General features: G+C 38.5%; 2 protein-coding genes across 2 annotated transcripts; both read left to right on the forward strand.

Moving 5' to 3' along the window:
* The first annotated feature begins 11089 nt into the window (after nucleotides 1-11089).
* Nucleotides 11090-72045, forward strand: LOC141361530 (sialoadhesin-like). Its single transcript, XM_073863014.1, has 9 exons — nucleotides 11090-11120; nucleotides 14772-15158; nucleotides 15945-16193; nucleotides 16438-16734; nucleotides 68786-69067; nucleotides 69147-69176; nucleotides 70685-71023; nucleotides 71549-71851; nucleotides 71936-72045. Exons 1-9 carry the CDS (start codon nucleotides 11090-11092, stop codon nucleotides 72043-72045), a joined length of 2028 nt encoding a protein of 675 aa, XP_073719115.1.
* A 24943-nt stretch (nucleotides 72046-96988) lies between these two features.
* LOC129438465 (uncharacterized) lies at nucleotides 96989-103669 on the forward strand. The gene is made up of 11 exons (XM_073863440.1): nucleotides 96989-97583; nucleotides 98256-98311; nucleotides 98470-98853; nucleotides 100309-100596; nucleotides 100809-101090; nucleotides 101176-101217; nucleotides 101500-101838; nucleotides 102343-102645; nucleotides 102725-102827; nucleotides 102901-102996; nucleotides 103158-103669. The coding sequence occupies exons 2-11, from the start codon at nucleotides 98281-98283 to the stop codon at nucleotides 103165-103167; spliced, it is 1878 nt and encodes a 625-aa protein (XP_073719541.1). The 5' UTR covers nucleotides 96989-97583; nucleotides 98256-98280; the 3' UTR covers nucleotides 103168-103669.
* Nucleotides 103670-126401: the final 22732 nt, after the last annotated feature.

Here is a 126401-nt window from a genome sequence, read left to right on the forward strand (position 1 = left end):
GAATTATTGCTCTGCTAAGTCTGGTTTGATGATGTGAACTCACTGTACACCCTACTGGACGCAACAGGAACATCAGACACCTAAAACTGCCTGGGCCAAATATCTGCCTTGCTCCAGGTCTGCAGCCTCCCCCTATTCGTTGCAGGTGTCAGCGTCAGTTACAGTTTACATTTTACAGTTTCTTGCCAGAATTTAAAATTACATTTTTAATTAAAAAAACGTCTTAAAAATGGCCTCTGGTCTCCTTGCTGTGTATAGCGGCATTGCTATGCTAATCTTGCAGGCTTCCCTAAAGAAGGTCTTTGCTTTCCGTACTCTGGCAGTAGCCTCATTTTGCATGACTTTAAAAACCTCATGTGTGTGTTTGACATCGAGTATTGTTGTGATCATGGCTAGATTAACTTCTGCGCGATCGCTTCGTTTTTTTCTCATGCTGTATGTGTTTTTCGCAAGCACAGCACACCATTGACCATCATTAAGTTTTACTGGTTTAATTCTTATCAACAATTAATCAAGTAATTGTTCCCAATCAACACGTGAGATCACAGTGAATTCACATCCTTCTCATACCGTGATAATTCACAGTGTGAGCTATATGTGAGCTCATTGTGATTTTAAAATGTTGAGCAGGTTAAAAGGAGGCAATACAACACAAGGGGGGCATTTTACTTCCTATATATGTTACTAGGAAAAGGTGAATACTGGAGGATCACAGTGACGTCACACCGTTCTCATACTGTGATAATCACAGTGTGAGCTACAACCCCAAAACAGAAAAAGTTGGGACACTGTAGAAATTGTGAGTAAAAAAGAAATGGAGTCATTTACAAATCTCATGGACTTCTATTTTATTCACAGTAGAATGTAGATAACACATCAAATGTTGCAAGTAAGATATTTTGAAATGTCATGCCAAATACTGCCTCATTTTGGATTTCATGAGAGCTACACATTCCAAAAAAAGTTGGGACAGGTAGCAATAAGAGGCCAGAAAATTTAAATGTACATATAAGGAACAGTTGAAAGACCAATTTGCAACTTATTAGGTCAATTGGCAACATGATTGGGTATAAAAAAGAGCCTCTCAGAGTGGCAGTGTCTCTCAGAGGTCAAGATGGGCAGAGAATCACCAATTCCCCCAATACTGCGGAGAAAAATAGTTTTCTGAGTTTCTCAGAGAAAAATTGCAATGAGATTGAAGTTATCATCATCTACAGTGCATAATATCATTCAAAGATTCTGAGAATCTTTAACAATCTCCGTGCGTGAGGGTCAAGACCGGAAAACCATATTTGATGCCCGTGATCTTCGGGCCCTTAGATGGCACTACATTACATACAGGAATGCTACTGTAATGGAAATCATAACATGGGCTCAGGAATACTTCCAGAAAACATTGTCAGTGAACACAATCCACCGTGTCATTCACTGCCGCCAGCTAAAACTCTATAGGTCAAAAAAGAAGCCATATCTAAACATGATCCAGAAGCACAGGCGTTTTCCCTGAGCAAGACTCATTTAAAATGGACTTTGGCAAAGTGGAAACCTGTTCTGTGGTCAGACGAATCAAAATGTGAAGTTCTTTTTGAAAAACTGTAATGCCATTTCATCAGGACTAAAGAGGACAATGACAACCCAAGTTGTTATTAGCGCTCTTTTCAGAAGCCTGCATCTCTGATGGTTTGGGGTTGCATGAGTGTGTGTGGCATGGGCAGCTTACACATCTGGAAAGGCATCATCAATGCTGAAAGGTTTATCCAAGTTCTAGATACATATGATCCCATTCAGACTTTGTCTCTTTCAGGGAAGACCTTGCATTTTCCAACATGACAATGTCAGACCACATACTGCATCAATTACAACATCAAGACTGCGTAGAAGAAGGATCTGAGTACTGAAATGGCCAGCCTGCAGTCCAGATCTGTCACCCATAGAAAAGATTTGGTGCATCATAAAGAGGAAGATGCGGCAAAGAAGACCTAAGACAGTTGAGCAACTAGAAGTCTGTATTAGAGAAGAATGGGACAACATTCATTTTCCTAAACATTGGTCCTCCTCCAACTGTTCCTTATGTGTACATTTAACTTTTCTGGCCTCTTGTTGCTGCCTGTCCCAACTTTTTTTGGAATGTGTAGCTCTCATGAAATCCAAAATGAGCCAATATTTGGCATGACATTTCAAAATGTATCACTTTCAACATTTGATTTGTTATCTATATTCTACTGTGAATGAAATATAAGTTTATGAGATTTGTAAATTATTTCATTTCTTTTTTACTCACAATTTCTACTGTGTCCCAACTTTTTCTGTTTTGGGGTTGTATATGTGAGCTCATTATGAATTCAGAATGTTGAGTTCATGGTACGGTATGAGTCAGAGCATGCGAGCGGTGCGGAGCGGAGCGTTGAGCAGTAATATTTCCATCAGAGCACAGAGCGCATTTCCAAAATTCCGCTCCGCTCGCTCAATACGCTCAGCACCGCTCGCTCATCCCAGAATGACCTTTGGTAATTTGCTAGTTCGAGAATCTGTAAAAATGGCTAGCAATAAGTTATGGAGTTCAAATATTGTTTTAATGAAGTTGCCAGCCTTATATATAAATGAAAGAAATGAAACTAAGATGACAGAATAACTGTAGCGTTGTCTGCATCTAGATGCAGTTTTAAAGATTAAAATAACTTTAATCTAACTGATCAACACAAATACAAATATATTTGTACATAATATAACTGATTGCTTACCAGCATAAAAAACACTTAAAATAAAAACATTTTTAGTTTTTTGTGTATGTACAGCGGCCACTCCGTGCATGAGGAAGCTGTAGCCAAAAAACGCCGGTGCCTTAAGTATTAACTGACTGAACACTTGACTTACCCGGACATTTAGATATTAAATTTTTTCATCAAAAGTATCTGCGTGGAACATTATAAACATTGATGATAATCTGCCGACTCGACTGATTCAGCACGTCCTCTATTTTACAGAGAGTCCGCTTAATTAACGGCTTTTCGTTCGGTCCGCGTGAGCTAAACATTTTTGTTTTGTAATTTGTTCTCGTATAGGCTATATTTCTACATATTTTCGACCATGTTACATTTGGGATAAAATGTATGTTGTTATAGATAGCATTTAAGCTTGTTCTTGTTCTGAAATGATGAAATGTTGAGTCTGACTAAAATGATCTATCCAGATTAATTTAGCCAAAATAATGATTTATTCGTTTTCATACTATATAGATACATGTTAATTTATCTACTAATATACTATTGAAAATGCCATAAATAAATATTCTGTATTGCATTCGTTTTGTACATTTACAGGTTCATAAATACTGTCTAATTTTAATTTCTTTAAGACACTGTGTTCTGTTTTTACCGATGCAATGTAAATTCGCACTTAAAAACCTTCTTGTTAAGAAATTATTCTTCAATTTATTTTAGTTTTTTCAAATAATATATTTATATAATATTATAGTTTGTTAATCTTTTTCTCATAAGGGGAACGAATTGTTATAATATTTCGTAATTACTTATTACATTTATTATAACTTAAAATGGATGGGCGGTGAGCGACTGAGTGGGGCACTTGAACAGTAGAGCGGAATATTTAGCGGAGCGTCACACCGCTCCGCACCGCTCACATGCTCTGGTATGAGTGCACAATCAGTGTGCCATGACTTCACATAGGGACCATGATGAGCACACTTTGAGTGTACCATAACCTCTTTGACTCATATCATGGTCACAATGTGAAGTCACGGTACACTCACTGTGTCCTCAGCATGATGTGAAGTCATTCTACACTAACAGTGTGCTTATACTATGGTCATAATTTTAGGGGAACGGCACACTCATTCTGTTATATCAGGACAGAAACACATGTCTGGAAAATGTTGGCCCCAGAGTCACCCGTCTTACCTATAATTTCTAAGAAATATTATAGGAATGATCATAGGATCAAAAAAAGGTCACTTTCTACACAGCATTTTATACAGCCATATACATGGTGTGTAATGTATATACCATATAAAATTGGAGGTAAAAGTGACCAGGATTCACAGATTTGTTTTGTCCAAGCATTGTGGCCTAGCGGTTAGCGAGTCAGACTTATGTGTTCGATTCCCACAGGGTGTTGCAGTGATAGTTGCCACGTGCATGTGTTTGTGTGTGTTCATGACTTGCAGTGGATGGCTTCACTACTCAGTGTTGAGGTTAAATGCAGAGACAATCATGTCTCTTTCACTTTTTTATTGTCCGTATACTATTTGCAATTAAATGCTGATCTCTGCCACATGTTTCCGTTTAGCAAACGTTAGAATATTAGTTCTCTGAGTGACATCTGGTACTTTTCATCCCATGTGCTTTATGGGTAGTATGAGCTGACAGTGAGTGTGCAGTGACCTCATACTGTGACCTTAATATATGAGCAAACCGTGAGTGCACAGTGTGGTTACAATTTTGCTCACTGTGATGCACACATTGTGACAACATTTTGAGGATCTTGTAAGCTCATGGAGACTTGGTTACCATGCCCGCTTTGTCCCCTTTTACTTCTTGTTTTTGTCACAGAGTGACTTTTATCGGCAGAACTGTAAGACGCCACCCAATTGGCCCATCGTCGAAGTCCAATGCGTGGTGAAGGGAAAACGTGTTCTTTCCGTCCGTAGCGCTTCTAGAAGAATAATTCCATTTATTTAATTTGTTTCTTTGACCTCTGCGGTTAAATTATAATCTGACTCCAATTTAATATAGTAAGATTTTAGTGCATTATTCCAATTATCTGTTGATCATAATTTAGATATTTGATTATTTATAAATTCCCATAGTCTTAGTTATTCGTTCATTAGGGACCCGATATCGCACAGAGTATACGCCGGCCGTTGCGTATATCTCACGGACACAAAATTGCCAGTCTGACCTTCGTCAGAGGTTGCCGGGTAAACTAATATTTTATGTCTGGCCGCCCCATGCTTGCTCCGATCATAAAATAGTTACTTTAGTCACGATCATGCAACTTGCTAAGTCAGGTGATAGACATAAATCTGAGAGTCCTGGTGAACGTGCCCCATGCTCCATTCAACATCAAAACACCAGTGTGATCATGTCCTGACATACTTATTTTGCGGTAATACCAGACTCCTTCTAATCTACTGGAAATAATAATTTCTGAAAGAATAAAAATAAATCAATACAATTTCTGAAGAATTTAAAATTAATCAATAATAACAATTTATTATACCAGGCAGGTTCCAGCTTAAAGAATATCATACAGAATATGATTCAATTCCAATTAAAATGATCAACAGTTGCAACAGTTACAAAGTCATACCTGGCAATAGATACTCTGGCTACAGAGTACTTCTATCATTAATATAATACACCTAGGGGTGTAACGATTAATCGTGCAAATGCGCGTTTTCTCAATGAATGAATTTGAATGAATTACGGTGAAATTCCGGCACATCCGAACGCCAGGGGGCGCTCCCGTGCAGAAACTCCCTTTGTGCCACACAAGAAGTAGCATTACAAACGCTATTCCAGGAAATGTCTACACAGGAATATTTATATGCTGTTCTTCAAATTGTTTCAGGTATTTTCATGATGATAAATAATATTTTGAATGATTTTGTTTAACGAGTGTTGCTTTTTTAAATGCACGTTATAAACGACTCCGACTCATAATGATTTTAGATTGATAAGGACTTCCTACTGACCAAATGTCGTAATACAGGCACAAGCTGTGCATAAAACAAAGAATCGCAGCCTTGCGATTCAGAATCGATTTCAGACAGGCATTTTTAATGAGGACCGCGATTAAATCGTGATTGAATCGTTACATCCCTAAATACACCCAAATGGTGTAGGAAGACTCTTGTTAAAGATTTCTTCCATGATGTTTTAATACACACACAAAGTGTGGGAGCTCCTGGTTACAGGATGCCTCCATAAAGTTTGAATACACACAAAGTGTGGGAGCTTCTGAGTACAGAATGGCTCCCAGAACATTTTGCCAGGCCACCTTTTATACACAGCTTGAGAAAGCTACCAAAATCTAGTTTGACCTGTACCAAGTGAAACTAAAGAACACCTGGTCAAAATCCAGTTTGACCTGTGCCAAGTGATACTAAAGAGCACCTGGTCAAACTAGCCAGGAGTATCTTGGCAACTGGTCAAACTAGCCAGAAATATCATGGCAAAACCCCACCTCTACAAGAAATGCATCTTCTATCCAAAGTTCTAAAACCTTAATCCATCTGATCTTAGACTTATATAAATGAGACCTTTTTACTCATCGCACCATGACCTTTAAAAAGAAACCAAACATGAATATAAAATTACAATCTTAGAACCACATAATTTATATACATCATATATTTCAGCAGAAACTCAGTGATATGAGCCTTAAGGCTAACGGTGCAAAAGCCTTTGTGATGAAGAGATTAGGAGCACCAAGAGTTTCATGTCTGTAACCAGTTCCACCTAACAGTCAAATTTGGGTTAGCAACACCACCTGAGGTTTAATTGTTTTATAGTGTCTCTTCATAAATAAACTTAAAGTTGATTATATACCAGCTGTACTACAGAACAAAGAGAGCGACGATCGTTCCGCCTGGATGGTTTGCAATGCAACACCAGGCCGGTTCAGTCCGACTCCGGGCAACCCAAATCAAGTGTTATGAAGATCCGGTGCACTAAGCGAGTGTGGTGATCACTGATTGGGCATTATTGAGAAGCAGAGACACATAAATAAGGCGTTAGGAAAATCACCAGTGTTCGTCCCGAGAGCGCCGTCCGCGAGTGCGCCGTCCGCAAGTGCGCCTTGGGCGCCCACTGTGTGGCTGTGAGAAGCCCAAGGGGAAACCACAACCGAAACCGAAACTAGGAGTCGAGCCGAGTGTCGAAAAGCCATGTTAATTTGGCGTCCGTGGATAGAGTACAGGGGCTGAAGAGACCGCGGTAGCCTTCAAGGAAGGCGTTGTTAAAGCCACGTTGATCCAGCGGTCGCGGAGAGAGTACGGGGGCGGAAGGAGACGTGAAGTTGATTTCCAGCAGATACTGTGGGTGAGACGGAGCGGCTGGGTGTTTAAAGAGGAAGAGAGACGGATGCGTTGTGGACCTGGAGACTCGCAAAGCGAGCTGGAGGATTGGACAGACATGAGTATACAGGTTTGAGAACGAACAAATACTTTGGATGAAGAGATTTGTTGATCTGTGTTACCTCAGTGAAGAGATCGCTCACCCTGGAGGGCCGTTGGAGGATATCGTCCTTCTGGCTGTGTTCATGTGAGTAGCTGCAAGAAAGGACAGGAAAATAGCATCAACGGAATTGTGAGTACACTGAGTTGCCATCTTGTTTACATGTCTTACTTTGAAAATGGAATACCAGCACTTCTCTGAGATGTGAAACAGTGTGTAAGTGGCCCCAACGTGGGAAGGATTTGTGGGCGAGCCGAATACAAGTTAAATTGGGAGGACGTTATCTGCTGTGGCTGCGACGTTTACTCCGGGCCAATAGCTGTGCCAGCGATTTCGATTTTTCCCCGGTCCAAAAGCAGAGTGCTGACCCTAATTCACTAGAGTGTGTGGAGTGCAGTGGGTGAGTCTGTCTTTGACGTGTGTACACCTGAAGATTGCAGTGTTGTGCCGTGTCCCTGTTGTCTGCATTCACCCTTTAGGCCGAGAAGGAAATCATGTTAAGGAGGACGTGCGCTGTGCTAGCGGTGACCACCGTTTTATATGTACGCCCGGTTATAACTCCCAACCCCTTTTTCCTCACCAGTGTGCTCTTCTGTATACTCACCGTATGCCCGGAGAAAAAAAGTCCAGTGTGCTCTTCTGTATACTCACCGTACACCCGGAGCCAAGAGCCCACAGCACCTAATACCCCCCCCTTGCTATGAAGGCCCTTTTTTAAGTATTTAATTCCCCCTAATATTTTTAATATTTAATAAAATCTGTTAAATTTTATTTTCTTTGTCTGTCGGGTCATTGGGGTGTTTTGGGACCTCCTCTGGGTGGAAATAGGAGGAGTGTAACCCGCGACAGGAGCGGTCCGCTTCTCGACCTGTGACATTTTCTAATGGTAAATGGTAGAGATGAGCCGGATACTCGGCTGAAACGAGTATCCGGTACGGATAAAGCACTTCTGCCGAGTACGAGTATTATACGGGTAATACGTGTCAATATCTGTGCTCGGATTAACCCTTGTGTGGTGTTCGGGTCTGTGGGACCCGTTTTTAATGTTTACCAAAAGAAAAATTATGTAATTAATTGTTGTTTCAACCTCAGATTCATTGGCCTTGGCTCATTTTCTATAAAGAACATAAAAATAATCAACTTTATAATTACTGTACACTGTACACCCCCCTACACATTTATATTACATATGTGGTGTTCGGGTCCACTGGACCCGGGGGTAATAAGAGAGTGAAAATTGAATGTGCTATGTAACTTCACTTTGTTTTTCTCTTATATGGGACTCATGTGAGTGCATGAGTGTGTTTGTATATATTTATGTACATATGTGATGTATGCATGTCAGAGTTTTGTCCTTCTGCACTTGCTGTAACAGCGAAAGGATACAACATGTTATACATCAAGCATGAACACTTGTCTGCCCCCACTGTCCCAAACACTTTACCTTTTGTCCAACAGGAACCATTCTACATTGTACCATTATATCCCTTACAAAAAATAACCATGGTTGTATTATAGTAAAAGTGTAGTAATCATGGTAAATTGGTGTATTGATTACCATTTGTAAAACCATGAGTTTACCACAAAACCTATGGTGTGTGTGTGTGTGTTTGTGTGTGTGTGTGTGTGTGTGTGTGTGTGTGTGTGTGTGTGTGTGTGTGTGTGTGTGTGTGTGTGTGTGTGTGTGTGTGTGTGAGTGTATGTGTGTGTGTGTGTGTTTGTGAGTGGGTGTGTGTGTGTGTGTGTGTGAGGGAGAGTGAGAAATAGAGAAACTACAATTTCATATCTAAGCATTTTCATCATTTTAGGTTGTAGCCAAAAGCAACACATTGTACTGCAGTGTGTGTGGACATAAGATGGACAGGAAGACACAGTATACGTCTATAAAATGCAAGAAATGCATATGCAACACAGCTACACAGTAAAACTCTGCTTCTTATGTGTTGTGTAGGCTTGCATGAACAGATTATGTGTTCAGTGTGGATGATGTGTTATGATAACGCATCTTTTCAGATGGGGCTTGTGCTGTGTAGACGGACACAAATGTGTACAATTTCAAACTATGTTCAAAGAATTAAACATCAAAGTGATGAAAAACTTATTTGAGATGAAAAAGTGATGAAAATACTTATTTTAGATAAACATCTAGAGGAGAATAGAATTTTCTTCTCTTATTTCATATTATCACAAAAACGAATAGCACTTTAATCTATAAATAGTCCTCTACCAGTGGTAAATGACAAATATTAACCATAAATTATGTCTATGTTACTTGCAATAAGGCTAAAGTATTCATCTGTAAACAATATTACATAAATTTGTATGACTGCATTGGTTTAAGATACAAATAATACAGTGGGTCCACTAGACCCACAAACATTGTCTAAGTAACAGAAATATGAACACCACACGAGGGTTAAATGAAAATCATCATTGGGTAGCTGATTGTGTCAGCGTTCTGGGTTAGGCTAATAGTAAAAGCGCCCCTCCCCTACATACATACAGATGCTCTGCTCACTCACACACAGAACAGCTCTCTCTCACTGCAGCCCGCGTCACCTTTCAAAAATATAACATAATCTGGCCCGCAGAAAGATTTTTATTCACTTTGTTTTATATTCGTTTGATTTTTGATTTAAACGTTCATGTGTTCGTTCACATGTCGCGTCTAACAACGCTTTAAAACGAATCAAAGCATTACTTTCCAAAGTGCTCGGGAGCAGAACTTGTGCTCCGTGTCATGGGTCGCGTCACCCGTTGCTACGCAGCCATTAACCGCACGCTCCGTGAGGTCGAGGATAACGGAATGCGTGATCGGATTTTAATTCCTCAACTGAACCTCGCATTAATCATATCATTGTAACCATGTGATCAGTTAATCTGGTCGGGACTTTGTAGTGTTTGTCCAGAAAAGATTTGTTACTTCCGGGTGGATACTCAGCTGATACTCAGAGAAGATTGAGCTGCGGTGGGGTTAGTTCACATCAAGTTACAGCATCTAATGGAGACACCGCATATGGAGGTAGTAATGCAACACATTTTAAACTACATATAAGAAAAGAGCCATCAAAGTGCCCAGGTTAAGAAAAGAGAAAAGATGAGGAGAAATGTAAAGAGGATAAAAGTATGTATACTGCTATAATGAAGTATATAATAAAGTATAATATTATGTAGCTTGCTATACAATTACACATAGAGCAGTATTTTTTTTTCTGTCCAACTAGCTTATGTAAAATTGACTACCCATTCAAAAGTTATGGGATAACTTTCACTTATTAATATTTTCCCACATAAAATAGAAAATTCATTAAAACTGAAATAACAAAGAACATAATGAAGTCAATACTATGACTGTATATTAAAAAGATAAAATCACTGCTTATATATTTTCAAGTATTATTATACATTAAATAATAGAAATAAAACATGACATTTACAGAAATATTGTACTTTTTTGAACGTTAAAATAGCTCTTTTTCTAATTCGCAATAAATATAACAATTTCTGATCAACCCATATATTAATTGCATGCTTAAAATAAAATAACGTTTAAAGCCACGCCCATTTCAAGACAAACCCCGCCCACTTCCGGGTTAGGCCACAGCCACTCCGAGTACAGATACAGATACAGATAATTAATATGGTTAAAAAATACAGATACAGATAATGCTGTACTCGCTCATCCCTAGTAAATGGCTTTACCCAATAAACCCATAATGAGAAGAATTGTGAAAACACTTTAGGTGGTAAACTGATGAAAGTCATGAGATGTGCACCGTTACATAGTTCTGTATATTGTATTTGGGATATTCTGAAATGTTTTTAACATTTGAGATTGTTTGCAGTTTAAAACTGTGATTTTTCTATATAAGAGGAAGCATTGTGATCCAGAGATGAAAGGACTGAAATATCTTCTGTTTCAAGGTATCGTATCACTTTACTTCTATTCATGCATTTTATACGGCAAGATATTCTGTCACAGAATATATATATATATATATATATATATATATATATATATATATATATATATATATATATATATATATATATATATATATATATATATATATATATATATATATATATATATATATATATATATATATATATATATGAAGAGTTTGGTTCCAAAACGCAATAAACGCCATTTTTGAAAAAAATGAGTTACTGCCAGAATCAGTATTATATCAGGTCAGTATTAAAAAGTAAATTCTTAATTTTATGCAAAATCCAATTTCCGCAGTGTTATTCTGTCATCTTTTCTCCCTTTTTTCCCAAAATGCAATAAACACCACTCCCCCTTTTCTACAGAATGCCATAAATCCACTCCTCCACAGATTACAGCGCACCATTCACGCAATGTAAACAAAGAATGGCGGCGCGTTGAGTACACGGAATCCTAGTTTTCCTCATCTACTATGAACTTCGTGATCACCAAACAAACAAAAACAAAATAATACTTTAATAGCATTGATAAACCTGTGATGGTTTTCTGTGACGGGAAAGAAACGTAAGCCATCAACATGTAATAATTTACGCAGAGGCACTCGGGAGACGGGTGCTTGTTTGGCCGGGCCGACAGCATCAAGCTTCTCATGCTAACATATTGACCCCAGAGGATCTTATGAAAAACTTTCCATAATTTTACTCAGTCAACGAAAATCGAGCAGGACCAAAACATTTTACAGCTGATCGCTTTGAAAAACGTTAAGTGACGACGTCAAGTATAACCGATGACTTCTTAATATCACAAAGTAAGTGTTTTAATTAATGACATTAATGTTTATATTTTTAATTAGTGTGTACAACTAGTCAACTAAATGAATATAACATGGCAAAGATGAATGCACATTTATATAGGCGATTGATTCAATAGATTTATAGCATTTTTAATAAAAACTTGGATTTATTGCATTTTGTGGAAAAAATAAACCGTTTTTATAATAAATCTTTGAAAATCAAGTTATGGATTTGAATTTTTTATGTTTTTATAACCTAAAGATGCTATGTGAAAGTTTGTAACAGAAAACAGTGGTTTTCATCTTGTCACTTTATAGAAAACACGTTTTTACCGAAATTTGTCAAAATGGATTTATTGCGTTTTGGAACCAAACTCTTCATATATATGTAATGTTTTTTACATTTAATATGTTGCAGTATGCTAACAGGAAGCAAAAGTTACATAAATTTTCACATTGCTTTATTTTTTCTGCATAGGAAATTTTTTTCATATTGCCTACTGTCCCTTCCCTGAAAATCAAACACAGGATCTTTTGCTGAATGGTGATAGTAATCAGTGCTTTAAGTGGCCCAAAAGAAGTGCCAGTACTCAATTTTTTTTTTTTTTTTTTTTGCTGACTCGACTCCTATATTGAAGGGGTTTTATATTCAGCAGTCAACAGACGACCTTGTAAAAATAATAAATCCTTTTATGGGCTCTATCTTACACCCACGCAAGTGTCTTTCGCTAGTTTCCACCCTAATTTTCACGTTTAGCGCTGCGTTGTTTAAATAGCAAATGCATTTGCGCCCCCTTTTGCGCCCATGGGCGTTCTGGTCTGAAAACGAGGTGTGTTCAGGCGCATTGTTGGCGCGTTGCTACTTTGAGGCAACTAAAATAGACTACGCCATTGACCAACAAAAACCTGTTCTAAGTCAATGGCGCAATGTGTTTTATGTTATTTAAAGAGCGCATTAGTAATATGCGCTAAACGGGAGGACAACGCGGGTTTGCTTATCACAAAGTACACGAATGCGCAGCAGCACAAACATGCTTTTAAATATGAAATATTAAAGGATTGAATGTAAAAGATTACTATTGAGTCTCTTGGACATAAATGAGGGCTAATTATGAGACGTTAGAAGGCGCAAAGAGCTGCTACACCTGCAGCCTGGTAAGTAAATAAATGCTTTGCTTTAAACAAATGCATCTGTTTTTAAATGTTTTTTTTATGCTACCTCACGGATTTATTGTATATGATGACTCTGTACCTGCGGATAGGGTGAGATGAGAAACATTTTTAAGTAATGCTTAAAAAAACTCTTTGTTAAAAACACGCTGTCCAAAGTGCTGAAACGTGAGGAGAGCCGTTTGTAAATTCTTTATCTCCTGTTTGTTACAAATAAAGTATTTTTAGAGTACAAACCTTATCTTACATACTTGTAAATTATTTTTTGACATTTAAAGCAATTACAAGCCTGTTTTTTTACATCCATGACTAAAAGAAAACGGGTTTATTTAACATTAATCTTAAACTGGGGATCTTCTTCGTCCGCTTAGTTTTTCAGTTTACAAAGTTCGTCATCTAAATAGGGATTAGACATAGCGCCAGCGCAACTTGCTTTTAAAGGGGATGAGAGCTGAGACTCTCATTGGTTTATTGCACATTACGCCCAAAATACTCTCATTACAATAGGACCAACACTTTTCGACCATGCGCTCGGCGCACAAACCCCTTTTCCTGTCGTTAAATTAGCAAAAGTGGATTCGGACACGCCCATTTAGACGTTGCGCTGTGCGCTTTAGACAATGCGTTTAGATCGTTAAAATAGGGCCCTATAAGTTTGTGGATTTGCTTGAGCTAGAAATAGCTATTGAACATATATAAAATGTGCAAAAGGTAGATATGTGAGTACAATTTTCAGCATGGTTACATGCTAAAACTAGTTGTTCAGATAGAAAGAGCTTGAAAAAATTTTTTTTTAATTACACCAAGACCATGTCTATGGGTTCAAGAATAACAAAATACTGGCCATTTGAAACTAGAAAGTCATCCCTTTATTTTCGCCCATTGTTTTCCATTTTGCGGGTGGTAAAACTACTGTGCATTGAAATTCATTGAAATTTCACTTGTAGTTTAGCAATTAAATTAAATGTCTATTACAATTTCAAGAATGTTTTTACTCTGCACATCGCCTGACGAAATCTGAAGTTGCGTCGAGGGGAACCAAACTGACAGCCGCGACAGCGGAGATTGTCACGTACCTACAAAGTATTGGATAAAGCTTGCGTCTGACCTGCAGCTATCATTCTGGCTTGGTGGGATGTCAGCCAGCGAGTCCTCTGATTCTGACCTTGTTCTTTTACTACTCAGAGTCTAAAACAAGAAGGGCATATTAAGTGTTCATTGTATTTTCATTTTAACCGAGCAGCTATTGTTGTGCGTTTCACACACAAACACACACCTCTCCAGACAACGTTGACACTGACTGACAGCAGCAAAAGCGATGCATGTGCTTTTAACGTGTTAAACTCAAGGGTGTATGGGTAATGTAGTCTTTGCTCTCGGTGGGATGAATTAGGAAGCGTACATTGTGAAGGGCGCTCTGAAAAGCGCTAGCGCAGCAAAAGGATTAAAACCTCTGATTTAAGCAGATGTGCAAAATGAGTGTTCCGGTACGCTAAAACCACGTTCTGGGCTCACGGAGAGGTGGTGGTACGCTCAAGAGCTATATTTAGAAGTGGCGGTACTGAGTACTGGCGCGTACCGGCCCACTTAAAGCACTGATAGTAATTGAGATTCAGGAACTGAATACTAAAATTGAGAGGTAGACACCCTGTTTCTTCCACAGGTGTTCTGCTGTATGAGACTTTGGCATGGGAAGTGAGAATGCCATCAGAAATTCATGGCCTCAAAGGTTCCTGTCTGGTTATACCGTGCTCTTACTCTTACACTTTATACCCACCAACTAACCCACGTAGAGTTGTGTGGTATCAGTATGTGTCGAGTGGCTACCCTTTAGTTTGTGATCCCTTGAATCCAGGCAAAGTTATTGACAAGTTCAGAGGAAAAACTGATATATATAGGCATAGAACCTCAGATCGGGATTGTACTCTGCTGATCAAAAGCGTGGATCTGTCTCACAATGGAGAAAAATTATATGCATGGATTGACCCAGAAAATGTTGGAAATAGCGCCTATAAGTTTTATGATGTCACCTCCACGATTACTGTTGACAGTACGTAAATACTTCACATGATCTTTTAATGTAATATTTTTGGTTTTAAACGGACACAAGGCAGCATTTTTATGTTAATAAATCATCTTCGTAAGTCGGTCTATGGTTAAATGACTCATTACATGACGAATGAAGACTCTCTCTCGCCCGCCCCTACCGTCTGTAGGAAGAATACCCCACTTGCAAGTTCGCTGTATCCGACCCGGTATCCTTCAGTCTCGTAAAGTCTCAGATATAGAAAGCATTTACTCCCAGACACTAGGGGGAGCTAGTAGAGAAATAATACTCAGACTTGCCTGGTGTCCCTTTAAGTGTCATTACACACTGTAAAAAATTCTGTAGACATTAGAATGTTATTGCAGCTGGGTTGCCGATAATTTACCATAGATTTACGTTTATGTTATTTACTGGCAAGAGTTTGTTCAAAGTTAAATACATTTTAAATATGAACAAGTCTTTATCTTTACAGAATAAAACTATACAAGAACAGCCTCATGCAAAGCATTCTGGGAACCAGAAATCATCATCAACCTTTTTCTGTTTTTTGCTTCAGATTTTGTTTTCCAGAATGTTTTTCTTGATGCTGTATTTTTTTTTTTACTGTGTAAAGACAAAGACTTGTGAATGTTTGATGTTCATTTAGCTTTGAACAAAGTGTTGCCGGTAAAGAACATGGGTTTAAATCTGCGGTGAGTTGCCAGCAACCCAGCTGCAATTTCTACGGAATTTTTTTACAGTGCAGCTGTATCATCGGTTGCCTAACTGTAACATTTTTCCCTACTGTAGCAAATCCACAGCAGCCCATCATTAATATTTACGGAGGAGCAAAGACCGGTGACAGCATTACAGTAGTGTGTTACACCTTACACACCTGTCCATACAGCAAACCAAACATCATTCTGAAGGGTATTGAAGGATCTGATGTAATAGATGATGTCGATATCAAAAATGGTCAATGGAAAACCACGCGGACACGCACCGGTGTCGTGAAGGCTGAACGCTCAGATATTGAGTGTACTGTAACATATCATGGAGGCATAATAACAAGAGTTGCAAAATCACAAAGTGCAAAATGTGTGTGTGCATATGCAATCACATACAAATTCAAAGACATATATATGCTTGCCTTTATTTAGTCTGTGTCTTACAGTTTCAAAATGAATTTAAAGACATTAAGCATTTCATTATTTGTAAATTTGAAAGAATAAAAAAGTAAAATCCATTCAAATTTAGCTTTAAAATCATGTTTGATGTTTGTGTAAACTGCTTATAATTTCAGGTGTCTATTATAATATAACCATTGAGCCTAAACTGGCAGCAGATATCATAGAGGGTGTTGATATGAACTTGACTTGTACCGTCCATCATTCCTGTCAGAATAATCCTCCGATCCTCTCCTGGAACTATGAGAACATGCCGGTCAAAAATGGAAAGAAACAACTTGCAGGGTTTGAATTTGCCACCTTTTCCACCATAACCTTTTTGGGGGCAAAGAAAGATGATGGGAAGAAATTAATCTGCACTACAAATATTTCTGGACAGAAAATCACAGCATCCGTCGACTTACATGTACAACGTGAGTGATTTCAAGACATCATACATGATGTGTGCGATTCTCTGTGTCTTATCATTTATAGATTTTTGTCTGCAGATTATTTTACAGAGTCTCCAAAACCAGTGACTCCAGTCCAGAATAAATGTATGTTTCTCACATTTGTCCTTTATCTCTTTACATAATATATACATTATAATGACTAATAAATTATTTCATCTTCCACTTTCTTTAGTGTGTGCGATTCCTCTGTGTCTTTTCACTTTTTTTTGTCTGCAGATTCTTTTACAGAGTCTCCAAAACCAGTGATTCCAGTCCAAGATAATATATGTATGTTTGTGTATTTCACATTTGTCCTGTATCTATTCACATGATATATAAATCATAATGACAAATGATTTTCTTCTTTCATTCCTTTAGCTGTTTCCCAGAATGAACCCGAGTTGATGACCTTTGTCATGATGATAATTAGGCTTTACATTCTAGCCCCCTCAATTGCCTTTCTTCTCATTTGCATTCTTGCTGAAGCCATATACGAGAAGTGTAAGAAGAACAGGTACATGTGTGTTACATCAGGGTTATACTTAGAAAAAGTCTAAATTTTGTATTTATATATTGACATAATGTAATTTATTTGGGCATGTACAGCTTTTTAATATTACAATATAGATATTAATTATAGGCCTTCACCTGGTAATCCAGAAGTCAGTAATATGAGGTAATAAATGGTAAATGGTAAATAAATTAGGTAATATATATTTAGTTCAGATGCAAAAGCTGCTAAATGCCATCTCTGTTAAAAATGAGGTAATGATATTTTGATGAATGCTTAGTTCAAATCATAGCTATCAATACTACACTGTGCTAACGTTACTATGTAAAATTAATGTTTATAATGTTAAGTGCAGATCGGCTGCCAAATCTCTCTTCACATAGTGTCGATCCATGATTGCCGTCTCTCGTCATCTTTAGGAAACCAAAACATTTGTTATTTTTGACAAGGAATTTGTTACAGAGTTCAATTTAGCCCCAGGCCATTAAACAAACAGAGGAAGTTACCGGAAGTTAAGTCCAGTCCAGATGTTTAACTGCGACAACGTGCATGCATCCAATGAAACCGTCTATACATTCATCCAATACTTTCGCTTCAAATCTACTTGATCCTTGCCTCAGGCCATTCAGAAATACCTCTTTGTTGGCAGAATCCAGTAAAGCTCTCTCTGGCGTTGTTTCTGCTCATCTCATGCTAATCTTGAGTACCTATTGAGTAGTATTACATCCTTCATATCTCTGAATCTTCATTTTATCAGATTTATAAAAGACAGATCAGCTCAAGTGATTGTTTTCAGAAAATCACAAAGGCATCCAGCAGGAGGAGCAAGTCACGAGCAAGCACACACACACACACACACAAAACACCTTCATAACTTATGATTCACTATATGTTTGTGTCATTTACATTATATGCATTTACAACAAACAAAAACACATGCACACCTCTGCTACTTCCTTGGATAAACAAAGTATATCCAATGTTTCCATAAGACTGGCATACTTGGAAAGCTGAACAAGGCTTCTCCTAACATCCAAAAACACGCTTCTTCAAAGCTTCTTTCAAAACAAAGAAAATTACCTGTGTTGGGGGAGATTCGAGACATGAAAGTATGCCTCACTAGGTATATGGCTGCAAACCAATCTTGGGGATGGATGCATCAAAAAATGCTTTTCTGCGACAACATCTTGAACGGCATCTTGTCAAGTGCACGATTCAGCGAGCGCAAATCCAAGATCGGTCGTAACTCACTATTTTATGAGTATAATGAAGTAAGGGCTGTAAAACCCTCACCTCATGTCAGTTGGAGGGAGCAGCTCTATCGCGTCCTTCCCAGTAGGACCACGATCTCCGCACGCAAGACATGGACATCTTTCACTGAGGTGAAGAGGAAGCCTGAGAACTTGGGTGGATGCAGGGGCGAATTAAATCGCATAGCCGAGTCTGATTGTACATAGAAGCAAACACAATGGGCTGGGTAGCTCTAGCCAAGCTCTTAGGGACCGTGCTAGGGGAACTAAGGGCACCACAAAAGTACCCACAGTGGTAAAAAGCCCCAGCATTCTGGCCAAACATTGGCCTACTAATCATCCCCTCATATGCTAATTGGTGGTTTTACTCTGTCTCCTCTCTATTAATAAGCTGGTGTATGGTGGGCGTTCTGGTGCAATATGGCTGTCGTTTCATCATCCATGTGAATGCCGGACATTGATGTTGGTTGAGAAAAATCCCCCTTTCAGACAAAATTTAAAGCCCTTTGAGTGCTGCAGAAAAGCGCCATTTAAATGTAACATATTAAATATATCATTAAATTAGCGGTGGCACTGGCCACCCATGGCCTCCCCCAAGCTATGCCCCTGACTTGACTAATACTGAATTTCGGAATTTGAACTGAGTGTAATAAATTCATTGCATAATTAGTCATGACTACATAGAAGATTAAAACATAATGTGTTTTTAAACTTTTTACTTCACCTTCATGGTGCTTTGTGTCTTTTGTGCTCTTGACAGATAGCTTCACTCATTCACCGCCATTGAAGAGATATCTCGTCATTTATGAGATCATATTTAACTAATAAATATGCCTTTTTGGACGAATTTCAAAGTGAAAGTGTAATACCGCTTTTATCCACCAGATGGCCAAATCGAATTTATCAAAAACTGATGTTAAAAAGATTTAATGGTTATTTTAACTGCCTTTATGTTTGATAGTCATTCTGAGTCTGATCTCTAACATAAATTCCTTTACAAAAACGCAATTTTTTAAGCTTTTTGCTCAAAATGTTGTATTTTTAAGAGAAATATCCATATTTCAGTGGTTAAATTAAGTAGAAAAAGTAAATATATAATGAAAGTTTTTTCCCCATTTTGTTTGTTTGTTTGTTTGTTTATTGTTTGTTTGAAAGCAGAGGGTGTGTTCTTTAATTTAATATAATTTGTATGTTTATATATTTATAGAAAATGATTTTCCTGCAAGGAATTTTGTGAAAATTTTGTTCAAATCACAAAAATGCAGGTGGGCAACTTTTCTCAAAAAGGCTGGCGGTGAATGAGTTAAAACGGCATGTGGAGCTGCACAGTTCGACTGAAAACTGGAATTAAAGTACTGTATAGTGAGATCAGAGTGCTTGTTATGCTTTCAAATGTCACTCGCCAGCTGGTCTGAGCAGCGCCGCATAGAGTTAAGAGCAAGGGGGCCCCCTAGTGGTTCAGGTCTCTATGCAGCTTGCGTGCCCTGTGGATAGGGAGGATCGGTTCTGACTTCAGTTACAGTGCTGGGTAAAATGACCAACTGCTCGGTTGTTTCAACTCATGGTTTAGTAACAGTACATGCTGGTGGGTTAAGATGACCCAGCAGATGGGTTATTTTTATCTCAATTGGTCTGTCATTTTAACCCAGCAGCGTGTTCTGTCTAGACCCCGAAGCCATTTGTTTTGAGAATAATGGCTGGCTGATGAAGTTATTGGCTGGCTAGCCGGCTCAGCCGAAACCTAAATGGCTGCTGCAGCCGCCAAACTTTTCATAGCTGCAAATGGCTGAAGCTGCCACATGTCTACAGATGTCTGCGTTATACTGATTAACAGTAATGGGAAAATTACTTACAAAGTGTAATACATTATATATTACAAATTACTGTCATTTGAAAGTAATTAGTTACATTACAATATTACTGTCTCTGAACTGTAATGAGTTACACTACTTTTGTGTTACTTTCATTAAAATAACAGAAGTATGACTAGGCATTATAAAATGTTAAAGTGTAGTTTATTGCTGCTTATATATCTAAAAGTTATGTGTTTGCCCTCGAGCTTTGAATAGGCACAGTGAAGACTTATGGCAAAATACAATAACTGTCAGAATTATAAACATAGACAAATGATCTGGTAAAAGTCTGTTAAATTATGGTACACCTAACCAAACACAAAAGAGCTAGAGCCCACTATAATGCTACCTATAGACTAATAACATGGCAAAACACGCAACCTCTTTTCATTTCTATTCTTTAATTCACTTTTAATTCAGAGCCACAGCACAAACATGGCATGCATTGGTTTGAATGAATGAATGAATATAGGTTCCCATACAAAGGCTGGTAAAAACTTTTAACATTGATGTTTAAAAGTCTACACTTATTTTACGTTGTAGTTTTGGTGGCTGTTTGTAATAAAACTGTAGATAGCGTAGCAATAGCCTAGCAATCTATTATGTATCTGGACTGTAACCATAGCAACGTTAGCTTACCTTGTCATTGCTGGTGTGATATGGATTTTACTGGCAAGCTTTTTAAAAGTCTCTTTACTTCTGAGGTTCAAGCAGCACAGGAGACCGATAGAAAGAAACTTTCTGTTGCTTTTACTTAGTGCTCTCATTCGCAGAATTATGCGTGTGCTGTGCTACCGGACCTGATTGCGACCACTTTAGTCAATGTAATGCCACGCGCGAACTTCCCAGAAGCGGCTCTTATAAGAAACGCATCTATATTTGACTTCACCGATTCCAAATCGCAGTTCTAATACAAAATGAAAGTATAAATGAACATGCTGCATACAGCACCCGGAAACAGACATATTACAAACGTTATTTTACCCGCAGCTTTTTCCTGTGTGGATGCTGGTCGCGCGCATTGGTCAAAAATAAAATAACACGGTCTATTTTTGAAATGCATTGTTGTGACGCGCACGTTACTAATGCATCGCTTCTTCTGTACGGAAAACGAGCAATTTTAATTTCCCAATCTGAAAACTGCAGCCTCCGGAGGTCGCATTTTTACGCGGCCTACGTCATCAACACTGTCTTATTTCAAAATATCAACACTTTTAAAGTTTATTCTTATTATAAGTTAATCGTAAATTGTTGTAATATGCGTATGGCTTGCGAATGTAATGCTCAGTTAACTTAAATAAACCAGGCTTGATGACGTATGCAGCCTGCATATGCAACCTCCACAGGTTGCAACCCCTCTGTGTATTGTTGCAACGAGCGCTGTTATGAAACCAATCGGAAAATGGATCTCGTGTATTGTTTATATATTTCGTGTGTGTGTGTCTCTATGTGATAGATTTATTATTTGATTGCAAATAATTCTAGCCGGCTCAGCCAAACTTTATCAGCTGGCGGCTCAATTTGGCTTAGGAAATTATTGGCTGATAACGGCTGAACTTCTAAATGGCGCAAATGGTGGCGCAAATGGTGGCGCAAATGGCGGCGCCTGGCGGCAGCTTCGGGGTCTAGTTCTGTCCAATATTGAAAAACAACCCTAGAGTAGATTAAATGTCAGAATAAAACTTTGTTAAAATATATATATAAAAAAAGATTCAAATGTTATTTATAATTGTATCTTGACAGCTGTACAAATTAATATTAATCATATTTTTTTCTGTACTTGTATAGGTGACAGACTTTAACCTCAGTGCTGGATCAAGTGTCTGTGACTGTGTAACTGCTAAAACCTTGCTGGAGAAGTGCTGATCGATGAAACCGCAGCTTTCATAACAACATTCAGAATTAACCCTGTATTAAATAAAACATTAGAAATTAAAGAATGCATTTGAATAGATGTTCATATAAATGACTGAATGTACCTTAAAGTAAACAGTAAGCATGTAAGTAAATTAAAATTTAGCTTTGAGAAAACAGTGTTTACATAAAGCAAAAATGATATGACCTAAGGTTATGTTTTGGTTATTAATAATGTCTTGACTGGGCAGTGTTTACTGCTGTTGTTAATAAATAGGTGTTTTGTGGGGTTTTTGTGTATTTATCTTTTCAGTTCATCTTATAACCTCTATGACACTTTTATTATATTTATTATTATATTTATTACTACTCTTTATGCCTTACTAAACTGCATGTTTTTCATGCAGCTAAATTATACACCAGTATTCTTAATTTGGGTGAATTTAGGTGTGAAGTTAAAGGATAATTCCGGTATTTAACACTTTGAGTCTCATTTCTGGTTTGTTTTGGATGAACTACAATGATGGACACAGAAATGTTGACAATGGGTCGTGTCTTGAGTTTTTGACTCGTTTAGAAGCGTCTCTTGACTGCTTCAGAATGGAAGTCAATGGCCATGCACAAACATGTCATTAAAACAACACTTAACGTTCATTTTCATAACTGTGCTACTCACCGAGTGGTTCGTGGTGTTCGTTGATGATTAAAAACAAGTTGTGTAGCGAAATACAGTTTCTGTCGTGTTTTATTTGGCATTTTGTAAAATTACATTGACTTCAATTGGAAGACTCATTGCTCGCTGATATATCACTCCGCCGCCGGGAAACAGAAAAGGGACTGTTTACATGTGGTTGTTGTTTTTCGCTTGGTTTCTCTCAGAATAAATTTTTCCCATATTTGTAGGGCTGAACCAGAATATTTGAATATTCGTTCCGTGGGTTGACATTCGATTTTCAGTTTTGAGATTCGAATATATATATAAATATTTTTCAGCGTTAATGCAGAGCTTTTGCCAAGCAGGAAGTGCGCTTCACGCTCCCGCTCTATAGGTGGCGCAGAGAGACCAACATCCATAGCCAACAGCCACCAAACTTCACCAGTGCAAGAGATCGCCTCAAACGGAAAGCGCGCTTCCTGCTTTGGCATTCACGCTAATAGTGTTCTAAATAACGTTCAGTTTCTTGCAAAAACTGATTGATTTGCTTCACAAGACGTCAATATGTCACACGGAGTTATGGGGGATTGCTGTTGTATTGGATATATATGCTTTAGCTCTTAAAGTGTGCGGATCGGTTGACTTGCATGACGGAGCACTGGGGTTTCTGCAAAATATCTTCTTTATTGTTATGCTGATGAAAAAACATATTGGATGGTGTAAGTGTTACAAATAAACTTGATTTTGAAAGTATGCTACCGTTTTATTACAGTTTGTTGGACTACATTCATTCATGCTTCAGACTCAAATATAGAGCGGAAGTATATACGTGGTTGTGAGGTATCTGAAAAAATAGTTCCACTATAGCAAATAACACGGATTGAAATCATACATTGCGCCAATATATTTGTTTTTAATCATCAACGAACAGCACGAACCACTCGGTGAGTAGTACAGTTATGAAAATGAACGTTGAGTGTTGTTTTGGTGACGTGTTTGTGCATGGCCGTTGACTTCCATTCTGAAGCAGTCAAGAGACGCTTCCAAATCAGTCGAAAAGTCAAGACACGACCCATTGTCGACATTTCTGTGTCCATCACTGTAGTTCATCCAAAACAAACCAGAAATGAGACTCAAAGTGTTAAATACCGGAATTATCCTTTAAAGCCCCTAAACCTAAAAAATTCACTTTTAAATGTGTTTCTAACAAAAAAATGAGTCGCCATCGTGTGTGCAGAAACATCCTATTATTAAACAAATCCATCTATTCTTCTTTGTGTTATCTCCTTTAAACCACAACAGTCACACAAAACAGGCTGTTGGGGATCCCCTAGCAATGTGAAACCCCCTACTTTACATTTCTATTGATTTTTGCTTTCTTTGTCTTTTCACATATTGTTATTTTAAATGATGATGTCTTTTATTCTGTAATATCATATATAATTGTTATTCTGGTATTTTTATTCACTATTATGCAATTTGTATTTTATGTGTTTGTGTATTTCATGCATTTTTATTATTATGTTCTTGGTTTTCTTTTCTAAACCTGTAAAGCACTTTGAACTGCATTCATTAGTTTCATAAGTGCTATATAAATAAAATGTTGATTGATTGATGTTTTTTTTTTTTAGTATTTACATTGTTTGTTGATCTAAGTGCAGTGTAAAAGATTTAACGAAATGGATAAAGTAAGACTTTGTCACTTCACCTTTTTTGTTGTGGTATTAATGTAAGTGTTATAGTAATCTGTTCACAGGTCAAATAATCTGTATGCAGTGTCAGCAGACAATACTTTCTCTTTGTATACCACCAACAAAGAGATATTGTCCATTTAACCTAGTCAGTCCCTAAAACTGTAATTTTTTTGTGAAGTATTATAGTTGTTTGAAATGTTTGTCTACACTCTTAAAAATAAGGATGCTTCATGATGCCATAGAATAACTAGTAACCAGACTATAAACACATGCATGGTGTAATAGATTAACACCAGGATTGGCTGTATGAATGTGAAATTAAAAAGAGGACAAATGTCATAGCTTTAATAAACGTTGAAAAGATATTTTCACTCTGAGGCCGCCATATTGTTTATATCATACATCACATCTAAAAGTTGCAAACAAAACCCATTTTTATTAGCTAATGCTATACAGCAATATAAACATGGAAAACAAGTCTTCAATCAATAGATTATAAAATAATGTGAAACAGAGGATGGGAGTTATAAATTCACACAGACAGTAGGTGGCGGTATGGTCTTGACATCTGCATCCAATTAAAATACAAGAACATCAACATCTTAGACATTTTCAATATTAACCGGAAAGTAATGAGAGATGATTAAATGAAAGATGATTAAAATCAAGACGATCTGAGAGGTAAGAAGGTGGAAGGGCTAAGACCAGCTAGCCTGCTCAAAATTAATAAATAAATAAATAAATGGTCAGGCTGGCTGGTCTATATGTTTTATTTCAAATTTTCATGATACACTTGCCATTGATTACCCAATCAATAAGTATATTCAAAGTACTGAAAAAATTTAGCTTCTGTGATATGGAAGAGACAATTGTATTTTTTTTTTTGTGAATGTGTTAAAGCCTTTTGTAATGATTTATGTACATATCTCTTGGAAAAAAAACTTTTTTGAAATGTCAAAAATTGCTTTCTATATTAACCTGGCTTTTTCTTTTCTCCTTTCCTGTTTTTAAGTAATATTATTATTTATTTTTCATCCAGTTTTTGATTCCTGTCTGATATTGTTACAAATGAGTACATGATACACTTTTGTAGAGGCGGACTTTACTTTTTAAAGGCGGAGTCCACGATGTTTGAAAAACGCATTGTAAAAGGAGACGGGACGACTACAAAAACACACTTATAGCCAATCAAATCAAATCAAATGCGGGTTTGAATATGTGTGGGGCGTGTCTATCAACAGAAGGTCCAGATTCTATTGGGGTAGGGGCGTGTTTGTTTAGGTGATTTCAAATATCAACATTGGCTTTCAAACATCATGGACTCCGCCTTTAAGTACATTTTCCAAGCATCTGTGCTTTATCGAGTGTAAATTACTTTACTTTAATAAAAAATGTTCACTACATTCTAAAGCATAGAATCATTCTGTGTATTCCTTTTATATTGCATATTAAAATTGATTTAATACCCAATTACATTAAAATGGTGTACTTTTACTTTTCTTGAGTAAAAGTACAAAAGTACTTTTTACTTGAGTAAAAACAGTGACTCCAGTCCAAGATAATACATGTATGTATGTGTGTTTCACATTTATCCTGTTTACATGATATATACAGTACATCATCATGACCAATAAATTACTTCATCTTTCACTTCCTTTAGTTTGTGTGATTCCTCTGTGTCTTTTCACTTATAGATTTTTTTGCAGATTATTTTACAATCTATATAGTCTCCAAGACCAGTGACTCTAGTCCAGAATAAATGTACGTGTATCACATTTGTCCTGTATCTCTTTACATGATATATACATCATAATGACCAATAAATGACTTCATCTTCAACTTCCTTTAGCTGTTTCCCAGAATGAAAGCGATGTTATGACCTTTGACTTGAAGACAATTGGTCTTTACATTCTAGCCCCCTCATTTGTCTTCTTTCTCATTTTCATATTTGCTGGAGTCATCATGTACAAGAAGTGTAACAGGTACATGTGTGTTACATCACGGTTATGCTAAAAGTCTGAGTTAAGTATTTATATATTGACATGGTATAGTTTCATTAAGCATGTATAGCTTTTCGATACAACATTGTCAATATTAATAATACGTCTTTACCTAGTAATCCGCAAGAATCGCAGCCCAAACAAAGGTATAAAATAGCCTGGCTTAGAAATTGTGTTCCTTTTTGTTTGAGCTCTGTAAGTCTGTAACCAAATCGCAATTTCTCAAAAGCTGGAGAAAACCACAGAGAGGAGAGGGGGGGGGGGGGGGGTCGTAAGCAGTCTAATATTGTGGGTCGCGGTCTGAAATGTTTAGTAACCCCTGTTGTAGTCAACAGTACTGCCATCTATTTTTTTCCAACTTTTAACTAAATCCAGTGCCCTATGAATGTAGTTAGTATAACACATTGTAATTTTTGAGCAACAAGAGGTCTGCTTGTTTCAAAAATGTATGGTTTGAAGATGATCAACCTCCCAATTTTACTGATTGGCACACCACTTTTAATTGGTGAATTTTCAAATCTTATTTTATAAGCTAAGCATACGTGAAGAATTATGCCTATATATGAACAAATGGCATATTCAACTGTAATGAGAGTCATATTACTTAAACAAACAAATATACTGAGTTCTGTCTTTTTATTTGGGACCAGAGGTAGTACACCACTTTTGTTAGGACTACACCACTGACCATATCTATCTTTGTGGTGCTAATATGCACTCTTTATGTACAAAGGTGTACTTTTCAAAAGGGTACAAGCCTAGTGACAGCTTTTGAACCAATCAATTATGTGCAAGTATGTCAGAATATACATTATAAAGTACACGTTTTATAGTTAATGTTAGCTCACTCAGTGTAGTTTTTGATAAGCTTTAGCTATGCTTTGAACTAAGGTAATCTACTTGTTATTTGTTTTGCTTGTAATCCGAAATAAACTACTCTAAAAGGATTCTTGTTGCTTGCAAAGTTTACCGGAAATTACGTTTGTTCTATTAAAGTTTTTAATGTTGTTACTGCTGAAACCGTCTATAGGTGTGAATTTAGGTGTAAGGTTAGTATATGAGATCATGCATTGAAACCGACTGAAATGTGTGGCTTGCTAAACAAACAGCTGTTCTAATAGTAATGTAAATGTATGCAAAAGAAATGCTTGGCTTATACTCTTACAAAAATGCAAGCAAAGGGTCCTAATATGTAGCTTACTATAGCTATGTACAGAGCCGGATTAAATAAATGGACTACACTAGGCAGGCTGCATTTTTTGGGCCCCCCCCCATCGAGGTTATTTATGAATTGAAATCTGAAACTTACCAAAGTTACTAATAAAAGTTAATTCACATTTTACATAGCCTAGTCTTTGGTTACAAATTGGTTGTTTGTATACCAAATTAAGTCATGTGTTGTATATTAACCAGTCTATCAGACAATTTTTTGCTAAATGTATTATTTATACGTCATTACACGGCTCTATTAAATGCTATTAAATTATCCTCACCTTATCCATTGGGAGTGTCATTGTTAAGGCAGTAGTACCAGTAAATAACCAATAGAGACAGAGCGCAGCGCGTCACAACTTGAAAACCACGCCCACCGGGGGGAAAGCAATCCAACAGTCTCCATTGACTTTGTATTGCAAAAGGCCGCCTCCTTGTCATTTCTGGCTTATAACAAAAAACTGAATAATGCCTAAAAGCTGCTTTGGGACAATATGTACAGCTAACAAGCCAAAGAACACAGAAATAAGTTTTTATAAGCTGTCGAGCCGTAAAACCCAGTCTTTAAGGAGAATAAAGTGGATCGCCGATTACGTTTCCCCCTATTGGACGCAGTTTTACTAATAGGAGTACTATGAAAAGTTGCCTGTTTCCATTTCTGTGTCTAAACGCTCGTTTTTTGAAGTCGACAGCTTATAAATTTTTTTTTTTTTTTTTTTTTTTTTGGCGTGTTAGATGTACACCTTGTCACACAGCAGCTTTTAGGTATTATTCTGTTTTTAAGTTTAATCTGTAAATAAGTTTTTATAAGCTGTCGACCCCAAAAACGAGCATTTAAAGACACAAAAATGGATACAGGCAACTTTTCATAGTACTTCTATTAGTAGAACTGCGTCCACTAGGGGGAAACGTAGTCGGCGATCCACTTTATTCTCCTTAAAGACTGGGTTTTACGGCTCGACAGCTTATAAAAACTTATTTCTGGGTTCTTTGGCTTGTTAGCTGTACATATTGTCACACAGCAGCTTTTAGGCATTATTCAGTTTTTTGTTATAAGCCAGAAATGACAAGGAGGCGGCTTCTCGCAATACAAAGTCAATGGAGACGGTTGGATTGATTTCCCCCCCGGTGGGCGTGGTTTTCAAATTTGCATAACGGCGCTCTGTCTCTATAGGTGTCAGTAATCCGCGGGAGAGCTTCGCTGCATATTTCTCTTCAAGATTGAATCGCAACCAAATCCTCGTCGAGCAACACGTCCACTGAGGTAAATGTCCTCAAAACACTGGTTATTTATGTTTCAGTTATATGAATTATATAATAACAGTTTTTATATTATGTATAACAGTTTTATCTCAAAGTAATGGTAGTGCTAAAGTCTAATGTATCGTTTCTGAGGCTGCTAGATTTTTCTTTACGCTATTCACGTTTGTGAAGTGAATTTAAAACACAGATTGCTTGCAGTTGACTTAGTTAGCCACTATCCATTTGTTTTGTTATCATGTTTGGTATCTAACGTGATTTTTGTGGGGCTTAAAGAAAAAAAATCTTGACTCCGCCAGTTCTGCCATTGCAGAATTATTATGCAAGGAACTGTTTTTTTTTTTTTGCCTCGTTATTGTACGCAAAGATGCCTTATATAACGTAGGGAAATGATCGTTTGTCCTTTATTTATTAATTTTTTGCAGCAACCATGTCTGTGTCCTTAAAGGAACTCTGTCAGGTACAGAGTGGAACGATGAACTTGAAAATTAACCATTCTGATGACTGGCGTCCCCATCCGAGTCACCACCTCAGACAACAACAGTCACAAACTCACAAACACAAATATACTCAGTAATGCGCTTAATAAAGAAAGACTTAACTATGATTTTATCTGTGTTAACCTATGATATCAGTTATTGATGTATTTTAAATATTTACGTATCATAGGCTTATCATACATGCATTGAAGTTTTAAAATGTATCTAATATAATACTTTAATTAAATTGAATGTTTTGGATACCACCATTAAATTATTTTGTGCATGTAAAACACAAGTAGCATGTTTTTATTGAATTCAATTTTGAATTCAATTGAATGTTTTGCATACCACCATTAAATTATTTTGTGAATGTTAAACACAAGTAAATGTTTTATTTATTGGAGATAAAATGGCTGTTTAATTAATATAATACTTCTGTTTGTTAGGCACTAACAAGTGAAAATAGTTAGGTTTTGAGTACATTTATTAAAACTCGATAGCTGTAATGCTTCTGTGCAGAAGGAAGCCCGTGAGCCACGAAGGTAAGTTTGCGAGCAGATTCATTTCCACTTATTAGACAGCAGTCCGCTCATCGTGTTTTGTATTGCATCACTTATAGATCGTAAACCTTTAAAATCGAGTTTAGTAAGATGTATACTACAGTCAGCTTTGGTTAACTATTGAAGCATCGTCTTTAAGGCTCAATGTGACCGCAGTATTTGTTGAACACTGCTGGCAGCGGCGACGTCTGTGTCCGTACCATTTTTATCAATGAGAGCATAAGCTCGTATCTCTCTGCTCCCGAGTCATAAAGCTCGTCTTTAATGAAACAATGTTTAATAACTTAAAAAATACGGCGTTTTTTAATTTCCTGAAAAACAATGGTTTTGGACATACGGGGATCCCGCCCGACAGCTGCGAAATTGTAGATGGGACATTTGTAAAAAAAAAAAAAAAAATCCCCCTCTGTCTGGGCCCCATCCCGCCAATCGGGCCCTAGGCACGTGCCTAGTTTGCCTTTGGGTTAATCCGGCTCTGGCTATGTATGTTTTTGCTACCAATATGGTTTTCAGGTACAAAGGTTTACTTTCGAAAGTGTAGTGTATTGTATCATTTTTTGTATCATTTTATTCCTTATGTAGTGCCTATGCATGCAGTGCAGAAGTAGGTCATCCTGCATCTGTGACTGATTTCTTATAATAATCTCTATGAAACCCTATGGTTTTTGGTATTTATATTGTCTGCTGATCAAATGCATCTGTATTAAGGGTGTCACGATTTCGATTTTAAATCGAAATCGATCGAAATTAAGTCACAACCTCGAACTTCGAATTAAAAAATGGGATCGTCGATGCTGCCACGCCCCCATTTCATGTCCGGTCGGCTTGCCAAGCGGGGGAAAATAAACTCTCAGAAGTGCCTTTAAAAACATCCATCCAGCGGAACGCGATTTATATTTTAAACACGAGGGATGTATTGCTACAACTCCTTGAAATGCATATCATAAACAGGATTACTACCTAGTGATCTGCCTTCGGAGTTCGGACAGAGCGCAGCTCTCTGCACGTGCACGAGAGAGCCGCCAAGATGCAGCGGGTTATGATTTATAAAGGTATAGCTTGCCTCAGCTCGCATGAAACGCATGAAACTGAACAAATACGTAAGGATTATTACTTTAGTTTATGTTTAGACTTTGGACAGATGCGAGAGCGCGTGCACCTAAGACAGAGAGAAGCGCAGCTGCTTATGACGCACCGGTTTTATTTCAGATAATAGGAGTCCAAGACGCGCGCAAGTCTATCTGCGTGCAAGAAGGAATTGTCTCTCTACAAGCTCTCTCGCGTAAAGTAAAGCCCACAAACCCCATGCGAGGAAAAGTTGGAGAGATGTTGTGAACCTTAAAGGTTGGAAAACGAACGGATGAAATCATAAGCACAGCCATAACGTAAGAAGAAAACGGAGTATATGTGAGTACAGACCTGCAAGTGGTTTGTGTAAACGCTGGAGAGACGCCCTGCTTTGCAGGATTGATGTTTGCCTGTTGTGTGGATCGAAAGTAAAGGACAGTGACATTTATCGTTTACTGTGCCTGTGAGTATAACATTTGGTGAAGACGCTTTGTACACTAACCTGTATTTCCAGTGGATACCTCCAGGAGAAGGAGGGCGGCCCTACCCCTGAGATAGCGTGGTGGGTGAGCCGAGGAAACATCCGACGGAAGCTAAACACAGCGACAAGACCATCAGCTAGACCAAATATTCCCATCAGCCATCGGACCTGGGCAAAGTGTAAAGAGACGGGCGTCCTTTATGTACACTTGAGCGTGGTGGGTGAGTCTTTGTGTCGTGGAAACTTACACTTTTGACGTGGTGCTGTGTACTGCTGTGTATTGCTGTGTCTTGTCAGACAAACCCCCACCTTCGTACACTTTGTCAAAGGGAGACGAAGAGGTTGCCGGTCTTAGCAGAGAATATCAGAATTTATGCTGTAAACACGCTTTAGGTCTACATAGCGAAGTGGTGCTACGGAAACGATTTCCCGTCCGGACGTTGGGGTATTTCTGGAGAAACGGTGGTGAAGGACTGAATGATCGGTGGATGTGTGAGTACAATTAAAGGTCATTATTGTTGATGTGTTGATCTACCCAATACTTACTGTTGCAGAGAGTGAGGTGTAGGCACTCCGCCGTCCCGGGTCTCTACAAAGGGGGGCCCCTGCTCGGGATACGATCGCCGAGACGGCAGACAGAGAAGGGCAGCGCTCGGCCTGGTGAGACGACGTGACGTGTCCACCCCCCTGTGACCAACGAGCTCGTCGTGAGGGTTTGTCCCCGACGTCGCCAGAAACCTACCTGTTGATCTGACCTATTGAGAGGAAACCACGATTAGTAAGTCCGCTGTACTTACCTTATCCAACTTAAATAACCCCCAAGTTGATGATTTACCGAAACAGGAGGGCACCGCACCCAGCTGCTGTCTGTGGAGAGAGAGAGAAAGAGAGTGAATACCAGAGAGACGAACAGTGCGAACCTCATACTTACCGTAGGCTGTAACCAGCGAAGAGGTGAGAAAGTCAAGTGAACTAACTGTGTCTTGTGTCCCAGCTACTGTCTGTGGAGAGAGAGAGAAAGAGAGTGAATACCAGAGGAACGAACAGTGTGAACCTCATACTTACCGTAGGTTGTAACCAGCGAAGAGGTGAGGAAGCCAAGTTGAACTAACTGTGTCTTGTGTCCCAGCTGCTGTCTGTGGAGAGAGAGAGAAAGGGAGTGAACAACAGAGAAAGGAACAGTGTGAACCCCATACTTACCGTAGGCTGTAACCAGCGAAGAGGTGAGAAAGCCAAGTGAATTAATTGTGTCTTGTGTCCCAGCTGCTGTCTGTGGAGAGAGAGAGAAAGAGAGTGAACATACGACAGAGAAACGTGAAGGCACGTGGGGCGAAGACCCCCTGCTGAACAGAGAAAGGTACGCAAACAGCGAAAAGTCCATTCAACAGTCCTATTGATATTTACTCTGCCTCCAGGAAGGAAGAAGGAGGGCGCCACGGATAGCAGGGACCAGGTGTTGGAGCCTGACGTTCCTTTCCCCCCGGTGTACGGTGGTCTGCACCCCCGTTGCCCCTTGTCCCGGCCTGCCCGTGGCAGCAGTCTCCCTGGAGGGAGGAGTCAGAGACTATTTAGTTTTAATTACCCTTTCCCCATTTCCCCACCCTTTTAAATATTTAATAAATAAAGATTGTTTTAATATTTACCTGCTCTCGTTGTTGTCTGGTAATTGGGTTGGCTTTGGGGACCTCCTCGAGGTGGAAGTTAAAAAGGGGCGTGGCTTAGCCTATTAGCAGCCAGCCCCTTGGGCGTGACATTAGTGTGACCGTTATCTGTTCATAGTTTAAATGATCTGAATGCATTGTCAGCAGACAAGACTTTCTCTTAACCCCAGTAGCACCAAGGAGTTATTGTGCATTTTACCAGTCAGTTGCTAAAACTGTAATTTGTTTTATAAACTTTTTTGTGAAGCATTATAGACGATTGAAGTATCTGTCTACACTCTTAAAAATGAAGATGCATCATCAGAGTCGATCCGCCCTATGCTCAGGCTACGTGAGCTACGTAGGGCCCCGCACCACTAGGGGGCCCCCTTGTTCTTAACTTCATGCAGCGCTGCACAGACCAGCTGGTGAGGGACATCATTGTGCTGCCAGAGCCATTTCAGGCTGCATGGCTACAGCTTTCTCGTGTATAGTGGAAGCGTTTTGTGCAGAATTTACTGCAAATATGTTTATCTTCAACGGCGCCTGCCGGATATGGTTTAAAGCTCTCAGCCTGGAGCAGGAAAGACAAGCACCGTGAAGGTGAAGTAAAAAGATTAAGAACACATCAATGTTTTAAGTTCCTATTTAGTCTTGACTAACCATGCAATAGATTTATAACAAACACTGCAGTCCAAATCCCTAGATTCAGTTTTAGTCCAGTGTGTTTTGTTAGAAATGCTTGTACACATTTTAAAACAATGCACATTAGGTCTAATGTTTGCATATCTAGAGAGTTATTTATGTATTTTGGTATGTTTATCTGTGGAGTCTGATGAGTTGTTTTTTTCTGCGTGCGGCCCCCCTTGTGTACTGCGCATTCCTTTGAGGCCCCCTAAAGAAAATTTATGACAAAAAACTGTTCTAAAACTCAACTTTTAATTAAACAAAACAAAATGATACAAAGAAATGCTGTTGGTTAGTAGCCTTATTTTTTTAGGTTTAATTGCACAAAATTCATGATAAATTTTATAAAATGTCATAAAACTGGGGCACCCCTAGCACCAACTCGTGGCCCTCCAGTTTGAGAACCACTGGTATAGGCTACATGTGGCAAAAATGTACAGCTATAAGATAATACGTGTTTTAGTTAACATTTTGTTTATAGCTAAGTTTAAGCAGAGACAGTGAGTGTTTTTTATGAACGTGATGACAGGGCCCCCTCACAAAGTTGCTTTTGGGCCCCCAGAAGGCCAGGATCGGCTCTTTGCATCATGATGCCATAGAAGAGACATTTTTGGCTGTACAGTACACTCTGAGAAAGGATGCGTTAATTTTTTTTTACTTTTACGCGATTTAACAAATTATGTGTCATTTTGTGTTGATTTTGTGTAAATAAATAAAACACGAGTTCTGTTAAAGGTAAGACAAAATGTGTTGTTTCAATAATTACACAGATATGTGTGTATTTTGGGACAACACATTTAGGGCTAGATTTACTAAACGGGGCAAATACAAATAAGCGCGGGAGTGCAATTCCAAAAAAGCACAGATGAGAGTGGTAATATGTTACTTACTAAAAAAGCGCAAAATAAATAACACGGGCACAACAGCAGATTTCCATAATGACCAAAATCTAATAAGAGCAGCACAAATTAGTTCAGGGTTGCAAATAGGCAGAGCTAATGAGGTGCGGGTAATCTACTAATTCTTAATGTCCTTGAGTTCAACACAACGGACATCGCATCGGAAAATTCGGAGTGTGAAATCCCAGCTAACCAAGCCATGGTAGACTGAAAAGAACTGGAGGATAAAAAACATGAAGGTTTACAGTAAGTTTTGAAATGCCTGGAATTGTGTGACCTTTCCTAGTGACTCCTCTTTTATTTACTTCAGCACATAAAAAATAACATGGCTTGGTAAACAATATTTTTAATACTATGTGTTCTCCTGGCATACCAATTTAATTGTTACATGTAAAAAAATAATATACAAAAATAACTAGACAACACTTTTTTAGCGCTAAGTAAATCCTGAAAGGTCGTTATTTAACGCCAAAATAATGGTTTGCATTGGCGCAAGCTGTTAGTATATCTGGCCCATGGTATTTTTAGTCTTTCTGTTACCGTGTAGTCTGAAAACAACTCTTATGAAGTTCTTTGTTTTAGTAAATGAAACACATGGGCTGTGTCCAAAACCGCCTACTTCAATACTATAGTTGGTGAAAAGCAGTTGGTGAGGCGAGTAGTATGTCCGAATTATTAGTATTCCAAAAACAGTAGCGAAAAGTACACGGATGACCTTCTACTTCCAGCAAGATCCCAAAGTGTTAATTCGATGGATCCTTTACTATCCGGTAATCCCCTGGGAGAGGAGTTATCCAACGAAGAAGGAGATGCTTTGTGTTATTCAAAAATATCCAAAATTGGTAACACGGCTCTATTCAAATGCAAATACATATTAAACAGTTGTCCCATGTGTTTAAATTGTGCTAGTTTAACTTCATTCCAGTAGGTACTGTACTTCATCTAATTCAGTACCTACTTTCACAGTATGCAATTTCTGACACAGCCAAGAAATGCAAACAGCCTGATCACAAACACATGACTCAATCCAGCTCTTCTTTATCAATTTAAATCAGTGTTAGCCTACAGACGATGGTTATTGTGTGAACTGGCTCGTCTTATTATCAAAATGCACATACAGTATCTGTCTTGTTCTTCTTTTAGGCCATTATTACCCCTTCCGACCAATTTTCACATTTGCTCCTCTCTTTTAAAACCACCAAAAATTAGGATTTTGATGAGCTAAATTTGTATAGAATGTGTAATTGATAACTTTTTAACAGTGTACCCCTCCAAGAAAAGTCATTGTGTAGGTCCTACAGTACACAATAATACATTAACAAGTCATTAATTTATGTTAGATTATGATAAGTTAATGATGAGTTAGTAACAGTGTTGGGGCTAGTTACTCAAAAAAGTAATATATTACGTATTACATATTACTCTCAAAAATAGTAATGCCTTACTTTACTTGATTACTTCCTGGAGAAAGTAACTAGTTATATTACTAGTTACATTTTTTTTCTGGTGAGCTGATCTGCTACTGCAACAACCTTAATTATTGAAGTGTTCTTTATTGTTTGTATATAAATAAAACTTGATTTTAGTTGGATCTGTTTTTCTGTCTTTATTTTTGCAGTGTTACTGTGATACATGTATGAATTATAATGTTAGGCTAGTAACGTAATAGTCGCATCTAGTGGTATGTTAACATCATGCACCCAGCACTGGCTCTGTTGGTACTATTTTCCATGCAACAACTCTTTGGCATTTTGACTTATAGACACAGCTACTAGCCTACAACACAATGCACTTTTCTTCTTTCTGCCTCTCGGTTGCGCACGCAACCAGTTAATGACGTCGCCGTGCAACCCGTCTATACACAGCAATGCACAGCAAATTCATCCAACACCCAAACATATAAATATATCAATTTAACACCGCAAAGTAATAAATACACAATCAATTCAATAAATATCATTAATAACACTCAAGCTATAGACACAGCCTTCGTCAATTACGGTAAAATTGATATACAAAATTGATGGAATAAACAACCTGCACGCAACCCCTGTTTACATACAAACAAACAATGAAATGAGCGCCGGGAGACCGTGACATAACCTCACATTCATCAAGGTCTCCACGGCGAGAAAACCCACCGTAAATACACCACCTTTTAATACAACATAAAAATTACTGCTGGCTTCCTTACCCGCTACTGGACACGGGGCACAGCGTCCGGAGAAACATTAAAGAGTGTGCACTTCACCGTCAAGTTATTTTCCTTCCGTTGAACATAATAAAATAATGACTGAATCTCCACCCGTCGAAAGTAGCTTTCTGTTGCTGGGAACCTTCCTCTGAAAAAGAGCTTGCCGTTGTTGACGCTTCCATTTTCCTGATCTGTCTTTGAGTGTGCCGCTCTGTGCTGCCGGGTGTCGACCAATCGGTGATGGTAAATGATACCTCGTGCCAAACTTAGACCAATCACTGTTCCATTCACGCCCTCCTCCCCTTCCCTTTTGCTCTCTGTGTTGTGTGCCTTGTGTGATGAAGGTGCTACTGGCGAATGTAACGCAAGTAACTAGCTCGGGAAAACTGTAATAATATTACCATTTTCAGACGGGTAATGCCTTACACTACTAGTTACTGAAAAAAGTTATATTATTACAGTAACACGTTACTTTGTAACACGTTACACCCAGGGCAGGACTTAACAGGGTGGAGGCCCCTGGGCTTGAATAAATTTTGGGCCCTACACTATCAAAACAAAAGGTACAAAAGCTGTCACTGGGACGGTACCCTTTAAATGGGTCCTAATATTTACCATTTAGGTACAGATATAGGTACATTTGTACCCATTATATGCACTCTTTAGGTACAAAGGTGTACTATTTGAAAGGGTACCACCCCAGTGACAGCTTGTGTAAATTATCTTCTCAGAGTGCACATACAGTAAACAACCTAAAATAAAAAATGTATCATAGAACTACATTTTAGGGAAGTTTCCCGACAGGGTTTAGATTAATCTAGCACTAGGCCTATTGCTAGGTTATATTAGGGCATTCATTAGTTTTTACAAACAAACCTTACAAAAAACATCACTGGTGTGCGTCTTGAGACAAAACAATGGCAATGATATATGTTAAGATATATCAGTGCAAGATGTGTTTAAATTAAGACGGATCAAACATGCATTTTAGTCTTGGACTAGGATAAGACCTGACTGAGAAACTGCCCCTATATCTCTATAGCAGAACATATGCCCAGTCTAAAATTAAATCATGTATTTTAGGGATGTCACAAATCCAAATTAATCATGCACATTAAAAAATACCCCATAACAACATTTAAAATCATTGTGTTAGACTTAGCTTAAGAAGATAATGATATGTTTTGATTAACATTCACCTTATTACACACCATTTAATGTTATAAACATAATCAACAAGCGTATTTTGTGCATATAGCCTAAGTGGTGCAGTGAAAAGAAAAGATTTTAGGATGTTATTTAATAATTATGACAAGACCATCATTAGACACCAAAAACCAAAGTGGAGAAGATGATCATTAATTAATTTTTGCGTCTGATATGAACGTAATACATTAAAACCTTGAACGTAGATATAAAAATGAACACTTTTCAGAAGTTTAAACTGTGATTCTGTTAAGCACAAGCAAACATGCTGAAAGAGAAACTACAGGTAGGCTATAGTGGATTATATCAAAAACCATCAGGACATCAACATGGCCATGATTTAGTGAATCCTCACCTACAGATGAGGTAATAAACTGGACTGATGATTTAAATGTTGACATAATCATATGTGCGTGGTTAACTCTCCGGATTTTGTTATGTTTCGTAGCTCTGTTCCACTCGTTCACAGTTTGGTTACAGTGTCGTGGTCGTGTGAGCTGCAGACTGCGAGCAGATTGGATTTCATTTGGCGCTACGCAGACCGCTTGGTGATGATGTCAAAGTACCGCGAGAGCGATTAGAAAGCAGGCTTCTCCGTGTGATTTCTCGAATCGTTCTCGCGGTACTCTGATGTCATTTTTTTGGCTGTTGTTGAACCACATGAATACCCCAGTCTGCTTTACAGTCACATTTGCGCCGTGATAATTTGATTTCATATAATGATCGGATCGCAGTGCCGCATGTAGCCAAATGTACCAAATACCAAATAGCCGACTGTATATGAGGTTCAACCTGCCAAAGTAGCAAGTGGAGCATGCGAATGGTGAGTGATTCAGATATCAATTTATGAATGAAAGTGTCACACACTGTTAAGTATTTTCACGCTTTTTTAAATGGGTATACGGAAATCCTTGACCTTTCCTAGTGGGTTTACTGCGTATACCTGCTGCGTATCACGTTAGATTACAAACAAACAAGAAAAAAACAGAGTTACAAGACCTACTCTAGTAATCTTTCATACGGAGCGCTTCATTTTCGCGTTGTTCTTTCTCGTTATCTGTAAAGCTCATTTATGACTCTCATTTCGCGTATTCGCTATTATACTAGCATCTATGGGTTTCAAAAGCAGTAAACTCAGCGCGTCATATTCAGCACCAAGATGACTGACATATATTAACAAATCAAATACAGAACCAACCAGGCTGTAAAATAAAAAATGAAAACGACTGAACAAATCAAACGAACGCAAGCCGGCACGGAGGCCCCTATTGGCCGGGGCCCCTGGGCTCAAGCCCACTCAAGCCCAATGGTAAGTCCGGCCATGGTTACACCCAACACTGGTTAGTAATGATGTACCCCCTTAAGTAAAGTCATGACCTAATCATACCATAACAAATCATGAATTTATGTTAGTTTATGAGTAGCTTCGCATCTAAGTTTGCTGCAGATATAAGTTACCCAGTGGCGTAGGCAGAAAGTGTTTTTGATGGGTGGGCATCTATATATCTGCGGGCCAGAAAAATTCATATAATTTTTTTTTACTTGCGTTAATTGGGAGGATAAAAGACTCAATGTGTTTTTTTCTGTCAGTTTTGTACATTTTAAGATGGAATTACGTTATTCGATCTAACTGTATTACAATCGGCCGTCTCTCAAACAGAAGGCTATGCAGGCTGCATACGTCATTAAGCCTGGTTTATTTAAGTTAAATAAGCATTACATTCGCAAGTCATAAGCATATTACAACGATTTATGATGAACTATTTAAGCATTAAGCATTTATTTAGCTAAATGCCCGTGGCTTACCTAAGCACTGGTTCTTTAAACATAGAGGACCCAGAAGCAAAAAATTCAACACTGCTTTATTGAAAATCAACTTAAACCGTCCAGTCGGGCCGTCGAGTACCGAGCCACCAAGAGCGAGTTAACTTTAGTGTTGCTGTGTTATGATCTAGTTTCTTTCTCTCTCTTTCCCTTCATTCTTTTACACACACACACACACACACACATTCACTCACTCATTAGCCGCTCTCATTACCTACAGCCGCTGCTGTTTCCACTCTCTCCCCTCTCCACCTGTCTCTCATCTTCTCTCATTAACTTTGGCTTTATCTATCATGCTCTGCCTTTGCCTTATTGTCAGATTGTTAAATCAGTGTGAACCCGTATTACAAGCTGTGCTGTTACGCTAAGATTTGTTCCCAGTCCTGTCGTGTCGTGTCGTGTCCTGTCTACTGTTTATCGTCATCTGTGCTGCCTGTTGCTTCATTGGAATTACCCTGCATCCTTTATCGTGTGCTATTACAGAACTCAGGCGAGTGTGGTGCTTAAGAGGTACCTGTGAGGGGTGTACGTTTGCCTCTGGCCTCGCCTTCACCTGAACCGGCTGCCCTGAGAAGCCTTGCTGCCACTTTCATTTCTCTCCGCCACAGAGGACTTTGAGTTAACCCTTTGCCAGCCATCTGGATATTTTTCTGTTCATCTGTGTTTGTGTTGATGCCGTTATTTTGCCTGTGGTCAGCTTCATTAAATTGAGAACATTTTTCTGCTAGTTCCTGCATTTGAGTCCTTCATTTCCACAACAGAACAATCTGACCTGACATGGACTCAGCGGGTAGCAGCCCCTTCCAAGCAGCCGTCGAGCAACAGGGAGCCCTTCTAGGACGGCACGAGGAGGACATTACCGCTGCCAGACATGCGGTTGAGACACTTGCTGCTCAGATGTCTGACCTCTCGCAGCAGGTTCATCATATCCGCCAGCCGCGGGTCTCTTCACCGGACGCTCATGTTCCGCCAGAGCCGCGAATAAACAACCCTCCTGTCTATTCGGGTGAGCCCACTCAGTGTCGTGCCTTCCTGACCCAGTGTGAGATGGTTTTCTCCCTTCAGCCGGTGACTTATGCCAGGGAACAAGCGAGGGTCGCTTATGTCATCTCTCTCCTCGCTGGCCGCGCTCGTGAATGGGGTACGGCTAACTGGCAGGCGGATTCGGAATGCGTCCTCAGCTTCGCACAGTTCAAGGAAGAGATGATCCGGGTCTTTGACCGTTCTGCTCACGGTGCCGAGGCTTCGTGTCAGCTGTCCGTCCTTCGTCAGGGCAGGAATTCTGTTCCAGATTTCTCTATTGAGTTTCGCACTCTCTCTACCACCTCTGGCTGGAATGAGCCGGCTCTCATCGCCCGATTTCTGGAGGGTCTGAATCCTGAGATCAGGGAGGAGATTTTCATTCGGGAGGTTCCCGCTTCACTTGATGACCTCATTGCCCTTGCCATTCGGGTCGAGAAGCGATTCGAGCTACGACGTAGAGCCCGTCGCATGGAGACAACTTTCCCCTCCACTTCCTCTGTCATGGCTGTCCCCGTTACTGCCCGAGCTGAGCCCGAGCCCATGCAGTTGGGAGGCCTACGCATCTCTCCTAAGGAGCGGGAGAGAAGGATCGCTAACCGTTTGTGCATGTACTGTGCAGCCGCTAATCACTTTGTTTCTGAGTGTCCAGTAAAAGCCAGCGCTCGTCGGTAGGCGGAGGGTTACTGGCGAGCGCCATCACACGGAAAACCCCTTCCAGGTCTTGCACGTCACTTCCAGTCATGCTTCATGGGTCCGCTTCATCGGTTGCCAGTTCTGCCTTAATCGACTCTGGGGCAGAGGGAAATTTTATTGATGAGGATTGGGCTCTACAACAAGGTATTCCCCTCATGCATTTAAGTGACAGTACTCCTTTATTTGCCTTAGATGGTAGTTCACTACCCAAAGTACAGAAAGAGACTGTTCCATTGACTCTTACCGTATCTGGTAACCATAGAGAGACAATTTCTTTTTTGATTTTTCGTTCTCCTTTTACCCCCATTGTCCTGGGTCATCCTTGGCTTAAACGCCATAGTCCTCATATTGATTGGTCTAAGGGTTCTGTTGTGTCTTGGGGATTGTCTTGTCATGTTGAGTGTTTAGTATCTGCTGTCCCTCCTGTCTCTTCTGTTTCTGTGTTTCAGGAAGAGCCTGAGATTTGTCTGGAGTCCCGGAGGAGTATCACGATCTGCGGGAGGTTTTCAGTCGTTCACGGGCCACCTCTCTTCCTCCACATCGTCCATATGACTGCGCTATCGATCTCTTACCGGGGACCACGCCTCCTAGGGGTAGACTCTATTCTCTGTCGGCTCCTGAACGGGAGGCGCTAGAGAATTATCTTTCTGATTCACTTAGTGCGGGTACCATTGTTCCGTCGTCTTCTCCCGCTGGTGCGGGGTTTTTCTTCGTAAAGAAGAAAGACGGATCGCTCCGTCCTTGCATAGATAATCGAGGGCTGAATGACATCACTGTTAAGAATCGCTATCCTTTGCCATTGATGTCCTCAGCCTTCGAGATCCTGCAGGGAGTTAAGATTTTTACCAAGCTCGATCTCCGCAACGCTTACCATTTGGTGCGTATTAAAGAGGGCGACGAGTGGAAGACCGCCTTTAACACGCCCCTTGGTCATTTTGAATATCGGGTCCTCCCTTTCGGTCTAGTCAACGCCCCCTCCGTGTTTCAGGCTCTTGTCAATGATGTTCTCCGTGACATGCTTAACATTTTTGTGTTTGTCTATATTGACGACATACTAATTTTCTCCCCGTCTCTCCAGGTTCATGTCCAGCATGTACGCCGCGTTCTTCAACGCTTACGTGAGAACCGGCTATTTGTCAAAGCAGAGAAGTGTTCGTTTCACGTATCCTCGGTCACGTTTCTGGGTTCAGTAATCTCGGCAGAGGGGATTAGTATGGATCCTTCAAAGGTTCAAGTGGTGGTAGATTGGCCGGCTCCCGATTCTTGTATCGCGTTACAACGCTTCATTGGTTTTGCAAATTTTTATCGCCGCTTTATCCGAAACTTTAGTCAGGTAGCCGCCCCTCTCACCGCTCTAACATCTGTCAAGTCACGCTTTGAATGGTCAGAATCCGCTCAAAGGGCTTTTGATCATCTAAAGTCTCTTTTCACTACCGCACCAATTCTTATTACGCCTGATGTCACTAGACAGTTCATCGTCGAGGTAGATGCGTCGGAGGTAGGGGTGGGTGCTGTTCTATCACAGCGATCTGCAGTTGATGGAAAGATCCACCCGTGCGCCTATTATTCCCATCGCCTTTCGCCTGCAGAACGTAATTACGATGTCGGCAACTGGGAGCTGCTCGCCATACGCTTAGCGCTCGGCGAGTGGCGACATTGGTTGGAGGGTTCTTCCATTCCCTTTATTGTCTGGACCGACCATCGTAATTTAGAATATATCCGCTCCGCTAAGAGATTAAATGCGCGTCAGGCTCGTTGGGCTTTATTTTTTACGCGCTTCGACTTTTCTATCTCTTACCGCCCCGGTTCTAAGAACGTTAAACCGGATGCGTTGTCTCGGCTCTTTGATTCCTCGACCCCCTCCACGTCACAAGGGGAAATTATTTCTCCAGGTCGCGTGGTGGGGGCCGCAAGGTGGGGAATCGAAGGACAGGTTAAGCGCTCTTTATCTCGCGTTGCCATGCCACGAAATTGCCCTAGAGGCTTGCTCTTTGTTCCGGTGCCCACACGCTTGGCTGTCCTCCAATGGGGACACGCTTCTAAATTATCTGCCCATCCCGGTGTTCGGGGCACACTTGCGGCAATTCGCCAGCGTTTTTGGTGGTCTACCTTAGATCGCGATGCTCGCCGTTTTATTGCTTCGTGTCCTGTTTGTGCTCAGACTAAGGCTGGTAATGCCCCGCCAGCGGGTCTGCTTCGTCCGTTACCCGTACCCACTCGCCCATGGTCTCACATCGCGCTCGACTTTATCACCGGTCTTCCTCCGTCAGATGGTAACACGGTCATTTTGACGGTGGTTGATCGGTTCTCAAAGTCTGCACACTTTATACCGCTCACTAAACTCCCCTCTGCCAAGGAGACCGCCCAGATTGTTGTCAATCATGTATTCAAATTACATGGTTTACCCTCTGAAGTAGTTTCTGACAGAGGACCACAATTTTCCTCTCTATTCTGGAGAGAGTTTTGTCGCCTCATTGGTGCCACTGCCAATCTCTCGTCGGGCTTTCACCCCCAAACTTGTGGCCAAGCTGAACGAGCCAACCAGATCATAGGCCGGCTCTTACGTAGTCTCGCATTTCGTAACCCATCATCTTGGTCTGAGCAGCTCCCGTGGGCAGAGTATGCCCATAATTCGCTCCCATCCTCTGCCACGGGACTGTCTCCGTTTCAGTGCTGCCTTGGGTACCAGCCTCCTTTATTCTCATCACAAGAGGTTGATTCTAGGTGCCCGAGCGTTCAGACATTTATTTCTCGGTGTAAACGAACCTGGAGGAGGGTGAGATCCGCTCTTTGCCGCTCACGTAGACGCATGTGGGTTACAGCCAATAAACGTCGGATTAAAAGCCCCCGCTATTTGCCGGGTCAGAGAGTGTGGTTATCCACAGCTAATTTACCTCTCCAATTTAAATCTCGTAAATTGGCTCCTCGATTTACTGGACCTTTCCCCATCACTAAGATTATTAATCCTGTCGCTGTCAAGCTCCGTCTCCCGTCTAACCTTCGCCGGGTACATCCCGTTTTTCATGTCTCGTGCATTAAGCCTGCCACCCATTCGTCCCCTCGCTCCGCGCTTTCCGCTATTCGTATCGAGGGGTCACCCATTTACAAGGTCCGCAGGATTTTGGACATGCGTCGTCGGGGGCGTGGGCATCAGTACTTGGTCGATTGGGAGGGATATGGTCCTGAGGAGAGGAGTTGGGTTTCCCCCCGGGACGTCTTGGATCCTTCGCTCATTGATGATTTCCTCCGGTCTCGTCAGGCTTCCCCCTTGGGAGCGCCAGGGGGCGCTCTTTAGTGGGGGGGCACTGTTATGATCTAGTTTCTTTCTCTCTCTTTCTCTTCATTCTTTTACACACACACACACACACATTCACTCACTCATTAGCCGCTCTCATTACCTACAGCCGCAGCTGTTTCCACTCTCTCCCCTCTCCACCTGTCTCTCATCTTCTCTCATTAACTTTGGCTTTATCTATCGTGCTCTGCCTTTGTCTCATTGTCAGATTGTTAATTCAGTGTTAACTTGTATTACAAGCTGAGCTGTTACGCTAAATATTGTTCTCAGTTCTGTCGTGTCGTGTCCTGTCTAAAGTTTATCGTCATCTGTGCTGTCTGTTGCTTCATTGGAATTACCCTGCATCCTTTATCGTGTACTATTACAGAACTCTGGCGAGTGTGGTGCTTAAGAAGTACCTGTGAGGGGTGTACGTTTGCCTCTGGTCTCGCCTTCACCTGTACCGGCAGCCCTGAGAAGCCTTGCTGTCACTTTCGTTTTACTCTGCCACAGAGGACTTTGAGTTAACCCTTTGCCAGCCATCTGGATATTTTTCTGTTCATCTGTGTTTGTGTTGATGCCGTTATTTTGCCTGTGGTCAGCTTCATTAAATTGAGAACATTTTTCTGCTAGTTCCTGCATTTGAGTCCTTCATTTCCACAACATGCTGGTTTATTTAGGATTCTTTTCTTTACCGCAGTGATCCACGCATTCACACGAATCTGCTACTCAGTGCAATCTAACCTACCGCGCTCTCTTTCTCTAATCCACCCGTAGATCAGCCCCTGGCTGAACGCTGATCCTGATACAATGCGAAAAATTAAATAAACAATAATTAAAATTACATCAAGATAACATTTTAATAGCTTTCACAAATAAACTGGTATGATTTGACGATTTGATGGTCTCTATATGAACACTATTCATTTGGCATTTTGACTTTGGTTAACATGTTTGTCATTTCTGAGGAATAGTCAGAATGATTTTAACTGAAATATTTTGACAGCACCAAAAGCAGCAGACCACAAGTGCAACGAGCGGGCAGCCTGTTGTAGACTGTAACGTTTACATCCACCTTCCTTTTGATTTTGCAATCTACATTGACAAGCACACAAAAGGAAACAATTATCTTACATAATACAATACTTTAACTCCCTGCTATTGTTGTATTGTGAGCATATGAATTTGAAAAATATCTTTTGTTTCTAAAATTATAAGTGGAACATTTTATGCATCTTTATTTGACCTCAAACAAAGCATCAGATTCTGCGAACCGTTGGGAACCACTGTTCTAGAGCATGTTTGATTTCGGTTACCCAAAGTGTTAATTAATGCATTAACTAATAAACATGTATTAATGTGTAGTTAAGGTGGCTGTAATTCATGCATGAATTCATATGACTCATGACATAATTATGGTTAGTTATTAATTAGTACATGGCTTAACTTATCATTACTTCAAATTAAAGTAATTATTAATTTATGTATTAGTACATGATTATTCATGATAAATATTGAATCAGGAAAGAAATACAACAAAAATACGACTTTTGATTGTCTTAATCAGTGTTGGGCAAGTTACTGAAAATTTGTAATTAGTTACAGTTACTAGTTACTTCTTTTAAAAGTAACTGAATTACTCTACCAGTTACTGTATATCAAAAGTAATTAGTTACTAAGAAAAGTAACTATTAAGTTACTTTTATGTCTGCTTTTTAAATGTAAATATGAACAGTATTGAACAGTCAAACAATAAAATGATATGGATGGGCTATTTTACACATAAGACTCTAAGGCTGCGTTTACATTTTGCATTAACATGCGATCTCGGTGATCCGTTCACGCAGATCCGATCATTTGTATATCAGGACACGGCGCGTTTACATTTGTCACATAAATGTGGCTTCTGTATCTGGATGTGTGATCGGATCCCGTGCGGGGAGACGCGCGCTTGGTGGATAGCTGTCAATCAAAATGGGTACAGCTGTCTTTAGCCACAGGATTTAGGGTTTTTGCGCTAACCGCAATCCCGTATTGTACAGTGCTACTGAGAAGCCAACAGCAGAGAATAACTAGCAACCCCAACAACCGTGATGTTCACATTTTAAGCGTTATATTTTTTAGCTTTAAAAGCCTTATCTTTAAAAGCCTTATAGCGTCCGCAGCGCGGATGAATGTCCTGTTTAACTTGTCCTGAACTTGACTTTCACCCGCATGCTTTAAATCAGCAACAAAATCCGCGTGAAACATGACCGACTCCACTGTTTTATTCTGCCTTAATAACGGGCTTTTGGCTCTGCCTGAACTTATATGTATATTTATATTTTAACCATAAACTGTTGTTAGTTATGTTTCCTGGTAATTTTAATATGATTTAATTAAAAGAGCTAACAATTTCCTAAATTTCCTGTTCATAGTGCGTAAGAAGTAATGTAATTTACAAACACATATAAGTAACCTTGCATAAAACCAACACTGAATAAATTTGGTTAATGGTATATGGTTTGTACGTGTTTTAAAGTAAATTTAAAAATAAGTAAATAAGTAAAATAAGTAAAAAAAGTAATTTAAAATGTGTTAAATGAGACAGAAACAGCCGATTGACCAGAAAGAAGCGCAACATTCACGTTGATATGTCACCATGGAAACTCAAACATTATAACGATCCTGAATTCTGCCATTAAATATTAAATCTCTATGAATAGGAACATATATGCCTGAATAACTTAAATACAGTCAGCAGTGTTAAAATGCTTTGGAATATCGATTTATTAAGATACTTTTAAGCGTAGCTTCCATTGCTCCACAAATATGAATGTATGCGTCTCTCACCTGCGCTCCATGACCTAACGTCCTTTATTTTTGACAGCTGTCAGTGAGAGGAGATGATAGTGGGCGGGGTTTTGTGTGACGTTGACCTGTAAATGCAGATACGATGGCTGGATTGCGTTTACATTACACTGAGATCCGATCACAATGCGTCCGCGACTACCTCTGCATCAGGACACACAGATTGGATAACATTCCGATCACAGACGCGTTTACACTTGTCTTTTCAATGTGTACGTGGACAACATCCGGATACAGGTCGCATGTTAATGCCAAGTGTAAACGCAGCCTAATATATCACATACTGTAGGAGCCTATTTTGCTTTAGATTCAACCTTTGAATATTTTTGTTAGAAATTATCTTAATATGTAAACTTAGTTTATTTATGTATATCTTTTAGACCATTTAGACAAATATTCTGTGTGTTTACAAAAATATATAAAGTGTTAAAATTGTGTAGTGTCTCAATTGAAGACAATTGAGTCAACATGTCATATTTTCTCAAATAAATTATAATTTTTCTGATTCCATATTTATTTTAATAAGTTAGAAACGTCTCCACTGTGTCCTGCTGACAGGCGCGGTGCGCTTGCAGCAGGTGACGCAAATTATGGGTCCTCAGAAGGTTAGACCGTCTCATTTCAGTTCTCTTAGCGAACTTCTGAGCGCCTTGAAAGACTGAGTGCTCACCTTTTATCGCATGCTTAGTATGGCACAGCCCTTGAATTGGAACACAGCTTGTGAAGCTTGCGGCAGGGACTGCGCTCTTTGGTCGTGTCGTATGTTTGATTAAAATGATAAACAAGATTAAAGGAAAATATTTAATCAGATAACGGAGTAGGCTACGTGGATTGTTTTGTCGGACGGACACAGAGCGAGTGGATTGTTTTGTCAGACGGACACAGAGCGAGTGGATTGTTTGTTCAGATACGGAGAGACTGAAAATAAAACTAAAAGCGAGCTCACACATACTATGGAGTTTTAACACGGGTGTATAGCGCAGTGTGAATATTTTAGTGGAAACAACAATCGCGTATCGTTCTCTTCCATGAAGCCGATGTAAACATCTAATATATGAACATTTCTCAGATTTATTACTTTTGTGGACTACAAATGCAAGTTGATGTCATACTGGCATTGCTTGTCGAAGATAATTTACAAACATGAGACCGGATGGATTATGAGTTGCGCACAATTCAATAGGATTTCAGTGATAAATTGGGATCTGAAAAGATATTGTGTAACTTTTTAGTTTTTTAAGCTAGAAACTGCAAATAAGTTTTAATATGAATCCACCCCTATGATAGTTGTTATTAATGCCCCTTATGTTTAAACAATTGGATTAAAGTGGGTGATCAGTTACTTGAATAGGCTTTATGCCCAGCTGCACTATGAACTTTAGCCAGCTCCTTGTTTCCTGTCTGCCATTATTGGACAAACTGATTAATCCAGGTGTGTCTGATTATTGTTGTTGTGACTACTGAGGTCAGGCACACCTGGATGAATCAGTTTGTCCAATAATGGCAGACAGGAAACAAGAAGCTGGCTGAAGTTCAGGAAGTAGTGCAGCTGGGCATAAAGCCTATTGTCTACTGTGTTGAGAAATAAAATGAAATAATTTTTAGCGTTAAAACCTCTTTATTTAATGCTTTATTTTAACAGCATACAAAAACAAACAAACAAACAAACAAACAGACAAACAGTCTTAAAAGGTCTACATGTCCAATATTCTTATGTGACCCCGCAAGCTATGTGACAACCATCCCCAACTGACTTCTTGACAAACATGCTAAGCTAGCTGCCACACGGCTTTAACTTGACAGCTAAAAGATTACTCAAAATAAAGCTACTACTTTTTAATGAGTGTTTTGTTTTTGAATGACTAATATCCTACAAGATCTCAACACAAAAACAACACCAACATGAAAATTTACTCTGACCCATAAAAATAAAAAATTGTCTCCTAACCTCAGTGTTTTGTGTCTGCTCAGCAAAATTACAAGTGCAAATGAGTAAGCTATTAAAGGCTAACAAATTGATATCAAAATTGTACCACAGTGCCATGTGGTATGTCTGGAATAAGCAATGTGACAACCAACCCGTGAGACAACCAGCCCCGGTCTCCCCTAATGCATAATATAAAATGTACTCTTGTTCTCTTGATACTCTATTTTTAAAAACAAGTACTTCAGTACTTTTAATTAAGTAGACATCTGACTGTAGTACTTACTTGTTACGTCCCTCCATTACATGTGGTGGCTCTGTTTATTTTTCTAATGTTTGGCTGCTTGGCAGTGTGTTGTTCATTTGTTATTGTGTGCAGGTGTGATCTGTAACGAGTGGGCGGAGGGACACCCTTTAAAACCTTTTGTGCGGATGGAGACTGGAGCTGACGACCACGCCTGTGATTGATCTTCCTGCCTCAATTTCTATTTTGTTGTAGTTAAACTTCTATTTTCTGTTTTGTTTGCAAGTTATGTAGTTGTTTAATAAATCCCTTAGATAAACGCGTCCAATCGACTTTGCGGTCCTTTCTGTGTTGTGGTTAGTGTGCCTGATCATAACAATTGGGAGCTCGTCCGTTTGGTTTTTTTTTTGGGGTAGAAAGTAATTTGTAGTGAGCGACTTGTGGTGAGTACCATATATTTTTTTTCTGGGTAGAGGAGCGTGCACCTCAATAAGTAAGTCATCGGGCAGACATAGAGTCTGCCACTTTATTATTTTAGTTTCATTATTTTTGGTGGTATCCTTAGTCGGTACGTTTCGGGGGTTGTGGTAGACTGCGTAATCGGTCTACTATGTCCTCACGAGCTTAACGTTTAATGTACACCGGGTAGGGGGATCCACTGAAGACTAGTGAGGCTAAGTTTAGTTTTTTTTTTGGGTAGGTAAGTAGGGGTTGGGGTGTGGCAGTGAATCTCCCAGTCTTTTGGTACTTATTTTGTCGTTTAGGTGATTTAATAATGCACCACATAAAGTGGTGTTTAAACAGGCTGAGGTCAAGTTTAGACTTTTGTTGGCTGCAGTGATTTTTGGGGTTCTAGCCCATTTTGTGTCTAACTTTTCCTCAGCTTGTCAGTATTGTGGCGTGGTTATGTTAAAGTTTTGTGTTCATTTTGGGGATTTTGATTACTTCATTTCTAGTTTTTTCCTGTAGTTATGTAGCAGCCTGTAGTATTTAGTTTTCTTTATTTTGAATTACTATATTAATCATGTCTATAGCTCCGGAGTTTGTTGAAAACCCTTCTGTAGAGGCATTTAATAATCTTAAAAAAGAGCAACTTTTGGAATTGGCTACTTTTTATGAGATTGAATTGTCCGCTTCCGAAAAACGTCTCAAACAAACCATTAAAACTGTTCTGCTACCATTTTTGGTAGAGAAGAGGGTTTTGCCTCCTGTTGATATGAGGGATTCTATTCGGTTGAAAGAGCTTTCTATTCGGGAGAGAGAGTTAGACAATGAGAGAGAGTCATTGCGGTTAAAAGTCTCTGAGAATGAATTGGAAATGAAACGCTTAGATTTAAAAGCTAGACAGGAAAATATTGATCTCATTCACACAGGGTCTTTTGACGTGAGCAAAAACATTAGGCTTGTACCACCGTTCATAGAAAAAGATGTGGAAAAATATTTTCCGCATTTTGAGAAAGTTGCGTCAACTTTAAATTGGCCAAAAGAGGTATGGACTTTGTTAATTCAGTCAGTTTTAACTGGTAGGGCACAAGAAGTGTACTCTTCACTTTCACTTGAGCAAAGTAAAGACTATGGTGTGGTTAAGGCGGCTATTCTTAATTGTTACCAATTAGTTCCAGAAGCTTATCGACAGCGCTTTCGCCGATGTGAGAGAACTGAGCAGCAGACTTATATCGAGTTTGCTCGTGAGAAGGAGGCTTTGTTTGATCGATGGTGTTCGTCAAGTGAAGTGGACAGCCAGGCAAAGTTGCGAGCTTTAATTCTTGTGGAAGAATTTAAAAACTGCTTGCCCGATGTTGTAGCTACTTACCTTAATGAACATAAAGTCGATTCTTTGCATGAAGCTGCTGTTTTGGCAGATGAATTTGTTTTGACCCATCGTATCTTCAAAGAACGATATAAACCTATAAGTTCATCTCCAAATTCCAGTTATGCTGCTGTTCATTCTTCTAGTAGTTCAGAGCAGGCTTGTTTTTATTGTAAGAAGCCTGGGCATTTTGTGGCAGACTGTCCAGTGTTGAAGAAAAAGCAAGCTGCGAAAGGCTTTGGGTTGATTAAAGCAACCCCCATTAAAGCATCTCCCCATTCTGCTTTGCCATGTCTTGAATTTTCAAGTGACGTGAAGACCGGCTATGAACCTTTCCTTAGTGATGGTTTTGTGTCATTGTGTGAGGATGGTGATAGTTTAATTCCTGTACGCATTTTGCGTGACACCGGTGCTGCCCAATCATTTATTTTAAATGGGGTTTTACCTTTGTCTCAAACAACAAAAAATGGCACTAGTGTATTAGTTCGTGGCTTTGAGATGGGCGTTACTGTTGTTCCACTTCACCAAATCATTTTAAAATCTGGTGTAGTCACCGGCCGCGTTGCGGTTGGTGTTCGTGAATCTCTGCCCATTCCTGGTGTGTCCTTTATTTTGGGCAATGATTTGGCAGGTGGTAATGTGTGGAACCGAGTAAATATGGAAGTTCTTCCTCAAGTTGTTACTATACCTGGCAAGACAGTAGAGCATGAGTGTGTAGAGAAAAATCCAGATGTGTTTCCCGCATGCGCGATTACTCGTGCTATGGTGAAGAAAGGAGGGCGCTCCTTTTCTCCTGCTGAATATGAGTTGTCTGATTCTTTCTTTGTGAATCTTGAGTCTGAGAAATCTCCTGAGTCATCTGCTGTTGATCTATCTGGGCCTGATAAGGAGATTAATAAAACTATGACGGAGTCTGCGTGCTTGTCACGCACAAAATTGATCGCTGCTCAAAAAGCAGATATGTCTTTAGTCTCTCTATCTCGTTCTGCCTTATCTGATGTTAACATTGATAAAGAACCACAATGTTTTTTCTTTCAGGATGGTGTTTTAATGAGGAAGTGGAGGCCTTACAATGTTCCTGACCATGGTAACTCTGTTTATCAAATTGGGATGCCAGTTGAATATAGGGATAAAATTTTGAGTATAGCCCATGACTGTGTAGCTGGTCATATGGGGGTTGCCAAAACATTAAATCGTGTTAGCCAACACTTTTACTGGCCAGGGTTGAAGCGGGATGTAGTTAGCTTCTGTAAAACTTGTAAGGTCTGTCAGCTGGTTGGTAAACCCAACCAGAAAATCTCTCCTGCTCCTCTGTATCCCATCCCTGTGGTGGCCCCGCCATTTGATCATGTTATTGTTGGTCCACTTGTGCGTTCCACGAGTGGATATCAATATCTTTTAACAATGATGTGTGCATCTACTCGTTTTCCGGAGGCTATTCCTCTACGAAAAATTTCCGCTAAAGTTGTGTTAAAGGAACTGCTAAAATTCTTCTCTGTGTTTGGTCTGCCAAAAATCATCCAAACTGATCGTGGATCGAATTTCATGTCTCGCGTATTCACCCGTGTTTTGAAACAGCTTAGCATACAACATAATGTTTCCAGTGCCTATCATCCTGAAAGCCAGGGGGCACTGGAACGTTATCATCAAACTCTGAAGGGGATGTTGCGCGCATATTGCCTCGAGACCGGTAAGGATTGGGTAGATGCAGTTCCCTGGTTGCTGTTTGCCTGTAGAGAGGTGAGACAGGAGTCACTTGGGTTTAGTCCCGCTGATCTTGTTTTTGCACACAATCCACGAGGTCCGTTGGCTGTATTAAAAGATCAGTTTTTAAGTGATCTACCTGCAAAAGACATTTTGAGTTATGTGTCAAATTTTCGTTCTCGTTTACACAGAGCCCGTGAGTTAGCCCATGAAAATCTTAAGCAAGCACAAGATAAGATGAAAAGCTGGTACGACCGTAAGACTATAGATCGACACTTCAAAGTGGGTGATAAAGTTCTTATGTTACGTCCCATCCCTGGATCTGCGCTACAAGCCCGTTTTAGTGGTCCATATGTGGTAGTGCATAAAGTTTCTGACCGCGATTATGTAATCGCCACTCCAGATCGACGACAGCAAAAGCGACTCTGTCACATTAATATGTTGAAGCCTTATTTTGAGCGTACTTCTCTTTCCGCTTCTTTAGTTTCATTTCCAGCTGAGCTGGAATCTGATTCATCGAGGTCGAAAAGTGATAAATCCGTGCTGTTATCTGTTGTGGTGGAAGAGAGTGATGAACTTGAAAATAATCCATCTCGTGCTCTAATTGAGGGTCGTCTTAACAACACTGAAATGCTCTCAGTCTTAGCTGATCACCTCCCACACCTCACAGACTCTGAGAAGGCTGACATTTTGGACGTTGTTCATCAATTTCGAGAGTTGTTTAGTGATGTTCCAAAACAAACTCATGTCATTGAGCATGACAGTGATGTTGGAACAACAGCACCAATAAAACAACATCCATACAGGGTAAACCCTTTGAAACGTGCTGTGTTAAAGAAGGAAGTACAGTATATGCTTCTAAATAACATTGCAGAGCCTAGCATGAGTGCATGGAGTTCTCCATGTCTCTTGGTGGCAAAGCCTGATGGTACGTTTAGGTTTTGTACAGATTATCGGCGTGTTAACGCAGTTACTAGACCTGACTGTCATCCTTTGCCTAGGTTGGATGATTGTATTGATCACGTGGGTTCTGCAGTTTTTGTTAGTAAGTTTGACTTGCTGAAAGGCTATTGGCAGGTTCCCCTTACTAGTCGTGCAAGAGAAATATCTGCATTTGTTACCCCAGACGACTTTCTGAATTACCACGTCATGGCTTTTGGAATGCGTAATGCTCCCGCGACATTTCAGCGGTTAATAAATACAGTGTTGTCTGGCATGTCTGGCTGTGAGGCCTATTTGGACGATGTGGTCCTTTATAGTGCATCATGGCCGGAGCATGTTCAGCAGATCCGAGAACTGTTTTGTCGACTCTCTGCCGCCAATTTGACCATTAATTTAGCTAAATGCGAGATTGGCAAAGCAACAGTTACTTACTTGGGTAGAGTAGTAGGAGGTGGCCAGGTGCGTCCTTTGGAGGCTAAAGTGTCTGCTATCTGTAGTTTCCCTCCCCCTGCTGATCGTCGTGAGTTGCGCAGATTTCTTGGTATGGTGGGCTACTACCGTAGTTTTTGCAGGAATTTTTCATCTGTAGTAGCTCCACTGACTAATTTACTTAGTCCAAAGGTTGTATATGAGTGGTCTGAATACTGTCAGAGCGCCTTTGAGAATGCAAAGGCATTACTCATTTCAGCTCCTGTGTTAGCTGCACCTGATTTTGCGACACCTTTTTTTTAATGGTTGACGCTAGTGATCAAGGTGCTGGCGCTGTTCTTCTTCAAGATGTTGAGAATGTCCATCACCCCGTTTGCTACTTCTCCAAGAAGTTTAACTCATATCAACGGTGGTACTCAACCATCGAAAAGGAGACGCTAGCCCTTGTTCTTGCGGTCCAACACTTTGAAGTATATCTGGGTGCTTCAGAGAGAACGATTGTTTATAGTGATCATGACCCCCTGAAGTTTCTTAGCCGCATGAGAAATACCAATCAGCGCCTGATGCGGTGGAGTTTGATTCTACAGCCTTTTAACATCGAGGTTAAGCATATCCGTGGCTCTGACAACGTCTTGGCAGACGCCTTGTCTAGGGTACCTTAGTTTAGTATTTTCATGTCTACAGTTACTGGGTAACTGTATGGTCGTGTGTTTGTTTGTTTGTGTATGGTATTGTGTGTTTTGTGTGTTTTGTCATTTAATTATGAAGACTGGAGTCAACATTTTGGTTTGGGGGTGTGTTACGTCCCTCCATTACATGTGGTGGCTCTGTTTATTTTTCTAATGTTTGGCTGCTTGGCAGTGTGTTGTTCATTTGTTATTGTGTGCAGGTGTGATCTGTAACGAGTGGGCGGAGGGACACCCTTTAAAACCTTTTGTGCGGATGGAGACTGGAGCTGACGACCACGCCTGTGATTGATCTTCCTGCCTCAATTTCTATTTTGTTGTAGTTAAACTTCTATTTTCTGTTTTGTTTGCAAGTTATGTAGTTGTTTAATAAATCCCTTAGATAAACGCGTCCAATCGACTTTGCGGTCCTTTCTGTGTTGTGGTTAGTGTGCCTGATCATAACACTTGTACTTGAGAAAAATTTAGCAAGGGGTATCTGTACTTTTACTCAAGTAATGAAGCTGTGTACTCTGTCCGCATCTGCTATCTACCTATCTGTCTGTCTGTCTATCTGTCTATCTACATGCATTTATAATCAATATATTGTTTGATTAAAACGAGTTGAAATGAACAGGCTTTAACTGATTACAAATTCAACATATACAAGTATGAAAGAGAACATTTATTTTGAGATTTATACACTACACCTTAATGCATTTTAATCTCTTTGAAAGGGAAACACATCAGCTCTTGAACAATTGTTAACATGGAATTTAGATACACCACTGGAGTGTACTTAGCTATTACACAGTATTCTCTTACCTCCTTCTCAGCTTTGTTTTTTTAACATCCCTCTTTGACCATCAGTTAAATATAGTCTGCTGTGCAGCACTTCTCTTCATTTTTGGTCCTAATGCTACCCGTACTCTTCCATTCAAATACCACTTGCGTTGCTTTGGTTAAATAAAAGTGTGACGCACTTGTTGGGTGTCACCAATCGGGGGAGTATTTTTTGTCTGATTTATTATAAGAAACTTATATTTGATTGAGCACAAAATAACAAATTCTACATATTTTCCATTTGATCTACTGTGACTTTCATGTTGAAATATGGGGGGGGGGGGTGTAACTGACGGATTTTAATATGGGGGGTTACCCCCCCATTCCCCCCACAAACTACACCCCTGTGGAAGGTGGACGTAACTTAACTTTCAGTCTCTGTTTGTTTAATGTTGTGTGGCTAAACTGAACCCTGGAACAAATACCTTATCAAAAATAACAAATGTTTGGTTTCCTAAAGACGAGAGGAGCCAGCGATCATGGACCACTGCTATGTGAAGACAGGTTTTACAGCCGATCTGTAGTTAATATTGTATACATTATATAGTACACATTTTACACAGTAATGTTAGCTCACTCAGTGTAGTTTTTGATAAGCTTTAGCTATGCTTTGAACTAAGGTAATCTACTTGTTATTTGTTTTGCTTGTAATCCAAAATAAACTACTCTAAAAGGATTCTTGTTGCTTGCAAAGTTTACCGGAAATTATGTTTGTTCTATGAAAGTTTGTTAATGTTATTACTGCTGAAACCATCTATAGGTGTGAATTTAGGTGTAAGGTTAGTATATGAGATCATGCATTGAAACCACTCTCGGCCTTAGCAGCCATCACCTAATACAGCAGTACCATAAATAGACTGAAATGTGTGGCTTGCTAAACAAACAGCTGTTCTAATAGTAATGTAAATGTATGCAAAAGGTATGCTTGGCTTATACTCTTACAAAAATGCAAGCAAAGGGTCCTAATATGTAGCTTACTATTTAGGTATAGCTATGTATGCTTTTGCTACCAAAATGGTTTTTAGGTACAAATGTGTACTTTCGAAAGTGTAGTGGCCTAGTGACAGCTTTTGTATCATTTTATTCCTTATGTAGTGCCTATGCATGCAGTGCAGAAGTAGGTCATCCTGCATCTGTGACTGATTTTTTATAATAATCTCTATGAAACCCTATGGTTTTTGGTATTTATAGTCTGCTGATCAAATGTGAAAGGATGAAACAAAATGATAAAGTAAATATACACAAGTTTTCGTCACTTCACCTTTCTTGTGTGGTATAAGTGTGACCGTTATCTGTTCATAGTTTAAATGATCTGAATGCAGTGTCAGCAGACAAGACTTTCTCTTAACCCCAGTAGCACCAAAGAGTTATTGTGCATTTTACCAGTCAGTTGTAAAAACTGTAATTTGTTTTATACATTTTTTTGTGAAGCATTATAGTTGATTGAAGTATCTGTCTACACTCTTAAAAATGAAGGTGCATCATGATGCCTTAGAACAGCCATTTTTGGCTGTACAGTGCACCCTGAGAAAGGATGTGTTTGGTTTTTTTGTATTATGCTTTTAACACATTATGTGTAATTGTAACACATTATGTATTGTGTTGATTTGATTTCAAATAAAATACAAGTTGTGTTAAAAGTAACACAAAATGTGTTGTTCCAATAATAACAGAAATGTGTGGATTTTGTGACAATGTATTTAGTGTGTTGTCCCTTAACTAACACTGATTGTGTGTTTTTAATACATTTATTCTAAGAGTGTGTATGATTTCATAAAGGACCTGTTTCACAAAGGTTATTTCCAGGGGAACCGTCAGGGGCTGATCTTCCGGGGTGGGTGGCAACTACAGCAGTGACACTTCAATGTGATGAGATAAAAAGACATGTAGCTGTAAATAATTACTAGAAAACCTATCTTTGTCATACAGCGTAGTCCGAACAAACAACTTGTATGAAGAGTTTTGTTTTAGTGCAAACAGCCTGATCACGAACACATGGCTCTATCCAGACTCTATACGGCTCTTCTAGATTGTCTGAATTTTGAACTTTGAAGGGACGTCACGTGACAACGATCCATTTGGCACTGTTTGTCGATCAAGTCAAGCATCACATCAACAAATCAAGGTACCAAACTATCATATTTTACATATCATATTAGGATAGAAATACAACAAAAATATGCTGATTGTCTTGATATATGATATATGTCTTGATATGATATTGATATATTGACTGAGGTAGTTGTTTGCTGCAGTTATTATTTGACAACTGAACAGCAGGTTTGTGGAAGAATTGGCTAGTGCCGTAATCAAATATTCCATATGTGCATATGAAATCGCTCAGTCATGGTATAGCCTAATGTTTAAATTTTTATTCATTAAGGAGAAAGAAACTATTTATTGTATAGGAGGGCAGGTTCTAGATATTTGGAGGCCCCAATCAAAATCAAGCAAAGTCCCTGGCACCCCTCTAATTTTCAGAATGTGGGAGTCAACTGCTATTAAGAAGCTCTTTATCTGCTCGGAAGTACGCTTGCTGAAGTTGGTTGGAGAGACAGTACCACAGCGGTGGCTTACAGATTTCCACCTTTTTCATTTCTGTTTTTGAACTTGAGTTTTAGTGTTGAGTTTGCGTTGACACTCCTTCATCAACTCATCACAGCTAAAGAGCGATTTCCTGAAAAGAGCAGCATGAGTTGAGTTTATGTCTTTTTATAGACAGACATGCCCCTCACGGATCTGAGGAGAAGGGTTTTGTTCGGGTGTGCCTCATACATCTTGAAAGTTAAGCCGCTGGCTCTTTGATCGATCCCGGGTGGCTGGCTGCAGTACAAGTCATAAACCCACCCTCTCCATGTAAATGAACGGGACTTAGTACAAAAATAATTTACACTTTTTTTCCAAAATATGGTTTTAGTCCTTTAAGGTAGTTGTTATCACATCAATGTTCAATTGTTCATTTTTGTGATAAGTTTCATTTTAGCTAGTAATTTGATGCTATAGAAATGGGGCATGTCCTTATGATTGCCATGGTTGAATTGTGCATGCGAGTGTTTTGGCGAAAGTTTGATACCGCGGCTCGGCTCTGGCTCCACGGACGATTCCATTAGCACATGCCCTGGCTTCAAACTGACATTTTTACGTAACATGGCAGCACCCATGGTCGGACATTTTTGGCTTCAATTCATTACCATAAAAGGAATGTGGCCCCCTCTGTTCCTCCACCACAAACTACATCATGGCAGCACAGAGGAACTTGTCGCCAGCAGCCTGCCCCGCCCGCTCAGCCTGCTACACGATGAAGAACACGTAAGAGCAAGCGGCCCTGAAATGGGCGACCTGGAGATGGAGGGGATTGCTCTTCGGAAGATGGTGATTGCACTCACAACGGAGTCCCACCTTCCCATCAGCGGAGCCATGTGAATACACCACACAATGCCTCTCTATTCGTGTAGCCACAGCACACATCCCTGCGTTCACCTCCGCTTCGCTCGACTGCCCCACTTTAGGTACACCGGTAGTGCCGTTGATTCCTCTCTCACAGTTTCTCGGAGTCTGGCAACAGCTTCCCAGCCCATTGTGTTGTATTTAGCAGCTCTAATCATATTAAGACATCACCTCAAAACATCATGGGATACCTCGAGCTCTAAATTTAAACCCTTAGGGAAAAGAGTATTAAGTGTGTAAATATAATAAGCTTCTCTTTTTAATAAAATGTTGATAACATTACCACCTCTCCTAGTCATCTGAACATGTTCAATTCCAATATATCTAAGTGTGGAAAGGTTATGTCTTTTAGAATTGAGATTTTTTATCATTTGTGCGTATACTACTCCAGTGTTCTGCGATCCTAGTCTTTAAAGCACGTTGTGTCTTTCCTATATACGCTGAACCACAAGGACATTTTATCATATATATATATGATAAAATGTCCTTGTGGTTTAGCGTATATAGGAAAGACATCTTCCGAAATTTTTAGTGGTACACGTGATGAGACCCTTAATTTTAAACTCCCTTCCTGAATCAGGATGAGTGATGACATTCGAGGTAAATCATTCCTACTAAACACAGGACGTTGGATAGACGTGAAGATGATGTCTATATTAGGTCCGTCGGTCCATGACCAATTCTGGACATCTATTTGATGTCCAAACTAGGTCCACTATTTGGACGTCCAACCATGACCCTACTTGGACGTCATATGTACGGGCAACATTTGACATTTGAACTGGGTAATTTTTTGGACGTCATTTGGACGTCTATGACAGGCCTATGTCTATATTACATGATTAGGCCTATTAAAATGTGTTTATTTACAAATATCAGCATTATTGTACCAACATGATTAATACTTATGAATAGTCTATATTATTTATACAGTACTGTTTTTCTGCTTTCTTGAATTACATACAAATTCATCTAAATGTACAATTAAAAATCTGTAATTAAATGTGTAGTTCGTTATATTAAAATATATGACCATACTAACAATTTAACATGAAAACATTCTCACATATTCTCATGATGTTGAGTTCATGGTATGAATGCAATAAGTGTGCTTTAAATACAACATAGAGATATGGCCGTGTGGTCAAGTGGTTAGAGAGACTTGTTTGTACCCCGAAGATCAACAGTTTGAATCCCACAGCCGGCAGGAAATAACTGAAGTATTTTGGTGTTGCAGTGGATGGGTGAAGTGCAGAGACAATCATCTCTTTTCGCTTTTTTCATGTCTCTTTTCCTTACACGGAGGTCCTATTAAGGTTGATTATCCAGTTACACTGGTCATTTACATACATCCCAAAATACATAAAGACCTTATTAATCCTCCAGGAAGATCGATTATATCGGGAATTGAGAAAATGTCAACATTTGTGGATTTTTTCTTAAAGCCAGTTGTAACTACACTGCCCTCTTTTGTGAAAGACAATATGATAAAAAATATTAAAAACCATTAAGTAACCTGATGAAATATTGTTATAACATATGAAATATATGAAATAACATTCGATGTTGAGTGTTTATATATTCCACATGAAGGAGGGATAGAGGCAATAGAAGTCTTTCTTTGAGACCCACATCAAAACAAAAACCCTAGTGTTGATTGCATTAAAACATTAGCTAAAATGGTGTTGAAAAAATCTTTTTTCGATACAAAGATGATTTCATTCTCCAGTACCATGCCCCCCCCCCCAAAAAAAGTTCAGATATTAAAAGGTCATAAATAAACATTGGTGAATTTTAAAATCTGATCCTCCTCTGAGTGATATCTTTGAGAAAACACCAAGTTATGTGTAGAAACGCCCTCCTAATATACTTGATCATCTAGTAAGAGCTGACTTCAGTCTACCTAAACGACCCACTCATTTTTTATCTATCCCTCCAGGCAATTATAATTGTGGTCGCTGTGCCCAGTCTAACTTTACCATAAAAACAAATGTCATCTTCATTCAGGAAGGGAGTTTAAAATTAAGGGTGTCATCATGTGTACCACTATAAATGTTAAATATATATATATATATATATATATATATATATATATATATATATATATAAATATATATACACAGTATTGTTCAAAATAATAGCAGTACAATGTGACTAACCAGAATAATCAAGGTTTTTAGTATATTTTTTATTGCTACGTGGCAAACAAGTTACCAGTAGGTTCAGTAGATTCTCAGAAAACAAACAAGACCCAGCATTCATGATATGCACGCTCTTAAGGCTGTGCAATTGGGCAATTAGTTGAAAGGGGTGTGTTCAAAAAAATAGCAGTGTCTACCTTTGACTGTACAAACTCAAAACTATTTTGTACAAACATTTTTTTTTTCTGGGATTTAGCAATCCTGTGAATCACTAAACTAATATTTAGTTGTATGACCACAGTTTTTTAAAACTGCTTGACATCTGTGTGGCATGGAGTCAACCAACTTGTGGCACCTCTCAGCTGTTATTCCACTCCATGATTCTTTAACAACATTCCACAATTCATTCACATTTCTTGGTTTTGCTTCAGAAACAGCATTTTTGATATCACCCCACAAGTTCTCAATTGGATTAAGGTCTGGAGATTGGGCTGGCCACTCCATAACATTAATTTTGTTGGTTTGGAACCAAGACTTTGCCCGTTTACTAGTGTGTTTTGGGTCATTGTCTTGTTGAAACAACCATTTTAAGGGCATGTCTTCTTCAGCATAGGGCAACATGACCTCTTCAAGTATTTTAACATATGCAAACTGATCCATGATCCCTTGTATGCGATAAATAGGCCCAACACCATAGTAGGAGAAACATGCCCATATCATGATGCTTGCACCTCCATGCTTCACTGTCTTCACTGTGTACTGTGGCTTGAATTCAGAGTTTGGGGGTCGTCTCACAAACTGCCTGTGGCCCTTGGACCCAAAAAGAAAAATTTTACTCTCATCAGTCCACAAAATGTTCCTCCATTTCTCTTTAGGCCAGTTGATGTGTTCTTTGGCAAATTGTAACCTCTTCTGCACATGCCTTTTTTTTAACAGAGGGACTTTGCGGGGGATTCTTGAAAATAGATTAGCTTCACACAGACGTCTTCTAACTGTCACAGTACTTACAGGTAACTTCAGACTGTCTTTGATCATCCTGGAGGTGATCATTGGCTGAGCCTTTGCCATTCTGGTTATTCTTCTATCCATTTTGATGGTTGTCTTCCGTTTTCTTCCACGTCTCTCTGGTTTTGCTCTCCATTTTAAGGCATTGGAGATCATTTTAGCTGAACAGCCTATCATTTTTTGCACCTCTTTATAGGTTTTCCCCTCTCCAATCAACTTTTTAATCAAAGTACGCTGTTCTTCTGAACAATGTCTTGAACGACCCATTTTCCTCAGCTTTCAAATGCATGTTCAACAAGTGTTGGCTTCATCCTTAAATAGGGGCCACCTGATTCACACCTGTTTCTTTACAAAATTGATGACCTCAGTGATTGAATGCCACACTGCTATTTTTTTTAACACACCCCTTTCAACTAATTCAACTAATTGCCCAATTGCACAGCCTTAAGAGCGTGCATATCATGAATGCTGGGTCTCATTTGTTTTCTGAGAATCTACTGAACCTACTGGTAACTTGTTTGCCACGTAGCAATAAAAAAATATACTAAAAACCTTGATTATTCTGGTTAGTCACATTGTACTGCTATTATTTTGAACAATACTGTATATATATATATATATATATGGTAAAATGTCCTTGTGGTTTAGCATAATAGGAAAGACACAACATGCTTTAAAGACTAGGATCGTAGAACACCGGAGTAGTATACGCACAAAATGTCTTAATATGACTCTGATTGTTAACAGGTGTCAGTAATTGAAATAGTTTAAACCTGTGAGTAGCCTACTTGATGAACAATGTTCCATGCTTGTGTGTAAGTTTGTCTGACACAGGATCTTTGACCGAAATGTTGCTGCTTTTTAACTTTTTGAAATAAAGGGAACATAACAGTATGCAAATCTTTTTCTATTTTTTGGTTCGTCCTTTGATCTTGCATCTGGTTAAGACCTTTGTTTTGGATGCGTATTTTGATCCTTCCTACTGACTTTGCTTGAATACATTCAGAGGCTCCTGAGGCATATGGCAGCAGTGCCGGCCGTGACACTGCTCGGCTGCTTCATATGAGACCACTTCAGCGCTGGCTTCATGGCCTGCACCGTGTGGACATCACACCAGTGTGCCGTCACACTTTCACTCCGTGGTCAGATCCATCACTTCTCTGGGCTGGTGTACCCCTGAAACAGGTCTCCAGGCATGCCATAGTATGCACAGATGCCTCCACCACGGCACCCCAGCTGCACTGGAACATCAACTGCCTCAAGTTGTGGACTGTATATCTTGCACTCGATCGCTTCATCGATGAGCTTCAAAGAAAGCTTCCACAGGGGATTTCCCTGAGAAAGGACCTTCTTTCTCAGGGAGGGGGCACAATATGGCCTAATATGGAATCTCCACGTATGGTCTCTGAATGGAATGCGGAGGTTCTAATTGATTTACCTCAAATGGTATCTAACACTATCGCTTTAGCTTAAGCACCGTCCATGATGAAATGGAACCTGTTCGTCGAGTGGTGTTCCTCTCAGCGAGAGAACCCCCAAGAATGCCTGATCAGTGTCATGCTTTCTTACCTTTAGCATCAGTTAGAGGGAAGGCTGTCCCCCTCCACCATCAAAGTAGACATTGTTGCTATCTCCGCTCACCATGCGCTGATAAACGGCAGGTCAGTAGGACAACACGACCTGGTCATTAGGTTTTAAGAGGCGCAAGGAGAATAAAGGGCGATTTATAATTGTGCGTAGGTTCTACGCCGTAGCTACGGCATAGGCTATCCGTAGCCTGTGCGTAGCTCTGTGTAGCCTGACGCGCACCTCACCAAATTTTTAACAGCGCGTCAGTTCTACGCGGATCGCAAGCGCTGTGATTGGTCCACCAGAACCCCTCCCGTCAGGTAAAAAAACTGCGTCATAGGTATTTCCGTTTGCGACGGTAATATCAAAGAATGGCCAAGTTGAGGAGTTATTTAACTCAAACTACAATGAAAGTCACTGTTTATTTACTTCCATCGTTGCTGGTCTTCTCAAATCATACACCACAAGTTGCTGTTTCTTCTTCATTTGTGGGTTACCTTGCCAAGCTTCTTCTTCTTTGACGGTCACGTTGCTACTGTGGTTACACGCGTGGATACTGCTTACCAGCGGCCTGCGAGTGTGTTCGCATGTCGACGTGGACGACGACGCAAAAGTATAAATGAAAACCGACGCGGAACCTACGCCGTTGCAGCTACGCCGTAGGACCTACGCACGACTATAACGAGCCCTTAAATCCTCCTTGCCCTTCCTCTATCCCTCCATGGGACCTGTCCATGGTGCTGTAGTCTCCTTGGTGACAGCAAATCAGTTTCTTCCACTAGTAGCAGAAATAAAATTTTTTGTGAATTTTTCTGAGACCCTGCATGCATGACGAAGTCCTGATGAATATTTAACAGGATGTCCTGGGCTGTACAGAGATAACAAATACTCTCTTTGTATTTTTTTTAATCAAAGTATTTTTATAATTTACTGTCATTAAACACAGTACTCTTTAAAAAGGCCTTAATAAATACCATTTAGTTACTAATATGTGCCCTTTAGGTACAAAGGTGTACTTTTTGAAAGGGCACTGGGCCAGTGACACCTTTTGTACCTTTTTATCTGAGAGTGTGCTGCCCTCTAGAGAGGATATTAAATAAAATATTATTAAAATATTTTGTAATTTTGTTAACTTTTAACTTGGTCTCAAGACTAGTAAAGTTTCTGGTAGCACAGCTTGCACATGACAAAAGTGCAAAATGGGAAATGACTACGCCTGGCTTGAGTGGCTTGTATGCTGTATTTTCTGTACATGTTTTATCAGTATTATTAACATTCTGTTTTCTTTATAAAGAAGAGCATCATTTTGACCTAAAGCTATGAATTTGTTACTTCGTTTACTTTTTCAAGGTAGGCCTTTCATCTGTTTATCATTTATCTAGCCTATTGACATAAATGATAAACAGAATGCACAAATTAACTATAATGAAATTCTTGACACCAGTAGCTTTTTTGTGTGTGGCTGCTGGTGATTTTAATAAACAATAATTACTACAATTCTCTAATATTTTTCTCACAGGTGTTCTGCTGTTTGAGACTTTGGCATGGGAAGTGAGAATGCCAAAAGAAATTCATGGCCTGAGAGGTTCCTGTCTGGTTATACCGTGCTATTACTCTTACACTTCATATCCACCTACTAACCCAAATAGAGTTGTGTGGTATCAGTGGGTGTCGAAAGGCTACCCTTTAGTGTACGATTCCTGGTATCCATATGACGTCATTGGCAAGTTCAGAGGAAAAACTGATTTATACGGCAACCCTTCAAAATGGAGTTGCAGTCTGCTGATCAAAACTGTCGATCTGTCCCACCATCAAGAGAAATTATATGCATGGATTGACCCAGAAAATGTTGGAGGGAGCACCTATGAGTTTTATGAGGTCACCTCCACAATTCTTGTTGACAGTATGTAAATAATCTTTTGTTTCTTTTGTTTCTACTGTGTTTTTCATGAATTCTCCAGTTGAGGTTGATAGTGGTACAACAGCCTTTATCCTATTATAAGCAACTGGGCAATTTGTCACACTTTATGCTCTAGTAAATATTTTGGAAAAGCATGGATTTTATATAAATGTATAATAAGAAAGTACATTACATTTAAAACATTAATACTTTAATTTCTAACCTTTTTGCCCTTGTAGCATATCCGCCACAGCCCACCATCAATATTTACGGAGGCGAAAAGACCGGTGACAGCATTACAGTGACATGTTTTACCTTCCACACCTGTCCATATAGCAAACCAAACATCGTTCTGAGAGGTATTGAAGGATCTGATAAAGTAGATGATGTCGAAATCAAAAATGGTCTGTGGAAAACCACTCGGATACGCACCGGTTATGTGAAGGCTGAACGCTCAGATATTGAGTGTACTGTAACACATCATGGAGGCATAACAACAAGAGCTACAAAGAACAAAAATTCAGCATGTGAGTGAATAAATTAATGCAATAACTTAAGTGATAATGAAAATTCTATCATTTACTTACACTTTTGTTCAAAAAAATGTATTTTAATAAAAGAGTCTATAGTAAGAATAACACATTTTGTGGTTAACATCATTTATCAAAATATATTTTTTGTGTTCAATTAGGAAATTCACAGAGGTTTTAAACAAAATAAGGGTGAGTAAATGATGACAGAATTTTCATTTTTGGGTGAACCAGCAGCAATATCAACCTGTAGCCAAAGACTGCCAAATAAAGCTAAGTAGGGTTAAGCCTGGTCATTAGTTGGATGGGAGACCTCTTGCAAAAACCAGGTTGCTAGTGAGACCAGCAGGTGGTGCTCACCCTGTGGTCTGTGGGTCCTAACACCCCAGTATAGTGATGGGGACACTAAATAATGGCGCTTTTCCATTGCATAGTACCCCACGGTTTGGTTTAGTTTGGGTCGGGTCAGCTTACTTTCGAGAGCTTTTCCATTAGGTGCAGTACGTGGTACCCGATACTTTTTTCATACCACCTCGGTTGGGGTTCCAAGCGACCCTAGCTGATACCAAACGTGACGCAAAAACACAGTAGATCACTGATTGGTCTGAAAGAAACATCACTAACAGCGTCATCGCTATCAGCTTTACCTTTAGTGCTAGCTTGCGCTGTCTCAAGCAAACATGTGCTCTGCTATAAGTTCCCAAACTCCCTTTTAGCGATGAAAAACATCCACATGTTGAGAATCAGGAACACCATAACAGTTTTTTCCAGACTTGCAGTTTGTGGCGGAACATTCGCAACGAGCACGTCAGCATTATATGCTTAAATGCAACTTCAGTGAGGCTCAGCGGAGCGCCGTAGGCTGACACCTCGGGTGTTTGAACAGAAACTGTCATGTAAGACAGAGGTAGTGATAAATGCGATGTGCAAACATCTATTTGTTGTGGCCAATTTTAATTTTGTGATGAGAAATAAATGAATGTATGGGAATGTACAACAACGCTCTCACTTGTATGATGTCACAGCAGTAGGCAGCGCAAATATAACGACACGCCTATAATCCCTCCCACTGCAAAGTGATACTAAACTCAATGTAAAAGCTAACCACGCCAAAGTGAGGTGAGCTGACCTGACCCAAACTAAACTAAACTAAACCGTGGGGTACTATGCAATGGAAAAGCGCCATATATACTGTCAAAAAGCATCATCATTTGAATGAGACATTAAACCGAGGTCCTGACTCTCAGTTAAAAATCGAAAAAGAGTAGGGGTGTGCCCCAGCATCCTGGCCAAACTTGCCCATTGGCCTACTAATCATCCCAATATATATACTAATTGGCAATATCACTTGGTCTCCTCTCCACTAATAAGCTGGTGTGTGGTGGGCATTCTGGCGCAATATGGCTGCCGTCACATCATCCAGGTGGATGCTGCACATTGGTGGTGGCTGAGGAGAATCCCCCTTTCATATGTAAAGCGCTTTAAGTGCTGCAGAAAAGCACTATATAAATGTTACTAATTATTATTATTCCTTTAATGTTTAGGTCACTCATACATAATAGTAACCTTTATATTAATATTGGTACAGGCTCATTTTGTTTAGTTTTAAAGCGATTAGAAGTGTATTATTTCTTTGAAGCTTGAAGTACAGCAAAATGTTACAGTTCATTGTGTTAATTGCAACAATTTCCAATCTGCTTTTTACTTCAGGTATTCCTTATAGTATAAACATTGAGCCTAAACAGGCAGATGTCACAGAGGGTGTTGCAAAGGACTTCACTTGTACTGTCCACCATTCTTGCCAGACTCCTCCGATCATCTCCTGGAACTATGAGAACATGCCGGTAAAAAGGGGAATAAAACAACCTAAAGGGTTTGAATCGGTCACCATAATATTTTTGGGAGCAAAGAAAGACAACGGGAAGAAATTGATCTGCATTGCAAAATTTTCTGGACAGGACATCACAGCATCTGTTGACTTACATGTGAAACGTGAGTAATTTTAAAACACAATGCATGATGTGTAACTTCACATTTCATTCATAATGTTTTCTGTTGTTTATTTTTTTAGATTATGAAGCCAAACCAGACATAAAGAAAAGTAGGTGTTACATTACAACAAACATTACAAAACTTAAAATTTAAATTAAACAAAACATTACATTACACAATGTAGTGCTGTTGGTTAGTAGCCTTATTTTTCTGAGGTATTAAAGGCACACAAGGCAAGTCTGAGTATTATTTCTCTACTAGCTCCCCCTAGTGTCTTGGAGTAAATGCTTTCTATATCTGAGTCTTTACGAGACTGAAGGACACCGGGTCGGATACAGCGAACTTGCAAGTGGGGTATTCTTCCTTCAGACGGTAGGGGCGGGCGAGAGAGTCTTCATTCGTCATGTAATGAGTCATTTAACCATATACCGACTTACGAAGATGATTTATTAACATAAAAATGCTGCATTGTGTCCCTTTAATACAATTTATGATAAATTAATGTATTTTATAAAATGTCATTAAACTGGGGGCCCCCTGGCACCATCTTAAGGCCCCCTAAGCAGCTAAGGCCCCCAGTTTGAGAACCACTGGTCTAGGTCATCAGTAATAATACTTCCTCCAAAATCACAAATAATTTATTAATTTTAACATTAAATTTACACAGTAGACTCAACAATGTGCAGTAATGCAATACTTCTTGTTTCTGAAAATCTTGTGAATTTTTATGTTTTGCACTTGCCAACCTGTTAAAGGAATAGTCTACTCATTTTCAATATTAAAATATGTTATTACCTTAACTAAGAATTGTTGATACATCCCTCTATCATCTGTGTGCGTGCACGTAAGCGGTGGAGCGCGCTGCGACGCTTCGATAACATTTAGCTTAGCCCCATTCATTCAATGGTACCAATCAGAGATAAAGTTAGAAGTGACCAAACACATCAACGTTTTTCCTATTTAAGACGAGTAGTTATACGAGCTAGTTTGGTGGTACAAAATAAAACGTAGCGCTTTTCTAAGCGGATTTAAAAGAGGAACTATATTTTATGGCGTAATAGCACTTTTGGGAGTACTTCGACTCGCCTGAAAAGTCCGCTCCCCTTCTCCCTCTCATAATGGGAGAGGGAGGGTGTTACTGCACAGAGTGGAAGTACTCCCATAAGTGCTATTACGCCATACAATATAGTTCCTCTTCTGAATCCGCTTAGAAAAGCGCTACGTTTTATTTTGTACCACCAAACTTGCTCGTATAACTACTCGTCTTAAATAGGAAAAACGTTGATGTGTTTGGTCACTTCTAACTTTATCTCTAAATGTACCATTGAATGAATGGGGCTAAGCTAAATGCTATCGAAGTGTCGCAGCACGCTCCAGCGCTTACGTGCACGCACACAGATGATAGAGGGATGTATCAACAATTCTTAGTTAAGGTAATAACATATTTTAATATTGAAAATGAGTGGACTATTCCTTTAATATGCATTTACCTAACGTGTCCAGCTTTTTTACAGATAATTCCAGATATATTCCAGATAAATATGCACAAATTCAGAATAACTGGTGTAAAAATACTTATTTTAAATGTGTAGTAATATTGATAATGCACCTTTTTAGCTGAAGTCCTGTATAGGGCAGATGTGGCACCCAAGATCACTGCATTAACCCGTTCCTGTGTGGTGATACCCTGCACTTTCATGATGAAAGGGGAACTTGCAGCGCAACTTCGAGTCCTTTGGGTCTCAAAAAAAGGTTACATGTACCACACCGGACCGAGCAACATCTTGGACAACTTCAGAGGCCGCACAAGACTCCTTGGAAACCCAGATGAACAAAACTGTACGGTCGAGATTGATGATGTACAAGATCATGACAATGGACCGTTCTGTTTCCAAGCACAAAAAGATGAAGATAAATACAAATTTAACGACAGCTGTGTGTTCATTCTGATGCGAGGTACAAAAGCATATACAGACACACACTACATGAATGGGATTGAGTGATTGAAAAGTGACATTATATGTTTGTCTGCAATTTGAGTTCACAATTAAAGAATTGTGGGCAAAGACATTTTTAAACATTTTACAAAAAGAGTTTTGTTAGTTTCGGTTTAAGTTAAAAAGCAAGTTCAAAAGAAAGGCAAGCATAGATTAACACACTGTAGTCATGTACAGTAAACCATGTAATGCAATAAACTATGTGGTTACTTGGCTAAACAACTGTATGAACTTCATACATCCACTAAAACACACTCTAAAGTTATTAGATTAAATTACTTCACACAATATCTTCCGAATAGTTATACTCTTAAATAGTTACTTCCCCAGCATTTGTTTGCAGACATTGAATTATCTACAAAATGTCATTTATACAGTGCATTTTTAAGTGTCCAGATACATTTTAGTATCTGCAAGCACTTTTAAATTACAAATATGCAAAAAAAAAAAAAAGAAATCACATATATGTGTCTTTTGTAAAAAGCTCAACCAGACAATCCTGTGATGTCATCGCTTCCTGAAAACATTGAGCCCGGGACGCGTGTCACAGTCAAATGTTCAGTCAAGCACACCTGCCCCTCTCATCCCCCCGGCATCACATGGAGCATCCCAACTGCCCGAGAAACAGTCAGCCACCGGAGCATGAGCGGAGGAGTCTGGGAAACAGTCTCTACTGTGACCTTTATCCCGACCGGATACGAAGAGATAGATGAAATTGTTTGCACTGCAAAGTTTTGGGGTGATAAAGCGGAGATGGTTAATGCTTCAACTAAACTAAGTGTCAAAAGTAAGTGACATATTTTAAAACAAACGTTGTGCTGTTGCATTGCATTTCTGTAGTTGATGGTTTGTGATTTATTATCATCATCAGGAATTCAAGGTGTTGGAATGGAGATTTATGAGCTGTGTGTTATAGCTCCTGTAGTTGTGCTTTTCCTGCTTTGCGCTGCAGTTATCATATTCAAGAAGAGACGCAGGTAACTAACATGAATATATTTGTGTGTGTTTATCTTATCTTGGGTCTCATTCAAAGATTTATTTTTATCCTATATAGTTCTAGGATGTCTGAAGGAAGAGCTGTCTGGAATAACAGTAGAGGAGATGAGGATTACAACAGGCAAGTGCATTATTATATTAAATAACATAATTTTTATATAGCATTTATTGTGCTTATTTTTTGTCAAAGTTTCACAAAGAAATATCTAATACAATCTGTCTTTTCATTCTATACGATACACATAACCTGATATATTTTTTTCAGTTGTCAGTAAAAATACTGACTTTGAGATCATTGACTTTTTAAGCAACGTGAAATCTTAATAGAGATTATGGTTGAGCAACCAGCAAATTTACCAGAAAAAGAGGTACATGAATGTTGTTCTTATCTGTACACTCTTGTTTTGAGTTCTAGTTCTTTGAAATTAACATATTTTGTAATTTTTATATTTTGTCATATATATCTATAACATGCTAATTTATAAAGATTGACATAATTCCAATATTTTCATTTTCTTTTTGCTGAGACATTAATACAAGTGTTTGTTATTTTCTAGAAATACCACAAAGATTTTAATGGTTTTATACCTGCATAACAAGCTGACTAACACTTGTGTTTATACTAAGTACAGTAATGTTTTTTTTTAATACTAAACTAAACAAATCTGCTAACATACAACATCAGTAAATGCTACACAGCAGCAAATACAAATGTTTAATTTAACTATATACTCGTTTTTTATTTGAACACCTTGTGAAGCAATTTATTGGTGTAATTAAAATGTTGTCTAAGAAACTCTTGTAGCTGTTTTTTATGCACAAAACACTTTTCACAATAAGTAGTTCAAAAGCAGATTTTCAACAGCAGATCTCATACCATACATCAAGGGCACATGACATGTCATATTTAATACTGTTGTCTGAGGTCTACTTATGACTTCGCGTGATTTTCATATTAAAAAAAAATCAAAAGCCATAAGTAATCGGCTATTTTGTGCCCTGGTTTAGAGGCTGACTTGAGAAATGTTCGTTTTGATGGGCGGGCCTTATTGATGACTTGGAAGTAAACGGCCACTGCTATGATTAGATAACAGTTTTAGTAGTCAAACTAGCTTTCAATACTCACTTAATCTCATGTGTAATCAGAGTTTACTGTTAAGTGAGTGTCTTGCAAGTATTTTGTTAACGTGAGTGTCTATTTTATCATAAACCCTTTGATGCGTACACACACACGTGTGTATTTTACCATAAACCCTTTCCAGGCGTGTGCAACATGACACAACAAACACATATTTTGGACTCACAAGCAACACACGACACTCCGAAAACATATTTGGGCTCTCGGAAGATAAGTCACCGCCAGCCACTAATAGTAGTTACTAAAATGTTTTACTCACATATGTCTGCGCCATTCTGCTCGGATCTAATATTGATGGAACGCATTGCTTTTTAAACGTAGTCTCTCTGCAAATCCAGCGTCAGCCTTTAAGTTTGCTTGTTCCTCAAAATTTTATCCAGTAAACACAGAGAAAATGTTATGCTTCATTCAATGTCTCTTGAATAAAATATCAACAGGGCACGCGTACTGCACAGTGGCAGTCTCTTTGCAAATCCAGCATCGACCTGTAGCTTGTTCCTCAAGGTTTTATCCAGTAAACACGGAGCAAATGTTTGCTTCCCTCAATGTCTCTTGACGAAAAGGCCGAGCAGAATACACAGGGATCAGTTTACACCTATTACCGTTTTTAACCAATTGGGAAACATAACCATAAAAGTGCATCCATCCTTCACAGAAGTAATCCACACGGCTTCAGAGGTTTAATGACGGCCTTCTGAGGGCAATCAATGGCATTTTTAAAGAAAAATACATATATCTTTAACTCCTAAAAAAAACGTATACATGAATATCAGATGACGTCAACTGCGTACGTCATTCACTTCTCAAACTCATCTGCCGCCATCTTGAGTACCTGATTTGACAAGATCGATACGTCAGTCTATGGCTGTTTCTCAATATGCGTTCTTCAGCGATCTTGCGTCCTTGTGTCCTTGTGTCGAAGATCAATTCCAATTCTCAAGAACGCAAGTACAGAGGACGCGTGAAAATACCCGGATGAGTTCTTGATATCGAGGATGCATCGAGTGCAGACTTGCGCGTTGAAATCTGGGGAGGTCACGTGACCAGCAGGAAGATCGCACACATCTCAATTCTCACAAGTGCGTTCTGTGTTCTCGCGACCTTCTGAGTTCGTTCTTCCAAGGTCGCCTTGCAAGACCAGTCTCCACGAGAACGCAAGTCCGTTCTTTGCGTTCTTAGAATTGAGAAACAGCCTATGTGTTTCTGTACTTTGTTTAACATCAAATATTCAATCATCAATCATAAACTTTGCATTATTTGAAAAGCTAAAACACTCAAGATTCATGTTCTGAGCTTGTTTTTGCCATCAATACACTTGAGTGAAAAGGATTAAATGAAACACATATTAATATAAATGTCAGTACTCACATATCTTGCCATATGGTTCTGATAATTTCTGACATATCCAAAAAACTTCAGCGTACATTGCAACATAGGGGTCCCTCTTCAAAATGCATCCCACATTTTAATTCAAAATAACGAAAAAAAAAAGTTTACATGCACGTGTGGCGCTATGACGATCTAGAGCAGGGATGGGCAACTTTGATAATGACGAGGGCCAGCATTTTTCTCCTTTATACCAAGGGGGCCAGAACCACACAAACAATTTTCTTAATTTCCTTTATTAAGAAACCACAATATACAATTAACCTGTCTTGAAAGATTTTAACTATAAAACTTACCAATTATGCTAGTTCTAAATCATAACTTTATTTTCAGTGGACAAGCATTTCAGTTAAACTTCTTAACTGCATTGCTTTAACATCTGTAACAAGGCACTTTTAAATTAGTATAGAGGAGTTTCTCATCCCGCCCTTAGAGAACAGAATTATTTCAAATAAATAAAACATAAATTCAAAACAAAATATATATATAAAAAATGTTAATAACAATGTATTTTACCTTTCAAATCTGAGAGCAATTCTGGCCCGAGTACGACCCGTCACCCGAACCAGTAGCATTGTTTTTAACCCGACTGGACCCGAATGTAAACTGACGTGTGTGCAGTCTGTAGCCCCGGTGGCCTCGCAACAAATTTGTTTATATGACGACGACACCAAGGTAACCACTAAAACGTTCATTTAAAATTATCTGACATGTCTGTCTCAACAAAAATAACCTATTGTCAGCCACACAATGTCGCAAGCGCTCTTGGCAAACAAAGGAGAGGTTTGAAAAGGACATTGACACACACATGCATTCAGGGCTTCTCGGGTCTAAACACATTCATTTTAAATAACCCGAGACCCGATTATTGTTCCCGACCCGTGTCCGAGGCATGCGTGAAACTTTTAGACTTGAACCTGATCGGGTCTCGGGTCAGACCTGGGGTTTTGGGACACGTGAAGACCTCTTCTTCACATAAGCCCAAACACGGGACTATTCTTACTGTGACAATCCGCGGGACCTAGCGCCCCCTCCTGGTTGGGAGTATTTACGTCCTAATACAAAAATCATTTTTTTTTAAGTATTTGATTAAGTATACTATGGTCCATACTATTGTCACCGGGTGACTATACTTGGGCGGAACCAAAAGTGGCGGAGAAAGGTTCCGCCTGGAGATGGTTTCCGCCCGGGCCCGATTCTTAATCAGTTTTGCTTCCTGGTTTCCCTGCCAATGCTGATTACAAGGGAATGAGCAGCAGGTGTGGCAAATTAAATGGAGCAACCTGTGATTGGAGGTGAGGGTGAAGGCAAGCCACATAAAAAGGGCCAAGGAAGCACAAAGAGGAGAGTTGTTTTCGGGTGGGAGTCCCTTTATGCCTTAGGCAACGCAACCACACGCCCCGTCCCTGGAGGAGCCGAAAGGACGCCGTTGACCCGCGATTCACTTATGGTGTAAGGGAAGAGTGCGGCTGCCAGAAGAGGCGAAAAGGACGGGGCTGTGGAAATTAAAGGGACACTACACCGGGTGCTGGTGGTATACTTTGTGTACGCTGTGTTGCTGCTTTGCAGACGGACCACGCTGGTCGGATCGCTCTCCTGGGGAAGAGAGGAAGAGACAATCAGCTGACGAAGGAATATTGTGGAGTTTCAGTGAGGAAGAGTGGACACAGAGCCATCAAGAGCGCAGTGAACAGAGGTTATTGGCAACAAAGCGTGAGTAACCGCTGTGGTACTTATCTGTACATAACTTGTATGAAGAGTTGTCCTGGTGTGTGCTCTTTGTGTTTCTTGAGGTCCCTGGCCCCACTGGAGAGGAAAGCGTGGGTGAGCCGCGGGTTGACCGGAAGCACGGACGAAGCACCGTTCACCAGTAAGCCAGTGGCCCTGTGGGAAAAAGGAAGTGCAGGTGAGCCAGGGGAGTGATAACCAACACGCCGGGCCTGTGAATATCACACATCTCTCCCTCATTTGTGATCCAGTTGTTGCCCAACCATCCTCTCGAGGTCGTCGTAGTCAGGTGGCAAGGACGATCTAAAATTCACGTGAAATTGTATAAGAGTGCTGTGGGTGAGTTTCACTGATTGATGGTGTTTACGCTTTACTTGCTGTGTGTATGCTGTGCGTGTAGCGTTCAAACTGCCGAGCCTCCGACGAGTCACGAGATGACGACATCCGTTGTGGCCTGAGTCCTACAGAGAGAGAGAAAACCAAGCCCTGTGCCCGGGGTGTGACAACGAGAGCTTCGTTTGTACACAGAACAGACAGTGGTAAAACACAGTGAGTAATATCAAGTGTGTACCGTGCGGATTGTGGGTCGTAACGGGGTGTGTACTGCCCTCTTCAACAGAAGCTTGTGGTGAACGGAGCCTCGACGAAAGTTCGCCCCAGCTCGTGACCCCGGTCGTGGAAGAAGGAGGGGGAGTTTGGGAAGCGTTCGGCTCCGGTCATCGGACCCACTAGTCCCTACGACGCCCGGACAGCTAAACTGGAGGGGCGAAGGAATACGGTACATTGACACTGTAGCGAAATCCACTGTTTATAGCAACTACCTACCTGAAACCAGTGAAGCTTTGTGTGGGAACGAGGATCCCCCGGCACTGTGAGCAACGCAACCTGTGAAATAAACCTGTTCTGTGCTTATAGCAACTACCTACCTGAAACCAGTGAAGCTTTGTGTGGGAACGAGGATCCCCCGGCACTGTGAGCAACGCAACCTGTGAAATAACCCTGTTCTGTGCTTATAGCAACTACCTACCTGCACCAGTGAAGCTTTGTGTGGGAACGAGGATCCCCCGGCACTGTGAGTAATGCAACCTGTGAAATAAACCTGTGCTGTGCTTATAGCAACTACCTACCTGAACCAGTGAAGCTCTGTGTGGGACGAGGATCCCCCGGCATTGTGAGTAACGCCACCTGTGAACTAAACCTGTACTGTGCTTATAGCAACTACCTACCTGAACCAGTTAATCTCTGTGTGGGAACGAGGATCCCCCGGCACTGTGAGTAATGCAACATGTGAAATAAACCTGTGCTGTGCTTATAGCAACTACCTACCTGCATCAGTGAAGCTCTGTGTGGGAACGAGGGTCCCCCAGTACTGTGAGTAGCAAAGGAGTACTTACCCTGGTCTGACTGTGTTTGATTCTGCCTCCAGGAGAAGCGGAGCGCGCCACGGATTGCTGGGCCAGAGCCCCGGTCCCCAGTCTTTTCCCCCAAGTGGCCCTGGAGGCAAAGAAGAGCCACATTAGTTTTAAATTTCCCTTTTTCCCTTTTTCCCTTCCCCCTTTTCCCTTTTTAAATATTTAATAAAGTTTATTTTAATTATAGTACACTGGTCTGTCTGGTCATTGGGGTGGTCTTGGGAACCTCCTCGAGGTGGAAGAACTGAGAGGGGTGTGACCTTTAGTTTATTCGGGTCCGCCCCCGGCCGTGACACTATGGTTGCCCATCCCTGATCTAGAGTTAACAACACAAGTTCACCTACTTGCAGGGGAATTCGACTACACCACCTGGGAACTACCCAGGAAACAAAAATGACCACTAGGTCGCACAAGTTCAGTTCTCATATATAATTAACAGTTATGTCATGTGAACCATCATTTTGCATACATTTGCATTCAGAAATAGTTTAATAGATTAAAAACAAGGATACAAACCTTGTTCCTTCAAATAAATCAAAGATAAGTCAATGAAAAACCGTTCATGAATCCTGAGGTGAGTAAATTCCTGTGTCAGGTAACTGTTGTTGCTGTGGTAGGAGTCTGACGCGTCTGTGTGGGGGAATGGAGGAGTTCTCTCTGGGGAAGCAGAACACTGACACCGGTGGTTGCGCCTGGAACTTTTGCGACTTCACTTAATTAAATTTAAAAACTTGCGCTATCTTTACAAATTGACTGCAAATTTGAAAATTATACATATATATTCGCGCCTGAACTTATCTTAAAAATACATTTTGTAAACCAGAGAAAGTAATATTGAGAAACGGCTATATGTATAAGTTGGCTCTACTCCAAAATTACTCAACATTTAACCCAACGAGTTGGGTTACACAAAAACCACCCAACACTGATAAAACAACCCAACAAAATAACCAAACTGGCTCAACCCAGCAGTTGGGTTGAAAAAACAACCCAACATTTTTTAGAGTTTATCAATTTAACAGTAATATAAGGATTACTGTAATAATATTCCCACTCTGTTTTTTTCCAAAGAATAGCATACATTGACAGCAACTGTCCTGTAAATAGTTTCTACAGTAAGACAAAGCTGGAAATACATCAATAATACTGCAAAATTTATCAAATTGACAGCAACTTACTGTAAACTGTTTATACGGTAAACTTTTACTGATAATACAGCAATAATACTGTGAAAACAACAGAAAACATTTACAGTGAAGTCTTCAATCAATAGATTATAAAATGATGTGAAACAGAAAATGAGAATTATAAATTCACACAGACAGTTGGTGGCGGTATATGGTCTGGACATCTGCATGCCATTAAAATACATGAACATCAACGTCTTCGACACTTTCAATATGAACCGGAAAGTAATAAATAACGAACAAGACATATAACATACATATAAAAGATGATTAAAATCAAGACGATCTAAGAGGTAAAAAGGTGGGAGGGAAGAGTAAAACAGTATCATATAAAAAACAGCTAAGACCAGCCAGCCTGCTCAAAAAAAAAATAAAAATAATAATAATAATAATAATTGGTCAGGCTGGCTGGGACCCGTTTCAGAAAGGTGGTTAAGTGCAAACTCTGAGTTTGTTAACCCTGAAATAAGGGAAACTCTGAGTTTTCCGTTTCAAAAAGGGAGGTAGGTTAAACCTGAGATGGTGGGGTAAGTCAAGCCTGTTTCAGAAGGAGAGGTAACTTATACTCAGAGTCTGTTTCCGGAGTAACATACTCTCTGAACCTAACCTGGTCGGGAGCAGGTTTTATCCTGTAAACTCTGAGTCTCTTGTGGTCTCCTCCCCTTTTTAAAGGAGTAGCGGTGTTTAATCTTGTTAGTTGCTTTACAGTGTTGGGGTAGTTACTCAAAAAATGTAATTAGTTACTAGTTACTAGTTACTTCTTTAAATTGTAATGAGATTACTTTACTAGTTACTGCATTTGAAAAGTAACTTCACTACTTATTACTTTACTTTCCTTTTTCTTAATTTACCACATAGATACATGGACATGGTTTAGGTGGGGTCGGCTGATGATGAGTGACTACTTTAAATGACCGGCCAGGGCTCTAGACTAACTTTTTGCACTGGTTGCACTGGTGCGCCTAACATTTTTTGTTAGGTGCACCAGCACAAAAGTTAGGTGGACCTTAATTTTTGACCCCATCGGATTTATAGTTCGCCCAAAAATTAAAATTCTGTATAATTTATTTGTAAATCAGGTTTGTAACTCTCATGTTGTTACAAACCTGTATAAATGTCTTTGTTCTGGTGAACATGAATGAAAATATTTTGAGGAATGTTTGTAACCAAACCATTCATGAGCACCATTCACTTCCATAGTATTATTTTTTCCTACTATAGAAGTGAATGGGGCTCATGCTTGGTTTGGTTATTAACATTTCTCAAAATATGTTGCTTCGTGTTTATCAGAACAAAGAAATTTATACAGGTTTGTAACAAAATGAGGGAGAGTTAATGATGACAGAATTTTTTATTTTTGGGTGATCCGACATCAGCATCAATTTATTTCATACCCGTTTTACATAAAGACTGCGACCGGCCGCACCGCAAATCGTGATGTAAGTAGAAACCTTTAAAGATCTTCATGCAGAACATTGACAGAAATAAGCACAGGACCATGACTGTTCAAATATATTAACATTTAATGTGAAACTTTGTGAGGGTCGGCTGATTGACAGCTGAGCGGACAGCAGTGTTTGAACACTCATAAGCGCTGCGCTTATATTTATTATTACCTTATAAATTGATGATATGATTGCAGTGATTCCAAAGGGATGTCGAAAAAAACTCAAGTAGAATGTTAAATGTTTAAAGTTTAATGTCTCTTTCTCGCTGCCCTGTGTAAACCCACGCGGGTGATGGCATGAAACGCGTGAGGAGCTTGCATTTTGCATTACCTTAAATTACCTTAAATTATGGTCATACAAATAAAAGTAAAACAACATTCAAAACTGTAATGTGTACATTTATTTATGTAAAGTTACACTCGCAATAATAACATAACATTGTGCTTTTTTAAATAGGTAAAAAGTGTTTTGTGCTGCATCGGTTTGGGAGCACGTCACACAAAAAATAAACTCATATAGGCTATAGGTTACTTTTGAATTCGTTTTGTTAATTTGCTAATTATTTAAGGGAAACACATTTCATATAGGCTTATTTATTTTATTATTTTTTCACCAAAGAAAGACGTAATCATCACGTTCTATTCATTTTAATGCTTTTTGCGCATAAACTAAACCCTTGGGGGAATTTATAAATGAATCAACAACGCAAATCAAGGAATTAACTTATTTCTCTATTTAAGACAGTCTGGCAGGGCGGTAACAGCGATACATCAAACACCGAAAAGTTTATAGGATTAGATTTGGAAGTAAGATTATGAAGAAAACAGCGGTCCTGACTCCTGGCTTTTTTCTATAAATTGAGCGCACGCGACATTGCTGTTCGGAATCGGGTTACGTTCAAATCATTTTCTTTAAAAGAATTATGCTCTGGCTCTGACTCGATTGAGGTTCATTACCTAATTCCGTCTTCGGGTTCGGACCTCTCGATCCCTGACCGGTAAGCAGGATCTTTCGCCACAAGTTTTGTATTGCCATGCTGGGCTTACAAATGCTCAGACAGGTTGCTCATCGCGTTGTCAGCAGTTGAAAGACACTTGTCGTGTGGGCATAGTGTGCATTTCACACGAATATTTTTGTACTTTCGAGCAATACGCTGAAAGTAATGTGAATATCGCCCCAGTGGCTGAAACCCTCCGTCTTCATTTCCCGCTCCCCTTTGCACCAGCAGCTACGTCAAATCAATCTCTATGGCAACGGCACACGTACAGGGACACGCATGCACACACCACTTAAACAGACAGAAATTTACACCCAGGCAAACACTGCTTGGGTAACGCAGGAAAGCGCGTTCCTATAGTCTAGTAAAGTAGTGTAGTTACCAATATTATTAATGTAATGCGTTACTTTACTTCGTTACCCAAAAAAGTAATATAGTTACTGTAATCCGTTACTTTGTAACTCGTTACCCCCAACACTGTTGCTTTAGTACATTCAATCATTGCGCACATTTTTATTATGTACACTGTAAAATATTTTTAGCTGTCTTTAAGTTATAATTAAATTGCCAGTGCAAACCATTTTAACTTACTACTTTATATATTTATATATTACACTAAACTTTCAACTAAAAAATTAAAACAGTAAATTGAAATGACTTGTAAAGCTAATATGATATACTTAGGTGCATAGATCGTCTTAGTGACTAAAATGTCATGTACTTTTATTGAGAATCTTGTAGATGATGATGTTGCATTCATTTGTAGAAAGTTAGATTTATGTTGCGAGTGGATTTTGAGACCCCGAGTGTTTTTTTGTCATATCCACTTACATTTATGTGAGCGAAATTATTATTTTTTGCAGTCATTTTAGATATATAAATATCCTTATATGACTAATATCACTCTTTGTGGTGCTCTTACATCTATACAGTTGTGTTGACATTATGGATCTACTCGTCATTACCGCTGGTCTAGGGGTAGTGCTGTGTGCAATAGTTAGGGCAGACGTACTGTCGGCGATCGGAGTTCGAATCCCGGCTCGGTGAACTTTTGTTTTATTCATGACAAACATTTGTAAAGTTCGTAGCCTTATATGACAAAGTATTATGCTTAATTTCATTTTTAGCTGAGCTGCTGTCATCTTTTTGTCCATGGGATTGCATCTGCATGTAAATTAATATAATAACGTACAGTCTTCAGTTTATTTACTTCGGATATTTTAACTGTGATGAAAAATTAAATGTACGCATTTACTAGAGTAGCAATTTACAAAAACAACTATTTTCTTTAAAATATATGTTCGTAGTTGCATTACACTTGCAGTAACACCTTCAATTTTAGTAGTAAAAATGATTAAGACCTCTTTGTCACGTGCTGTTGCCATGGTAAATCGCAATATCTGAGCTCCATATGATGGCTTTTCATAGTGGCTGTGCACACGCTTAACTCCGAGTCAACCTACTCAGAGTTGATTGAACTAACTCAGATCAGCTGTTCTATAACCGAAAACTCAGAGTTTCCTATCTCAGAGTAAGTCAACTCAGAGTTCAAGTTTAAACTCAGAGTTGGTTGAACCTCCTTATTGAAACGGGCCCCTGGTCTTAGCCGTGTAACTTGTCTGAATGAGAATTAAATGAATATAAGCTTGTGTATCAGGTTATTAAGATATTGTTGTTTTTTTGTAGGGTTTTTTGTTTCCATTACTGATGACATTAAAATTATTTATTATAGAAATGCTGTGTTTGTTTTGTTTGTATTTTGTGTACAGGTCTATTTATTACCATAACTCTGAAAAAATGAAATGTGATTATATTTGGACATACAACATATGGTGAATGTATTTCTTCTATTTAATCTCATTTTAGTCAGGGCATGCCACAGATTCATGCTTCATATAATGCTACACTCTTAGAAAGGATTTACACATATTTGTGCATTAAGCTTTTAACACATAATGTTACATTTTAACAAATTATGTGTAATTTAAAAAAAATATATATGTTGATTTTGTTTTAAAATATAACACAATTTGTGTTAAAAGTAACACAAAATGTGATGTTTTAATAATAACACAGAGACGGGTAGATTCTGGGACAACGTATTTAGGGCCCTATTTTAACGATCTAAGCGCATTGTCTAAAGCGCACAGCGCAACGTCTAAATGGGCATGTCCGAATCCACTTTTGCTAATTTAACGACGGGAAAAATGGTTTGTGCGCCGAGCGCATGGTCGAAAAGGGTTGGTCCTATTGTAATGGGAGTATTTTGGGCGTAACGTGCAGTAAACCAATGAGAGTCACAGCTCTCATCCCCTTTAAAAGCAAGTTGCGCTGGCGCTATGTCTAATCCCTATTTAGATGACGGACTTTGTAAACTGAAAAACTAAGCGGAGGAAGAAGATCCCCAGTTTAAGAATGTTAAATAATTGTGTTATTTTTCACTTGTATTGAAATTGTTATTTTTTATTAAAACCTTTAAAACCCGTTTTCTTTTAGTCATGGAAGTAAAAAAGCAGACTTGTTATTGCTTTAAATGTATGGCTATCCAATATCATAAAAAAAAATATTTACAAGTATGTAAGAAAAGGTTTGTACCCTAAAAATACTTTATTCGTAACAAACATGAGATAAAGAAATTACAAACGGCTCCTCACGTTTCAGCACTTTGGACAGCAGTTTTTTAGCAAAGAGTTTTTTTTAAGCATTACTTAAAAATGTTTCTCATCTCACCATATCCACAGGTACCAGTGTCATCATATACAATAAATCCGTGAGCTGGCATTTAAAAAAAAAAAAAACATTTGAAAACAGATGCATTTGATTAAAGCAAAGCATTTATTTACTTACCAGGCTACAGGTGTAACAGCTCTTTGCGCCTTCTAACGTCTCATAATTAGTCCTCATTTATGTCCAAGAGACTCAATAATAATCTTTTACATTCAATCCTTTAATCTTTCATATTTAAAAGCATTTTTGTGCTGCTGCGCATTCATGTACTTTGTGATAAGCAAACCCACGTTGTCCTCCCGTTTATAGGCGCATAATACGAATGCGCTCTTTAAATAACAAAAAACATATTGCGCCATCGACTTTAGTGTCACGATCCTGTCAGCTTTTATGTATTTTTGTGTCTTGTTTATTGTGATGGGATTGTGGCATTGCTTTCTCTCTGTTATGATGTCTTGTGGAGTACTGACCTTGGTTGTGTGTACTGTGTTCCCCAGTTTTGAGTTAAGTCCCGCCCCCCTTGTTATCTAATTAATGATTCATTATTAGTTACTCCTCTTACCTGTTTACCTTGATTAGTTTCCCTATTTAATCTCTTGATATTTTCAGTCTTGTGCTCGTTCACTGTCTTCAGTGCTTTGGTTATGTTTGTCTAGTGATGGCGAAGTAAAGCTTTCTTGAAGCAGTGAAGCTTTCAACCCAACTATATCGAAAAAAGGTTCATTACTCGAAGCTTTACAAATCAGAGCTCGATGAGGACCTCTGCTGGTGAAAGCGCTGTATCATTGAATGTTCCACAACCAAACAACGTATTAATTTTAGAAGCAAGAATCAATTGATTGACAAATTAAGGAAAATTAATAAATAAATAAATGAATCAATATTTAAATACATGGCCAAGGCATGTTTCTTTGCATTTGCATGGTAACCCCAAACATAAATTTAATAAAGACAACTTTTTGTGTATGGTGAATGTGATATTTTTAATGTTATTAGAAAAAATCACACTCATGAATGTTGAAGGTACATAAGTGCAGACACCCTTTTACACAATAATAAAACTGCCTTACAGACTAATGTGCTGTAAGCTAAATGGGCACAGCTTATGGATGATTTGTGCTTAATTATGTTTTATTAACAATCAGCAATCAGGTGTTCACCTGTTCAGCATGACTATATAGACACACCGGCTTATTTGTAGGTGTGAGTTCGTGAAATGGACGTTGTAAGTGTGAGCTTGTGAAATTGACATTGTAAGTGGTCTTAAATTAGTGATGCTTAAAGTGTAAATTACAAATGAAAATGAGAGTGATATTGCTTAAAGAACTGCAAACATAGTGGGATGGAAATGCATGTTGGTAGGGGGAAATGAATTGTAGTGATTTATGTGTAACTTATGTGGATTGATTTTTATTTAGGAACAGGATTTTCTCCACAGTGCTGGGGCTGAGCCTATTTCTTTTCTTGCTGACCACTTCGCCTGCTTTAGAAAATACCCGTTCACAGGGCACAGAAGAGGCAGGAGAACACAAAAAGCTCAGGGCCAGCATGTATAAATGGGGGTAAATGTGCTTGTGCTGTTGCCAAAACTGAAGTGGATTTTCAGAGCGGGGTATGTTGGGTTCACTCAGGTAGCGCTGAACCTCAATGGTGGCATTGGCAGTTGCACTCTTCACCTTTCTTGTTTCCATTACCCGTAGGTCAAGAAGATCCCACAGTCCTGTCCCTGAAAAGTTGAAAAATTCAAAAAGATTTGCTATGTACAGTAAAATACAATGGGGCCAATATAGACTTTGAGTCCTACCTGAAGTGTCTGCAGCTGCTGTAGAGGATTCCCCTTGATCTGGTATGGGGTCAGATGCTGTTTCCCTTACTTTTGTTGCACACTCAGCTGTAAGCCTTTTGATGGCATTCTGAGCATTGGATGGATTGCAAAACCCAATGGTTTTAAATCTTGGATCCAGGAGATTGGCAAGGGTCATTTGGCTTGCAGTTTCATAATGAACCAACCTCTCAGTCATAAGTGTGTTGAGGTTGTTGCAGAGCTGTGCGGCCTTCTCATCAGTCACCACTTGCAGCTTTGTAGCTATTGCATGCCTCAACATGCGAATGAGGGGAATGACCTTGGAGCCAGACACAGTTTTTTCTGCAGAAAGTTCTGCAGTTGCATCCTTTAGTGGAGACAGTACACCAATGCACTCCCATATTGTGTGGTACTCTGTTACGAACCCCTAAGCAAACCATAAGGAAGGGGTAAACGCAACACAAAGGAAGGACACGTGAAACCAAATTACTGCAAAATATTTATTTTAAAAGGAAACACGCATCACAAGAAACAACTAACCTTGAAAAATTAAGTCTTTAAGTAACAAAAATAATCAAATTACTCCCAATAATAACGCTAATTTAAATACCTGAAACCTTAACCCAAAACAACTAATCAAACTTACAAATAACGAAAAAGAATAAAGAAAACTGAACAAGGAAAAAGAGAGATGTTTGCTGGAGCGGATTCTGCTGGTAAGTGCTCTCCTGGCTATTTCCACCAGCCTCCTTAATATAGCCGCCCACAACGAACCCAATTGGAAACAGGTGCGCAGGGATGAACCTACAAATAAAACACAAGACAAGAAAAACACCACACACACGGCAAGAGCCGTAACACTCCCCCACCTAAAAGAAGAACCTAGTCTCATACAAAATGAGACTGGTTCTGGGTGAAGCACTAACGGGCAAACGACAGAAGGGGGAAAAAAAATTACCCCCGTGAAAGGGCGTCTGCTACAACATTATCAGATCCTCTCTTGTGACGGATCTCCACATTATAACATTGGACCATCAGCGCCCAACGCATCAACCGTTGGTTGTGATTATACATTTTATTAAAAAAAAAACAACGGATTATGATCCGTGTACACAATAACAGGGGTGGTAGTACAGCCAACATACACATAAAAATGCTGCAAAGCAAGCAACATAGCCAGCGTCTCCTTTTCAATCGTAGAATAATTCATTTGATGACAATTGAACTTAGCAGAAAAGTAAGACACTGGATGGGGGATACCGTCAGCACCATCCTGGAGTAAAACTGCTCCCACTCCGGTCGCACTTGCATCCACCTCAAGTTTAAACGGCCTACCCACCTCAGGAGCAGACAACACTGGAGCACTACAGAGAAGAGACTTGGAACACAAGAAAGCATTTTGACATTCATCAGTCCACTTAAAGGTGATCTTTGGACTACACAGTTTTGTTAGAGGAGCGACTACAGACGAAAATTTTTTACAGAAACATCTGTAATAACCGATCATCCCTAAAAATCGTCTCAATTCGCGACGTGTCGTAGGCACAGGATATGCAAGGATGGCATCAACTTTTGCCTCAATGCGACGTACTTCACCGTTACCGACCTTTTTTCCAAGGTATGTAACTGAAGCCTTTGCAAACTCGCACTTTGTCAAGTTTAGTGTTAAAGAGGCGGCAGCTAAGCGACTAAACACATCATACAGTAAAGACACGTGATCAGACCAGGTAGCAGAATAAATGACAACATCGTCCAGATAAACGTTGCAGTTCGGAAGATCACCTAACACCGTAGACATTAACCGCTGAAAGGTGGCGGGCGCATTTCTAAGCCCAAAAGCCATCCGTTTGTATTGGAGGAAAACATCGGGAGTCACAAATGCTGAAATTTCAGAGGCACGTTTAGTTAATGGCACCTGCCAATACCCTTTCAAAAGATCTAATTTCGTAATGTACTGAGCAGCTCCAAGGTTGTCAATGCAGTCCTCTATACGTGGTAAGGGAAACGCATCTGGAATGGTAACAGCATTTACTTTTCGAAAGTCAGTACAAAAACGGTGCGACCCATCCGCCTTCGGCACCAAAATACACGGTGAACTCCACGGACTATTACTCTTTTCAGCAAAGCCATTCTGAACCAGATACTCCACTTCACGTCTCATGATCTCCCTTTTACTTACTGGACAGCGATACGCATGCTGTTTAATTGGACGAGCGTTAGCCACGTCAATGTCATGTTGGATGACGGTGGTACCTGAGGGAACATCAGTAAACAGGTTAGGAAAATTCTCTACCAGACTAATCACATCCTGTCGCTGATCACTAGACAAATAAGACAAATCCTTCAAAATTTCTGAATTTTTTAAACAACCACCATTCAACAGTTCACTAGACATGTTTAATCCATCATCATCATCATCAAGTGTATTGGATAGCATAGACACTCGGTCTGCTTTAGCAGTCTGGAACTCACCCTCAGAAAGATTACTTGGCAGGTCAGTTTTATCAGCGCCACAATAGGTCTTCAACATATTCACATGACACAGCCACGTCTTTCGTCTGCGTTCAGGAGTATGAATGATATAATCTGTATCACTGAGTTTGCTTTTGATTACGTATGGACCAGCAAATCGTGCGGCCAAAGCAGAACCCGGCGCAGGAAGCAACACCAACACTTTCTCTCCCGCCACAAAATTACGTGCTACCGCTCGCTTATCAAAGCGACTTTTCATTTTCTTCTGCGATAGAGAGAGAGCGTTTTTGGCCACGGCACAAGCATTTTGTAAACGCTCGCGGGTACGAGAAATAAAATCAAGCACGTTGCTTTTCTCAGACGACGTATTACAGAAAAATTCATCCTTCAGTACCTTTAAAGGACCGCGCACGTTGTGTCCAAAGACCAATTCAGACGGGCTAAAACCCAAAGACTCTTGTCGTGCTTCACGAAGGGCAAATAAAACCAACGGAACCCCATCATCCCATTCATTACCAGTCTCCAGGCAATATTTTCGAAGAGCAGATTTCAAAGTCTGATGCCATCGCTCTAAAGCACCCTGCGATTCAGGATGATATGCACTTGACACAATATGAGAAACTCTCAGAGCTTTAAGAGCATTCCTAAAAACCTTGGACAAAAAATTCGAGCCTTGATCCGTTTGGACCGTTTTTGGCAATCCAAACGTAGTAAAAAATTTTGTCAAAGCCTTAATAATAGCTCTAGCAGTTATTTTCCGCAGCGGAACTGCTTCCGGAAAGCGTGTAGCAGTACACATAATGGTTAAAAGATACTGCGAACCAGACTTTGTGCGTGGAAGCGGGCCCGACGCAATCAACGAGAACGCGCTCAAAAGGTTCACCCACAGCCGGAACAGGATGAAGGGGGGCAGGAGGCACAATTTGGTTGGGTTTCCCCACGATTTGACAAGTATGGCAAGTTTTACAATGACGGGACACATCAGCTTTTAAACCCGGCCAAAAGAAATGTTTTAACACGCGGTTATAGGTTTTAGTCACACCAAGGTGTCCGGACCAAGGGTGATCATGGGCCAGTTTTAAAATATGCTGCCGAAACTGAGAAGGTACCACAATTTGATGGACCACATTCCATTCATTCTGAACATCTTCGCTCAACGAACGAGCGCTCCAACAACGCATTAAGACAGTGTTACTCCAGTAAAAGTGATGGTTACGCTGTGGTAACCTTTTACTATCAGCACTTAAACGACATTTTTCAAGCGTTGGATCAGTTTTTTGAGCTTCCGTTAAAGCACTACACGAAATGGGTAAAAACACCTCAGGATCGGGACAGACAGGCTTCGGACTCTGTTTAAAAGCACCAGGAGATAAAGAAAATTCATCTTTCCCTAAAATCTCTTTAAAAACAGACTCACCTAGATTTATTTCTTTTTCATCACCCAGCTTTTTTGCCTGTGCACGCGTTGTTACAACACTAACAGCGAATACGTTTGGAAAACTTTCAGCCAGTGCATCGGGATGCGAGTCAATAAGTGGGGTATTAGTAACGTGCATAACTGGCATTACTTTACCTCCAGCAATGTCATTCCCCATTATAAAATCAACACCCTGGACAGGAAGAGAAGGGCGGATTGCAACATCAAAACATCCAGAGACAAGATCAGACGCTACCCAAACACGATGAAGGGGAACAGGTACGAAACCCATTTCTATTCCCTGAACGACTGTACTAGTGTCACACGCCGATTCGGCACTGAAGGGCAGAGAATTAGACAATATAAAAGATTGCGATCCCCCCGTGTCCCGCAAATTTTAATTGATTTCTGATCATCAACACATCCAGTCAAGGATACCTGACCATCAAACACAAATGGTTGAAAACACTCATCAGGAACTATCGAATTCACAGGCGGCTGAGACACAACCAACACTGAACCCCGAGGTTGATTCCCCGAAGAATCCATGCGCTCTTGTTTTCGTTTTAACACTCAGCATTCAGCGATCAAATGTCCCATCTTATGGCAATAGCCACACTCTTTACGAACCTTCGAACCAAATGGGTTAGGTTTGGTTTGATTATCACCAGAGTTAAACTCAGTTTCTTTTTGTGACGTGTGTTCAGAGTCAAACGAACGTCTTACAAACACGGATTTATGCATTAAAGCATACTCATCTGCTAAAACGGCTGCTTGTTGTACAGTACAAACCTTTTGCTCATTTAAATAAACCGCAGTTCGCTCCGGAACACAATTCTTAAACTCTTCAATGAGCATTAATTCACGCAAAGAATTAAAGTCAGTTACTTTACAAGCCTTCACCCACCTGTCAAAAAGTATCCCCTTTTCTCGGGAAAATTCAACATATGTCTGAGCAGCAGATTTTTTCATCATCCGAAAACGTTGTCTGTAATGTTCAGGGACTAACTCATATGCACGAAGAATCGCGTTCTTTACGATTTCATATTGAACACTTTCTTCCAAAGGCAGAGCGGCACAAACCTCTTGCGCTTTTCCAGTCAATTTACATTGTAACATTAATGCCCAGACCTCCTTCGGCCACTTTAACGCCGTAGCTATTCGCTCAAAAGCTTGGAAATAAGCCTCAACCTCTTTCTCGCGAAACGGTGGAATGATTACAATGTTTTTCGCCACATTAAACTGAGGAGTCGGTGCATTTAAAGACTCCGCATCGGAATCAGAATCATTAACAGCAGACGCAGGATTTAAACCAGCAGTATTAGAGTCATCATTAACTTGCAGCGCAGCAGATATTTGTCCTTCGATTGAATTTTTGCTAATCTGTAATTCAAGCTGACGCATTTTAATTCTCATCTCCGCATCAATACGATACCGCTCAAGCTCATGCTGCAATTCATCTTTCCGTGCTTGCGCTTTATCTTGCATTTCTAACCGGACACGCGCTAAACGTACTTTTAAACGCGCGTTTTCACGCGGAGGAGATGAACCTCCTGTCGACGACAAGGTTAATGGTTCAAACTTTGGTATAGAAAATGAAGCTCCTACCTCACGTCGCGGAACAACCGGAGTAACTGGTTCACCATCAGAACTCAAAGATCGCTCATCCGCCACAGGTGCCAGTGATTCCGCTGATTTCTCTGGAATATTCTCTGCAGGTAATACCCCTCTATCAATTAAACCAGCAATTAAACAAACTTTTAAATCTCTCTTAAGTGCTGTTTTGGAAAAAAAAAGTGCAAACAATTCCAGACCTAAACCCAGGGGCGTCGCACCCGTGGGGGATGTGGGTGTTTTAACACCCACACTTTTCCTGGTGAGAGGGTTCAACACCCACACTTTTTATGCATTTTTGCAAGAACGCCTTATTAAAGTCGCTCCTCCGTTTCTCTGGCCGCTCTCTGTCTGCGGCGCTACGCTGCATTCTCTCCCCTCCCCTCTCAAACATGACGCTGGCTTTGAGTGTTACCGGCTGATGATTGGCTGTTCTGCTTTAAGTCCCGCCTCTCTTGCTGGGTTAGAGATTGATTTAGTCAGCTCGCGCTGAGGAGGCGGGAACTTATGTTTATTTACATCTCCCTTTTTCAGGTAGGCTACTTTAATAAAGTTTTTTAAACACTCATTCAAACACTTTAATCGACTCTATGCTTTTGAGGTTTTTGAATAAGCTTGATATGTGTTTGGGACTAATGCTAATTGGGTTATTGTTCAGCAGCTGGCTAAATTCGGTCATGTAGATGTGGCATGCATAACCTGTGATGAAGAAGGCAGGGAATTGACGAGGATGAGGGACAAATTGCAATTGTTAAGCAGTGTATTTATGGGTTTATTCCTTGTGCAATCGATTTGATATTTTGATCATTGTTTGTTGATTAGCTGAATACTTTGTTAATACTACCTGTTGTGTATAATTGTACTTGTTGAGGAGGAAAAAAAAGAGAAATGATGACATAGTTCTTCAACAGGTATGCAAACAATGAAAAAAAAGTGTAGCCTAGATTATTTTAATGTAAAAACTGTAATTTGTTACATTATTTAGACCACCAGAGAAAAAGCTTTTCAGGGCACAAGTAGCAAATTTAGCAGTCCTGTCAGACCCATGTCACTATCAAGCTTACCATTATCTTTTTGTCACGCAGTATCAATAAGATACAGAAAAGAAAGAGGCAGAAGATTGACACCTTTTTCAAGAGAAATCCTGTAAGTAAAGTTGAAAGCTGGACGTTGATAAATGTTGACATTAAACAACAGTAGCCTGTTACCATTATATATTTTTGCATTAATTTAATATATTATATTTCAAGTTTCACTAAGGTTTGCTAGTACCACAGCCTTATTCCTTTATCACCTTGTTTAGGAGATGAGGTTGCTGGAGGCATCAGTTTAAAGAGAGAGAGAGAGGCACAGAAAGTTTCACAGGTGAGCAATGAAAAATGAATGTTACAGTTTGTGAAAGAGGTCTATGAAGGAAGAGAGGGTGTGTTTGTGTCATGGGTGGTGCTTAATTCCATCCCAGGTGCACATACGCGTGTTTCTGGTGTGTTTATATAAAATTTAAAATGTTATCCATCCCCCACACTTTTAAAAAGCTTGCTACGCCCCTGCCTAAACCTACCTATTCAACTACAAAATAAATCCTAACTAACTCTTCAGAGGGTACCAATTGGGAAGCAAAGCCTCCCCCCCGGATTACCTCCAAAAATAACAAACTAAAATAATAAACAAAACAACAAACCAGTAAACCGTAGATATGGCCGGCACTAGACACGGTCCTCAAGGTTTACGCTGTCTTTCTGGAATTTGTTATGCACAATTGTAATAAGTTTCCGTCCAAAAAATTAGAAAAGGGGAGAAAAAAAAAATTCGGGAAGGACGAGCCCCCATTTTATGTTACGAACCCCTAAGCAAACCATAAGGAAGGGGTAAACGCAACACAAAGGAAGGACACGTGAAACCAAATTACTGCAAAATATTTATTTTAAAAGGAAACACGCATCACAAGAAACAACTAACCTTGAAAAATTAAGTCTTTAAGTAACAAAAATAATCAAATTACTCCCAATAATAACGCTAATTTAAATACCTGAAACCTTAACCCAAAACAACTAATCAAACTTACAAATAACGAAAAAGAATAAAGAAAACTAAACAAGGGAAAAGAGAGATGTTTGCTGGAGCGGATTCTGCTGGTAAGTGCTCTCTTGGCTATTTCCACCAGCCTCCTTAATATAGCCGCCCACAACGAACCCAATTGGAAACAGGTGCGCAGGGATGAACCTACAAATAAAACACAAGACAAGACACCACACACATGGCAAGAGCCGTAACAACTCTGCTGAGGATAGAGGAGCCAAATCTGTCCTAAGGGACACCAGTGCAGCACCAACTGGTTCACGCTGTTCATAAAGTCTGGATAGCATGTCAAATGTGCTGTTCCAGCGTGTGTCTACCTCTTGCTGTAATTATGAAGAGGTTTGCCCATTTGTTGTTGGAAATTGGCAAGTTGCTCCTTTGCAACAGTGCTGGATCTAAAATAAGCAACAATCTTCCTTGCCTTGCTCCTGATGTCTTGAAGCCCTGGGAAGTCAATAGCTTTTTTAACCACAAGGTTTAGAGCATGAGCTATGCAAATGCTATGCCTTAGCGGTAAATTGTTGGCACATGCTATCATATTTGCAGCTGCATCAGTGACAAGACATCTAATTTTAGACTGAATCCCCCATTCCTCAATGAGAGATGTCTTCACTGCAGCAATGTTTGCTGCTGTATGTAATGATTCGTAAGAGTCGGAAACAATTGCAGGTGAAATTCAAACAATATTTATTGAATGTAAACAAAGAGAGAGAATTCAGAGTCAATGCGGAAGTAATCCAGTCCGGTGTTGTGGTGGGCAATGGTGACGATGACTACGGTGGAAGTTGGTGATTTTGAGTGCGGCGTTGGTGGAGTGGTGAGCAGTGGTGAAATCCAGGCTGAACACGGGAACATCCACACGAAGACGACGACGACGACAATAAACATCCAACTGAAACACGTAATCCAAAGTACACGAGACAACCAAGCAACACAGGATGAGCAAACAATAAGAATCTGGCAGGGAACAGAAAGTCAGGTGAGTATTTATGGAGATGATGTAATGATGAACAGCTGGAGCGAGACAATCAACACACAGGTGAATGGAATCGCTCTAATGAGCACATGGCAGGGGTGAGTAAACAAACACACACATACACACATGACACGGAGGAAACATTGGATTTCCTACCGTGACACTGTATGTGAAGCAGGAAATTTTCCTACTCCCAGCAACACCATTGCAAGCTGATCTTTATTATCAATGAAATGGCAAGTAACAGCTAAATAAGAATCCATGTGAATTGATGTCCACATATCCGAAGTCCGAAGAATTTTACTTTTAATAATGCACAATGTACTTTGTTTAAATTTAACTTTTTGTACTATTTGTATGAAGCCCAGCTGCAAATGCTTTGGTAATACAAATGTACATTCTAAGAATTAAAAAATAAAACAATTGAATAAAATGAAAAGACTTTTACCTTGGCTGTTGGTTACATCTTGGACAGAGGATCTGGCACTGTCATGCTTTGCACGAAAATGCCTCAACATGGATGATGTATAATTATTATTATAGGCCAGCTGCTGGGCTCAAATCAAACACTGGACCTAAAAACAGATTAATGATAGACCTTGTCTTAAAAGTAAAGGGTGTAAACCATTTAAATAAAGCTCATGATATTAAGTGGTGCATAAAAGGCTTTTCTGGCATGTCCTGTATTTTTCATCTTATAACTATTATCCAATTAATATATATACATGACAAAATTTACTACACGAAATGTTACATTGAATCATATAATTGATGAGTGAGAGTTAAGTTATAAATATAAGATTCGCAACAAAATCATATATCCACCTTATTGGGCGAAAGCAAATGAAAGTGTTCCCACATTTCAGACCGTGATCTTTTTGTAACAGGCACCATTAACAACTCGCAACAATAAGCTCTCCTAAACTCGCTATACAGTAATCGAATCCGTCTCACGCAATACTCCAATACAACCCACGAGGGCACGCCACGCGTCGAAACATTTTAAACCTTTGAATCAGATAACGAAGCAGTCACGTGGGTGTGTGTGCAACGAAGCTTCGGACGTCATTGGTCACGTGATTTTGCCAGAACGAATCAAGCTTCGAAACAACCCACTAAACACAGGACGTCGAATAGACGTGCAGATCGTGTCTATATTGGGTCCGTCGGTCCATGACCAATTCTGGACATCTATTCGACGTCCAAACTAGGTCCACTATTTGGACGTCCAACCATGACCCTACTTGGATGTCATATTTACGGGCAACATTTGACGTTTAAACTGAGTAATTTTTTGGACGTCATTTGGACGTCATATTTACGGGCAACATTTGACGTTTAAACTGGGTAATTTTTTGGACGTCATTTGGACGTCATATTTACGGGCAACATTTGACGTTTGAACTGGGTAATTCTTTGGAGGTCATTTGGACGTCTATGACAGGCCTATGTCTGTATTACATGATTAGGCCTATAAAAAATTTTTTATTTACAAATATCAGCATTATTGTACCAACATGATTAATACTTAAGAATAGTCTATATTATTTTATACAGTACTGTGTTTTCTGCTTTCTTTATTTATATACAAATTCATCTAAATGTACAATTAAAAATCTGTAATTAAATGCGTAGTTCGTTATATTACAATATATGATCATACTAACAATTTAACATGAAAATATTCTCACCTGTTCTCATAATGTTGCGTTAGGGTTATGAATGCAATAAGTGTGCCTTATATACAAATTTAACATATGGCCTTGTGGCTGAGTGGTTAGCGAGATTGGCTTGTAATCCAGAGATCGGTGGTTTGAAACCCGCGGCCGGCAGGAAATGACTGAAGCTTTCGGTGTTGCAATGGATGGGTGAAGTGCATAGACAATCATTTCTTTTCGCTTTTTTCATGTCCTTTTTCCTTACACGGAGGTCCTACGGATGTAAACATTTAGACGTGCAGAAGACGTCGCAAAAAAGACGTCGCCTGTCGTTACAAAACAACCCCTTTTATGTACCGAATTCGGACGTCCCAAAATTCCATGAAAAAGACGTCATTCTGACGTCACTTTGCGCAGTGGGAAAGCTTCAATGAAAAACGGTTCTTTTTTTGACACACGCCTCGGAGCTTCGGTGTCACTGCTAACTTCACTATGTTTGTCATGTTAAGTTTTGTCTTGTTTGCTCCCTCGAGGGCTTTCTGTTATTTATTAAACTCATTTTTGTTGAGAGCTGCCTGCGTTTGGGTTCTGTCTCTGAAAATCCTGACAGAATGAATGAGCCATTCACAAACCCAGCGGGCAGCTCTGGTTTTGTTTTTTGTCAAGCATCTGTGTCCTCGTCAGCCCGTTCCTGGCCCGAGTCTTGTGTTCCTCATCTGTGTGTCTCGAGAGGGAATTACTGGTCAGAGTATCTTGAGTGGGAATTCTGTGCCGAAGAGCCTCAAGAGTGTGTTCCCGCACGGTAAAACATCTTTGCCATGACAAGCCAGATATAACAATTATGAAACAGTCAAACGACCAATTGTAAGTCGTTCAATGGGGCATTTAAAGGGTCTTGGGATGACATAAAGCTTTGGCTTTTTGGCATTTTTAATGATAAAGCAATCAAATTAATCAGCATTAGAGCGCTTCTGTCAGGCTGAATTACGGAAAGACACTAGACCCGGCTGAGTGTTCTTCATGCGTTTAGGCATTTAAATGTATAACTTATACCACTAGTAGTCAATCATAAGTTGGTGATAGCCTACGATACAACCCAGAATCTACCTCACCTAAATTGATAATCTGGAGCGGCTACTGGTGCAGTAATTAATGAGAGTTTTAGGACTTTTTACAATGTCATGCGTCTTTGCATTTTGAAACAAACCCAACATATTTAAATGATTTTACAACAGACAAAACAGATGTCTTTGGAAACATGGTGGGTGATTCACTTGTCAAAGTTTAAACATGTCAAGAAAAGGGCGTTATTTTGGTTGGAGAAGAATCAAATAAAGCATTCTGAGAGAGAGGTTTTTCACTTCCCCTTCTCAAATTTTCTTATTTTACCACACTTCTTTTATTTTGCAGTGTTTGAAGGCTGACTCTTCATCCATTTGCTTATGTAGGAGACCGATCAAGGGACGTGAAAATAAAAAAGGTATGTTATATTTTCATCCAATATTTAGAGAAGATTTTGCATGTATGCCTGTATATTGTAGTCTCCTGGGCGACAGCAATTCAGTTTCTTTCACAGCTAGCAAACATAATGTTTTTTTTCTGAGACCCTTCATGCATGATAGAGTCCTGAGAAATCTTTAACAGGATGTCCTGGGCTGATACCAAAGTTTTAGTTTGGCAATAACATGTTTTTCTCTCTTTGTGTATATATATTTAAATCAAAGTATCTTTATAATATACTGCCATTATTTCAGAAATAGCAAATACTAATGCCTAGAGTGTCTTACTTTTTGCAAGGTATAAAGCTGTCACTGGGATGGTTCTAGTACTGATATATACCCTTAAGGTACCGTTATGTACCGTTGAGGTACTAATGTGTGCTCTTTAGGTACAAAGGTGTAAAGCTTTTTGTATCTTTTTATCTGAGAATGTGCTGCTCTCTAGAGATGATGTGGAAATTAAATATTAATACAATATTTTGTAATTTTGTTAACTTTTAGCTGGGTCTCAAGACTATAGTAAAGTTTCTGGTAGCACAGCTTGCAAAGGACAAAATGGGAAATGACTACGCCTGGCTTGAGTGGCTTGTACATTGTATTTTCTGTACATGTTTTTTTCCCCGAATTATTAACATTCTGTTTTCTTTATAAAGAAGAGCATCATTTTGGCCTGAAGCTATGAATTTGTTACTTCGTTTACTTTTTCAAGGTATAGTGCATTCGTTTGTCATTCATGTCAATATGCTAGATAAATAAACACAACTTGACATAAAACGAAACTCTAAACATGACACCTGTAGCTTTTTTTCAAGTGTGGCTGCTGATGTATTTAATAATTACTTAGATTCTCTAATATTTTTCTCATAGCTTTTCTGCTGTATGAGACTTTTGCATGGCAAGTGAGAATGCCAAAGGAAATTCATGGCCTCAGAGGTTCCTGTCTGGTTATACCGTGCTCTTTCTCTTACTCTTCATATCCACCCACTAACCCACGTAGAGTTGTGTGGTACCAGTGGGTGTCGAAAGGCTACCCTTTAGTGTACGATCCCCGGTATCCATATGACGTCATTGACAAGTTCAGAGGAAAAACTGATTTATATGCCGACCCATCAAAATGGAGTTGCAGTCTGCTGATCAAAAGTCTGGATGTGTCCCACCACGGAGAAAAATTATATGCATGGATTGACCCAGAAAATGTTGGATGGCGCACCTATGAGTTTTATGAGGTCACCTCCACGATTCTTGTTGACAGTATGTAAATCATCTTTTGTTTCATATTGCTTACTGTATTGTTCATTTATTCTTCAGCTGAGGTGGATAGTGGTACAACAACAGCCATTATCTTATTAAGAGCAACTGAGCCAACTTGTCACTGTTGATGCTCTAATGAATATTTTATAAAAAAGCGTGAATTTAATATAAAGGTATAATAAGGAAGAACAGTAAATTTTAAAGGGGACATTCCACAAGACGTTTTTAAGATATTAAGTAAATCTTTGATGTCCCCAGAGTACATATGTGAAGTTTTAGCTCAAAATACCATATAGGTAATTTATTGTGGCATGTTAAAATAGGCACTTTATGGGTTGAGCAAAAATGCACCGTTTTTGTGTGTATCCCTTTAAATCCAAATGAGCTGCTCAGGTGGGCGGAGTCTCAAGCGCTTGCGCTGTAGACATGACAGAGCATCAGGGAGATATTCTCACGAAAGAAGTTATGTAAGCGATGTTCAGCATCATATATTTGAACAAGTTTAAAAAGTCTGTTTTATGCATACTAAATGCATGTTTATCAGCAGATGGGGAACATTGTGGAATAAAAATAAAGACTTTTAGGTCTCATGCTGCTTTTAAACAGACACAGATTTTCAGCAGGTTACAAATAAAATACACGTCCACAAACACTCAGAAGTTTACTTTTTGACCAAACCACACGAGCACATTTAAATGATCTGTAATAAAACAACACGTTTAATGCTTAAACTTTAGAGAAACAGATCAAATGACATGTTTACGTTTATTGTGTACACATATTGAACACATTCTCGTTTCTTTCAGTCTCTCACTCTCTATCTTGTAACTCCTCGTATTCATTTGAAACTTGAGAAAAACATTAAACAACATATTTACTTATTGTGTATGATAGTGAATACGTGTTGTTCACTCACTCTGTCTCGTGCATTAATCCTCGTGTTCAATCATATAAACTTCAAAGAAACATATTAAACAACATACTTGAAAGCGAACCATCGCGTTGCTCTCTCTCTCTCTCTCTCTCTCTCTCTCTCTCTCTCTCTCTCTCTCTCTCTCTCTCTCTCTCTCTCTCTCTCTCTCGTTCATTCGCTCACTCGCTCTCTCTTGCACTAAGGTAAGGTTCATCCTTTAGAACGTTAATTCAATCTTTAGAATATTATTAAAACTACAAGTTATAAGATTGTAGGCTCCCGTTTGTGTTTGAGGGAATACAAACGCTTCATGCTGTCAGTCATACTTTCTCTCGGTCACTCGCACTCGAGGTAGCGCCATGGTTGGATAGCGCAGTTGAAGGGGCGGTATCATTATAATAAGATCCCTTGCCTACGTTATGCGGGGAGCGAAATCCGCATGACCTATATATTCACATGCTTGCAGAGAGAGCCTTATCAAAACAAAGTTAAAGTCTGATAATGTGTAAATAATGTAATTTCTAACCTTTTTGCCCTCGTAGCACATCCGCCGCAGCCCACCATCAATATTTACGGAGGTGAAAAGATCGATGACAGGATTACAGTGACATGTTTTACCTTTCACACCTGTCCATACAGCAAACCTAACATCGTCCTGAAGGGTATTTACGGATCTGATGAAGTAGATGATTCGGAAATCAAAAGTGGTCTGTGGAAAATCACTCTGACACGCATCGGTGTTGTGAAGGCTGAACTCTCAGTAATTGAGTGTACTGTAACACATTATGGAGGCATAACAACAAGAGCTACAAAGAACAAAAATTCAGCATGTGAGTGAACAAATAAATTTAATTATTTGAGTTTTAATGTTTCAAGTCACTGATACATACTAATAGCACCTTTATATTAATATTGGTATATTTTGTTTAGTTTTAATTAGAAGTGAATTATTTCTTTAAAACTTAAAGTACAGCAAAATGTTACAGTGTTTTGTTTTGAATTGTGTTCATTGAAACAATTTCCAATCTGCTTTTTACTTCAGGTATTCCTTATAGTATAAAAATTGAGCCTAAACTGGCAGATGTCACAGAGGGTGTTGCAAAGGACTTCAATTGTACCGTCCACCATTCCTGCCAGACTCCTCCGATCATCTCCTGGAACTATGACAACATGCCGGTGAAAAAGGGAATAAAACAACCTAAAGGGTTCGAATTGGTCACCATAATATTTTTAGGGGAAAAGAAAGACGATGGGAAGAAATTGACCTGCACTGCAAAATTTTCTGAACAGGACAGAACAGCATCTGTTGACTTACATGTGAAACGTGAGTGATTTAAAAACACAATGCATGATGTGTCATTTCTTCACATCTCATTCATGTTGTTTTCTGTTGCTTATGTTTTTTTCAGAGTATGAACCCAAAATAGTGAACATAACAGAGATAAAGAAAAGTAGGTGTTATGTATTAACTTTGTTTATATAATTTCCTTGAACGTCTAGGTCATCAGTAATGATACTTCCTCAAAAATCACAAATCATTTATTAACGTTCACATTAAATACACACAGACTCAACAAATTTTTATGTTTTGCAAAAACTTGTTCATATAAGCATTTACAGTACCTCCAGCTTTTTTCAGATATATATCAGATAAATATGCACAAATTCAGAATTTCTGATGTAAATAATATGTATTTTAAATGTGTAATAATATTGATAATGCACCTTTTTAGCTGAAGTCCTGTATAAGGCAGATGTGGCACCCAAGATCACTGCATTAACCCGTTCCTGTGTGGTGATCCCCTGCACTTTTAACATGGAAGTGGTACTTGCAACACAACTTCGAGCTCGTTGGGTCTCAGAAAAAGGTTACATGTACCACACCGGACCGAGCAACGTCTTGGACAACTTCAAAGGCCGCACAAGACTCCTTGGAAACCCAGTTGAACAAAACTGTACGGTTGAGATTGATGACGTAAAACCCCATGACAATGGACCGTTCTGTTTCCAAGCAGAAAAAGATGAAGATAAATACAAATTTAATGACAGCTGTGTGTTCATTCTGATGCGAGGTAACAAAAGCATATACAGACAAACAATACTACATGAATGTGATTGAGTTATATGTCATATATTTGTCTGCAATGTGAGTACAGAATTCTGTCATAAAGACATTTTTAAACATTTCACAAAAAGAGTTTTGTTAGTTTCGGTTTAAGTTATAAACCAAGTTCAAAAGAAAGGCAAGCGTAGATTAACACACTGTAATCATCAAAAAGTTAGTTGAACATGTAATGCGATAAACTACACGTGTTTACTTGGCTAAACATCTTTATGAAAACACACTTTGAGTCCAACTGGTTTAAAGTTATAGATCAAATTACTTCTCAGAATATCTCCAGAATAGTAATACTCTTAAATAGTTACTTCTTCATTTGTTTGCAGACATTGAATTATCTACAATATGTCATTTATACACTGCATTTTTAAGTGTCCAAATACTTTTATGACAAACAGTATCTGCAAGCACTTCAAATATGTAAAAAAATCACATATTTGTGTCTTTTATAAAAAAGCCCAACCAGACAATCCTGTGGTGTCATCGCTTCCTGAAAACATTGAACCCGGGACACGCGTCACAATCAAATGCTCAGTCAACCACACCTGCCCCTCTCATCCCCCCGGCATCACCTGGAGCATCAAGACTGCCCGAGAAACAGTCAGCCACAGGAGCGTGAGCGGAGGAGTCTGGGAAACAGTCTCTACTGTGACCTTTATCCCGACCGGATACGAAGAGATGGATGAAATTGTTTGCACTGCAAAGTTTTGGGGTGATAAAGTGAAGATGGTTAATGGTTCAACTGAACTGAGTGTCAAAAGTAAGTGGCATATTTTGAAAAGTAGTTTGCATTTCTGTATCTGATGGTCTGTGATCAGTGAATTTATCATCATCATCAGGAATTCAAGGTGTTGGAATGGAGATTTATATGCCATGTGTTATAGTTCCTGTACTTCTGCTCCTGCTTTGTGCTGCAGTTATCATATTCAAGAAGAGACGCAGGTAACTAACATGACTATATTTGTGTGTTTATCTTGTCTTGGGTGTCATTCAAAGATTTTTTTATCCTATATAGTTCTAGGATGTCTGAAGGAAGAGCTGTCTGGAATAACAGTAGAGGAGATGGAAGAGCTGTCTGGAATAACAGTAGAGGAGATGGGGATTACAACAGGTAAGTGCATTATTATATTAAATAGCATCATTTTTATTCTGTATATTTATAAGACATATTTATTGTGCTAATTTTTGTGTCAAGGTTCACAACAAAATATCTCATAAAATGTATCTTTTCATTCTATACGATACACATAACCTGATATTACATTTTTTCAGATATCAGTAAAAAATATGGACTTGAGATCATTGGCTTTTAAAACAACATGACATCTTACTAGAGAGGTTGAGCAACAAGTGAATTTGGTACATGAATGTTGTTCTGTACATCACCCTTTTTTAGTTGTAATTCTTGGAAATTATAATGTTTTATAATTTTTATATTTAGTCATGTTTATATCTAACATACTAATGTAGTAAAGTTTGACATAATTTCAAGATTTAGATTTTTTTTTTTTTTTTGCTGTGTTTGTTATTTTCTAGAAATATCACAACTTTAATGTTTTTTACCTGCATAACAAGCTAACTAAACTTTCATGGGAATATAGTTATAATTTTGATATAATGCTCATGATGTATTCACATGAAAAATATGTACAGTAATGTTTTTCAGAAAAGTTTTTACTAAACTAAGCAGATCTGCTAACATCTAACATCAGTAAATGCTAAACACACAGCAGCAAATACAAATGTTTAATTTATCTATGAACTTTTTTTTTTTTTTAAACCTTGTGAAGCAATTTATTGATGAAATTAAAATTTTGTCTAAGAAACTCTTGTAGCTGTTTTTATGCACAAACACTTTTCACAATAAGTCGTTCAAAAGCAGATTTTCAATCGCAGATCTCATCAAAGCTTTAAAGGGATAGTTCAGCAAAAATGAAAAATACCCCATGCTTTACTCACCCTCAAGCCATCCGAGATAGATAAAGTCTATCATCTTTCAGTCAAACACAATTTGAGTTATTTCAGTAAATGTCCTGGCTCTTACAAGCTTTAAAGTGGGTAAAAAACAGGGTTTATGACTTTCAAGCCCAAAAAGTGCAGAAGTATTCCACATGGCTCCAGGGGGTTAATAAAGGCCTTCAGAGGGCAATAGATGCAATTTTAGCTTTAGCTCGTCTTAAAAAAAAAACTGTATAGACTGACCATGTCAAAACTTAGAGGAGCCACTTTGTTGTTTTTCCATGAGTTCGCTATGTTAGTGATTTTAATGTTATCTATCTAGATTAATCTATTTATTCATTGAATCAGACAGAAACTAATACTAGCTTTGCTCTGTGTACACATTAGAGGTCTACACGGAAGACCCGAGACCCGAAGACCCGGGACCCGACCCGGGACCCGTACGGGTTCGGGTCTATATTTTAAATGATCAGCCGGGTCGGGTCTCAATCTATTACTTCGGGTCCCGGGTCTGTTTAACATTGTGGGTACTACCAGAGTCGATCGGACTCGGAGAACACACACCCACATTTAAATAAAATATTTAAAAAAAAAAAGCAACAAAAACTTAGATGAACTATCGCATTAATTTTTTCTATGACGCTCAAATTGCGTTAAAAAGTTTATATTTGGTTGCTCCAACCAGGCAGCTAACGCACATGTGCTCTTGTAATGTTTCTCTGGCTACCAGTCAGGAGCTTCTGCAATGAGACGCATAACTTTACCTTTGACAATTGGCTCTTTTACTTAGAAGGCGGGACCTATTCCGCCGTACCGCGCATTGTGCACTGACTTCTCTAATTTTTATAATAATATTATATATTGACCGTCTTGCTGTTATATCTAAAGTTTTCGTGACTCTGCTCAAAGAGCACAGAGATGATAGCAAAGAAGTAAAGCTAACGAAAGCAGCCATGGCACTGAACGAGCGATCGTTATTATAATCCAAATGGGCAAACATTATTAAGCAAGTTGACCTTAAAACTGCGTTATTAATCACCAACTGTAAAGTGGACTTTTAAATCTGGAATAAGCATTAAACATTTCAATCGTCAAGAGAGGAATAACATGATGGAACTTTCTTGGAAATAAGGATTGTGCATCACATCACACAGTCAGGTACAAGGAGGGAGAAGACTAACTTCTATGGGTAAGACAAAAAGTTTAATTTTCGCTACTTGTTTATTGACTTTTTAATAACATTTAGCTAAGGAATATTTGCCGGTCGGGTCTGTGTCTTCCCGGACGGGTTCGGGTCCAGATTTTAAATAATAGACGGGTCTTCGTCGGATCCGGGTCCAGCTTTTAAATAATAGACGGGTCCGGGTCGGTTCCGGGTCCAGCTTTCAAAACAACAGACGGGTCCAGGTCGGTTCAGTGTAGCACATTTGCGGGTCTGATTGGGTTCGGGTAAGAATTTTTGGACCCGTGTAGACCTCTAGTACACATGTGTCTTTACAATTTCGGCTGTATTATTTGTGTCCCTTTTTAAAAATTGCTTTTAAGAAATGTTATGTTTATTGTCCCCCAGCTGTTAAATGCAATTTAGGACCATGATCACAGATGAAACTCTAGCCAGTTAATCCTCAATGCGGACAGCCACTTGTTTTTTGGCAGGACAATACAGACCGCTTTGTTCTTCCACAAGAACCACAAATCTACCTCTGTGCACTTTTTAGCACAACAGGAAATATTGTATATGAAAAGAGGAACAAGTTTTCTGCCAAAAATGCAGATAAGATTTTAGTGCAAAGCAATAAGCTCGGTTTATGTGATTGTTCACAGATTGGTTGCTCTTGAACTGCTTGTCAATCCTCCAAACTGCTCCATAGACCACAATGCATCTTGATTTTGATGTCACAAAAGCAACTTGCCTGATGCATGTACTTTTCAAATTGATCTCGGGGTGCTTTGACATCATAACCCGATTGGTTTGTGCAACGCTGCATGAAATCGAACACACCTGCGTTTTTTGCACTTCATTTACCCCAGATGATGAAAGGGTTATAATGCAACGTAAGCAATGACGCACATCTGCACTGTAAAAAAAATCCGTAGAAATTACAATGTTAATGCAGCTGGGTTGCCGGTAAATTACCGTAGATTTAAATTTATGTTATTTACTGGCAAGAGTTTGTTCAAAGTTGAATAATATTAACAAGTCTTTGTCTTTACAGAATAAAAATACACAATAACAGCCGTATGCAAAGCATTCTGGGAACCAGAAATCATCATCAACCTTTTTCTGTTTTTTGCTTCAGATTTTGTTTCCCAGAATGTTTTGCTTGATGCTTTTTTAGTTTTACTCTGTAAAGACAAAGACTTGTAAATTTTAAATGTTCATTTAACTTTATAACATAAATTTAAATCCACGGTAAGTTACCGGCAACCCAGCTGCAATTTCTACTGATTTTTTTTACAGTGTGAGTCAATGAAACAGGGAGGTTTGCGAGTAAGGGAATGAGAATTTGGAGTGGAACGCAGCCCTGATACTTTTAGTCATTTAGTCAAGTCTTTTATCTTATTTCACACCATACATTTTACAAATATATACCACGCACCTTGATATGCTTCAATGACAAATCAAATAAAAATGCATAAAGTTTTATCACATATAGTGTGCTTATGACTGAACATGTCTATGTGTGATGGAGACAACACTCTGCTCTAGTTATCTATGTTTATATGTGTGAATTATAGCTAAGTTAGTATGTGAAAACATGCCTTACGTTTACTCTCTGGGCCTTAGCAACCTTATCACCCAAAACAGAAGTAACATAAATAGGTTGGTGTTTCTGTCTTGCTCAAGCAAAAGAAACCAGTTCTCACACCACAGATTTATGACATTTGATAAAATACATTAATTTATCATAAATTCTGTGTAATTAAACCTCAGAAAAATAAGGCTACTCACCAACAGCACTACATTGTATAATTTAATATGTTTTGTTTAATTCCAATTTTAAGTTTGAGATATTTTAAGTTTGTTTTATGTCATAAATTTTCTTTGGGGGACCAAGAAGAGATGCGCCGTACACAAGGGGGGCCACACACTGGAAAAGTTTAAGAACCACTTCAATAAGGTACAAAAATAAGGTTTATAACACGGCTTGTTCTGGTTGAAACGCGTTCTAAGCCGTGATAAAATACCCCGGTAACCCCATGGTTCAGACTGCTTTACAGAAGTATCACTGCGCCAATGTTGCTACATACTGATTTATGAAAATAAACACCACAGTCTTTAATCATATTTTCATTGTGTCTTTGCTGTGTCTGTGTTGGTTGTGAACTGCGCTCTGTTGCAGCCACACTTGATTCTGAGGAACTACTTTGTTTGGCAGAAGACTAATATTTGTACTAATATAATTACAACTTATTTGTGTTTTATTTTATGAAATCCTGCTATGTATATGAAGTAACCGTTTTATAAAAGCAATAACTCCGCTTCGCGTCGTGCCTAACAACACCCCTCAGCTGTTATAAAATGCACTGGTAACCCACTGCTTCTTGGGGCTTATTGCTTTAATACACTAAGTTAAAGGTGCGCAATACATACAATAATGTTTAAATGTTTCCACTTGAAACAAGACACGCAAGGGTCGAATAAAGAAGTTACAGTTATTTACGATTGCTATAGCATCCAGCTAATATTAGCCAACTCCGTTTGCCATAAGTGCTACATCGTGTAAGCTCGTCTGCGATCACTTCTTGCTGCTCAATCTGGTCCAAGCTCCTAAATCCTTTATTTATTCTTCAACTTAACATCTTGTAAAGGGTGATTTTGTAAGCATTAAATCATTTTTTTTCATCTCAAGGTATTTCACTTGCTTTTACGGATCAGTACTGTAGCTAGCAGTTACATGGCAATCTGCAAAGCAGTTAGGAGACTCTGAGAACGATCCAATCACATGACACATCAAAGACATAAAAAAACCAATATTGTTTCACTTACAACATAAGTGGAAGGGTTTGGAGCGCACAGCCCTGCGCCCCAGGGCAGATCCGAAACCTGCCAATTAGAGCTTAGCCTCAGGTTACATGTTTTACCCTTTTTACTGACCTACATAGACACTCATTAGGGGAGCGCCCCAGACACACAAACATGACATAACAAACTCAGTTTTGATTTTTATATTTTTTCATGAGTAACTAGTAACTCGCTGCTTGAGTATTATTTTCATTGCATACTTTTTTTTACTTCTACTTGAGTGCTTATTTCTTTAGTTACTTTTAGTTTTACTTAAATAAAGTTTTTGGATACTCTTTCCACCTCTGTTAAAATATTCATAAATCCAGGCTGAGTTTGCCATGTTTAGCCTAGATAATCAGACAGATAGCAGCTAGCTATCATAGCTTGCAGACAAGCAGCCTAGGCTACTATTTTTGGTAGACATTAGGCAATGTCTGCTGAGAGTTAGTTTCTCACATTTCATTTTAGCAAGAAGAATGTATAATGGTAGGAATGCATCACATTAATTATTTTATTCAAAATGGTTAATAGTTCAGCCAAAAATGATAGTAAACCCATGATTTACTCACCCCAAGCCATCCGAGATGCATATGTTCATCATTTTTCATCAAACACATTTTCAGTTATTAAATTTGGAGAAACCTATCAGTGACTTGATAGGATATTGATGTAGACATTTTCATGACTCAACTCACAGCATTCATAACACCCTGGAGGCTCTACGAATGGGTACAGATCCCTTTCGGCCTCACAAATGCACCTGCCGCCTTTTAGATGTACATGGAAGAGTGTCTCGGAGAAGTGAGGGATGATATATGCGTTCCCTACCTGGATGACGTGTTAGTCTTCAGCAAGGATTTTGATCAAGATCTAGAGGACGTGAGGAGAGTGCTACAGAAACAACCAGATAAGTGCAAGACCAAAGGCTCAGGAAAGAGAGTGAATTCTTCCTCACAAGCACCTCAATCACAGCCAGTAGAGTGAACTGGGAGACATCAGGAGGCATTGGAGGAGCTGATTACAGGGTTATCAGGAAGCATTGGAGGAGCTGATTACAGAGTTGTCAAGCACACCAATTATGGCTTTCCTAGACTTTGAAAAGTCGTTCATACTTCATGTTGACCCGTCAGAAGAAAGGCTCAGAGCAGTTGTACCAATGACAGGGAGGCAAACTTCCAGTTGTGGATTATGGATCCCGGGCTCTGACCCCTGCCGAAAAGAACTACAGGCTCCAAAAAACACAGGTCCCAGGCACTCAGTCATATATAGAAAGAGGAAAAGGAATAAATAAAAAGCCTTTTAAGTGTGGCTTACATCATGTAAAATCCAAAAGCCAACATGTTTCGACCAGCAAGTGGTCTTCTTCATGGCAAAACTACAGGCTCCATTCTGGGAAGCTCAAATGGGCGATCACAGAATGTTTCCATGATTATCTATTTTATGCACCACATTTCACTGTTTATAGTGATAATAACCCGTTGACATACATCATGAAGACTGCAAAGCTCAATGCAGCGGGGAAATGTTGGGTTTTTGACCGGTTTACTCTGAAGTATAGACCAGGAACAGCAAATCGTGATGCAGATTTTTTGTCATGGATACCAGTGCCCATGGAAATCACAGTCAGAAAGTGTACTCAGGAATCTGGGCCAGAAGTCCTAGGATCAACTGAGGAAGTCCTAAAAGCACAATGACGGGGAGAAGTGGACTGGATATCTGCAATCACCTGCAACATCGATGCCTTATCTGAGAAGCTGAAGGGTGGATTAGAGACCAGTCAAGACTAACAACCCAGGATATTAGGAACGCCCAGCTGTGTGATCCAGTTATCAGCCGAGTACTTAAGTTAAAAGAGAAACAAATCTACCTCAAACACAAAGACAAAGTGAAGGAACCAGAAACTGTGAGACGACTCCTGCAAGAATGGCATCACCTGCATATTGATGAGGATGGTATCTTGCAAACAGTGGCGGATGCAGAACGTGACATATGGGTGGGCATGGATTAAGTCCGGGTGGGCCTGAATGGGTGTCACTTTTGAATAAGAAACTATAACAAGTCTATAAATTTCGTCAAAACTTCAGAACACTAATTTAAACAGCATACACAGACACCCGAACTGCACATCACATTTTTGACATTATTGATACTTTAAATTGTAATGCAACTTGACATTTATTAAGCCTTTTTGGTAAAAAAAATATTGGGCTCTCATAGCCTACAAAAAAGAACCTGCACACAGTGACAGGAAATATAAATGAACCCAAAAAAACCTTATACTTTTTTAAATAACCTATTAAAGTGTTTAAATAAATACGGTTACTAAATGCTTAAAATGAAGCTTCTAACATCATATTCTCTTCATGCAAATCACTAAAAATATATTTTCGTTCTCACATATTTAAGTTAACTTACTAAATAAAGAAAGAAAAAGGGAATTGCTAGAATAATGTTAGACTCTGGGGTTAAACGAAATGACAAATAAATAAACATTTAATATACTTTTTGATGAGCACAAGAGCAAGCCTACTCGTGAAGAGCGGAGCCGGGGAGCGCGCATATCAGACGTGAACGAAAGGAATAATGGATTTAATGCTTTCACTTTATTTCCTGACAGTTTCACTTGTTAGTGAGGATAGTAATGGCTATGACGCCGAATTACATACAACATAATTACCTAACTAAATCTGAGAGAATGCAAACACATTACAATATTTTTTCCTCCGCCCGACGGCCAAGGCGCATCATTTTTTTTAGCCCGACAGGAATTCGCAAAGCCCGTAATGGACGTCGGGCAAGCGATTTTGCGAGGTTTGTTTTGTAGAAAGACTTTCTTTAAAATGAATTTCGTTTTGTATAAATTGTATCTTAATATTAATCAATGTTTGATCAAACAATTGCCTCGATTTAATAAATAAGAAGCAAACCAAGAACGTCTGTGGTGTGGATTGAAGTGAACCGACTATATTTCCGCAGCCTACGTCTTTCTTAAATTAATGTCTCAATTACACAGTAGGCTTATAGGTTGTTATGATAGGCTATTTGTTGCTTAAAAGCAATAGGCTATATTGTATAAAGTGTAGCAATAAACGTGGCGTGACTTATAGTGCTGCTATATCGCTATATCAAACAACATCACTGTGATCAGATGTTTTCTTTCTATTTTTTACCCCGCTGTCATATTTGTTGTGTGTTTATGTTATTGAGAGGAAAGCGCGCAGCACATATTTATAACGTGTTGTTATTCAAAATACGTTTTCTACTTGCTTGCAAAAAATGTTCTCAAAGTGATCATGGCTGAAAGCTGCTCGGAAATATTTCATTATAATGCAACATTCAACTGCTTTAATAGTTTTTAAATAGTTATCAGGCTTACTTATAATTTTACTGTTTTTAACATAACATGCAATAGATAAATTACACCACATAAAGTAGTATACATGTCTAACTATACAGAGTAGTATTTTTTACATTTCTGATTGGGCGGGCCAGCTGTCAATCTGCCCATAGCTCCGCGCCTGCTTGCAAAGAAAAATAATGTTCAGAACTCAGTTAGTTGTCACAGAAAACTGGAAAAGTATGATTTACAAGTACTTGCATGAAGATATGGCTCACCTTGGTGCTGATCATAAGGTGGCAGGCAGCTCGTGCACGTTTCTTTTAATTTTTTTAAATAAAAATATAAAATGAGATAACATTGCTAACATTAAAATAGCACAACTAAACCATTTTATTTTGTATTAATTTGCTTTATATATTTAACTTTTTTTAACATGTTAAAGTAGCTTTCTTCTCTGGCCAACTTTACGGGGGTGGCGCCCCCTATTGACCATAAATATGTGGCCAAATAGAAAAGCTATAGATTAGATGATAAGATTTTCTTTTTTACTGTATTCTTATATGTTTTTTTCTATTTGTATTTTTACTTTATACTGTAATTGGCAGCAATATTGAATACGTTTGTTATCTTGCATAAATGTCTTGTTGTAAATACTGTAAAGTATTTACTGTAGCAATTCTGTCTCTGTCTACTTTTTTGTCTTGAATTTCTGCAGCAAAACAAACATAATGCATGCATTTATGAAACCCAACCAAATAGATTTCAAAAGAAACTGCAGTGCAAAACTCGATCTATAATCAATACAATACCTATTGTATAAAGGACTAACACATAAAACAATGCTGTTTCAGTTTTTTTCATCTGATGTTAGCGTTTTTTATGACATTGTGTTATAATTGACTGAATGTTTCTGTTGAAAGAGAACATGTGTTGGTGATTTGGTATAATTATTGATTCTGGGACATGTTTACGGTGTTTTGGTAAATAGTGTAAGGTTTAGTTTGCAATGTGTGATTTTGAGCATAAAATTAAAGATTTTATCAGTTGTGTGTTAAAAGTGTGTTGGTGTGTTAAGAGTTTAGAAAAAATATTAAAAGTGTAAAGACCTCAAATAATTGTTTAATTTGTTTCTTATCTTTGTTTATTGTAAATAAACTGCAATTATTTAATGAAAAGAAAACATAAGAAAAATATGTATACGGTTAGGGGGCGCTGTGGGAAGGCATGTAAGTAAATAGATAGAGAACAAGTGAAGTTGGTGTATGTTGTTTGCTGTTGAACTGTTCAGTCTCAAATCTGTTGGAAAAACAAAAAGAAAATAACCTGTAAAATGATATCAAAATGTTACATTTACTCCACTATATGTGGTTATGGGGGCCTTTTAAATAATATGAGGGAGTTTTATTGCATATATTCAGAGTTTTATTCCATATATTCAGAGATGCATTCCATATATTCAAGATTCATTCCAAATATTCAAGTTTAATTACATATATTCAAGATTCCATAATTGCATGCCGTTCAGGAAATTATTGGATTTATAATATGAAGTTTGACAATATGAAATGAAAAAGTCTGAATATTTTAAATGAAACTCTGAATATATGGAATGAAACTTGAATATATGGAATATGGGGGGCCAAACAGGAAATAATTAATTATAAAAACTGAATATATAGTTATAAATTTGAATATATAAATATAAGTCTGAATTTATAAATATAAGTCTGAATATATAAATGTATATTGGGAATATATAATTGTAAGTCTGAATATATAAATATAAGTCTGAATACAAACAATTAATCAATTTAAATGAATAATTAATCAACCAAAAAATAGCCAACTCTATTGTGTAAATTATTGCTTTATCTATACAAGGTAACCTACTGCATAAATATATTGATGTCTTGTGGTCCCTTCATTTTTTAAAATTTGTTTATGATTTAAATATAAATATAAAGACAATATAAAGACAAGTTTATTTGAAAACATTGCAGAACAACTGAAAGGTAATTCTCTCGTTTGACATATTTTATTCATACTTTAAATTCTTGTTAAAACAGGTTTATATATTTATATGATGTGCATGTATAACAAAAAAAAAAAACATTAAATATTTCAAATCTGTATGCCAGGTTGTGCACTGATGGCACTTTAGCTGCTCCGCATGTCCGATTCAGGATTTATCATACTGTCCAAGTTCATCATACCGTTTTGTGGTAGTTAGTGCTAGTTGTTCTGCCACATTGTAGACATAGGCCTCTATCATACTCCCGCAATGCAATGCGCGATGCAAGTGTATTTTGCTAGTTTCAACCCGGCGCAATTAACATTTTCACGTTTAGCACCACGTTTTTTAAATAGCAAATGCCTACGAATTGCTTTTGCATCATCAATTACTGTGTTGTGATCTCGGTCAGTAGCCTCAGCAGAAAAATCACATTGGTCTATGTTCAATTCAGGCAAAAACATTTCTTTCCCGAGTTGACAAATATTGTGCAAGATGCAACAAGCTACAACAATGTCAGGCATTTATATATTATATTTATGTCAACATCATTGCGCTTTAGCAAACATCTCCATTAGCCTTTCAGGCGGCCAAAGGCATTTTCAACCAACATTCGATCTGAGCTCAAATGAAAGTTAAAGTTAGATTGGTCATGTGTCAGGTTTTGGTGACTTGTGAAGCCTTTCATTAACCACTTCTTCAGTGGGTAGGCTAGGCAGCATCTCCAAAAAGATGAACAGGTATCATCACTCCATCCACCATTATAGATTTCTGCAAAATAATTTTTTTATTATTTTAAAATGATGATCATGTCAAAACTGCTCCACTGCTTTAGAAAAAGTATGTTTTTTACAAGCTAATTCACACATATTTCCCTGTTGATAACATGTACATTATAATTAAGCATATTTGGCATGCTGTCCAAGGGGAGGGCTAAGAGCTCTGAATTTTAGCCCGAACCCAGAAAATTCCTCCCTCTTTAACTATTGAGGTGATGGCGTGGAGGAGGGATGCTGCCAAAAAGACAATGCTCCTCACAAACTTAGTTAAAAACTTACTTCGTTTTTTTAATGAAGTTTATTTAACTAAGTTCAGGAGGAGCATTGTCATTTAATCCAACCCATCAGCATAAAGAGTTCTCTATATATGGCTGTCCCTCACCTTTGTCCAATGACAGATTTTTGCAACATCCCTTCTCCACCCCATTACCTCTCTCTGTGCTAGTACATCTATCACAGTTAAAGAGGGGGGAGGTACTCTGAGTTCAGGCTAATATACCGAGCTCGGAGCCCTCCTCTTGGACAGCACACCAAATATGCTTTTACTCAATACCCTAATGATCACATGTAACTCATGAATAATAGTGTTAAAAGCATAGTTCACAAAGAAACAAATAACCATAATGGGCCTCAGCCATGTGGTATGGGTGAGTTGGACAGCACCCTTGCATCGTGTTCGACCAGGCCAACCAAAATAAACATCTGTGAAGCTGTAAAAAAAGAAAAAGAATCTTAAAATAGTTCTTTACACCAATCAAACAGACATAAAATTTCTGATTGAAAACACTATACCACTTAACTTTACATACACATACATTTATTACACTTAGTTTGTATGTTTAAGTTAAATAAATATAACATTATAAACATAGCTATCTTAGTCGACTCAAATCTAACGCATAGCACAATAGCAATTTATTGTATGATTTTTCTTGCTACTACTTACCAAAAGTTGTGATCCACAATAGCATGCAACACTATAGAGTGCCATCCTTTACGATTGTAGTATGCGGCCTGGTCTTCATTTGGTCTTATATGGCAGCTGTCGATGGAGTCTGCAAACATTTTATAACCACAGGCAACAAAGCCATCAATTGTTCTTTGGAGACGCACGCCTTGAGGCAGACATATAAAGCGCTCGCACATGGTCGTCTTTAGGGCACATGTTACCTGACGAACAAGCATGCACACTGTAGATATTCTGACACCAAATAAACAGGATATGGTAACTAGGGGTGGTGTACCACCACAGGACAACAGCAAGTCTGAGACGGGGTTCAAGTTGTTTTTGCCATGCAGCCGGTGGTCTTTCGTTCCAGTCTGGGTTTCACCAGTTGCAGGACATACACAAAACTCTCTCTAGACATGCAAAAGTGTTCGTTCCACATCTCTTTATTGAACATAAATTCAACACGAAATTAAACATAATGTGTTAAATAGGATAACACAAAACAATGCTTAAAAAATTAACACATCCTTTTTTAGAATTTGTCATATGTACAGTGTTTGCATGCATTTGGTTCCCATTATATTTAGGTGATTTTACAACAGACAAAACAGACGTCTTTGGAAACATGGTGGGTGATTCACAAGATTAAAATGGTCAAGATAAGGGGTGTGGTTTTCCATTTTGGTAGGTGTAATTATTAAATTAGACATTCTGAGAAATAAAGGCTCTTCACTTCCCTTATTCTTGTTTTCCTACTTCTTTTATTTTGCAGTATTTAAAGCCTGACTCTCCATCCATTTACTGGTGAAGTGGACGTGAAAGGACGTGCAAAAGGAATAAGGTATGTTACATTTTCATTTTGTTTTGAATTAAATTTATGCCTGTATATATTTTAGTCTCCTGGGTGATAGCAATTCATTTTTTCCACTTGATTTCCTGGGCTGTATGGAGATACTAAATATTTAGTTTGGGGATAACATTTTTTTTTCTTTCTTTGTATATGTGTGTGTGTGCATAAGAATACCTTTATAATGTATTGTTATTATTTCAGAAATTATCTTCATTTACACAATCAAACAACTTTGACTGTTAAAATAAAATGAAAATAAGGTATAAAAGCAGTCACTGGGACAGTACCCTTTAAAAATGTCCTAATACCATTTAAGTGCTGATATGTACCCTTAAGATATCAATATGTATATTTGAGGTTCTAATATCCACTCTTTAGGTGAAAAGGTGTACTTTTTTACTGCCCCAGTGACAGCTTTTATAGCTATACCTTTGAGGGCATGCTGCCTCTAGAGCAGGGGTGCCCAACATTTTTCTTACCAAGGGCCAAATTTCAAACCTAGGGCTGTGGGCCAAAGTAAATTTTGCGGTGTTATATTAAAAATTACCCAGCAGGCATTTTGTCAACGTCAAGGACAAGATTGAATAAACGTTGAATTACCTTTTGATTTTGCAAATTTATTCAAAGTTAAACAAACAACTGACATTATTTCAATCAAATTTCAACGTTGAAGGTCGGTCAAATGCCTGCTGGGTAGTTGCCCTTTTTCGTCAAATTTTTAATTTTCGAAAATTTCAAAATAAATAAGCAAACATTACTCTGTTTATGCATAGTAATGCATTTTATTTTCAAAGGTAGATGTTGTAAAACTGTTTTAACTTTGTCTGTGTGCCACTGCCTCGACCTCTCCATTATTAGCCTATAGTACCCGAGTTCGTTGAGTTTTGTGACGCATGCTATACACCTTCAAGTATCTATGTAGGCTACATTAAACAAATTATTCACTAATTCCTTGCATTTAATTTTAATTTACAATTTTGTAATGTACAAATTAACAAAAAGATTTACATTTTAGAAACATTTTAATTGGTAATATGAACATCTGTGTCAATGACTGACGTTTATCCTTTTTCCTTATCTCACATGGCATGACGGGCCCAATTAAAGGTCATTGCCAGCCAACTTTGCCCCGCGGGCATTAGTTTGGGCACATCTGCTCTAGAGTGTATACATATTTTGTAATTTTTTGTTGGGTCTTAAGACTATAGTAAAATTTCTGGTAATACAGGTAAAGACAAGAGAAGATGGGCAAAAAAATGCAAAATTGGAAAATATTATCTCTATCTTGAGTGCCTGTGCATTGTATCTGTATATGGTTTTAGTGTTATTAACATTGTTTTTCTTTATAAAGAAGAGCATCATTTTGACCTGAAGCTATGAATTTGTTACTTCATTTACTTTTCCAAGGTATAGTGTCTTTCTTCTGTTTGTCGTTCATGTTTATAGGCTAGATCACTTAACACACACATTGACATAATAATGAAAATATAAACATGACACCAGTAGCTTTTTTTCAATTGTGGCTGCTGTTGTATTTAAGTAAGGAATAATTGACGACAGGCTATTGAATTATAAGAAAGTAATGCACACCCAAGGTGGTAATGCGTCAGGACGCAAAGCAAATTATTTTTGAAGAATTCAAAGAATTTGATTTTTTTACTATACACTGTTTTAATAAATAGATTGTGATACATTACAGGCATTGTCATACCTTAAAATTACAGAGATGTTAATTTTGGTCACTATTGCCCAGCCCTAGTCAGGGGCGTCATGCACCAATTTTTTTTAAGGGGGCACAGTGTCAACAGCTCATAGAAATTTGTGCATACACAGACATCAAATGAAATATTATAGAGCTTTCAGTCTTTTCCATTTCTAACAATCTGAAAACCCCTGCTTTCATGCAAAAACCTCCAAAATAAAAGTGATGACTAACTTTCATATCAAATACTATTCAATCGGAAAAATGACACATTTGCATCATATTTACATCTGAAACGGCATGTTTTATTTATTTAAGTCTTAATGGCTTGTTTAATTGTGTCATTATGCATTTTGCACAACAACTGCATCATATAAAATTAATGTAATTTTAAATCCATAAAGAATATAAACAACGAAAATGACATAAGCTATAGCCACGTGATTGATTTTAATGTTCAATAATGATTTTAAAAAATATGTTTAGATAAAATTATGAGAGGAACGGATTTTTGCATAAAATTTTACCTTTTATGTGAGATTCCGCGCCCGCGTGAACTCTGGCGAACTTTGGCGTTGTGCCAAGAAGATGAATCTCTACTAATATAACGTTGAGACGGTCACATTTAAAACTAGTGACAAGGATGCAGCACAGAATGTATAATATTGTGCATATTAAACAGATTAAGTAAGCAATAAGGTACAAGAGGCTGTGCTGTATCGTGAATAAGTAACGGCTGAAGGGCGTTGTTAGGCACGCTTTTATAAAACGGTTACCACACAATATTAAAGTAAAAAAAAATATTAGTGCAACTTTCATGAAGTTAAATCAATAAAAGCATTTCTTCCGCTAGAAAAAATAGTCCCTGACTGCGAACAACAACATGAAAGCTCAAATAAAAACAACAAACTGTTCTCAGACTCATTATATGTTTATGTGTTGCTAAGGGTGTTGCTAAGGGCGCAGTGATATTAAATAGAACCGTTGGGTGAAGCGGTCATAGCAGTGTTTTATCATGAATAAAGCACACCTATTGACCAATCAGAATCAAGGATTGGAACTAGCCGTTTTATAAAAGTCAAATAACAGATTAATGGACGCTTATTTGATTTTGAGGTTGGAATCCATTGGCTCAAAAAAACCAAGGGGGCACGTGCCCCCTCAGGTTGAATGGGCATGACGCCTCTGGCCCTAGTTGACATGTTTGTTGTTCATTGATGTTGCTTGTTTGCTGCTCAACCTGTTTATTGTAAAGAGCTAGTAAACTGTCTTGTTTTTTTTAACAATGGCAATAAAGTCCTGTTCGTCTCTATTTTACAAATGCAGTCTCACAATTCATATCTCAATTTAAAGTCACATTTTTCGATAAAAATCGGATTGTATTGCTGAGAACAAAAATCTTTCATTTGTATGGCAAATAAATGTAAACAACACTTTTCCACTGCTTTTTTCTCACAGGTGTTCTGCTTTATGAGACTTTTGCATGGCAAGTGACAATGCCAGAGGAAATTCATGGTCTCAAAGGTTCCTGTCTGGTTATACCCTGCTCTTTCTACTACACATCCTACCCACCCAGTAACCCAGATAGAGTTGTATGGTATAAGTGGCACTCTATTAACTACCCTTTGGTTTATGATCCCTGGTATCCATATGACGTCATTGGCAAGTTCAGAGGAAAAACTGATTTATACGGCGACCCGTCAAAATGGAGTTGTAGTCTGCTGATCAAAAGTCTGGATTCGTCCCACCATGGAGAGAAAATATATGCATGGATTGACCCAGAAAATGTTGGAAAGACCACCTATAGGTTTTTTGACGTGACCTCCACGATTCGTGTTGACAGTATGTAAATACTCTATTGTTTCTTTAACTTACTGTAATATTCATGAACTCTCCAGCTGAAGTTGATAGTGGTACAACAGCATCCATTATCTTATTGTGAGCAGCTGGGCCCACTTGTCACACTTTATACTGTAATGAATATGTTGGAAAAAAGCATGGATATAATATAAAGGTATAAAGGAAGAACAGTCAATGTAAATATTATAATTTTTAACCTTTTTGCCCTCGTAGCAGATCCGCCGCAGCCCACCATCAATATTTACGGAGGTGAAAAGATCGGTGACAGGATTATAGTGACATGTTTTACCTTTCACACCTGTCCATATAGCAAACCAAACATCGTCCTGAAGGGTATTGAAGGATCTGATGAAGTAGATGATTCTGAAATCAAAAATGGTCTGTGGAAAACCACTCGGACACGCACCGGTTATGTGAAGGCTGAACGCTCAGATATTGAGTGTACTGTAACACATTATGGAGGCATAACAACAAGAGCTACAAAGAACAAAAATTCAGCTTGTGAGTGAACAAATAAATGCAAGCGTTAATGTTTAGGTCACTGATACATACTAATAGTCACATTTATATTAATATTTTGGTACATACTCATATTGTTTAGTTTTTAAGAGATTAGAAGTTAATTCTTTCTTGAAGTACAGCAAAATGTTACAGTGTTTTGAATTGTGTTAATTTCAACAATTTCCAATCTGCTTTTTACTTCAGGTATTCCTTATAGTATAAGAATTGAGCCTAAACTGGCAGATGTCACAGAGGGCGTTGCAAAGGACTTCAACTGTACTGTCCATCATTCCTGCCAGACTCCTCCGATCATCTCCTGGAACTATGAGGACATGCCGGTGAAAATGGGAATAAAACAACCTAAAGGGTTCAAATTGGTCACCATAATATTTTTGGGAGCAAAGACAGACAACGGAAAGAAATTGATCTGCACTGCAAAATTTTCTGGACAGGACATCACAGCATCTGTTGACTTACATGTGAAACGTGAGTGATTTGAAAACACAATGCATGATGTGTCATTTCTTCACATCTCATTCAAGTTGTTTTCTGTTGCTTATGTTTTTTTCAGAGTATGAACCCAAACCAGTGAACATAACAGACATAAAGAAAAGTCAGTGTTATGTATTTATGTTTATATCATTTGCTTGAACGTCTAGGTCATCAGTAATGATACTTCCTCCAAAATCACAAACCATTTATTAAAGTTAACAATCAATTCACACAGTAGACTAAACAATGTGCAATAATGCAATAATTGTTGTTTGCAATGCAAAGTTTTGGGGTGATAAAGTGAATATGGTTAATGGAGTGTCAAAAGTAAGTGGCATATTTTGAAAAGTAGTTTGCATTTCTGTATCTAATGATCTGTGATCAGTGAATTTATTGTCATCATCAGGAATTCGAGGTGTTGGAATGGAGATTTATGGGCCGTGTGTTATAGTTCCTGTACTTCTGCTCCTGCTTTGCGCTGCAGTTATCATATTCGAGAAGAGACGCAGGTAACTAACATGACTATATTTGTGTGTGTTTATATTATCTTGGGTCTTATTCAAAGATTTTTTTATCCTATATAGTTCTAGGATGTCTGAAGGAAGAGCTTTCTGGAATAACAGTAGAGGAGATAGGGATTACAACACAGAAGTGCTTTATTATATTAAATAGCATCTTTTTTATTCTGCATATTTATAAGACATATTTATTGTGTTTATTTTGTCACGGTTTCACAACAAAATATCTAATAAAATATATATATCCATTATACGATACACATTACCAGAAATTATTTTTCAGGTATCAGTAAAAAAATGGACTTGAGATCATTGACTTTTTAAGCAATGTGAAATCTTAATAGATTATGATTGAGCAACCAGTGAATTTATCAGAATGAGGTACATGAATGTTGTTCTGTACATCACTCTTGGTTGAGTTGTAGTTCTTGGAAATTAACATATTTTCAAATTTTTATAATTAGTTATGTAGAAATCTAACATACTAATGTAGTAAAGTTTGACATAATTTCAAGATTTTGCATTTTCTTTTTGCTGTGACAGTAATACAAGTGTCTGTTATTTTCAAGAAATACCACAAATATTTTAATGTTTTTATACCTGCATAACAAGCTGACTAACACTTTCATGGGAATATAGCTATAATTTTGATATAATGCTCATGATGTATTCACATGAAAAATACGTACAGTAATTTTTTTTTTTTTTTTTTTTGAAAAATTTTACTAAACTAAACAGACCTGCTAACATCTAACATCAGTAAATGCTAAACACACAGCAGCAAATTCAAATGTTTAATTTACCAATTAACTTTTTTTTTTTTTTTAAATCTTGTGAAGCAATTTATTGGTGAAATTAAAATATTGTCTAAGAAACTCTTGTGGCTGTTTTTATGCACAAAACACGTTTCACAATAAGTCGTTCATAAGCAGATTTTCAATCGCAGATCTCATACCATACTCAAAGCTGTAAAGGGATAGTTCAGCAAAAATGAAAATTACTGCATTACAGTATTTACTCACCCTCAAGCCATCTGAGATACATATCTCCATCATCTTTCAGACAAACACAATTTGAGTTACTTTAGTGAATGTCCTTACAAGCTTTATAAAGGTTGAAAACAGAATCCACAACTTTCAAGCCCAAAAAAGTGCAGAAGTAAATCCACACGGCTCCAGGGGGTTAAAAAAAGCTTTAGACATATACATGTAGTAAGAAAAATACATATAGCTTCTGTTAGCTTTAACTTGTCTTGAAAAATAGTATAGACTGACTATGTAAAAACTTAGAGGATCCACTTGTTTTTCCATGAGTTTGCTATGTTAGTGATTATAATGTTATCTATGTAGATTAACGGGATAGTTCACTTTAATTTGAAAATTGAATCATTTACTCATCCTCATGTTGTTTTAAACCTGTATGAATTTCTTTTTTCTGATGAACACAAAAGAAGATATTTTGAGAAATGATGGTAAACACAGAGCATATAGTTGCCATTGACTTCCATAGTAGGAAAAAATATTTTGGAAGTATTGTGATAAATGATGAAGATGATATTTTGATAAATGATGGTTAGCACACATTTGACGGTACCCATTAAATTCCATCATTTTTTTTTATTCCTACTATGGATGTCAATGGTCACTATCTGCTGTGTGTTTACCATCATTTATCAAAATATCTTCTTTTGTGTTCATCAGAAAAAAGAAATTCATACAGGTTTACAACAACATGAGGATGAGTAAATGATGACAAAAATTTTTATTTTAAAGTGAACTATCCATTTAATCCAGAACTACGCCTTGGTTTTATATTAGGACATTTAAGTAGCTCTTACATACAAATCTTACAAAATACAATACTGGTGTGCATAATAAGACAAATGGCACTGATATAGGTTAAAGGTGCAGTGTGTAATTTTTAGAAGGATCTCTTGACCGAAATACAAAAAAATATACAAAACTTTATTATCAGGGGTGTATAAAGACCTTTCATAATGAACCCTTATGTGTTTATTACCTTAGAATAAGATGTTTTTATCTACATACACCGAGGGTCCCCTTACATGGAAGCCGCCATTTTGTGCAGCCATGTTTCTACAGAAGCCCTTAACGGACAAACTTTTTGTCTCCAACGATGAAATGTTTGTCCGGTTGCGGGTACCGTGGCTTCTCTATGTGTTTCAAAACCAAGAGGTAAACAGTGGACTGAGCCGTTGGTTGCAATTCGCAACCTCACCACTAGATGCCGCTAAAATTTACACACTGCACCTATAAGATATTTCAGTGCAAGGTATTATAAAATTATGGCAGCTCAAACATGCATTTTAGTCTGGGAGCCCTGTCCGGGAAACCACCCTGTTAAGTAAAGTGATGTTTAAGTTTTATTGTATTTTGGAGTCTTGATTGTAAACAACTTCAAAAACAGAAAAAAGAAGTAGAAAAAATAATAATATTTTGTTTAATTTAGCTCAGGCAGAAACTTATACTATTAGCTTTGCTCTGTGTACACATGTGTCTTTACAATTTTGGCTTTATTTAGGAAATGTTATGTTTATTGTCCCCCCCAACTGTTACAGTAATTGCAGCTTACGACCATGATCACAAATGAAACTCTAGCCAGTTATCCATCAATGCGGATAGCCGCTTGTTTTTGTTAGGCCAATACAGGCCGCTTTGCTCTTGCACAAGAACCACAAATTTACCTCTGTGCACTTTTTGGCACAACAGGAAATATTGTATTTAAAAAGAGGAACAAGCTGTCTGCCAAAAATGCAGATAAGATTTTACTGGTAAGCAATAGGCTCGGTTTATGAGAGTGATCACAGAATAGTTGCTCTTGAACTACTTGTCAATCCTCCAAACTGCTCCATAGACCACAATGCATCTCGATTGTGATGTCACAAAAGTTTATCTAGTTTAATACATTTTACAAATATTTACCATGCACATTGATTTGATTCAGTGACGTTTGGTTTATTCAAATTAGACTCTTAAATTAAATAAAGTTGTATTACAAATAGTGTACTTATGACTGAACATGTCTATGTGTGATGGAGACAACACTATGCTCTGGTTATCTATGTTTATATGTGTGAATTATAGCTAAATTAATACATGAAAACATGCCTTACATTCGCTCTCTGGGCCTTAGCAACCGTATCACCCAAAACAGAAGCAACATAAATAAGTTGGTGTTTGTGTCTTGCTAGAGAAAGGAAACCAGCTGTATACAATAATAAGGTGTACACCAAAGTAAATGTGTGCAATACTACTAATAATGCATAGATGTTGGATAAACCCTTGTATGTCCCCTCATCTGTTGCTAAAACTCTCATATGACCATAAACTACATATTTTACTTTATCATAATATCTGTAACTGATAAATAAATTCTCAAAATGTACATTTTTAGTATTCCTATATTGCCTGTTGTAAATGCTTTACTGACTGCAAGTATAAAAATAATCAAAGAAAATAAAATATGTAAATAATTAGGAATTTACAATAATTAGCTTAAGTTATTTCAACTTTATTTTTATAATTTATAGCAACTCTTCACTACACTGTAAAAAGTGAAAAATTGGTTCAACTTAAAAAGTTACTTTAATTGGTAATTTCACCTTTATTCAACTTACGTTTTCTCCTAAAGTGAAATTTAAAATTGAAAAAATAATGGTGTTACCAATTGAAGTAACTGTTTGAGTTCTCACTTTTTACAGTGTAGTCAAGAAAGTTAAAATTAAATGTAAATTCAAGTTGATTCAACTTAAAAAATTTAGTACAACAAAGAATTGTCTTATTGTACAAATAAAGTATGCTTTGCTTTGAAATCATCTGTTCATAGATCAAAAGATGTGCAAGCATTGAAGCAAGCTTTTCTTCCCACCTCATATGCCATGAATAAATAGGTACAGTATTGTGCATTTGAACCCAGTTCATCTTTGAAACTCTCATTTGTTTTATAAGATGTTTTTCCTGTGCAGTTTCCTACCCAGTCTCCCGAGGATGTGTATAAATAGCACGAAGTGTAAAAATCGTGCAATACATACGCTAAATTCCACTTTGGCGTGCATATGATACGCCAGTCCTTCCCATTCACTTTTGTCATTTTATTTATTGGTTTCTCAATTTTTTTCTGTTTTTTAAACCATTTTCGCTTGGGTTTAGGGTTAGATTTTAGATTTGCTTAATGAGGTTATTTATTATCCAGGTTTATCTATGTTTTTGTCTATATTTAAGCCATGGTCGCTTGGAGTTGGTGTTAGAATTGGGGTTTGGGTTAGGATGTCATTTTTACATAACAAAAAGTTGTTCTAACCCTAAACCCAAGTGAAAATGGTAAAAAATAGCAAAAAAAATTGAGAAACCTATAAATAAAACGACAAAAAAAGATGCACCGTTTAAGTGAATGGGAGGGACTGGCGTGTCATATGCACGCCAAAGTGGAATTTGGCATATGTATTGCACGATTTTTACACTTGATGCTATTTATACGCAACTTCAGGAGACTGGGCTGGCATTTTCTAGTATTTAATGAGGCGCTGCCATTACTTTACATTGTGAGTGAATCATAATTTCAGGGCAGCACGGTGACTAGCACTGTTGTCTCACACCAGGAAGGTCCGTGGTTCAAATACAACATTATCCTACCCAAGGGTTTATTTACAAAAAAAAAAAAAACTTTAAACTCTAAAACTAAATGTTTCAGGTAATCTCAGCATCAGAGCAAAATTTATTGAATTTATTTAATTACCTTAATAATCTTACACATTACAAATGTGTCTTTGAAACATTATTAGTTACTTGTGTAAACAAAAGCGCAAAATGTATTTTGAGAGAAACATTCGTCACTTCCTCTGATGGGTAAATGTTCTCTCACTTCTTTATTTAAGGCTGGCTTTCAATTTGCTTGTGCATGGGACTGATCAGACGAAGTGAAAATAAAGAAGAAGTAAGGTATGTTATATTTTCATCTTATTTCTAGATCACTTCTGCCTGTAGTTTATCCTGGGCCACAGCTATTCTGGGTTTTTTCTATGGATGTACATTTTTAACAGTGATGTAAATTCTTTGCGTAGATACTTGCGTAGTTACTGTAGCCTATTTAAGTATCTTTTGGCTATTTTGTACTTTATTTAAGTAGCTCAGTGATGTTAGCAACTTTTGATTTAACTCCACTACATACACAACTATAACTTACAACTGATACAACAGTGACAGTGACCACAGTGCAAAAGTCTTAGGCCGCCATGCCACTATTACATTTATTGTTTTTGCTATGTTAAAGTGATCATATATAATTATTGCTCAGTCTCTTTATTAAAATACAACCAGAAAATATAGGAAATGTGTATGTAGTATTAAAAACTGTATAAAAGTATAGGCTGAAGTGTCAAGTTTTTAGGGTAAACTCCCCTTCCACATGAGCAATAGCAGGCAACTGCAGGATCTCAAACTTAAATAAAATTAAATTCTAATTTCTAATTCTACACTGCAAAATGATTTTCAAGAAAAAAATTCTTAGTATGTTTGTCTTCTTTTCAG

This window comes from Misgurnus anguillicaudatus, chromosome 24 (assembly GCF_027580225.2).
Source record: "Misgurnus anguillicaudatus chromosome 24, ASM2758022v2, whole genome shotgun sequence".
NCBI classification, from domain to species: domain Eukaryota; kingdom Metazoa; phylum Chordata; class Actinopteri; order Cypriniformes; family Cobitidae; genus Misgurnus; species Misgurnus anguillicaudatus.

Bases quoted from the DNA above. Each gene is read 5' to 3' on its own strand.
- LOC141361530 (XM_073863014.1), top strand. From the start codon at position 11,090: ATGAAAGGACTGAAATATCTTCTGTTTCAAG. The intron at 15,159-15,944 runs GTACGTAAATAC...TCCCTACTGTAG, and splicing joins CTCCACGATTACTGTTGACA to CAAATCCACAGCAGCCCATC. The intron at 69,177-70,684 runs GTAGGTGTTACA...GCACCTTTTTAG, and splicing joins CAAACCAGACATAAAGAAAA to CTGAAGTCCTGTATAGGGCA.
- LOC129438465 (XM_073863440.1), top strand. From the start codon at position 98,281: ATGAATTTGTTACTTCGTTTACTTTTTCAAG. The intron at 101,091-101,175 runs GTGAGTGATTTA...TGTTTTTTTCAG, and splicing joins TGTTGACTTACATGTGAAAC to AGTATGAACCCAAAATAGTG. The intron at 102,646-102,724 runs GTAAGTGGCATA...CATCATCATCAG, and splicing joins AACTGAACTGAGTGTCAAAA to GAATTCAAGGTGTTGGAATG.